General features: G+C 39.4%; 9 protein-coding genes across 14 annotated transcripts in view; 3 read left to right on the top strand and 6 right to left on the bottom strand.

Annotated features, from left to right (window-relative positions):
* Positions 1-5,957, top strand: part of LOC115662916 (COP9 signalosome complex subunit 7) — a 6,578-nt gene extending 621 nt beyond the window's left edge. The window contains exons 2-9 of one of the 2 annotated variants that reach the window (XM_030585003.2): positions 1,102-1,177; positions 1,664-1,752; positions 2,840-2,929; positions 3,224-3,268; positions 3,376-3,446; positions 4,258-4,396; positions 4,906-5,017; positions 5,608-5,957. In XM_030585003.2, the coding sequence (XP_030440863.1) occupies positions 1,102-1,177; positions 1,664-1,752; positions 2,840-2,929; positions 3,224-3,268; positions 3,376-3,446; positions 4,258-4,396; positions 4,906-4,980 (585 nt within the window). In that variant the 3' untranslated portion in view covers positions 4,981-5,017; positions 5,608-5,957. The remainder of the gene's footprint in view (positions 1-1,101; positions 1,178-1,663; positions 1,753-2,839; positions 2,930-3,223; positions 3,269-3,375; positions 3,447-4,257; positions 4,397-4,905; positions 5,018-5,607) is intronic. The other variant, XM_030585002.2, reaches the window with a different exon arrangement.
* A 3,068-nt stretch (positions 5,958-9,025) lies between these two features.
* LOC115662915 (zinc finger CCCH domain-containing protein 1) lies at positions 9,026-13,055 on the bottom strand. 2 transcript variants are annotated; one of them, XR_008818010.1, is made up of 5 exons: positions 12,888-13,055; positions 11,941-12,770; positions 10,876-10,972; positions 9,525-9,589; positions 9,026-9,440 (listed from the first exon to the last, which is right to left on the bottom strand). XR_008818010.1 is itself a non-coding variant. In XM_056318177.1 (4 exons), exons 1-4 carry the CDS (start codon positions 12,964-12,966, stop codon positions 9,579-9,581), a joined length of 1,017 nt encoding a protein of 338 aa, XP_056174152.1. In that variant the 5' UTR covers positions 12,967-13,040; the 3' UTR covers positions 9,454-9,578. The 2 variants fall into 2 exon arrangements, 1 of the variants encoding a protein (XP_056174152.1); XM_056318177.1 differs by lacking the exon at positions 9,026-9,440 and having other exon boundaries at positions 9,454-9,589; positions 12,888-13,040.
* Positions 13,056-33,510: 20,455 nt separating this feature from the next.
* LOC115663600 (uncharacterized) lies at positions 33,511-81,644 on the top strand. 3 transcript variants are annotated; one of them, XM_056318166.1, is made up of 12 exons: positions 33,511-33,751; positions 35,088-35,172; positions 35,697-35,748; positions 35,836-35,856; positions 35,936-35,989; positions 36,881-36,931; positions 38,562-38,624; positions 39,060-39,128; positions 39,366-39,404; positions 39,722-39,844; positions 39,925-40,017; positions 81,255-81,644. In XM_056318166.1, the coding sequence occupies exons 1-12, from the start codon at positions 33,652-33,654 to the stop codon at positions 81,522-81,524; spliced, it is 1,020 nt and encodes a 339-aa protein (XP_056174141.1). In that variant the 5' UTR covers positions 33,511-33,651; the 3' UTR covers positions 81,525-81,644. The 3 variants fall into 3 exon arrangements, with proteins under 3 accessions (XP_056174141.1, XP_056174140.1, XP_056174142.1); XM_056318165.1 differs by lacking the exon at positions 81,255-81,644 and adding an exon at positions 40,800-41,319 and having other exon boundaries at positions 33,515-33,751; XM_056318167.1 differs by lacking the exons at positions 35,836-35,856; positions 81,255-81,644 and adding an exon at positions 40,800-41,319 and having other exon boundaries at positions 33,515-33,751.
* Positions 41,713-87,549, bottom strand: LOC115663750 (ankyrin repeat-containing protein At5g02620-like). Of its 2 annotated transcripts, none has more exons than XM_056318164.1 (3): positions 86,717-87,549; positions 44,254-44,762; positions 41,713-43,021 (listed from the first exon to the last, which is right to left on the bottom strand). In XM_056318164.1, the coding sequence occupies exons 1-3, from the start codon at positions 86,985-86,987 to the stop codon at positions 42,344-42,346; spliced, it is 1,458 nt and encodes a 485-aa protein (XP_056174139.1). In that variant the 5' UTR covers positions 86,988-87,549; the 3' UTR covers positions 41,713-42,343. The 2 variants fall into 2 exon arrangements, with proteins under 2 accessions (XP_056174139.1, XP_056174138.1); XM_056318163.1 differs by lacking the exon at positions 86,717-87,549 and adding an exon at positions 45,710-46,510 and having other exon boundaries at positions 41,721-43,021.
* LOC115663749 (ankyrin repeat-containing protein At5g02620-like) lies at positions 55,463-60,233 on the bottom strand. Its single transcript, XM_030585729.2, has 3 exons — positions 59,370-60,233; positions 58,353-58,861; positions 55,463-56,376 (listed from the first exon to the last, which is right to left on the bottom strand). Exons 1-3 carry the CDS (start codon positions 59,974-59,976, stop codon positions 55,699-55,701), a joined length of 1,794 nt encoding a protein of 597 aa, XP_030441589.1. The 5' UTR covers positions 59,977-60,233; the 3' UTR covers positions 55,463-55,698.
* Positions 61,964-66,955, bottom strand: LOC115662303 (ankyrin repeat-containing protein At5g02620-like). The gene is made up of 3 exons (XM_056318168.1): positions 66,293-66,955; positions 64,732-65,240; positions 61,964-62,682 (listed from the first exon to the last, which is right to left on the bottom strand). The coding sequence occupies exons 1-3, from the start codon at positions 66,927-66,929 to the stop codon at positions 62,005-62,007; spliced, it is 1,824 nt and encodes a 607-aa protein (XP_056174143.1). The 5' UTR covers positions 66,930-66,955; the 3' UTR covers positions 61,964-62,004.
* LOC115662305 (protein ACCELERATED CELL DEATH 6-like) lies at positions 83,251-86,112 on the top strand. Its single transcript, XM_030584467.2, has 2 exons — positions 83,251-83,778; positions 85,290-86,112. Exons 1-2 carry the CDS (start codon positions 83,323-83,325, stop codon positions 85,962-85,964), a joined length of 1,131 nt encoding a protein of 376 aa, XP_030440327.1. The 5' UTR covers positions 83,251-83,322; the 3' UTR covers positions 85,965-86,112.
* A 13,983-nt stretch (positions 87,550-101,532) lies between the features above and the next one.
* Positions 101,533-106,671, bottom strand: LOC130140055 (ankyrin repeat-containing protein At5g02620-like). The gene is made up of 4 exons (XM_056318410.1): positions 106,065-106,671; positions 104,785-104,787; positions 104,098-104,606; positions 101,533-102,219 (listed from the first exon to the last, which is right to left on the bottom strand). Exons 1-4 carry the CDS (start codon positions 106,669-106,671, stop codon positions 101,533-101,535), a joined length of 1,806 nt encoding a protein of 601 aa, XP_056174385.1.
* A 20,629-nt stretch (positions 106,672-127,300) lies between these two features.
* On the bottom strand, positions 127,301-133,540 carry LOC130140005 (uncharacterized). Its single transcript, XM_056318169.1, has 3 exons — positions 132,916-133,540; positions 130,736-131,244; positions 127,301-128,276 (listed from the first exon to the last, which is right to left on the bottom strand). Exons 1-3 carry the CDS (start codon positions 133,520-133,522, stop codon positions 127,632-127,634), a joined length of 1,761 nt encoding a protein of 586 aa, XP_056174144.1. The 5' UTR covers positions 133,523-133,540; the 3' UTR covers positions 127,301-127,631.
* Between the last annotated feature and the right edge of the window lie 10,001 nt (positions 133,541-143,541).

Consider the following 143,541-nt stretch of genomic DNA (forward strand, 5'->3'; position numbering starts at 1 on the left):
AGATTCAGTTGAATTAAAGGAACGCTCCTTGGTTTGGGATTGCGAATGCTCTAGATGCCCGAGGAATTTGTTATTGATTATTTCTTGTACGAAGTTTGGTACGAGATGATCCGAACTTGAGAGGACGCTCCTTCTGTGACTGATTATTTTGGTTGGGGCCTCTTATGCATGCGTTGATTCCTGTTAATTTTATTTCTTTTTAGCCAACGAATATGTTAGATGGTCTTATTCTGATGTCGATTAAATGATTTGTATCGAATAACTTCAGGATATAAGATTATAGCATCAATGATGAGATCATGAATAAACTATATAACCTTACTTGCCTTGAGTTATCTCTAGTTCACCCTCAGAAATCAGCCGTCGTAAGTTTTTGTTAAGGTGATGTCGGGGATTAGGATGAGTTGGAGAAAGCGTTTGTCAGGACTGCTGGAAGAATTTTCTGCAGCTGTCTTTCTCATTCTATTTATGGGGACATGTAATTCTTCTACTTTTCTGTTTGCTCAGTTTTGGTATTGTAGCTGACTCGATTTATATCATTATAGCATATAGATGCCCTTAGGCTATTTTTTTCGAAAGGCAAATCAAAATTTTATTGATAGAGGAACTCTTCAAGTACATCAGCAATAAACACTAATTTATCGTAAGGTTAGAGCATCAAGTTATAAACACTTAAAATCAGCAAAAGCAGAATAAGATGAATATGGATCCTTCGAGCTGTCCCTTTTTTTGTTCTTTCCAAATGCATTACTGAGGCATATTGAAGTAGCACTCTATACCTTTCTGAAAGGCTCCCATTGCATACTGGCGGATCTCTTCATGTTGTCTGTGCCTATGTCTATCTGGCTCTCTCTAGTCGCTTAGTTTACTAATAGATCTGAATCTATGGGAGCATATTCATGTAGAGTTTTCTTCCCCATCTGTTTATCTTATCCGTATCTTCCTTGCTGGGTTCAACTGAAATAGGCTACATTTTCATTTTCTGCAACTTTTTCCGGTGTGCTTGTATCTATCATCTGTCTGGTTATTTTGTTTTTTAGATTGTCTGAGGATCCTGATATGCAAATATTCCTGCTTATTCCTTTTTGAAACTCTATGCAGCTTGAAGGGACCGAGTATTCTGTATACCTTGATATTCTACGCTTGTTTGCTCATGGCACATGGAGTGATTACAAAAGTAAGCTATCTACTTGCTATTTTCTATGGACTCTTATCTGCTCATCGTAGATCTTCTAGAATTTAAAGCATAATAGGATAACTTGCAAATTCTAGATTTTAGATTGTCAATGACCTGAGTCCAAGGCTAGAGCCTGCTGTCCTTCGTTTGGTCAGAATTATTGATGCGTGTATCATTCGTTTAGCTTTTGTTGATGATCTAGATTGTTGTTGAATATTTGTTGTATGCCATGAAACTTATGATCGTCTCAAACACTTCAGCATTCTTTTTTTGTTACTTACGTTTCTCATTTTTTTGTTACATTTCTGGTCTAATATTATTTCCTCCTCTGGTTTGTGGCTAGAACATAACTAGACAGCTTACATGTCTTTTACTTTTATGAAGAAGAAAGTTGTTAAGATTAGCAAAGACCTCCAGATGCTTGGTTTATTCTTGGAACAGGCATGATGGCTTGAACTGAATGCCCTGAAATATTGTGAGTTGTAGGTAATGCTGGCCAGCTACCACACTTGGTGCCTGATCAAGTCCTCAAACTAAAGCAACTTACTGTGCTCACTCTGGCTGAGACAAACAAGGTGCTACATCGTGAGCTGATGGCTTTTTGTGCAATGTTTCTGTGTTAGCGCGTTGTTAGGCATAGTGGGATATACCAATTGTGGAGGCATTTTTCGGGTTGGATTAATTACAAAGAGTTGATAAAGCAACCCAAGAAAACCACTTGTGGAGGCATTTTTCGGGTTGGATTAATTACAAAGAGTTGATAAAGCAACCCAAGAAAACTCACGGCCAATAATTCCAGAATATTGATGTTGTCAGTTATGCAGTTCGGAATTATGCAACACGTCAATGATGATCTGAAATTTGAATTTTCATCAGTTTGTATGATGAAAATGCACTCAGTTTGAGATTACATCTCCTTTGAAGAAGATTAGTATGCCTGTTCTACTTAAACTTAGTTTGTGCAGGGGTTGGACTGTTGCCAAGTTTAGTTTCTGGCCTCAATTAGAATTATAAAAGGTCTATTCGGATTTTATTTAGTTCTCCTTTTGTTCTTGGAGAGGGTTTTAGGTTTTCTCTTTCAATATGGAGTAGTATTTTCTAGAATCTCATTCTCTAGATGGAACAGGATTGCAAGGTTTCTACTTAGTCCTGATCATTCTAGTTCATATTCAGTTGGTAATGAAGTTTATTGAAAATTTCCCAAATATTTGCTTCTGAACTGTGTCATGCGACTCTCATCAGTTACTGTTTGTAGCAAGCTTCCGACCTGATTCTGCATGGCATACAATATTAATCTGTCTCTCTTGGCCCCCACGCCCCAAACCCAAACCCAAACCCAAAAGAAACTAAAAACATAAATAATTAATAATTAACTAAACTTGTATTAGTCAATGGCCTTTGTGCCCCCCCAGACTGGCTATGAACTGAAAGTTTGCTCATGAAGAAACAATGGATTATCTTGTCTTTTCCAGTAACTATTCAAATGTGGGAACGAGTTTTGAGAGTTTCCCCACACAATGCTCCCTGTTGGACTTCTGTTAATTTACTTGTTTTAATCTGATTATTCTAACTTATACCATTGGCCCGATTTCTTTAGTTGATTAATTTTCTCCGACAAATTTTGTAAACTTCTTCGCTCTGATTTCTTGGGTCATTTCTCAGGTGCTGCCATACAATCAACTAATGCTGGAATTAGATGTTGTAAATGTACGAGAACTTGAAGATTTTCTTATTAACGAGTGTATGTATGCGGTAGGTTCTCCCTAAGCTTCATCAAATATATTCTTGCACCACCAATATTTGTGATCTTGTTGTCTGAACTAAGGTTTTTCGTTGTTGTGGAGACATTTCTCGTGCTAAAAAAGTTTAAATAATACAAAACTGCAAATCCTCATGTTTTAGTTGAGCATCAACTATGTTTCTGGCGGCTGTGTTTTCTTTGGGTAGAAGTGAAGTGACAATATTACAGAAGTTGTGAACTTAGAATTGCATAATGAACAATTGAGGCACAATGAATGTACTAATATTTATTATCTATCTTTTCAGGGTATAGTTAGAGGAAAGCTTGATCAGTTAAGACGATGCTTCGAGGTATGGAATTCTTACAATGGTGGAATTTGTTTTTCTCCTTGATTGACCACCCTGTTTGTCTTTGATTGTATATTATGTGATTTAAATTTGTGTCGGGTGCGTTGCAGGTGCAATTTGCTGCAGGGAGGGATTTGAGACCCGGACAACTTGGGAATATGATAAAAACACTATCAGACTGGTAAGTTATCTTTTTTTCTTGTGTGCAACATCGCCTCAGAGTAGACAAGTGGAAAATCCATGCTCTACGATTATGTGTGACTTCATAACCTCATCAAGTTCAGCACTTCTTAACGTAATTTTATTCATTTGATACCATCCTGGTAGATTTACTAACATATTTAGTTAGAAGTCATTTAATTTCTAAATTATTTGGGAGGAGATCGAAGTTGGATCATTTGCGGTGGATTGGATCTGGTGGTGGTGGAAAGGTGGATGATGGCAGTGATGGTGGTTTAGGTGGGAACTATGGTTAAGGTGGCTGTGATAGAGAAGGTTTTATGGCAATGATGATGGTGATGATGATGAAGTCGGTGGGAAGTACGGTAGATTAGTTAATTAATTTGCCAATTATTTGATTGGTGGATGAAAGCTCGTCTTTGTTAGTTCTAAGAAAAGGAAACAATTTCAATTAGGTAGAAGAACATGTCTGTAATTGTAGTAATTGGCTCTCTTGTTTGCCGACTTTTCCGTGATTAGCCCTAACATGTTTCTCTACTGCACTGTATATAGAGATGCAGTCAAGCATTCTAGCAGAAAAAGGATCTTTCGAGTTATAAAGTCTCAGTCACCCCGGCTTGCACCTTTGAATGACTTCTCGGGGAAATTTTAGGGTCTGTAGAAGGGTCAAAGCTACCCTTTGCTTAGCCCATGTACTTTTGATATTGTAAAAGCTTCATTTAGCACATTTACAGTTTCAAAACTTATTTGAGGGGTTGACCTGAATTCGGTGATTGCATATGTTGACCTGATGTACTAAAATGAATTCCTAGGTTGACTACATCAGACAATCTTCTTCATTCTATTCAAGAAAAGATAAAATGGGCTGATACTATGAGTGAGATGGACAAGAAACACAGAAAGGACGTAGAAGAGAGAGTGGAGGAAGTGAAGAAGTCTCTTTCCCTCAAGGTCAGTTAAACCCATGCTCATCCTTTCGATTGATGTCTATTTTCTTCCCATAGTTTTTGCATTCATCAGGTTTTGCACTGAATAAATCTCTCCCTTATTGGATTGTTTCTTCTTAAGCTCGTAAGTTTGTTTCCTTCGAGTTTTTATGTAATCTTATAATCACATAAAGCCACTAGTTATGACTATGAGTATGTATTAAATAGATTGCCCTAGCACAGGTGATCTTATTCCACCAATTCTGAATAAAGAATAGAACAATTGTGGTATAAGCTGCAGTGAGTGTTATTTACACAATCAAGCTTTTATATCTTTTATGTCTGGCTGAATATCTTGCACTGCTTAAGGAGATAAATGCTATTGAAATTGCCATTTGACTTGAGTATGCTAATACGTGCACGCATACACACAAAAATTTGTATGTATATGGGTGTGTACATTTATTGGATGCATCAGTCCTTGCTTAAGTTCTGGGATATGTTGGTCGATGTGGTTTACTTACGTTCTGGCAGAAGTTACACCCTGTAAGCAGGCTGACATTGACTTCCGAGGGCATGAGGAGATCTACTCTGAACCTGGCGGAGTGATGGACTATGAAGAAGATAGAGGAGGCCGACCCAAGAGGTAACTACACATTGAGTTTGTTATCTAGTTGTGGAATGTAGCATAAAGATTGACTTAATGTATGGGATGACTACGCATTTCTAGTTCTATTTGTAGTTGACCATCCTTACAGTTTTGTTGAAATGCTTTCCTTGGTATGTTACACTATCTTATCATAAAAATTTTATGATTGAGATGGTTTGACATAATCCGTCACAAGGGATTACAAAAATCGTACTTTCAGTTCAATTTTCTCATTAACTTAATCTTACTGATGGGAATTTAAGTTGATCAACTGGTCGCTAGGGGAGTTTAAAATTCTGCTCCTCTTCTTCCTGACTATTACTCCATGTTTACGATTTCGAATTGATTCTATGCGCTAGTTCATGATGCGTTCAGTTTGAAAGCTATATCTGTATGTTAAAAGAAATTAAATGCAATTGGTATAGAAATTGCAGAATTCAGTTGTGAAGCTAGTTTTAGTCAATTTCTTGAGCTGATTCTGGGAGTCAATTGTGCTCATATTCAGAACAGTTGCGATAAGAAGGCAATTTTATGTTTTGTTGATGTCATATTCTTACTTTTTGGTTAATGCACCTGGCAATATGCAGGAGGCGTCACCCAGTATAGGTAGATTGCGAACTTTCTGCATGGGATTTTGATGCAACCAGCCAGAATGTTTGCAAGGCATTGCGGAGCGGACGAAGTGACGAGCCTTTTCCTTGACATTGAATTTTCAGTTGATATTTGGGAAATCACTGGCTTGTCTCGTTGGGGTTGCTATTTATTGAGTGGGCGGAACTTACATCGTATTGGATGGCGAGGGCTGGAATTTTACATAGTGGAATACACCAAAGTCTTTAGGATTTGTTGCCATTGAGCTTTTTCAATGTTTTACTTGGGCCATTAGCTGCAAATTCCATGGAACTGTCATAATTTGATTTCTTACTGTTTATTGGTTCTTAAGTTCTCACAATTCTCGCCCTTCTAGCTATCTGTAATGTATTCTCGCCCGGGAGGCGAAGATAATTTTTCGAATCGTGCGTTTTGATCTCAATCCGGGGATGCCAGTGGCATTGAACCCAGTCTTCGAAACCATTTATCCACAGCGGTCCTCATCATCGGCTGCATATGTACATCCATGAATTCGCCGAGGTATTAGAGCTGTAGGCACTGGCGAGAACACGATGGTGCCATATTTACGAGGGAATTTGTTACTCATGGTCGAGATTTTTATACCTCTGTGATCAAACATCTGTAGATAAACCTCTCACGACATCGGACCTCATGAGATTGGGACGATGTGCATAGTTCATTGGTTTTGCCATCAATCGATGTAAATCTTACTCAGAGTAGCGAAGGGAGTCCGAATTTTTGGGCCGACAGCTCACGACGGCGGTGCTGTAATGCCTTCTAACCTTAAGGGTGCTTGTGAGGGCAGTCGGCTTGTACTCGGAAAAAAGAAAAAGGAAGAAAAACAGAAATATAATAAAAAAATCGAGAAATCATCATTATAAATTGTTTACATTAATGCCGGCGGTGTCACGTAGGTTGGCCAGCATCTGCGTTAGCAATATCCGGTCAAAATTAGTTGGAATGACTGAATTAGCACTATGTCAAAATGTTTAGGACTAAATTGGCACAATTAAAAGATTTAAGTTTACATTTTTACAAATGCAACAGGTTTAGGATTTTTCCGACACTTTTCTCCGCCCCTTTTGAACCCTTTCAATTCACTTCAACACAATAAGAACGGTCATTGTCCGCAAAACACAAGTTCTTGCAGTTGTTTCAATCAAATAGCATTTGTTGATACATCATTCACCCCAAAAAGAAAATGAAGGAAATCATCCTGTCAATATTGGTGGCATTGGTGATGGTTCAAATCATGGCCAACCCGGGGAGGCCATAACGTGCGGCGACAAGAACTCTTGCTTGGGCCGTCCCTAAAAATCCCTAGGCTTTGCCCCAAAATATAATATCATCATTGAACTTTTGGTTCATTCACTGCCATCTATAAATTATTTCTAAACATTCGATTTAGCCCATAAACTTTAAATTTATTTAATTCATTCCATCAACTATCTTGCTGAGTTTTGACGCGATCCCCTTGGCTTCCGCACGTTGTCCGCATCGACCGTCCCCGATGAAGGTGAGCAACTCGAGTTCGAGGTCCTGTGTTTCACGTAATTTATGACGTGAGCCCACCGGCCGTTTCTTAACCTTTGCCGGTACACTTGCCTTCAAGGAAGTTGCGCGAATTTCCGCTAGTGACACTTGCCCGATAAGGCAATTTCCCATCCGGTCGAGACATGTTTAAACCGTATTTCCGGGTGTAAAATTCTGTATTAATGTGATCAATAAGGGGAAGTAAATAGCTCGGAGTCGTATTTGCATCCATTCATTCGTTTATGTCGTCGGGGTTCAATCACGCATCCGTGCTTTCGGTGATCTAATTAGCGGTTGGTGTGAGTGCCGTTCTAGGGTCGCCGAGGCACGACACGGGGACGCTCTAAGGCCTGACCGCTCATCGTCCGGGTCGCTTTTTGATCTGAACAATGAGCATTTAGTCCGGTCTAGATCAACTCGCGCCTCTCTGAGCCGGTCCTCGGTGGCTCCCTTCATTTCTTCGTTTTAGCATCACATAGCACATAGTCACTCACGTAACACTTTATTTACATTATTTCATTTCATTAACAAAAAGAAGAAAATCATTTTTGTGCATTTAAGCTTTCGTCGTATTTCGTGGTAGGCTCAGTCTAATTTGTTTTTACTAGTTTTAATTCATATCATTTATAGTTTGTTAAGTAAGTTGTGATACTTTATTTTTGATTTGACACATATTTACCTTTTATGCATAGTATACGAGGTCCTGTGTGGGGCATTGTGACAAGGTATTGTACTAACTTTGCTCGATACGGCTCGATTTGTTTTCTTTTTTGTATTTCCTTCATCTTTATTTATTTTATCATGGATTTTTTCACTTTACCCTTCGAATATTTATGTATGGCCATGTAGATTTCAATGTTTATGAATAAAAATTGAAAAGATTGCACGAGACAAGGTTTTACGTAAAAAGACAAGTTAACAGTATCGGGCTTTAGGTAAAAGCAGCGTAACCAAGTCCCATACCTGAAATTTCTTAAAAAGCTTTCCCCACCTTACTCGGCTCCTAACCAACCTAGAATAGGTCAGGGGCGATTATAGTTTCATGTGATTGACAATAAACGAGGGACCAAGTTGTGAAAGTTAAGGCTTTATCACGAGAGGGCTATAGGCAACCAACTAGCAATAGGCTAAACCCCTCTCAACGTTCGTCTCGAGAGGGTCGCGACATTGCTCTTTTAAGATAAAGCAAGCCCCATCAGGCAATGCTTTTCGCATTATGGTGAGGGCCACTAATGGCCTAGCAAGGAGGACTTAAGAGGACTTGCTGCTAGAAAATCGACATCTGTAGAATCGACGCAAGGACAATGATTAAGTCGCAATGTTCGGTAGGATTCTCCTTGCTTGAGGGATCAATAGAAGAGGAAAGGTTGAGTTGTCTGTTCGATTAATTTCATTTAACAATGAGATGGTTTGGTCGCATAATGCATCTCATGGACAGCCTGCTATGTTTGCACAAGATTAACGATGAGGCCGGATGACCTTCGCCCGCGGCAAGATCAGTTCAAGCATGGATGCCGACGGGGAAGATGATTACCAGAAACAATGAAGAAGAGGTCCAAGAAGGAATAACAAGATCCTGCTCTAAGCTCAATTTAAACTGACCAGGGTTGGTTTCATATTGTGGTCTATATAAAACCTATACAAGTTGAAGCGACCGTGATATCTTATGCATGTAAAGACTCTGAAGAGGGTCGGTTGAGCCTGTGATTTTGCATGTGGAAGGAAAAGCATCAGTCTTGACAAAATAATTTTCAATACATTCCTTATTATCACAAGAATAACAAACTCACAGGCTTTCTATATATGTCTTTCGAGTGGGTAAAACTTTAAAGAGTAACAACTTCGAAGTTGTTCATTCTGATCGGAATGGTATAATTTGAAGAGTAATATAAAGGCGACATCATAGGCAACAGAGCAAAGATAAAAAAATACAAGCCCTGCAACTGATTGTACTTCCATATAATTCTGGCCAAGGACTCAACTGAAAAAAAAAGGGCAGCCTAACCATAAAGGATGGAGCTATTGACCATGAACATGTACTCAGTCTATTGTGGTCTATTGCCGGGCTACAGACTTCGAATGACGGGACAACTACAGCAAGGCCATTCTGTCCAAAAACACGCACCACCCTGTCAATGTTGACGGCATTTCTAGCAGGGGGGCATTATTCAGTCAACTGCTCCAAGGAACTGAGACTGAGAAGCTGGGTTGTCTCGGGTACCCTCCTAGTTCCTTTTTTTACAAGTTGTTCTCTTCTCTAATGGAGAAATAGTTCCTGAAAGGAAAGATGCAATGGCAAAGTTCAGGTGTTGTCCTAGCGACAATATTTCACAATCTGCTTTAGTAAAAAGGATATTACCAGTGCAACCCTGGCCCTTTTCACTATATTTGCCACTTTTATTGACAACGTCCGTCATTTTCCACCTGCATTGGAAGGCACATAATTTTCAATATAGATACGAGTAAATATACAGTATCATCACTACAGAAACATGACAAAAACTCCCTCTTAACACTGTAATAAACAATTGAAAGAGCAGTTGGCCAAAAAAAATGAAAGAGCATCAGTTCTAGCCAAAGAAAAGAGTTGCTAAACTAACAGATCCTTGTTTCAGATGTAATGCAGCTATCACCATCACTTGAGAGAACTGAACAAGCAGATAGTTGACCCAGATTGAGCAAAGAATTAGGTAGACACGACAAGTAAAAGGTGACCCACTGAGGGCTGGACATCAATGTCCAAACTCCACAATGGCAATCAAAGAAAAATATTGTCCTCAAAAACTTGTCGCAAACCCGACCATCAGATGAGTTGTAACAAATTTCGACCATAATTGAGGGAATTTCGCATTCCCTAAACTTCCTAAACTAGTTTGTAACACCGTATGGTGCACAGGTTAACTTAAGTGGGTGGGCTATAAATGACTGAAATTTATAATATTGATATCCACTATAATCTTCAGTGCAAATGCATGAAATAAAATGTTTACATAACAGATTTCAGTAAATGGCGCAGTTTGATTTTTTCATCGATTTTTCTTCTATTGAATTCTTTTTGTAGGTTCATCTTTTTCTATTATCTCCTTGATGATGCGACCAATCAAGAAGAAAGGTAAAATTTGCAAGTATTACTAAACCTCATTGAATGTTAAGGGCCAATTTTACTGATCTATAAAAAGTATATACATATGAAAACACAGATAATAATAATTAATGGAGTTCTCTCATTAGTGAACATTATTAATGATGAGACTCAACTTTTATAGCTGTTCCATGACATGAGATTCCAGAAGAAACTAATAGAGTATGACCAAAAATAATACAGCATGAAAAATTTTCAGTAACCTGTAAGATATATAGTCACTAAGATAATAGAAATTGAAAAAGATTCTGGTATTATTGGTCTCATAGAGCCACAGTTTTGCATATGTGGAGGATTATGATACAGTTAATATTTCTTCAGAAAGGGATAGAGTTAAACAATACAGAATAGGCAACTTACGAGAGATGAAAATTTTAAAAAAAAATAATCAGCTAGCTGATACATAGCGAGATTGTTCATGACTACTAAATAAGCAATGACATTAGCCTCTCCAACCACAATATAATCTCTAGAGTTTCTCGTAAGCTAGTTCTACGTGTACTCAGAAAAACTGTCTGAAGATTCAGGTAAATTCACCGAATTGAGCAAGCAATGAAGCATTATTTACCTTCTGCAGCCATTTTCTTCCGTATCTCAGGAGCAGCATTAAAGATACCCAAGGTGGGTTTGTTGCAAACGAAGCACTTCTTGTTCCTTGCATGATGCTGAAAATGGAAATAGAAAAGTTGAATCATTAAGAGTGGAGCCAATCTGTGGACTATCCAACTCAGGACTAAACTCATGCAGCAACCACAACCACCACTAGATTCAAGTATTGTGACCAGGACATTTCGAAGGGAAATAAAAATTAGAACTCATCCATGACACTGACAAAAGACGTGGAAAAAAAGAAAAGCAGCTACTCGCATGCCAACCAAAACTCACTGTACTAGCAAGCAACCAAATCCGGATGGCACATATCTGAGCTTTTAAGGATTTACTCTCCATGTATGCATCATTCCAAGTACCAACAAATGAAGGATTCTAGGAAATGCAGCATAATCACAGGTTGCCAAAACAACGTCACCGAGAACAACAACTACCACTCCCTCTGCCACCCTTCAAAACCCAAAAATAAAAGCCACCACATTTGCAAAAAGACAAAATCATAGTGATACGGCCTGATGTTTGAAATGTTCTAGATTGCTGATTTGATTACCAATGAATACATCATCGTATGACTAACAAACCAACCCCTCCAAGTGAAAAAGGCTAATGCTAGCTTAATCCAAACTTGATTGTTTTGACTATCTGAAAGCTGATTTAAGAACTTAAAATTAAAGGCACCTAAATAACAATGGTGCTTTTGGTTCTGTCCAGGTCTACCCAAGCTAACTCATCATATTATCCCAGAGAAATCACGCATATAATGCTTCTATAAATGATTTCAACCTACAGAACATATAGCACGCGATCCAATCCAGCTATATGCTACAACTGCAGCACAATAAGAAAAATAAAGAGAAAAAGAAAGGAAGGAAGAGAAAATAAAAAAAAGGAACCAACCATACACCTCACATATTGGAGAGGACTATGAGGTGTACCTTCTCCATCCCTAGCAGCACAGCATAATGCCAGCATATTCCAGATAAAATGGAAATAATTGAATAAGAGACCGGATGCAGATATTTACCTTTAATGCACAATGCTCACAGAAGTAGTGCTTGCATTTGGTGACGACCGGATCAACAAATCGCTCTCTGCAAATGAAGCATGCAAAGGGCAATTCATCATCTTCTTCATCCTCTGTTTGGTCAACATCCTCTTCATCTCCATCATCCCCTCCCAAGGCTAAATTTCTCTTCCTTGCCTTCTCTGCCTCATCCCACTCCTTCTCCAACTGCCACCCAGATTTGTAATCTCCTCTGTCATGCATAAATTTACATGCGTCTCCATACCCACAATAACCAGTTTCTTTGTAGTCCTTGCATATGTCAGGCTGATAATCAAACCTAGCTGAGACTCTAATATGAGCTGAAGCTCGCAGGGGCCCATGTGCCCCTCCAGCTTTCTCACTGGATATTGTTTGCTCCCTCCGAAACCCCGCCTTGTAATCAGTGTAACCGTGGATCCCTTTATACAACTTCCCATCACCAGCACCCTTACTTTTCCCACTCATCTCATTAGTTGCTTGCTTAAGAACTCTCTCTCGAATAGCTCGAGCATCTTTTGAGAACTCAGTCTCAGTTTCCAGAGTTGCAGTTGCTCTGCTATCATGTTCCACTTGAATTTCTTTTGAAGACTCAAATTTAAATATCGGCTTTTCAGAATCAACCTTTGATTCTGCAGACACAGAGCTCTTGGAGGATCCAGTTGAAAAATACAGCTTATTGTCCGTCCTTTGAGGTTTTTTCTGATTATGTAACATTGAACTCTCCGTCTTGGAATCTTCATCATCATCTTCTTCAACCATCCGCTTCCTGATATTCTTATTTTTCGACGGTCTCCTGAAAAAGCTACACACTGACAATGGAAGAAACAACGAATCAGTATACTAACATTCTTAAAGGGGAAACTACAAGCAGCATGATTTAGAAGCTGCTGGAAAGACAGGAGTTTGTATGGTACATCAGGAATTACCCTGCTCAGATGTTTGCTTTTCACTTGTCTCCTCCAGATTTCCTGGTTCAGCCTGCTTAGCCTCGCCAGAATCCGCCATAACGAAGCCTAGCCTACCACTAAAAAACAGGCTTGCCGCTTGCGTGTTCCAAAAAGCAAAGACACTGCACAGGCAATTTTATCATAAGGTAATTAATACCCAGAATTGCCAAATGATTCAAACGCCAAGAAAAGACTATCTTTGTTTCTTATATCGATCGAAAAGTACACAAGAGCGATCGTGTCTAACCAAAATCCTTGCTGAACAGCTAAATCTATCTCCATTTAATGCTTCAGCTTTATTTATAGACAGAGTGTATACCATCTATGAGGCCTCGTTCATTTACAATGAAGTTGCATGTGTAACACAACGTATATCATTCACACAATATTTAAACTGAGCTAAAAATCCGGTAAAGAACATGTCTCCAGAAAAAAAAAAGCATACTAAATTTTGGGCAGCAGATATGTAACAAATTACTAACTTGGCTAAACAAATTTGAAAAGAAAAAAAATCCAGCAAGAGAAACAGATACTGAAGAAACAGAAGTAGCCCAGCTAGAGAACTCAAAGTCATGCTGATATCTCAGACCCAATTTAACACACCAAAATGGAACATTCGACTCGAGACAAGTTGAATCCAGTTCGCCACAAATTGGAAGCTAATCACGCTACTGAAGAAGAACCAACTCGATTCAGGGGGCGAGTCGGCGCAACCGATTGTTAAATGAGCCAGATTACACAAGGATGTTCGAATATTATACCAATTCTCCAAGAAGGAACGAGAACTTGCGAGATTTATCTAGAAAATCTCAGCTAAAATGAGAAAAAAGAAGCAGCAGCAATATACGTCCCACAGAATCCGAAAACATCGAACCGAACAATCTCCGCCCTACCCATCAACAACAGCCCTCGCTCGAGACTAAAAATGCAAAAAATTCAGAGAGAACAGAAGCTAATTTCGTCTCGTCACGCGAACGTACCTCCTATAAAACTCTCAGACGACGATCCTCCTCAGAGGGGTCCTCGTGCTTGAGGTTCCTCTTCTTCTCCACGATCTTCCCAGCGTCCGCCAAAGAGGTTCCTCTCTCAAAACAAGAAGAAACCGCTGCTGCTGCACGGAATCAATCCCTGCGACGAACGGATCAGAGCGAACGATCAGAACACGAATTCCGTTCACCCAGCTCGGGAATTCGAAAATTCATACGACACGAGCGCGAAGAGCGCCGAATCGGAAGCGATATTCGCACCTCGCCGTCGGTCGCCGACTCGTCGGAAGCCGTCGAAGAACCCTAAAGCCCTAATCTTTGTCGCTCTGTTCAAGAGAGAGAGATGGGGGGGCCCTAATCGTAATTCTGCCCCCAATTGAGGACGACGCCGTTCTTGTGTTTAGTCCGGAGGTGTGTGTCGCGAAGTTGTCTTCGACTTGAGACGATAACAAGCGAAAGGTGTTTTGAAGGAGGGCGAAGTTGGGGACCAATAGAAGAGGATAATTATTATTTCTTTAATTGAGAAAATAAAAAATGACACAAATAATCTCCAAACTTTGACCTAACGTGTGTTGACACTTAAATTTTTGACTAACCATTTAGTGATTAGTTGCATAGAAAATTAGGGATTAAATTTTAGTCCCTAACAAAAATATTAAAGTTAAATTACATAGCATTTTGTTTGAAGAACATTTATTAAGTAGTTGCATTTGCATGATTTGGTGGCGGATGGGCTTAACAAAATTTAATTGAACTGAGTTAATGGACTCAAGTACAGAGGTTCTGAACCCAATGGAATTAATTGGATCAAGCCCGTGTGAATTAAAGATTTGGCCCAACTCGTTATGCCCTCAAGTGGTCAAGATTGACATGTGCGTTGCGCGTATGGCACAGTGGATTAGGAAATATTGAGAAAATATCATGAAAATCTTTGGGCGCAAGATAACAATATTCACGTGAAAAAGTGAACAAAGCTGGAATTTGGACAGGATGGGGTGGAAATATTCGGTAAGGGACAAGGTTGCACGTGGTGATATATACTTGATCTTAATATATCTTCAATGAGGGCACGTGGATTTGCAAGGAAGAGGGAGGAGGATCAGTAGATTTGGTTTCGTTCGTGCAAAGGGGAAACAATATAAAGAAAATAACAAAAGAGAAAAAAAAAAAAAAGCAAAGGGAATTTGGTCAGCATGGGGCATATATTCTGAGCAATATATTAGACACTATCAAGAGGCCCTTACGTCTTCGGTGGCGTGAACAGAAAGAAAAAGGTCACAACAAAGGGAAAGAATTGAAATGTAATATATTCTAAATAATCATAAGAGGAAAGCAGATTTATTCTCTTTCCTTGAAAACCTAGGACCTCCCTACCTATAAAAGGGTCACACATAGACAAGAGAAGGGGGAAGCTCGAGAATTCTCAGAATAATTTTCGGAAAGACGCGAGTGATACACGTGAGTGAGAGTAAGAGAAGGTCGGTCGTGCCACTCCTTGCCGCACCAACCGGCGCCACTGCATCGCCACCCGAGCCCGCTCATCGCTCAAGAACGCTGAGCGCAGAAGCCCATTGATCGCCAAGCTGCCGCTGCTGCCCCGTGAAGCTTGAAGGCCGCTCGTCGCTGCTGTCCGACGTTTCACCAACCGCTCACAGCCATACCTGTGGTCGTGAGTCATTGCGGACCGCTACTGCTGCTGTTCCGCGACGCTGCCACCCCACTGCTGCTTATCTCTGACATCGGTTGCTGTTGTTACTACCCCTGCACTGGTGCCTGCTGCCCCGACCGACGACGACGTGCTGGTCACTACCGCTATTCTCGCTCATGTAGTCACCGCCTCCGCTGTTCTGCTGACCAACACTTCCGCGACCTTCATCAACTCTGCTGCTTTCTGACGAGTTCGTGGCCAAAAATCTTGACGCCATTCAGCCGCATTGACGAAGCACCAAACCTTGCCGCCTCAACTCAAACAAATTCTGTGCCGCGAGTCTTGAAGTCTGGTCTCCAGAGCACCAGTGAAGTTCGTCAGCGACAATTGGAGGCCTTGAAGTTCCTTTGGTGTGTCGTCCAGCAACTAGCCCATGCAAGATACGAAGAGAGGGAGGGGAATATAAGAGCCATATAAGAATATTATTTTTTGCAGGTTATCCACGTTCCACCACCTTCTTGCTTTGTTGACCAGTAAAGTCAGCGAACCAAATTCCGAGTCACACCGTGAGCCACCGTCCGCCGATCCCGAGACGTTCAAACTTGGAAAGCAAATATTCGAATTAGGTAAAAAGCTCATATAATTTGACTTTCGAGTATATTGTTTCCTTATTTGAAACGTTGCAATCTTTGAATGATATCACCGTATCCATTACGTCCCCTGAGTAAACTTTAAATTAGGAATTATTTCCTAATTTCACAAAGTGCATATGATTGACAGTCCGATTTCATGCCCGAAATATGACTCGCGATCGCACGAAAAATCGTCAATCCGATCTCCCGCCCGAGATATGATTCGCGTTTGTGTGAAAAATTGGTCAATCCGATCCTCATGCCCGGGATACGATTCGCAATCTATTGTTTCTAAATTTAAACGGATATCGGTAATATTTCTTGTGCGAGATGGTGTCGTGTTGATTCGATTTCTATCTTTGTTTGATTTGAATTGATCTTGTTTTTCTCAAAAAAAAAATCCCAAAAAGAATGAGTTGCTTTAGGATAGAATAGGATAGATTGCATTCTTAATTTGAGTAATTTTTAATTTCGAATTTTAATACCAAAAGAAGACACTTTAGGATAGATTAAATTATTATTTTTTTAGAATAGGTTGCATGTTAATTTAGGCATTTTTTTTTATTCCGAATTTCATTGAAAAAATACCAAAAAATAAATTATTTGTCCGTCATTAGAATTAGGTCACGTCGTCGCATGACATATAGTTTGCATGCTAGGTTGCATTAATCGCATGTCATTTTTGCACGTCATTGCATATAGGTTAGTTTGCATTTTAATAAAGCGCAAACCCTAATGAACATCTTGAGTGCCTTGCTTTGTTAATTAGAAATCATATTAGGATTGTCTCGTGTGATTTTTACTAACAATGCGAGATGCTTGCGTGGCTTTAAGGTATGTTATCCTGCTATTTATTTACTTGCTTTCTTGGGTGTTACTTTGGTGGTTTGCGCACCCGCATGATCACCTCACATGCTAGTGGCGAGTTAAAATGAATCCAAACTGTCCGCCAAAACATTTTTGAAAAGAAAAGGTACCGAAAGGGCGTTAGACTAGATCTAGCGTAACCAAGTCCCCGAGCTTAGAATCTCTGGTTCGTAGGAATAAAACATATCTCCCTATGTTTTATTTAGGTTTTCTAATCGACCTACCATAAATAGATTAGTGGCGACTCCAAGTACGAAAACTTTTGCATGTTAAAAACTTAAACCCTAAGTTGCGAATTGGTAGGGCTTGGGAGTGCCCGAGTTAGGCTTAGTCTTAATAATCCATTAGCCTGAGAGAAATTTTAGGTCGCGACAGCTTAGGCGACTCCGCTGGGGAATTGAGTTAAAACTCTTAGTGGACTTAGGCCAGTTTTTCTTTTCAAAAAAAATATTTTGTTTGGCAGCGAGGATCCAGTACGTCCCTAACATTTTAAGGTGTTAAATGTTTTGCGGGAATGGGAGTTATAAGGGGTGGAGTGTTTGTTAACCATTTTCTTGCGGGGAGGTGTTGAGATTGGATGTTTCAATTTTGATATTGAAGCTTGTTTGCATATGAACTGTTGTGCATGCCTATGCATCTTCACTACACTCTAGCACACACAACTGTCGCCGCACTGGGCGCATAGGATCACCTAGGATGGTATTGAGATGGATACCACTCCGACCGTCCGCCCGCGGTACGAGTTGCCCATCTCAATCCCGATATTTCTTTCTTGATGTCAAAGAGATTACCACCCCGGTCCGCATGCTCGCGACATGGGTCGGCTCTTTGACGATGCCGGAGTTACGAGGACCCGACTTAGTCCGCATGCCCGCGGCTAGTCCGATCATCCCCGTGGCTCCACTTTGTTAAGCTTTCTAGAGTAGAAATCGAGCCACGTAGCATGCGTATGTCTATGTGATTGCCATCCGGTTATTGGTAAAGTAAGTCCTTTGAGCTTTTTCTTCGCAATTTATTTACTTTATCGTATTGTTTTGTCGGTCCATGACATTAGGTTGATCGCAAGTCTTGGTCAATATACAATGGGAAATTCCGACATTCGACTTATTCTTCCTCCCAAGAAGGAACTCAACGCGTGGTGGGACAAGCTAGACCGAGCTGGTCGTGAGTTCGTGGAATTAACAATTGGCCGACTCCTCCCTCTGTTGCGTATCAACATTCATGGCGGCCTCATTCAAGCACTTGCCCATTGTTGGTGTCCAGAGACGACTACTTTCATCTTCGGTAAGCATGAGCTCACTCCGACCTTGGAAGAATATAGCATTGCCATTGGAAAACCTTTGGAATTAGAATTAATTAGTCCACCTATTGGAATAAATCCTGTCTCAATTTTATCTGATTTTCTGAGAATCAAGGAAGAAAAGATAAGAAAAATTTTAAAAGGTCACCGCAATACTTGCCCATTTTCATTTCTTGATGAATGTTTTCAAAATGGCACTTCATTTCAAATGAGAAGGATTTTCCTACTAGCTTTCTTTGGGTTTATACTTTTCCCTCACTGCAAGAATGCTATTAATCCTTTGATTGCTAAGTTAGTGGGACAAGTGTGTGAGGGAATGAACTTTGTTAATGCCCTCCTGGCAGAAACTTTTCTTTCCCTTTCTCGATTTAAAGAAAATGGAGACAAAATCTTTCGTGCTTCTCCTGAACTTTTGCAAATTTGGTTCTTATCCCACTTAAAAGGGTTTGGTGGTCTAATGATTATATGTGAAGTTAGCAACTCTGATCACCCTATCATGAGATTTGAGAATAAACAAAAACATGCACCGGATTATCATTATTCCAATTGGCTGGCTTTTTAAAAAAATCCAAAGTCCAAATGTTTCCTATGGCATGCTAAATGGTTCCAAGTTCGTGAGGCCAGACTCACATGTGGACGTGTTGGCCCAATCCCTTTACTTCGGGATTCACGGGGCAATGGAATATTACCCAATTAGGGTGACTCGCCGAGTATCAAGTGGTGCAAGAGCTTCCCCAGACTTTGAAGCAAGGTGATTCAATTCGAGTCGACTTCACCGACGGAGACCTCGACCATGAGGATAGCATTTCTTTAATCAAGTCGCTGTGGGATATGTGCCATCCACAAATGCTCATATGGCCCGAAAAAGAATTAGAGGGTAAAGAAAGAAAGTATTATGCTACGGTGAATACATTCGACGACACAAGATTCGAGATAATTTACTCCCAAAGATACCAATGGTGCACGAGAAGATCACCAACCGTCTTTGAGAAAAGATGTCTCAAGAGAAAAGCGAGAAGTTACAAGAGCAAGTTACACACTTGGCCAAGGAGAATAAGCGATTACGTTTGGAAATCACATCCCAGTTGTATATTGATCAAGCCAAATGAAATGGCTCGTGTCTTTTAAGATATTTTTCTTTCTAGATTCGTTGTTTAGGAATTGAGTCATTTGTTTTTGCATTTTTCTTTAAGTGATTTCAAGTTACAGTCGTTGTACAAATTTCGTCATTTCAATAAAGAGGTCATTTTTAATCAAAGCGGTTAGACCAATGTCATGGATCGGCGTGTGATTCTTCTTGACACTTATGTATGCCTGTTTTATCCGTGAAATCAGGTAATTACGGACCGATCACGATCGCCTATTCGTACACGGTCAAGAACTAGAATGGCCGATCAAACTGACTTACGAGATCGTGTCGTTGGCATTGAGGACCAAATGAAGCAAGTCCTCACTGCAATGCAACAGATGTCTGCCGAGATTAAAGCCTTTCGACTGACTCCCATTCCTGCATCCCCTGAGGCATCAGCCCCAAAGCAGAAAGGTGGAAAGAATGCCGATAGTGAGGAAGATGACGATCTTCCCGATTTAGTAGATGACCCCGTCCAGATTATCGTCAATAAGGACAAACCTAATGAACGGGTCAACAAGCTTGAAGAGAGAGTGAAGCAACTGGAAGGCTCACATGATTCACCCTCAATTGACTTATCTCTTTACTCACAGATCAAAATCCCGAAGAAGTTCAAGATGCCAGATTTTGACAAGTACAATGGCACCTCCTGCCCAAAGGCCCACCTGCAGCTATATCACGTACAAATGACCCCGTACGTTGAAAATGAACTCCTGATGATTCATGCATTTCAAGCAAGTCTGACGGGTCCTGCCTTGAATTGGTATCTCATGAAGAAGATAAATGGCTTCAAAACCTGGAAGGAAGTTAGTGAAGCATTTCTAAAGCAGTACAGGTTCATAACGGACATCATTCCCACCCGCGATGACCTCGAGCGTGCTCAGATGAAAAAGACTGAGTCGTTCAAAGATTATGCTATCAGATGGAGAAATATAGCCGCTCAGGTTATCCCGGAACCTATAGACAGTGAATTGAAGAGGATGTTCATTAAAACTCTCCCGTTCGAGTACCGTAATCGGATGGTAGCCACTCCAGTGACAACTTCAATCAACTCATCCCCATAGGCGAGCAGTTGAGATAGAAATTTGAAAGATGGGTGGTTTGTGGAGCCATCTTCCTCGACCAAAAGATTTGGTGCAAGGAAGGAGAAGGAACCGGCACTTGAAGTGAATGCGACTTATACCCAAACGGGCCGACGGAATGCTAACCTTGTCCCAGCAATCCAAGTAGCAGAAACTCAACAACATAGCACGGGTCGTCAACCCTCTCAGAGGAGGAACAACAAGAGGCAATTCACCCCCCTCCCCGGGTCGTTGTCTCAAGTGCTGGTGGTCCTCCGGAAGAAAGGTTTGCTTACCACTGAGCCAAAGCGGCCCAACCCCGAGCAGTTCTATAACTACGATCCGTCCAAGAAATGTGATTATCATATGGGTGAAGTGGGGCATTCAACTAATGACTGTATCACTCTCAAGCATCGGATCCAGAACTTGCTTGACACAAAGGCATTTTCCTTTCAACCCACTAAGCCGAATGTTCAGAGCAACCCGCTCCCTGATCATGCGGGCAATGTGAATGCCATATTTAGTTTTGATGCTAGTCGAATCAAGAATGTCAAGGTGTACATCGCCGACGTCTACGGTGAGTTGGTGAAAGCCGGTTATTACCCGAGTAATGAGGTCCTTCCCCTGGCTATCATGAAGAAAAGAATCTCTGAAATCGTAGAAGCCGGAATGATTGTCTATGCCAATCACACTGGCATCGTCTCCACAATCTCCGAAGTGGTTATTAATTGGGACGAGGAGTTTGCTACATTGAACACCGGGAAGGACAAGCTCGACCCTCTGCCTGAAGACATGCCTCCGCTTGAAGACGCGTCTGGTGATGAAGAGATCGTAGTAAGCATGCCTACAACTGATGAAGGAATAGTGATCGAGATACCTCAACCGTATGAGTACGGTGATAATAAGGCGGTCCCTTGGTCCCTACAATCTCGATGTCGACTTGGTTACCGGATACGGGGCGTACCTATGGCCAAGCTAATGCCCAACCTGCAAAACCTGTTACTGATGAAGAAGCCAAGGAGTTTCTAGCTGTGATTAAGGCTAGCGAATACAACATAGTTGAACAATTGCGCAAGATGCCCGCACAAATCTCTCTGCTTGAACTACTCCAGACATCTGTCAAGCATCAGAAGGCCTTAATGAAGGTGTTAAGTGAAGTCCACGTGCCAGAGACGATCGATCATGACAAATTGGAGGAATTTGTAGGTTCTATACTCCTCAAGGACCTCATAGCCTTTTCAGATGAAGAGTTCCCTCTGGAAGGGAGGGGGCATACCAAGGCACTTTACATTTCTGTCAAATACAAGGCCTCGCATGTAGCCCGGGTACTCATTGACAACGGATCAGCCTTGAACATTTGTCCTTTGGCGACTTTACACCGCCTCAAGATAGATCCTTCTAGGATAAATTCTGCGAAGACCTCTGTGCGAGCCTTTGACGGAACAAAGAAAGAAGTGATGGGAGAGATCCACCTTGATATACAAATAGGACCAACAATGTTCAACATCCTATTTCAAGTTATGGACATTCCCTTTGCATTCAATTTTTCATTGGGTCGTCCATGGATTCATCTTTGCGGAGCTTGTGCCATCCGGTTTACATCGAAGGTGAAGTTCGTTGTGGAGAGAAAGTTAGTCACGATCCACGGTGAAGAAGAGCATCCAATTTACCATGCAACGGCTATCCCCTATGTTGAGCCGGATTGCAAAATAGAATCGAGCTATCAGTCGCTCGAGCTTGTATCAACCATACATGCGTCAAGAGGATCATCACCGCCCATACACGAGGTGTCAAATCTTCATGATCATGGTTGGCGAGTAATGGTGTCCCATGGCTTTACTCCCGGTGAAGGCCTTGGTAGGAATGGTCAAGGTATCCGCCAACCGGTGAAAGTCTCTCGGAGGCCCCACACTACTGGGTTGGGGTACCAGGGGTCAAGCGAGCCAAATAATGGGGGATGTGGACGTGGACGTGGACGTGGTCGAGGTCGAGGTCGAGGAGATGGGCAGAATAGACAGCGGTCCGAAGAAGAGCCGAATGTTGAAGAACGTGGGCGTGGAATTACCCAAAATAATGGAGAGCTTGGGCGTGGTAGGTTGCTTCCACACATCCGCGCCACATTCCCAGGCCCTGCAAGAATGATGCATGAAGAGAAGGAGGTGATCGACACTTTGGGGCAACCGAGCGGCAAGTTCGATTATTATGTGAAATACTCGGCGCCCCCGAGCTTCTATGTTGACCCCTGTGACATAGTCCCGGATGGATGGGGAGGTATGGATGATCCAACACCTCTAATGACAGAAGATCCTGATGATGCAATGGATGGAATCACTGCCTTGTTCGATGATTTCTTCATTGGAGCTATCGAGGAAGGATCATTGGAGAGAATGGGCACTGGCCCGCAAGAGGGCAATCTTGTGACACGTGAGGGTATGGAAACGGTTCAATCTGATGAATTATGTGCCACCGAGCCTGATCTCGATGACATCAATGAACTCGAAGATTTCTCGGACCTTCAGCGCGATCTAGAGCATCATGAAAGACCTAAAGTCCTAACGGTAGACCAAACTATCACTTGTCAACTTGAGTGATTCCAGAGAACCCAAAGAGGTGAAGATAGGGGCAACCCTTCCCGAAGGTGAAGCGAAACGCTTGGTCCAATCTCTTTGAAGGATTACCGGGATATCTTTGCCTGGGTCGTATACCGATATGCCAGGTTTAGACCCTTCTATTGTGGAGCATAGTCTACCTACTAATCCGGACATGGCGCCCAAGAAACAGAAGCTGCGAAGAACCAAACCTGAACTTTCGAAGAAGATAGAGGAGGAGGTCATGAAACTTTTGAAAGTAGGGTTTATTGAAGTCACCCGATACCCCAGTTGGGTGGCCAACATCGTGCCAGTCATGAAGAAAGATGGCCGAGTTCGGGTTTGCATCGACTATCGTGATCTAAACAAGGCCAGCCCTAAAGACGATTTCCCATTGCCACATATAGACGTTTTGGTGGACAGTACTGCTAGGTTCGAGCTGTTTTCCTTCATGGATGGTTTCTCGGGTTATAATCAGATAAAAATGAAGGACGATGATAAGGAGAAAACAGCGTTCATCACTCCATGGGGAACATTCCACTATAAGGTCATGCCCTTCGGCCTTAAAAATGCCGGGGCAACATACCAACGGGCAATGGTGACGCTTTTCCATGATATGATGCATAAGGAAATCGAGGTCTATGTCGATGACATGATCGCCAAGTCTCAGTCTGGGAAGAGTCACGTCGATACCTTGAAGAAATTATTCGAGAGATTTCGTGAGTTTAAGCTTCGTCTCAACCCAACGAAGTGCATGTTTGGAGCAACCTCGGGCAAATTACTCGGGTTCATAGTAAGCAGTAAGGGTATTGAAGTTGACCCCTCCAAAGTGAAGGCTATATGTGAGTTACAACCTCCATCGACCATGAAAGAAGTGCGAAGCCTCCTGGGTAAATTGAACTACATAGCCCGTTTTATTTCTCAGCTCTCCGAAACTGCTAAGCCATTCTTCAAACTTCTAAGGAAGAATGCTCAAGTAGAATGGGACGATGATTGTCGGGAAGCGTTTAACGAATTAAAACAGTACCTGATGAAACCACCAGTGCTAGTCCCACCAATGCCGGGCCAGCCTTTGATCCTTTACCTCACGATTCATAGCGAGTCTCTAGGTGCGATGTTAGCCCAGAAAAATCCTGAAGATGGAAAAGAGCGAGCCATTTATTACCTAAGTAAGAAGTTCACCATTTCGGAGTTGAATTATCACTGAGCCGAGAAGACTTGCGTTGCACTTAGTATGGGTGCTCCATAGGCTGCGACAATATACACCTGCATCATCGAGACTTTGCTTGTGGATCGAGAACGATCCCATCAAGTATTTACTTGATCAACCGGCTTTGGTAGGGAAGTTAGCCAAATGGCGATTTTAATTTCGAGTTTGATGTCCAGACGATGCCACGAAGTCGATTAAAGGCGAGTAATTCTTGATGTGTTAGCCGAAAATCCTGGAATCCCACGATGATGATAGATATTCTCCAGGAAGATCGCATTCGGTAATAAAAGAAGACGCATGGACCATGTTTTTCGATGGAGGCGTAAACTTGGTGGTTCCGACCTTTGGGGCGGTTTAATATCCCCGGATGGGCAACATTATCCGATAGCGACAAAGTTGGTATTCCCTGTACCAACAACATAGCCAGTCTGAAGCTTGCATCCTCGGACTCCAAGCCGCATGATGGAAATGGGGATAACCAAGTTGAAAGTGTTTGGTGATTCCGCTCTAATTATTCTTCAAACTGTAGGAGAATGGAAGACGAGAGACACCAAACTAGTGCCGTACCATGAATACCTTGAAGAAATTATAGAGGAATTCGAGGATATCTCTTTTGAGTACTTGTCGAGGTCCCATGTCGGTTCGCGATGCGCTAGCTACATTATCATCCATCTTTGCAAGTGGATTGGTGGATTAGAGGTAGAACCCTTGAAGATCGAAGTCCGACAAAACCGGCCTACTGTATGATTGTGACCGAAGAACCTGACGAAAAGCCATGGTATTACGATATCATGAGTTATATCCAGAGACAAGAATTTCCCGAGGGAAGCACCCCTGCCGATAGGAAGTACATAATGAAAATGGCTTCAAAATTCTTTGTCGGTGGTGAAAAGCTATACAAAAGATCCTACAATTCGATCCTGGTGAGGTGTGTGGATGCATTTGAAGCTACGAATCATGCAAGAAATACACGAGGGGATATGTGGTCCACGCATGAATGGCCACATGCTAGCTAAGAAGATCATGAGGTTGGGTTATTATTGGCTCGGTCTTGAAAGTATTTGTATCCAACATGTTCGAAGATGTCATCATTTGTCGGGTTCATGGGGATAAAATAAATGTTCCCAGACGAGAACTACATCGGTTATGCGAGCCATGGCCCTTTTCAATGTGGGGCATTGATGTGATTGGCCCAATTAATCCCAAGGCATCAAATGGACACCGATTTATCGTGGTCGCGATTGATTATTTCTCCAAGTGGATTGAGGCGGCATCTTATGTGAACGTCCTTTGCAAGGAATGTTGTAAGATTCATCGGGCGAGATATAGTCGCTCGTTATGGTGTCCCAGAGGCTATTGTCACCGACAATGGGACAAATTTGAACAACAAGTTCATAGATCGGTTGTTCAACGAGTTCAAGATCCGGCACTTGAATTCATCTCCTTATCGTCCACAGATGAATGGAGCAGTTGAAGCCGCTAACAAGAACATCAAGAAGATCCTGGCCAAAACGGCTGAAAGCTATTGTGACTGGCATGAAAGGTTGCCATTTGCCTTAATGGCGTATCGGACTTCCATCCGAACCTCTGTCGGGGGCAACCCCTTTTCCTTAGTATATGGTATGGAAGCGGTCCTGCCGCCGTCGAAGTAGAGATCCCTTCCCTGCGAGTCTTGTCTCAGGTGGAGTTGTCTGAGGCAGAATGGATGCAACAAAGGCATGATCAGTTGAACCTGATTGATGAGAAACGATTGAAAGCCATTTGCCACGGTCAAACCTATCAGCAGAGGATAGCTAGATCCTTCAACCAAAAGGTGCGTCCAAGACACTTCGAGGTAAATGACCTAGTCCTAAGGAAGGTCTTGCGCGGTCTTTCCACATTCTGGGGGTAAATTTGCCCCAAACTACATTAGTCCATATGTGGTTAAAAGGTGCTTCCGGAGGTGCCCACGATTCTCGAGAAATGGATGGTCGTGAGTTCTCCAATCCCGTTAATTCGATCTTTGTGAAGATGTATTACCCTTGATAAAATCTAACATTTTGCAGCAAAAGTTTGCAAGTGTTTGGTTTTATATTCTAAATTGCAAACATTTCTTGATGAATAAATGGTTTCAATCAATTTCAAGTTAAGATGTGTGCATTGGTTTTAAATTCGCATGGTTATTTTGGTCGCATCATCGATTTCAAAAGGGAATCTATTTTGACAATCTGATAACTCATGTAGAATGAATTGAATGTGTTGAATGAGGTACATCGGGATGATGAAAGGCAAGCCCTATCCTATACACAGTCCCATGCACTAATCCCCAATGAGTTGAGTGGAAAAATTCCATATCTGCAAGGTAAAGGGTTATCTCGCAAAAGGTACGGCAACCGAAGTGACGAAAGGCGGTTCATTTCTCTATCACAAACACCACAGGTTATCCATTGTTTCGCCACTTTGAGCCTAAACACTTGGAGAAATTCTTTCAAATTACCCCTGTCAAGAACCACCCCGCATCGGGGCTGGAGGTAAGTCGGCATTATAAGGTGAAAAAATGAATAGAGATTGTCTTGCTCTCACTTACATCAATCTTCGAGTGTTGCTTTTTTGAGATGAATTCACACAAAGTTCAAGTGCCTTAGGATGACGAAGAGCATTTCTTTCTCTATCCTATACACACTTTACCTTTGCTAAGCCCAATTGAGCCTGCAAATTCATTTCTTAAACCCAGTTGGTGATCATCCCCCACACTGGGGCAAGGCAAAAGTCATCATTGTCTAAGCAGCATATCCGAAACGTCGATAGAAGACAGAAATCCCTGAGAGTCCAAATGGTGAGCCATTCACTCAGAGTATAGTTGGCCAATGTTTACATTGTAAACAACGTATGTCAAGTGTCAAAAAAAAAAAAGAGGGGCAAGAAAAAGCAATGTGCCTGGTAAAAGCAAGGCCGATGCCCAATGAAAAAATAGGTGTGTCAAAATCATCTCCAGTGGGATAGTCATAGTCCTACAAATTTAGAGAAGTGGTGAATTCAAGCCCAAAGCATTCGCTGAAAAGACAATTCCCGAGGATGGAGAAGAAGGCTGGTGACAATGCCAAGATGATCACCAACTCATTCACCCCAATTATACACATTTTGAGCCTAATGATCCAACCCATGAGCCTAGCCTATGTTACGTCCCTTACAAAGTCTCTTCAGATTATGGCACTTGAGCTAACGTAGGATTCGGATGTTTATAAGCTTAGCTCGAAGAAGTGCGAGCAAGTCCATTTCTATCTCATTTTGCAGGGTTCTTGACTTGTAAACCCGGAGACGATTGCGTAGTATTTTCTTTCAATAGCCTTGACTCAATGAGTCCCCTTTTGCTAAGCCATTGACCAAGCCCACGTTACTGTCCTAGCAAAGACCTCTCGGATTGGTAAGGTTGTACCGCTTGCGAGAATACTCGGACCCTTGTCGACATGATGATGGTGAGATAGAGTGATTTTCATAAATTAGCCACTTTTCGATGAGAGTGAGTGAAAGCCCTTTCGGACCGAAAGTCCCTCATTTGACATTTTCAAGACACTCACTTGTGAGTTCAGATTGTCTTGTCATGATTCTCCCCAGTGAAATTTTGTAATGCTGATTTGACAAAATCGTCATGCATGAGAACCAGTTGAATTCATAGTGCATGAGTATATGTGTTCTTGATTGCCCATGAATACATGTTACATGTCGCCTAAAACCGTGTCTAGCAGGAGACACGCCCTCAAGAGTTAGAGATATCACCAGGTAAGTATATCTCTATACCTTGGATACTGTGACTATCCAGGTATCCCCTAACTTTGTTCGAGCAATCGTCGGGCCCCATATTTGATCATTTTGTTGCGATCCCTAGATGCCTCTGACGATATCCAAGCATCTATTGATCAAGCCTTTTCAGGTACCTCTGATGATATCCAGGTACTTTGTCAAGGAATCTTCGAGCATTCGGGCTAGCCCCTCTGTTCGCCAAATCGTTAAATACCTTTGACGATATCCAGGTATTTATCGATCAAGTCCTTTTAAATATCTCAGATGATAACTAGATATTTCGTGAGGCACACCTTTCAAACAATTTGGAAAGTTCCTTCTTGAACACCTCAGACGATATCCAGGTGTTTAGCAGTTGACTTTTTCCGATTACCTCTGACGATATCCAGGTATTTCGTTAACAGTAGGAATGTATTCCAATTTGTTGAATCGCTTTTCAGGTACCTCAGATGATAACTAGGCACCTTGTTAAGCCCCCTTTCTAGCAAATTGGAGAAAGCCCCGCATTAGGCACCTCTGATGATATCCAGGTTCCTAATGAATAATTTTCTCGAGTACCTCTGATGATATCCGGGTATTTCAACAAAAGGTGGGATAAATTCCGTTTCGCTAGGTTATCCTTTGGATGCCTCGACGATATCCAGGCATTCGGCGGAAGGTCCGTTTCGAGTATCTCGGACGATATCCAGATATTGAAGTAGTCTTCCATTCTTTGATCTCTAGACACCTCAGACAATATCCAGGTGTCTATTGATCACCATCTTCGATTACCCCAGACGATATCCAGGTAATTCGAACTACCCTTTGTGTGTCTTAATTGAATTACAGGTCACCGAAGTCCATCAGCGTTCATCAGGCAATACTTTTGGGACTGAGCCCAAACATTTGCCAAACAACCTATAGGATTAGAGTCATGCCTCAAATTACGCTACCACTCTTGTCAGGTAAGTAACTTCAGGTATGTTTTATTCATGTTAACATGCATCATGATATACTGCATTTCAAAATGGGACTCATACTCCCACAAAAAATAACATTCATTGCATTTGCATAGACAAAATTTAGGTATCATCTAGTCTTTGAATGCAACCTCTTCGAGCTCACATTTAAAGAGGGGCAGCTGTTGACACTTAAATTTTTGACTAACCATTTAGTGATTAGTTGCATAGAAAATTAGGGATTAAATTTTAGTCCCTAACAAAAATATTAAAGTTAAATTACATAGCATTTTGTTTGAAGAACATTTATTAAGTAGTTGCATTTGCATCGGATTTGGTGGCGGATGGGCTTAACAAAATTTAATTGAGCTGAGTTAATGGACTCAAGTACGAGAGGTTACGAACCCAATGGAATTAATTGGATCAAGCCCGTGTGAATTAAAGATTTGGCCCAACTCGTTATGCCCTCAAGTGGTCAAGATTGACATGCGTTGCGCGTATGGCACGATGGATTAGGAAATATTGAGAAAATATCATGAAAATCTTTGGGCGCAAGATAACAATATTCACGTGAAAAAGTGAACAAAGCTGGAATTTGGACAGGATGGGGTGGAAATATTCGGTAAGGGACAAGGTTGCACGTGGTGATATATACTTGATCTTAATATATCTTCAATGAGGGCACGTGGATTTGCAAGGAAGAGGGAGGAGGATCAGTAGATTTGGTTTCGTTCGTGCAAAGGGGAAACAATATAAAGAAAATAACAAAAGAGAAAAAAAGCAAAGGGAATTTGGTCAGCATGGGGCATATATTCTGAGCAATATATTAGACACTATCAAGAGGCCCTTACGTCTTCGGTGGCGTGAACGAGAAAGAAAAAGGTCACAACAAAGGGAAAGAATTGAAATGTAATATATTCTAAATAATCATAAGAGGAAAGCAGATTTATTCTCTTTCCTTGAAAACCTAGGACCTCCCTACCTATAAAAGGGTCACACATAGACAAGAGAAGGGGAAGCTCGAGAATTCTCAGAATAATTTTCGGAAAGACGCGAGTGATACACGTGAGTGAGAGTAAGAGAAGGTCGGTCGTGCCACTCCTTGCCGCACCAACCGGCGCCACTGCATCGCCACCCGAGCCCGCTCATCGCTCAAGAACGCTGAGCGCAGAAGCCCATTGATCGCCAAGCTGCCGCTGCTGCCCCGTGAAGCTTGAAGGCCGCTCGTCGCTGCTGTCCGACGTTTCACCAACCGCTCACAGCCATACCTGTGGTCGTGAGTCATTGCGGACCGCTACTGCTGCTGTTCCGCGACGCTGCCACCCCACTGCTGCTTATCTCTGACATCGGTTGCTGTTGTTACTACCCCTGCACTGGTGCCTGCTGCCCCGACCGACGACGACGTGCTGGTCACTACCGCTATTCTCGCTCATGTAGTCACCGCCTCCGCTGTTCTGCTGACCAACACTTCCGCGACCTTCATCAACTCTGCTGCTTTCTGACGAGTTCGTGGCCAAAAATCTTGACGCCATTCAGCCGCATTGACGAAGCACCAAACCTTGCCGCCTCAACTCAAACAAATTCTGTGCCGCGAGTCTTGAAGTCTGGTCTCCAGAGCACCAGTGAAGTTCGTCAGCGACAATTGGAGGCCTTGAAGTTCCTTTGGTGTGTCGTCCAGCAACTAGCCCATGCAAGATACGAAGAGAGGGAGGGGAATATAAGAGCCATATAAGAATATTATTTTTTGCAGGTTATCCACGTTCCACCACCTTCTTGCTTTGTTGACCGGTAAAAGTCGGCGAACCAAATTCGAGTCACACCGTGAGCCACCGTCCGCCGATCCCGAGACGTTCAAACTTGGAAAGCAAATATTCGAATTAGGTAAAAAGCTCATATAATTTGACTTTCGAGTATATTGTTTCCTTATTTGAAACGTTGCAATCTTTGAATGATATCACCGTATCCATTACGTCCCCTGAGTAAACTTTAAATTAGGAATTATTTCCTAATTTCACAAAGTGCATATGATTGACAGTCCGATTTCATGCCCGAAATATGACTCGCGATCGCACGAAAAATCGTCAATCCGATCTCCCGCCCGAGATATGATTCGCGTTTGTGTGAAAAATTGGTCAATCCGATCCTCATGCCCGGGATACGATTCGCAATCTATTGTTTCTAAATTTAAACGGATATCGGTAATATTTCTTGTGCGAGATGGTGTCGTGTTGATTCGATTTCTATCTTTGTTTGATTTGAATTGATCTTGTTTTTCTCAAAAAAAAAATCCCAAAAAGAATGAGTTGCTTTAGGATAGAATAGGATAGATTGCATTCTTAATTTGAGTAATTTTTAATTTCGAATTTTAATACCAAAAGAAGACACTTTAGGATAGATTAAATTATTATTTTTTTAGAATAGGTTGCATGTTAATTTAGGCATTTTTTTTTATTCCGAATTTCATTGAAAAAATACCAAAAAATAAATTATTTGTCCGTCATTAGAATTAGGTCACGTCGTCGCATGACATATAGTTTGCATGCTAGGTTGCATTAATCGCATGTCATTTTTGCACGTCATTGCATATAGGTTAGTTTGCATTTTAATAAAGCGCAAACCCTAATGAACATCTTGAGTGCCTTGCTTTGTTAATTAGAAATCATATTAGGATTGTCTGTGTGATTTTTTTACTAACAATGCAGATGCTTGCGTGGCTTTAAGGTATGTTATCCTGCTATTTATTTACTGCTTTCTTGGGTGTTACTTTGGTGGTTTGCGCACCCGCACGATCACCTCACATGCTAGTGACTGAGTTAAAATGAATCCAAACCTGTCTCGCCAAAACATTTTTGAAAAGAAAAGGTACCGAAAGGGCGTTAGATCTAGATCAGTAACCAAGTCCCCCGAGCTTAGAATCTCGGTTCGTAGGAATAAAACATATCTCCCTATGTTTTATTTAGGTTTCTAATCGACCTACCATAAATAGATTAGTGGCGACTCCAAGTACGAAAACTTTTGCATGTTAAAAACTTAAACCCTAAGTTGCGAATTGGTAGGGCTTGGGAGTGCCCGAGTTAGGCTTAGTCTTAATAATCCATTAGCCTGAGAGAAATTTTAGGTCGCGACAACGTGCAATTCCTAAAATTTTGATACATATTTAAGTTAGTCCATGGACTATATGAAAATGTTCAATGTTGTCCATAATTTTGTATTAATGAAAGGACTATATTCAACGTTGATATATAATTTGGGGATCACATTGATCAAGTACCAAAAGTTTAAGGATAAAGTTCAGTGATCACATTGAATAAATTAAAAGTTCAAGAACCATACTGCTTAATAGGCCAAAGTTTATGGATCATTTGTGTCATTAGCCCTTTTTAATTATCTAAACAACAGCCGCCTATGTGATAAGTTTTCTTTTTCTTTTTCCTATTCGCCTATGTGATTAGTTTGATTATTATTTTTTAATTGCTTACAAATTATTTGTTTCAACCATAACTCGAAAGGAAGATATAATTTAAGAGTGCGTTTATTTCTCGAAAAATGAATGATTTAAGAAAATATTTTCCTAAAATAATCGCTTACAAAAATGTATGCAAAAAAAATAATTTCATTGTTTACAAAAATGTTTAGATATAAATTGTTGGCTATAATGAAATAAAATTTATTGACTTATTATTTCAAACGATACAAGTAAATATTTTGAGGAAAATGTTTTTTCAATAATTCATTTTTTATGAAATAAAGAGAGCTTGTAATTGATTATGTTCGTCCATAAACTTTCTAGTAAGAGCAAGTCATGGAGACACATATTTTATTTCTATCTATGTGCCTTTTTTTTTTTGTTTGTCTTTACTTTTATGTTACCTTGAAATATATGCCATGCAGCCAGTGGTAAATTGACAGATTTCGGTTGCAATAATAACCTATTGCTCGAATAAAGTCCAAGTTCAGAGGCATCAAGCATGTAAACAAATTCGAACGACATGAATGACTACCTTACACTATCTCTAGTTATCAAATTTAAATAAATTCGGATGACACAATTAAACTCGAAGATAGATGGATTATCGCATATTTTATTGAGATGGCTAACATGATTTTTAGGGCGTACCCACTCCATTAAATTCATGATAGATTATTAATTTGCACACCGAGTTAGGAAAATGTTTTTTTAAAATTATTTATCTTTCACAAAACAGATAGAGCGGCACGGAGTATTATTATTGTTTTGTGTTTAGGAAGTAATCAATTGCCACGATTTTTTTATTGGTACGATGATGTTTTCGGGCAAAAGAAAGAGTAAACTAACTACCATGGTTTTCTTCCAATTTTGGGCTCATCTCCCTCATGACTCAACGACCAGAAAGCATGAGTCAGAGATCTTTGTCAGCAGTTGGAAAGGTAGTTGGCGCTTCCATGGCGATTCCACACCTATCAATCCACACACACACTCTCTCTCATTATGCAGATAATGCCGACAATTCAAGAGCGTTAGATTCTTGAAAATATGCTGATGCTTGTCAACGATCACTCTTCTTAAGTTACTGAAACAGAGCCTGCCCCTCCGTCTCCTTCCTTCCAGCTTCACCTCGGCATCAATGGCTTCGTACCCGCTGACCGCCGTCCTCGGCACTGTCGCCGTGCTGGCTTTCGCTCTGGCGCCGGTGACGCAGTCCCTCCCTTTCGTGGTCTTCCACGGTGAATTTTCGCTGTCCCCGTTTTCGCGTTCTGTTCATTCTTGATGTGTTTTGAACCTGGTCGTTCATGCCCCGCTTGCCATTGTTCTTCTTGGTTGTGAAACCGTTCTGTTCTGTTGTTAGGTAAGCGGGGGTCATTGCCATGCCTATCTTGTGCTTGCTGATTTATTTCCTTCAGTGATACTAATGGTTAAGCATGAGTTGTTGGTTGTATCACTAGCTGTAGGATTTGGGACTCTGTTTTCTTTTTTTTTCTTTTTAGACTTGGTCCTCAACTAAGTTGTTTGGTTCTCGCTTGGTCGACTTCTAGGACGGTGTTGTTTGAGGTCGGTGGTAAAAGGCATGTTGTTCCCTGTTCTTTCTTTGATATGAGTTATAACCAGTGGTGATACAATCTGTGACTAGGAAGGGGGAAAAACGAAATCCCATGATTATGCTTCCATGCATTGGCAATGAGTCACTATGCGGCTTGATATAAATAAGCTTTTGAAATCATCTTCATTTCCTAACTCTATTTAGTTTTTGCATAGTAGTTCTATCTCTCTATCCTTAGTGTTTGTACTGGTGTACTTAGTGCCTTTTTCGTTAGAAGAACAGGAATGTAGAGTTGAAGTTGTGACTGTCTTGTTCTTCTAAAAAACTTTGCGCAGTGTGAGGTTGTCATGAAACCATTTGTATTCAACTGGCATCTTTCCAAGAAACATTTCGATTGTGATTTGTCAAGTCACATGCTATAAATACATTGTTGGCCCATTTCCTTACAACTTAAACATTTGGGAGGGACAATTTGTCTAACATGGTATCAGGAGTTAAGGTCAAGGCTTCGAAGCTTGACACTCCCTCTCAATTTTCTCCGGCTTGTTAAACCTGTTATTCTGCCTGTTTTCACATTTCCTCGATTATTTCGTTAATGTGGTTCCATCCACAACCTGAGCGCAAGGGCCAACGTAGATTCAAGGGCGAGTTTTCAACCATATCCTACAATATATTGTTGGCCCGTTTCCTTTATCTTAAGCTTTTATGATGAACAGTTTGTCTAACATGATTATAGATAACTACTTCAATTAGATGCACACCGGGGATTGAGGAGTACTGAAAAGCATTCTTGACCTTGTCCATTTCTTGGATGAAACAATTCTCAAGGAATGTGTGCCATATGTGTTTGCTCGACTAAGTCAAGTCTTGGGCTCCAGTGTCATAAGAGCGAGAGGTCCAAGAGTTTGTGGAAAACGAGCACTGGTGGCACACACCGCACTGTTGTACATGTCGGTCTTGGTAGTTGCCCCAGTTGACATTTCCTCTAAACAGGATGACGTTTCATGGGTTGTTTGCATCAGGTATTAGCGACAAGTGCAGCAACAAAGGAGTCACACGCTTCACTGAGCTCTTAAGCAACTGGTCCGGTTCTGAAGGCCACTGCATGTATGGTTGCTTTCTTTGAATAAACATTTTCAAGATTCAGCTTCACATAGATTTTTTTTCATTTTACTTTTTGAAACTCTGTTTTGTCTGAATCAATGGTTAATGAGATGCTTTGCCAAGGAAATGCTTGCATGAGGCCCCAACAATTAATCAATGCATATTATTTTCTTATTTTCCCATGCTTTGGGAAGTTTCAAACATATTACTTTTAGAATGATGTTTATATACTTGTTCTTAAGACTATTCTTCCGATGTTTTGAATTTGTACCTCTATGGAACATTAGCTACAATTATGTCTGTTCATGGAATTGGCAATTAGTGTCCTATCTGAACCACCGTGACAATCTTTGTTAATGGCAAAATTGCATTCGTCAGTGGGTTATTTTGTTTAACTTAACCTTTTGTTTTGCATGTTGGTCTAGAATTTTCTCCCACATTGGTGCCATGATTAATCTTTTTGAATTTCATTAGAAAATGGACTTATTTTTGTTCATTTACTCTTTCCACTATCTCTTACTTTGTAGTGAAATAGGAGACGGCTCATGGGACTCGTGGACTATGCCACTTCTAAAGCAGGTAAGTTGTCAAATGGCTATTGCTTGTTATCCTTAATGATTTGTATCTGACAATCCATGACAATCTGTTATGTACCTTGCCTTTCAGACTGCCATTGCTTGTGAGAAGGTGCTGACAGTTTCTGGAGATATGTATTGTCTTCTGGTACCTGAAATTCACTTTTACTGGAAAAATTTCGATATCACAGGTGAAGAACATGAGCGAACTTAGCGATGGCTACAATTTAGTTGGGCTTTCTCAGGTAATGACATTGAATGCCAATCTTAACTAAATTATAAGTCACTAACCATGCATTGCCTCATGTAGATGGAACCATTCCGCAGATTCTGTGTTATAGTCATAGACAAGTGAGGAATCTGTTAGATCTACTAAAACAGTAATTCAATTGGACTTGAAATTGAACATATTGAGAAGTTTGTGATTCTTTACTTGATGCAAGAGAAAATCTGCGGCTTTTAGTTGAGTGAGTGAGCTAATTGCGTTGACAGCATCAAAGAACTAGAGCCCGGTCAATTTTCTGGGAAACATAACTAGGTTAGCATCTCTGAAATGTGAGCATGTTGGAAAGAGAACTAGAATGATGTCTTGACTATATAATTTGTCAATTAGTCAGTCCTGAATCTCTTCTGTCTTATGAGTTTACAACATGTTAGGAGAGAGAGGATCTTGATAGCGACTGCACATCTTATTAATACAAATTTTAGTTAAAAGAAAATTTATAATTGAGATGTGGGGGTAGTGAAGGAGTTTAAGGTGGCATCCTTGTGGAAAACTTCATGTATCTCTAAAGTCTACACAAATGCTTTTAAAAGCTTTACATTGATGTTATAGTATCCATTATTTAGCAATAAACATGTGGTTTAGATGCTGTAATCTTCAACTCATTATATTTATTCTATGCCCTTGTATGTTGTACTCCAGTAATTCTTAGGCAACATAACCAACATACTGTATCGATGTAGTATATAGACAGCACAGTTAGCTTAATAAGTGGTGAATGGATAATAGACAATGTCGTAATCTGTGAATTCTTACTAATGTCTTTGTCCTGTTGCTGTATGCCTAGTTTCTCCTTTTTCATGGTTAGAGCTATCTGTCTACCATCATTGCAACTTACCTGCCTGTCTCACAGGGCACCATGATTGGTCGAGGCGTTGTTGAATTTTGTGATGGAGCACCTCCGGTGAGATAAAGTTCTTCACAGAGTGAATTACACAGTTTCGTGTCATGCATACTTTCTTTTCGATATTGACTTGAAAACATGTAGTGAATCATTTTATATTGTTTGTAGATCTTTTCCCCGCTTTTCCTTTCACGAGTCTTATAATATTCTTTATAATACTACTGCCCAACTTTTGAGATAATGCACAGAAGCGCTCTCTTTCTTGTCTATAATTTTCTTAAAGATGTCGGAGTATAAAACTTCGAGTTTGCAGAGAGTCACATTTTTAAACAATGAAATGAGATTCCACGAATAGCACTTTGTCAAGCCGTGCCACTATGGTGTAAATTTCTGCAAATTTTACTTTGATCCTAGAAGTAATACTTGAGTGCAGTCGTGGGCCTTTTAACATCAACCTCTTTCTAGAACATTGTGCTGTGCTAGTAATACTGTGTGGCTCGATTTATAACCTTTTTATGTTGGCATAACTCATCTGAAGCTCCTTCATCTGTCTTCGTACATCAAGCATGATATTAAGGACACTGAAGCTTCTCTTCCTACTATCCTGTGTGTCTTCCCTCTTCCCTCTCAGAACAGTATATAAAGTGAAGAGGAACAAATATCTTGACGAATGTTTAAGCAGGAAAAATTGACTGGAATGATTTGCCGTAAAAGATGAACTTCCTAATATATTTCAGGAGAAAAATGGGTCCACATGGGAATGCCGGTTTTTAAGGACGACACAAAAACTGCAGATCACAAGCCTTTTGATGTTTACTTTAAGTTTGTGCATTTCAAAGGGTCTGTAGCACATTGCTGCGCTAATTCCTTCTCCCACCAACTAGTGAGATATTTTGGAGTACTTTGGATGGAACTTGGTCCTTATGTCATTTTTTCTTCTTCACTAGTCGGATATGTTAATGATTCGTAGTAAATATTTTCCTAACTGCAGACATGAAACAACACGATGTCACAAATTAAATCAGCTGCAGACATCGCTAAGTTCTTTCTAGCTACACTATCTAATATAATGGATAATTTGCTAACCTACCTTTTTGATGTTGTGGTCCCTTTTGTTGTTATTGGCAAGGGAAAAAAAATTCCTACTGCTTAACCAGCAAAACAGACATTTTATTATATATTCCTTCACTTGGATTGAAATTTGCGATACGTTTAATGGAAGGAAGTGCATATGGTAAAGAGAAAAGGGTTGTGATAGTACGGTACCATATCATGTCACGTATTAATTTCTAATGGGAAGTAAAACAGTAGTTGACCTGCGGAAAAGAAAACTTAGTCTCTTCTTTTTTGCATAATGATCCTCCAGTCCAAGTAAATGCAGAGAAAAAGGTAAAGAAAGACGGGACTAAAGAAAAGAACAAAGTTACGTGTGCTTTCGACTTGTGTATTTTTTGGATAAGTGGACAATAGGGGAGGATTGTTTCCGTAATTCTGTTTCTTTCTTTTGACACCAGATATCTCTATCTGAAAATTTTCAACTCGCTTTGTTATTCATATACCAAGAAGCGATTCGTTCTCTTAAATTCTTTGATCCTCACCACTCCATTCATTACAAATCAGATTTACTTCTCCAGAGTGCATTTCTGAACTGTTCTAACAGCGCAAGCTTGTTTCTCTATTCATGGAGCAGGTGAAGAACTTCATATCGCTGGCAGGTATCCATGCTGGAATTGCGTCTATACCGTTTTGTGGAGTAAGTAGTCCGTTCCTTTCCCACAATTGATCCATTTTTTTTACCAATTATTAGCAGCAAAAAGGAAGCTCATTCTGTTTGTGATCTTGTAAGCGAGAAATTTAAGTATCCTTTCGCAGAGTGCGAAAGACTTCTTGGTAAGTTGATATATTTGATGAAGATATAGTCTGTTTGGCTAATTGAGAGTAGTTCTCTCCAGCAGAATTGTACATGACAAGGGCAAGAAAAAATCTTTTTTTCAAGTCTTTCCTATATTTATTTGCAAATATCACTAATCTCCCAGTTTTGTACATGACACGCGTTTCTGGCGTGGTTTTAGATTGATTTGGCATTAGGATACACCATTCTCTAGTGTTCTCTTGATTGAGGTCTCATGGGGGTTGAAGTTTGCTTATATCACTGCAGTTTGATTTTTTTTTGTTCCTTCCTTGACAGTCCGGTATCTTTTGCGTTCTTGTGGACTATTTGATCGAGCTACTAGGGATCTACTCTGAATATGTCCAGGTTTGGTTTGGTCTTCCTAGTCATTTTCTGATTCACATTACCCTATTACTATAACGATACCTGAGGATAGTGTTGCTCAAAGTCTTATCCAGGCTACTTTTTCTGCACCATCAACAACTAGCTTCTTTACATGTCCACTGTAGAAATATTGCGCCAACCTAATTTTCTCTCTTCTTTCATACTTCACTGTTTAACCGCATCTTCTTGTTTTGTTCGGAAACCTTCATACAATCACAGGAGCACTTGGCACCCGCTGGTTATGTGAAGATTCCAACTGTGAGTATGATTCTGTGTTAAGAGAGAAAATACTTAGATAGGATGACTTTTTGTTTGTATCTTCTCGATGGTCCTAATTTGTACATCTTACTATATTATTCAGTGAAATTATTTTATAGCCATTCCAAAATAGGTGTGCCCGACAATACTCCTCGTATAACATAGGAGCAATGCATATTTTCATTGATTTCGTGTTTTTAGTTTCGTGTGTTTGATGTTATTTGTCAATGCAAAATAGCATTTCACTTGCTATTGTGTCACAAAGTCTAAATGTTCTTTCAATTAAGCATGGTGTGAATTGCCTTTCGTTTCTGCAGGACCTTGCTAACTATCTAAAAGGATGTAAATTTCTCCCAAAATTAAACAATGAACTTGTGGATGACAGAAACTCAACCTACAAGGAAAGATTTGCTAGCTTGCAGAACCTAGTCCTTATTATGGTTAGTTTTGTATATGTTGTTGATTTTGGACTCTTGTCTTTTGTAGCTTCGTGATGCTAACTCTTTTTATTTCCCTCTAGTTTGAGCAAGACTCTGTGTTGGTACCAAAGGAAACATCCTGGTTCGGATACTATCCAGATGGAACTGATGATACTGTTTTGCCTGCCCAGGAGGTAATTGATGTAGTACCTTGAAATGCAGTTATCAGTGTCTTTATCAGTGCCACTGAATTATGGTAATATTTGGGTGACACTGATGGTCACTGAAAGCAGTGGTAAAGTATTTATGGTTGATGAGGGTGGAATCTCCTCGTGGATCAGAAAGCATGCATTTTGAAAGGTTGCATTCTTTTGAGAATTCTTTCCAGTCCTCAACCGATTCCATAATTAAGATTCTGCTTGAGGACTTGCACGCGCATAAATATATGAAAAACCAGGGGTGTGGAATATGTAAAATCTCTGGTAACATTGATATTGACTTGGAATCAACTTTTTTTATTGCACGTTGCGCGATCAACCAAGAATTATAACAGAGAACAAGCTGAAACATTTTCTAAACCTTACATATGAATGATCAACCATGTTGAAAGTAATACTGAGGATTGTGAAAGCATTTTCTTTATTGAGCTCATCCTCTACAATCTTATGGTGTAGGAGGTGTATATCCATGACATGGTTTGGAATTGCTTTTGGTAGTGATTTATGATTTTCATTTCATCATTGAGCATTCAACTTTGAAAGGTCGATAATCTAAGGACAATTGCATTTACTTGAGAAAAATGGAAGGAATAGAATGGGTGAAGGAACATATTGTGATATCGTGTAGTGGCTGTGGTGTAAGCTTATCATAACATGCTTTTACCCTTACTCGATGCTACAATTTGCATCCTTTTACCATTAGGACTGGATTGGATTGAAAAAAAGAGGAATGTATCTAATTGATTCATTTCCTGCAGACCGAACTTTACATCGAGGACTGGATTGGATTGAAGACCTTGGATGAAGCTGGGAAAGTCAAATTCATCAACGTCTCTGGGAACCATCTCCAGATCTCTCTTGCCGATATGAAAGAATATATACTACCTTACTTGGTGGATGATGCAGCATTAGCGAAGAACATGGCAACAGGAACGGCTTCTAGTAGCTGGACCCCGTGGGTTCAGGGTTTGCATCGAAGAATGGTTAGGCTGTTTGAGGATCGGCCGCTGCTCCTCTCTGTGCGTTAGAGAGTGATGCATGTATTCCAGGCATGAACACGAAACATGAAGCGAAATGATTGTTTTTGGCGTGAATGGGTGATTGCATTTTTATAGGTTGATATGGTATGCATCCTTGGCCTTGTGTACCTAATTATTCGAGGATGTTACTTACTGGATTGACTTGAAAGTTCTGAGAATACTCTGAAAGATGACATTCCCATTTCTACTAAGGCTTATGAAACTTTTAAAATAATTGGAAGGGAAGGATCTTGCATCAGCCATGACTCTTGCTCTCAATAGATGGTGAAAATATTATGGTACTTCCTGCAGTTCTGCGTAACTATGCAATTAAAGAGCGATGCGTAGAAGTCGAAGCCAAGTCACAATTCAACGGAAACTTTAAATTAAATGCTAGTAAACATCACATTCTTGGGCAAACCTTATACGGTGCACTAACCTCTGTCCATGCCTTCTTGTAGAACTTAAAACGAATTTTGGTGTTGGTAATTGCATTACAATATTGCTAACTTGCTAAGTTTTAACCGTATCCGTTTGTACAACTCACAAGGCGTTGGTAACTTTCTAATTCATTTGGCATTGGTATATTCATTACCATAAAGGTAACTTGCTAACCTCTTACCCGATTCAATTGTAAAATTTAGAAATTGTTGACTTACTAATCAATTTGACAACGGTAAATTCATTACGACGTCGGTTATTTATTAATCTCTATCCTGTTCACCTGTAAAATTTAAAAGAAGTTGGAAACTTACAAATCAATTTGACGTTGCAAATTTACATCATAAACTTCTTCAAACATCTACCAAAGTTGAAGAACGTTGAAGTAGTTCATGAAAATTAAAGTAATGGCAATCAACAAGTAGAAACAAACAAAACTCATTAATGCAGAGCTTTTTTATAATTAAAATACCCCAAACTCCAACACTTTCGTTTCAACCTAACGATTAGCACCAAACATTTCCAACTTGGCAGTTCAACCGCAATTGCTCAGCAACTGCTAACCCTCTTGGCTTTTACTTGGTTAACTGGGATGCAATCTGAGTTGTACATCCTTCACATACACGAAAAGTAAAACTTGTTGGCCTTTGCTGCGCTCCAGTCATCTCGAGCACCGCAATTAAGCCAGCGCTCAATCGAACGGGTCGACAGTGACAGGTTTTAAATCAGGCATCTGACATAAAAGTGCTCGAACTCGATGGCTGACAAAGCAAAAAGAAAATTTCGCGTGCACAAGGTCACGGGACTATAGAACCAACCAGCTCAACTTTTTAGCAGCTTTCCTAAAGTACCCCATAATCAAACAATAAGTTTCGGACGAATCTTCTGGCAGAGCTATTTTTAAATTGGGGTTGAGCCTCGGGATCAAGGAAAGCACCAAAAAGGTACACAGTCAAGAGACATCCGGACATGACATAAGGAATGATTCCGAGCCCGATGGTTCTGGTCAATACTACATACGTACCACAAGCAAAGGCTAGCACCATCGCCAATATCGCAAAATAAATGCAATATGCCGCGATGTGCGTGTATCTCGCCTGTTGGCGCTCGCTCAATGCAGAAGTATCGAATTGTAAGAATAATGCCAGGATGGAGAAGCAGAACGCAGCAGTGTCAGTTATCACAAAGGCTTTGAAAGCGGCCCTGCCAGCAAGAGTTGCCATTCCTTGGTCGGGTCCGTCGTTGTTATAACCTCCGGGCATCGTGAAGGCCGCAGCGAAGGTCACTGTCGCTATGAGCACTGCCACTAGTAGTTGAAGGTCGATAATGCTTCTTTTTGACGAGTAGAAATTTTCTTGGTTGGCGGTATTACTTCCTGAGGTTACAGACCCACCTGGTTGATCCTCAACAGATTGCTTGTTTAACCTCTTCTTGACATGTTGAACAACCCAGTCTTGACAAAACGGCCAACCGTGATATCCTTCCAACACATGTTTAACTTTTGCAGCTCTGTAGCCGACCTAAAAATGTACAGAATGTATCAATTTACGTTGGTCTTTCTCGGCGAAATACTTCAAGACCCCCACTTTACACACTCAAGATGCATCCATAACAAACAGCACTCCCGACGAGCCCTAAAATATTAAGGAGAATTCATTCAATTCATCTCTTTTAGACAAAATTATTTACTCAAAAACTTTTTGAAAGGGGGCAGAAAAGAAACAGAAGAATTTTAGCTAATTACTGTACAAAATTTTCTTATTCTTTTGGATGAATATAAACTTCTCGATTAAGATCCTATAAAAAGTACAGCTAATTTTACATCATAAAGAGTGGTTGACAGCTTGGTACAAGGGCCATTAGACAGTCCAGATTTATTCTTCTTTTTTCCCTTTACCTTATCCCCCAACTTTAAAGGATCCCAATCCTAAATATTTTTGCAGTGTTTTCAAGATAAATAAGACAGACAATTACTTTTGAACTAGTTGAAGACTCGCATGTTGCAGCGATTTGAAATTTAAACTTACTGAAAAGTTTTGTTTAGACGATATAATATGATCATACAACACAATATTCACAAACGTTATACACTGTATTTTACACAAATAATATAGATCTATCAACCAAACAACAAGATTAACTAATATAGAAAATTACTTTACTAAGTGATTTGTCTTAAATTATACGGTGTTATTTGAATATTTTGTACTGTATACCTTGCAATGAAACAAAAATATCCAAACTTAAAATTGTTTGAAACTAGTTTGCTATATGCAGTATACTGTTTCCTAGAGGATCCCATAATCAAATTGCACTTAAATTCGAAAGCTGTGGGATTTGATGTTGATATTTGTTGTAGGAACATAGATAGATCAAGTGGAATAAAAAAACCTTTTTATTTTTTGTCTAATTAATGTTAATATTAGTTTGCGAATTAATGTTAAGTGAAGTGGGGCGGAATGAAGTTTTATGATAATATGGCTCAACCACAAAATTCAATTCTACTCACCTTTCTTATTATTTATAGTTAGATATGAAGTATGAAATCACTACACTCTGAGTCCCTTTTTCAAATGTGTGTCAACACTCAATAAAGCAATCTATCTACTCTTTGCTACGAAAATAAAAAATATAGTCAATATGCTTGAACAATCGAATAAGCAAAACAAAGTTGACGCAAAATAACTTCAAAGTGTTTGCACTTGAAATGTGTATCACCTGAGCCACAGTTTAAGTGTTCAAGCAAGCATACCTCCTTATGAGCAGAAAAAATGTCAACGGCGGTCAAATGATCCTTATTTTTGGCCAAACGGTCCACCCTCTTGTCTCGTGCAAGCATATATATGATGTTGTACCATTTATGAAGCGCAGCCAAATGCAAAGCCGTGTTTCCATCGGTGTCTTGTTCATTGATAAGATTCTCCAGGTTTGGCATCCCTAGTGTGAACTTGACTACATTTATTCGTCCACCAATAACAGCTGCATGAAGAGCCGTTTGTCCTCTGGTGTTTATTATGTCACAAGCATCAGGACAGGATCTAATAAGCTCGTCAATGACATTGACGTGGCCTTCAAATGCTGCAATGTGAAGGGCGGATTCCCCCTCTTTGTCTAAGACGTACACCACAGAAGTATCGTGTTGGAGGAGGAATCGAACTGCTTCGACTTTGCCCCAGGAAGCGAGATAATGAAGGGGAGTCCACCCCACATCATCTCCTTCTCTGATCATTTCTGGTATCTTCTCCAGGATTTTCCACCAACCTTTGCAAATACAATAGGAATGTGTCATGATTTAGACTGTTGCGAGCATCTTGACATAGATATTAAAACTGCATTTAATCCCATTAAGTTTTCCCGTTTTGCTCTGTACTAGGGAGGAATATGTCATGGTTATTCTGAAGTTTCTCTAGTGATCTTGTGTAACACACGTAGAATCTAACTACCTTCGATCTAGCATAATGCGGAAGTTAGTAAAGTCTTTCCTCATTTTACGGAAATATCGTGCCCAGCTCACTTTTATAGAAGATTTCGAGATAACATTGAATCAAGAGGAGAAAATGTCGAAACAAAGAACACAACCAAAAGAAAAAAACAAGGAACTGGATGAGAGAGGAAAGGGAAGAGGTAGGGGTGTGATGGTGGTGATGATTGCTGCCACTGCCATCGTAGGAGGGGTTGATGATGATGTAGCCAGTGGCATTCGAAAAAAAGTGGTAAAATCAGAAAAAAAAAGGAACAGAACAAGATCTAGAAAAAAAGGTGTAGACCGAGATTACGTGCCTGCAAAAAATACCATCTTAAAATAGTGATTTTTCTGAATGAATATGCAATCCAAAACGTAACAAACTCTTATATTCTTTTCTTAGCCCGCATACTAAGAGAAGACGAACCGATTCGAACTTATTTAATAGTTAATGAACAGAACAATAAAGAGAATGCAACGAGCACAAGAACTCGAATCTTTTCAAAACATAACCACGGTACATAAGCGGTCCTTGGAAAAAAGTATGACCTTTCACTAAAATAAAAGTACTAATAAATAAATAAATAAATAAATAAATAAATAAATAAATATTTGTGTTCATTATTATATTTTTAAAATATACTAGGATAGATGGCGGTCATCACTGCTAACACATATGTGAGAGAGAGAGAAGGCGCTTCTATTAAAATTTGTTTCATTGGGCTTAGAATCTTGGGATACTTACAGGTTGGTAGGTCAAATATTGCGACATGCATAGCTGTCAATCCCTTAGGGCCCTTATGAGAGGATGAGACCGAGAAAGCACCTAAAATTAGATCAACGGTACTACAAAGTCCCAATTCTGCTGCAATATAAAGCGCGGACTCATCAGCAGCATTAGTAATGCTACACAGATAAGGATCTTCTTCAATCAGCAACTTCACCACCCCATGATGGCCTCCTCTTAACGCATAATGCAGCGCGGTATCCTTATGTGAATTTGGCTTTCGAAGTAGCTCTTTGCACGCGTCAACTTGTCCGTTTTCAACAACCCAACGCAGTGATTTCGCCAGATCAATGAAGACTCGAACCGCTTCGTCACTTCCTACTTTAGCAGCAAGGTGTAGGGGAGTGTCCCCTTTGTAGTTGCCCTGCCAAAGAAGGGCCGGTCCTGATGGACATTGAAGAATATGTTCAAGGAACTTTACCTGCTTGTATTGAGCCGCAACGTGAAGAATGCTGTTCTCCTTTGGCGTTGTTTGGTGGAAAAGGTCCTCTCCATTTCCTGAAATTATTGCCTTCAGAGAATCAAAGTCTCCCAACTTTGCAGCGTCATATACTTTGGGATGCATTCTGATTGTCTCTCTATCTTTCCCAGGACACGGAGTAGTTGCCAATGACCTTGTATATATAAGCAATGAGTTCAAGTGGGAGGAATTTCTTTCAGAAAATAGTTTTCGAAAAGCCAAATTGATCTATTTCTTCGAAGTTTCTGTAATCCCACACGCAAATTGACAGGAAAAAGATCAAGCAATTAACAAAACAAAACAAAACAAAAAAAATCAACGGCCTGGTCTCCCTGAAGCTTCTTTCTCGTCCTTTTTTTGACTTTTGAACCATCTTGTCTCCCACTTTTCATCTAATTCAAAATCATTGCATCATTGCACATGCAGGATACTTCCTGGAACACCGTAACTGTTGACTTTTGTGCCTTCCCACCGTGGGAACGTAGCCATGAGAACCATCTTGGATAGTTCTTCAGCCAAGTGAACTTTCTACGGAACCTTCAAGGCCGATGTCATCGGATGGTGTCATCGAAATGTGTGATTTATGAGATCGCTGCTAACATTTTATATAAAAACGATATTTAATATTTAAATATTATATCAAGAAATTTTAATGAATCAACACTCAACGGCTCATGAAGTTATGAATTGCTATCAACCACCGTTGCCGTTACTATGCATCACCGCAACCACCATCTCTCCCATGGCCTGACACCGTTGTTTACTAACTATAACACGGCCACAGATAGTCTCAACTCATTCACCTGCTACCGCTTAGCACCTCCGCCACCACCATCGCCACCTCCATCTCCACCACAACCCTATTTTTAACATTAAAATATCAAAGTAAAAATATTACGGAATCACTTATTCGCATGCTTTGTCAAGACACTAGTCCAATTCCCACTCCCCCACTTGTTGAATTTCGTGGATAGATATACCTATGTTCGCACAGAGGTATGTGCCCCTGAATATATACCATGAATTATACGTTTGAAGATTTACGTTCTATATACTATTAAGTGATGACCTAATTAGTTCATGAGTTTTAATTTAGGTATGCGAGGTGATATGTGAAGTGTCAGATATGCCTTTGATCTCACATCGCCATATATATGAGTTGTTGTACAGGTAGATAAGTCTTGTGCAATCCCGAACTAATGCGGCATGCTATTCGGCTGTGTCGGCATGAATGAGCTACGGCCAGAGCTACAATTCTATGTATTGGCGCGGTTGGCCCGTGCATCATTCCCTACAGTGCTATTGGCTAGAGATGTTGGCTGTTGTTTCTAATTTCACATTCCCATGTATGTAAGACATGTCGTACCAATAGATAAATCTCGCACAACTTAAAACTAAAACAATGCATTTTAAAGCCATGCGGGAGTAGATGAGTCACGATCAGAAAGGACAATATCATGTTGACAGCAATGTCGCATTTTTTTTTATTGTTGTTTTGGCTAGAAAATGGAGCATACATATTGGAATACATTCTTGCAAACACCGCCCATAAACCCACCTATAACTTTGTCCTCTCTTATCTTCACTTTACTTATCAAAAGAAATTCTTGCAAACACTAACATGTCAAAATTAATCATTTTGTAATAACTTTTCTCTTTATATAATCTAGGGGCATGCAAGTGAGAATATCTGGAGATCCATGAAACACTCTATAAATCTCATGAGCCGGTTAAGCCTGTACTTTTAGCTTGCGCAGATAGCTAACTTAGAGCAGTTTGCACAAAATTAAAAAAAATAAGGCTGTAGATAAGGAAGCGGGATTATCCATTGAAAAGTTAATTTTTTGACCGAAGTTTTCACATGCAAACTTGAGAAGTTAATTTTTTGACCTCGGGGGTGGAGCACGCCCCACTTTACGCTGGATCCGTCCTTGTTCTGAAGTCATTATCTTGCAAAGTCAAATTCCGTCCTGTGACTATGAAATAGTAAGATGAGTTTGCGAATTACTCAATAAATCAAGAGAAAGTGTTGAATTCATTTTAAACATGACATTCACGTCTATTTAAGTCGATCGATCATTGCATGTTTAGTATTATTAACTTTTCTTATCTTTTTTTTCACAAAAAAAGTAATATATCACATTAATTGATCTGGGTGAACGGATCGGAACCATAATATGAAAGAATCTCAATAACCTCTCTATAAATTAACCTCATAAAATATAAAAAAGAGTAAAACCGGCAACTTCCTAGAAATCGCGTAGCCGCTAGAAGCCAATATTATAGTGTATATTTTGTTGGTTAGGTGATTAGTAACCGATATATAGTGTTATACCTTCATTAAACGATGATAGAAGTATGATGTGACCTTTAGGACAAGTGATTTCCTTCAATCTGAGTGGCTTAAACTTAGAATTTATTGCCCCGTCTTACGGTAGGTGTTCTTGTTTAAATTAGGCATGCCGCTGGATTGAATCGATTATTTGACAATGAAACTTGCGCCTTTACGGGTACAATATTTTGTCAATTAGTTTTCCTTTTTTTTTTTGATAACCAATTAGTTTTCCTTTTCATTTCCATATAACTTGGAAAATGATAAGAAAAATCAGAAAATTACCAATTCATTAGGAAAACTATTTCCCACATGGCATTTTCAGTCGCGTAATTATAGGAAATAAAAATTTTTAAGTGTAAGAGTGGCTTATAGAAGGAATAGCCATGGAAGTTTTCAATCAATCAACCTGTCCCTCGCCATCGTCATAAAATTTTGGAAAAATTCCAAATAAAGGCATGCAGGGGAGCTATTTTCTTAAAAGAGGATCCAAAATGGAAATTGTTTCAAATAATGATCTGAAGTGCCTAACTTAGTTTCAAATAAGGACCCGAATTCCAAATCTTCTTCACAGTCAGGGGCAATTTTGTCCAAACACCTTTTTTCTTTATTTTTCTTTTTCTTTCTTCATTTTCACTTTCTCTTTGTTTTGTTTTCTTTTTCTTTTTTCTCTCCTTTTTCTTTCTTCATCGTGGTAAGAAACAATGGACGATGCAGAAGGCGATCCTGTGAGCTCGTCCATGGCGGATCCCTACCAGAGGAAGCGCTTCAAAAGATCCTCTCACGGCCAGGCACTTCCCAACCGGCCCAACCCCGTCACCAGGCGCAACTTGCGGTGGCGGCGGCGGATTCAGCAATGATGATGACGACGACAAAGGGAATTACAGTATCCGCCAAAACCCTAGTTACAGCTATGATTATCAAAATGGTCATTGTAGCATTAGTGGTAGCGGTATTGGCGCACAAGGATATGTGAGGAAGCGTGGACAGGAGAATTTGGTCCCTGCTCATGATTGTGAGGCGAGGTTTCTTAATCAAGCTTCGTTTCGTGAGTTTGCCAAGTTCACATTGCTGGAAGTGTGGCGAATGAACAGAAGAAGGTGTCGAAGACGGTGGTGTGAGGAAGATGAAGAAAGAAAAAGGAGAAAAAAAGAAAACAAAATAAAGAGAAAGTGAAAATGAGGAATGAACAGGAAAAATAAAGAAAAAAAGTGCTTAGACGAAAATGCCCCTGACTTTGAATAAGATTTGGAGTTTGGGACCCTTATTTGAGACTAAACTAGGCACTTCGGATTCTTATTTAACACAACGTCCATTTTGGGTCATCTTTTGAGAAAATGGTTCAACTTCGGACTCTTATTTGGAATTTTACGAAAAATAAAAATTTGGAGCTAGTTCATGTTGTTATTTTTTTTTTTATCGAAATTCATGTTGTTATTACTGCCATTAAGCAAAAGACAGGCATCTTCCTACAAAAAGAAAATGTTCTTACGTGTGATAAGATTAAGACCACTTGTGGATTCGGAGTTATGTGAGAAGTCATTTATTTTAAATGTTTAAATTATCAGTACGACGCAAAATATATACACCCATATATATAAATAATCTTAACGAAACTTCCCAATCGGTATACCCAAAAAATAGGTTCAAATGTGTGCACAATCTATCCTCTTTTAATAACCAACCTATATGGGCAAATTTGAAAGGTTAATAATGTGAAAAATGTGAAGCAAAGTGGGTGAATAGAGGGTGTCCACTATTTTGAAGCAAAATGAGAGCCGCGAATGGGAGTTCATGTGACGAAGATGTTTTTGGTTAGGGTTTAAATTAGGCCGTCATTGATGAACCAGGTTCCTAATGTTTAGGAAACGCACGACTGATTTTTGGGCGAAAACATAGATGTCGGCATATATGCATGTGGATAGTCCATCGATGGTTAAAATAAAATCTAAGTGAATTTATCATGTTTAGATAATAATCTCTGAAAAGTCAAATTGGTATGTTCCTTTGAATTTCCCGTTTTCCCACCGGCAAATCTATGATAATAGAGTGGGGCGACTCTTGTTGAAAGGAAAGAATGAGAAGTATCCGCAACTTCTTTTTTTATTTGGAACCATCTGGTCTTCCGCTTCACTTCAAAATCAAAACCACTGCGCGTACATGATGCTTCCTGGAACATGGTAACGTTAAATCTACACGCCTTCCCCAAGGGCGCAGGGGGAGGTAGCGAGTATAGCCATCTTCGAAATTTCTTCAGCCAAGTAAATATACTAAGGAACTGTTTCGTCAAATTTGTATCGTCGACGAAATATCTTTCACCGGAATTCATTTTTCAATTTTATTAAGAAGATACGAGTTCTGTGGCGATTCCGAACAGGGATTGTATCAATGGAACACAAGCGTTGCGACCTACCCGTCCCGATCGAGGGGAGAATGTATGTATAAGTATAGGTCCAAAGGTATTTGTCAATGGACGTGAAGATCAGTTGGTTTGTTCGAAAGACAAACCAAAAGGCTCATCTATCCAAGGACGGAGGCGCTCCCCAGCCTCATATCTTGTGCCACGTGGTTTTTCTAATCTATGAATTCAATAGGAATCGCTAACAACCATTATCAAGGGTTGGCTAGAAACTCTAATCAAAACGTGGAAGTGTCTTTTGATATGTACGCAACCATAGATTCGGGGACTTGATTACACTAGTCACCTAACTAGTGCCATTTCGGTATCTAAACTTGACCACTTGCTATCTAACGTGCCATGACAGCCTATCAAAAATCCTAGAGTTCATCCTAACCATGCTAAAAATGGAAAATAACAATCAATTTATTAAAATGCGCAATCAAATAATCATAATAGAAATAAACAATCAGAGACCTAGTATCGTCTCTGGAAAAGAAAAAAGGCGATCAAAAGTCCTATGGTAAAGCCCTAATAGCTTGTTCAGTTTTTGGACACAACTTTCGAAGGTTTTCACATTTTTATTTTTATTTTTTATACTAAGTCTAGAATAAAATTAACACTAAGATCTAATGAAATTAACCCCAAAAACTAATTTCTAAACCTTTCCTAATTTTTCTGAATTTTTTAATAAAAAATTTTAATCTGAAAAATAGGACTTCGGACCGGGTTCCGATTTGCAATCTGACCCGGACCACAAAGGTCCGGGTTGGGTCCGAAAATGAACCGGGCTTAAGGCCCAGTCAATTTTCCCCATCTAAAATTGTATTGAATTGCAAAAATTTTGGCCCGATAATTAGGCCCACTTCATTCCAGCCCAAATCAACCAGCCTCCTCCGGTGGAATCTACAACCAGGCCTACGGGCCTAGTCAACCAGGTTTGACCCATCTTTGTCTTCATCCTCTTTTGTTTTACTAATTCTTATTTTGGTCTTCTTCCCCACGTACTCTCCGAGAGCCCTTACTGAGAACGTCTTCTTCTCGGTGAGTCGCCGGCGACCCCAACACCGAACCAAAATCGGCTTCTTCAACTGGCGTCGACGACGAATCTGCTCGGACCGAAATCGCAACACCACCATCACCGACCCAAAGTCCCTAAATCAGCCCCCACCGGCCGCTAAATCGCTAACATCCGCGACGCACTTTCGTTTCTCGGCGATCAAACTTTCGGCCCCAACGACAGACGCTAAGTCTGAACAAACAGGCACACACGCACAAACAATGGCATAGAAAACTGACACGGTGGGACTTCAACCCAAGGCATCACCGGAAAACAAATAGTGGCTCTGACTCATATGCTCATACATGGCCGACGTCGGGGAACAACGGAATATGCCATAAAAACACATGAAAAACAAAGAAAGATTGAAGTCAGTAACTATATTAGAACCAATCAAGCATATAACAGAGCTTTGGGGTGTCGGTTTCGCAAAAAATAGATCAGGAGCTTCATTTAGACATTTTGTCGAACTGGTGATAGGCGGGGTCGATCAGAGGCTTAAGACCGGTCTTGAACGTGATTTTTGGCACAAACGTGATGTGTAAATCTATAAAAAACCATGCTTCCCAACGAATTCATCTCAGTTTGTGATGAAACAGTAGAAAGACGACACTAACAGGTTCGACGTTTCAAGCCAATACTATTTCATTAAGGCATTTTATCGAACGGGTGCTATGCGACTAGAGTAGAGGCGTCCAGTTCGGTTTTTATGTAGCGTTCGACTTAGACATGGTGTGTTACACTCTGAATGAACCTCACTAGCCACAAAATAGCCTCGGTTTCGAACAGTTTTGTCGGAGGAGTCTCAGCACTTCGACTCAACCAAAGCAGGGGAAGAACAGGGTGTTCCGGGGTTACCTGGTTCGGGTTTCCACTGTGATGGCAAACGGCGACTGGCGGGTGGATCTCCGACAAAGACAATGGCTATTCCGGCGTGCGGGATGGATTTTGACGCTCTCTCTCCTGCTCTCCCTCTCGTCTGTCTCTCCGTGTTGGTCCATGGGAAGGGCTCCCCTTTTGTCTTTTCCTTTTTCTTATTTTTGTTTTTTGGTTTGTTTATTTTTTAATTTTATGTTATGCTAAATTCTATTAATGCAAATGCACCTAGTGTCTACATACTATGCGATTTAATGAGAATAATTTTTGTTTAGGGGTTAAAAATTAATCCCTAATTTTCTACGCAATTAAACCTTAAATGGATAGTCAAAATTTAGGTGTCAACAACAAAGAACATATGTTCTTCCACGAAATTTAATCAATGATGAAGCCTGACGACATAAAAGCTTTGCCGGAATTTGATCGACGATAAAGTGCGATAGCATAAAGATACAACGCCGGAATTTAATTGATAATGAAGATTTAAAAACTACAGTTAAGATATACGCCGGAATTTAATTAACGATGAGATATATGAAACTACGACTAAAGTACGATAATTGAAAGGTAACAATTTTTTTTCATTGATTGGGGCTCCTTACAAAGAGTACGATGTGGCTATTTAAATCCTACAATTGATGGTTACAAATAGAGGTTACACAATTTCAATTAAATAAACAACTTTCCAATGGTTACAAGATCCACAAGAAGTTAACTTTGCGTTTCCTATTATCAAGCAACACTTGTCTAATAGAACTTCAATATCCGAAACTATTGCTATTTGGCAATTACACATCGATATCGATAACTTCACCTCAGATGACTGATGTTTGCTATAGATAACTTCCTTGACAAGTTGTAATGCTCTTCAAGTTGTCAAAATAGCTTACAAAACTATCGCTATTTGACAGTTACACGTTGATGTCGATAACTTCAGAGCTTACATATTCAAAAATATCGCTATTTGGTAGTTACACATCGATGTCGATGACTTCAACTCTAGATAATTAATGTTTGTTGTCGATAATTTCTTTGGTCGTCGATATTCTTGAAGTTATCAACTATTTTTTTCATCGATAACTTTTGCTATTTACCAAACTTTTCTACTATCAACTTAAAAGTCTGTCAGTGGTCGATTATAACGAAAGATTCGTCCTTTTTGGGTGTGAACAGGAACGTTCAAGAATAGTGTCATCCAGATATAAAAATTCATATGTAGAGATAAACGGTAGCTTAATCCATGAGCTCGTATTATTTGAAGTCATTCCGAGAAATCAAGACAATCATGAGTTAAGAAATGGTGGAAGTCACATTAAATAAGAAAGGAACACATGGATGCACAAGTTTCAATGTATATTTGTCATCGCAATAACTATGTCCTCCAGATCCTCTATTGAACAAAAACTTACCTAGGCTATTTATACAATGCCGTTGAATTAGAGGACTCAACAAATTGCGTCAATCGTGTACTAATTTCCTCCTAACATGCTTTTGCCCTTACTCGATGCTAGAATTTGCAACCTCTTTACCATTAATCCAATGGAAAAAACAGAGGAATGTATCTAACTGATGCATTTCCCGCAGTCCGAGCTTTATATCGAGGACTTGATTGGATTGAAGACCTTGGACAAAGTTGGGAAAGTTAAATTCATCAACGTCTTTGGGAACCATCTTCACATCTCTCTCGCCAACATGTAAAAACATGTAGTACCTTACTTGGTGGATGATGCAGCTTCAGCGAAGAACGTGGCAATAGGAACTGCTTCTCGTAGTTGGACCTGGGTTCAGGTTTTGTATTAAAGACTGGTTAGGTTGTTCGAGGATCGATCACTGCTCCTCTTCTTCCATTTGCGAGTGATGCATATATTCCACGCGTGAAAACGAAAGACGCAGTGAAATGATTGTATTTGGCGTGAGTGGGCGCTTGAATTTTTATAGGTTGATATGGTGATACATTCTTGGCCTTTGTGTACCTAATTATTTAATAGTGTTACTTACTGGATTGACTTGAAAGTTGTTAGATAACACTGAAAGATGACATTCTCATTTCTATGAAGGCTTATGAAACTTTTTGAATTATCGGAAGGGAAGGATCTTGCATCAGCCATGACTCTTGCTCTCAATAGATGCTAAAAATGTTATGGTACTTCCTGCAGTTATGCGCGCCTATTCCATTAAAGAGCGACGCACAGAAAGCCGAAGGCAAGTCCCAATTGAACGGCAACTTCATCTACATGCTAGTAAGCATCACATTCTTGGGCAAGCTTTCCGCGGTGTATTAACCTCTATCCACACCTACTTGTAAAACTTACTTTTAATCGTGCCCACTTAGAAAATTAAAAAGGAGTTGGTAACTTACTAATTTTGTCATTGGTATATTTATTCGTTACCATGTTGGTAACTTATTCACCTCTTCCTCCATTCACATGTAAAATTTAGAAGTTGTTAACTTACTAATCAATTTAACATTGGTAGATTTAGTATGGTGTCGGTAAAATTTAAAACAAGTAGGTAACTTACAAATCAATTTGATGTTGAAGAATGTTCAAGGAATTCACGGAAATTGAAGTAATGGCAATCAACGGTTAAAACAAACTAAACTCATCCATGCTACGAAGAGCTTTGTTTATATAAGAGTACCTAAAAATCCAACACTTTCCTTGCAACCTAACGATTATCACCAAACAAATACCAACTTGGCAGTTCAAACGCAATTGCTCAGCAACTGCTAACCCTCTCGACTTTCATTTGGTTAACTGTGATGCAATCGAGTTGTACATCCTTCACATACTCGAATAGTCTCAACTTGTTAGCAGCTTTCCTAGATTATCCCATAATCAAATAGTAAGTTTCGGACGTATCTTCTGGGAGAGCTCCGTGGCAACCAGAATCCAACCTCGGGGTCAAGGAAAACACCGACGCGGTGCAAAGTCAGGAGACATCCAAACACTACAAAAAGAACGATTCCGAGCCCGGTGGTTCTGGTCAATACAACATACGTACCACAAGCAAAGGCTAGCACCAACCCGCATATCGCTACGTAAATATAACATCCTGCAGCGGCGGTGTATCTCGCCTGTTGGCGAGCGCCCCAGAAAGAAGGATCATATAGTAAAAATAATGCCAGGATGGAGAAACAGAACGCAGTAGTGTTAAATATCACAAAGGCTTTGAAAGCTGGCCTGCTAGCAAGAACTGGCATTCCTTGGTCCGGTCCGTCGTTGGAATAACCCCCGGGCATTGTGAAGGCTGCGGCAAAGGTCACTGTGGCTATGAGCACGGCCACTAGTAGTTGAAGGTCGATAAGGCTTCTTTTTGATGAATCGAAATTTTCTCGGCTGGCGATATTCATTCCTGTGGTTATAGTCACAGCTGGTTGACCCTCAACAAATTGCTTGTCTAACCTCTTCTTAACATATTCAGTAACCCAGTCTTGAAAACACTGGATTCCATGAGATCCTTTCAACACCTGAAGAACTTTTCCAGCTCTGTAGCCGACCTAAAATTGTACAGAAAATATCAATTGACTAGTGGTCTTTCCCAGCGAAATACTTCCATACCCTCACTTTACACACTCAAAAATGCTAACAAATAGAACCCCCGGCAAGTCCAAAAACATTATGGAGAATTCATTCAATTCATCTCTTTTAGATAAGGTAGCAGGTAGACAAAACCAATAAATAGAGTTTTCTGGAGTAAGCAATTACAGTTTCAGGTATCGTTTGAAGTCATTTTCTCAGTTGGGGCAGGGCGCGGGTTCTCTCTTTTACCTCAAAAACCATTGGAAAGGGGCCAAAAAAGAAAAAAAGAAGGAATTTAGCTATATTGTACAAGATATTTTGACTCTTTCATATGACTTTGGAAGAATTGTTGCTTTAAAGTCAGAAGGTGCATATAAAATTTTGGATTGGTACCCTTTAAAGTTACCATTAATTACATCTTAAAGTTAGCCTTTGAATAGTTAACACCTATCCCTTTTTCTTTTCTTTCGTTTTTCCCTTTTACCTATCCTTATCCCTATCCTAAATGTTTTGCATTGTTTTCAAGAAAAATAAGACACAGAATTACTCTTGAACTATTTGAAGACACCCATGTTGCACAGATTTGAGATTTATAATTGTGGAAAAATTTTGTTTTGATGAGATAACATGATCATACAACACAATATTTAAAAACTTTGCACGTTATATCTTACGCAAATTATATGCATTTATCAACCAAACCATAAAATTAACTAATATTGAATATTACTCTACTAAGCGATTTGTTCGAGACTATATCTTGTTATTTCAATAGTTTGTTATTGTATAACTGTTAATTAAACAAAAAAGTTCAAACTTAAAATTCTTTTAAACTAATTTTACTATATGCAGTTAACTGTTGGCTATTAAGATGATATTGTGTAATCAGATTTTAAGTGGAGCTTTTATATGTATTAAAGGGATCTATAAAGATTTCTATTTTTAACATTTGTGCAATCATAACGATTGGAAAGATGATCATTTTGTAAAATGAAATATCTATATCACAAAGCAAATTCATAACTATGTCATAGATTAAAAGTAAAAATTTGAACAATTTTTCAGGTACAAATTTTGCTACTTTGGCAATAGTCATAGATATGGCTTAACCAATTCTTTCAATAGTCTAACAAATTTTTACATTTTACTTGGTCACTAAATCATTTTAGTTCACATATCCAATTTATAGATAAATTGGTATTTTCAAAGGAAGAAGAAGATATGACCCTATACATTTAGTTAATAATAAATAAAAACACTATATACCAACTCATATATATGAAAGAACCGTAAAACTTCAAATAATGAATTTAGATTTCCTCAATATTATTTCAAATTACATTTAAATTTATGCTCCATGTGTATTGATGTTGATATTTTGTTATCAGAACATTAATGATAGATTAAGTAGGACCAAAAAGCCTTTTTTGGTTTAATTAATATAGTAGAAAGTGTGCTGATTAATGTTAAGTGAAGTGGGAGGGAATGAGGCTTTGTTTAAACGTGGCTCAACCACAAAAAGAAAGAGCTCCCTCCAAACCGTACATACGATCTTCATTGAATACGGCTTTCTACAGAATTCAAAACAAGTAAGATCAAAACCCTTTGCCTCCATCTTTCAACGGCCACTCCACTCTTTGCTTATAAAAGAAAATACTGCCCAGCTTTCTTATTATATATAGATATATGGTAAGAAATCACTTCACCCCGAGCCCCTTTTAAATGTTGTCACTCTCAATAAAGCAATTAATGCTACTATTTGCTACAAAAATTGAAAATATAGTCAATTTGCTTAAACAATCGAATAAGCAAAACAAAGCTGACGCAAAAAGACTTCAAATTGGATTGTTTGTTCGCACCTGAAATGATCATTACCTGGGCCACAGTTTCTAAACGATGCTAAAGCAGTTACTTTGCGAACAAATGGAGCTCTATAGTGTTCAAGCAAGCATACCTCATCGTGAGCAGCAAAAATGTCAAGGGCGGTCATATGATCCTTATTTGTGGCCAAACTGTCTACCCTCTTGTCCCGTGCAAGCATGTGTATGATGTTGTATTTTTTATGGAACGCAGCCAAATGTAGAGCCGTGTTTCCATTGATGTCTTGTTCGTTGATAAGATCCTTCAGGTTTGGCATCCCTAATATGTACTTGACTACGTTTACTCGTCCACCCACAACGGCAGCATGAAGAGCCGTTTGCCCCTTGGTGCTTATTATGTCACAAGCATCAGGACAGGATCTAATAAGCTCGTCAATGACATTGACGTGGCCTCGAAACGCTGCAATATGGAGAGCAGATTCCCCCCCTTTGTCTAAGTCGTATGCCACGGAAGTATCGTGTTGCAGGAGCAATCGAACTGCTTCGACTTCGCCAAAGCAAGCGACATAATGAAGAGGAGTCCACCCCAAATCATCTCCTTCTCTGATCACTTCCGGTCTCTTCTCCAGGATTTTCCACCAACCTTTTCAAATAAAATAGGAATATGCCATGATTTAGAAAGACATTAAGAAAAATACCACCTTAACACACTGATTTTCCCGCATGGATATATAATAAAAAACATAGCTGGCTTTTTTCAAAATCTCGTTGCTATGATACTATGTACAAACTCTAATCTTCTTTTCTTGGTCAGCATGCTAAGAGAAGACGAACCGGTTTGAACTTATTTAACAGTCAATGAACAAAAGGACAAAGAGAACAGCGAGAATACTACTCAAATCTTTTCAAAATATTACCCTCGTGTCTTAAGTGGTCAAGAGGCATGTCCTTGAAAAAAAGAAAGACCTTTCACCAAAATAAAAGTAATGAATAAATAAATATATATTTAAAGGAAAAATTACTAGGATAGAGGACAGCCATCACTGCTAACACGAGCACTCTCACCTAAGAGAAGCCTTGGAGGGAGGGAGGGAGGGATAGAACTTTTGTTCAAATTTGTTTCACTAGATTTAGAAACTTGTGATACTTACTGGTTGGGGGACGAAAAATTGTCGCATGAAGAGCTGTTAATCCCTTAGGGCCCTTATGAGAGGATGACAACGAGAAAGCACCTAAAATTAGCTCAATAGTATGAGAAAGTCCCCGATTTGCTGCAAGATAAAGCGGGGACTCATCAGCAGCATTAGTAATATCACACAATTGAGGATCTTCTTCAATCAGCAACTTCACCACCCCATCATGGCCTCCTCTTACTGCATAGTGCAGCACAGTATCCTTATGCAAATTCGGCTTTCGAAGTAGCTCTTTGCACAAGTCGACTTGTCCTTTTTGAACAACCCATTGCATTGACTTCGCCAGATTAGTGAACACGCGAACCGCTCCACAGCTTCCCACTTTAGCAGCAACGTGCAGGGGAGTGTCTCCTTTGTAGTTACCCTCCCAAAGAAGTGGGGGCCCTGATGGACAATGAAGGAGATCTTCGATGAAATTTACCTGCTCATACTGAGCCGCAACGTGGAGAATGTTGTTGTGCTTTGGCGTTGTTTGGTGGAAAAGATCCTCTCCATTTCCTGAAATTATTGTCATCAGGTTCTCAAAGTCTCCTGACTTTGCAGCCTCGTACACTTTAGGATGCATTCTCACTCGTCCTCCACCGCTCCCAGGACACGGAGTAGTTATGAGTGAACTTATCGATACCAGCAACGCGTTCAAATTGGGAGGAATTCTTTGACTACATTGATATTCTGGACTCACCTGCAGCTTCTTTTATTTTATATTTCTGAACACCATGTGGTCTTCCACTTTTCGTCCAAGTCAATAACAATTCCACACGGAAGATTTCATTCATTTGTCTTGGACAACCGGATCCCACTGAACTCAATTATTGAAAGCAATGACGATAGGGGATCCAATTGGAAGGAGTGATCGTGCTATAAGCCTCAATCATTCTAAGCTGTCGTTTCCTGTTTTTTTTTTTTTTTTGACTGACAAGTCCTTGGCTTACTCCTTTCACTCTTCATGGGTCTATTTCCTCGTGAGTCATGAATTCTTGTCATGTTACACGTGTGGACCCAAGCCAAGCCCGGTCTCACGCGAAGATTTTTATATGTAAACTTTTATGATGGACAGACTTAGGTAAAACTTTAGGTCAGACCATCAATTTGAGCCGCGCAATGATCGTCTCTGCTTCTATGATTTTCTAGAAATGATCGTAAATCGTATGTGTTTTCTTGTAATGTTCATAAAAAAATTACAGTAATTTATACAAATTTAAAAGATTTACAATTATTGAATGACTGACTATCTTTATCATATTTCTCATAAAATACTGCATGCAAAAGTGGGGACATGGAAACTACGCGGAAGAGTAACATGATAAGATAATAAAAGCTAAAAAAAGATCAAATGATGATCAAGATACTGTTCTCCATGCTGTACCCCTTCTTATCCCCACTTTTGCACCATCACATATGTGCCGCGCGCCACGTGCCCCTCAAAAAGCCCCCGCAACATTTATTTGAGGGTTCCGAGAGGAGGGGAGGATATTTCTTTGAGCTTTCGAGTACTTCCTAAGAGCACTGGAAAGCAAACTATTATGTACATGTGGATGATCCATTAATTTGTTTGGATAATATTCAAGTCAATTTGTCAGGTTTATAGAATAGTTTTAAAAAAGCCAAAATCGCATCTTCCTTTTAAGTTTCTATTCCTCCACTCGCGAATTTATATTAACACTTAAATTTTGGCTCTTACTCTTGTCATTCATGTCATAAAAAAATTAAAAATTGAAAGTGATTAGTCTCCGCCATGCTATTGGGTTTTTGTCATCTGCATTAAACACAACAGCTTATGTTAGCATTCGAATGAATCGTACGTAGTTAGAAAAAATAGGACCTGATGGCGTGTTCTCAATCCTCCCTTATCAAATAGAATCCTGAAGGCGAAAATATTCCAAGGCAATCTTGTGAAGACAAAATTAGGAATGACAGGACCAGCGTTAGCATGATTCAATCAAATGAAATTGCGACTTGGTTTGCACAGAAAATGGCCTTTTTGAACATCTAGAATTCAGAGCTTCATTCCTTCACTAGATTATCGAAATTTGTCGTGCCCCTCATTTTTTTTAAAATTTTACATATATATATTTTAAGATGTGCTGAAATTTGACTTTCACAAATTTTGGAGAGATTATGCATAAGCCTAGCAGTCAGAGAGATTTCATCACACGGCCAATTTGGTATACTTCAATATGTCCTCAAAACTTTCATGAACTGCAATTTTATTGAATGGAAAGGAATGAACTATATTGTTGATAAAGGTAAATCCTAGAAAGCAATCAAATCTTATGAAACAAATCCTAAAAAGCAGTAAATACTTCTATGCAGAGGAGCGTGCAAACAATTAGATATGCTCCTTCTTTGGGCGATTGAAACTCATCCTATTATCTAGTTCCTTGTCCATGGCAAAGACGGCATCGGCTGTCGTTTAGACAAGTTCATCATCTAGCAAATCATCCCATCGCGACAATTTTGCCGGCGCGAGACGTTGACAGGGTTCAAAGCAGACGGCTAACATAAAAGTGCTCGAACTGACGAAGCAAAAAGACAATTTCATGTGGACAAAGACATGGGACTGTAGAACCGGCCCAACTTACTAGCAGCTTTCCTAGAGTATTCCATAATCAAACAACAAGTTTCGTAGGTATCTTCCGGGAGGGCGACGTAGCCGATTGAAACGAGTGTGAGGGTCAAGGAAAGCACCAATAGCGTAAATAATCATGAGACAACCAAACAAGACATAAGGGATGATTCCAAGCCCGATGGTTCTGGTCAACACCACATACGTACCACAACCAAAGGCTAGCACCATCCCGAGTATCGCAGCGTAAATGCAACGTCCTGCGGTGCGGGCGTATCTTGCCTGTTGGCAATAGCTCAATGAAGAAGTATCATACTGTAAGAATAATGCCAGGATGGAGAAACTGAATGCAGTAGTGTTAGATATCACAAAGGCTTTGAAACCTGCCCTGCCAGCAAGAGTCGCCATTCCAGGGTTGGGTCCGTCGCTGTTACAACCTCCCGGCATCGTGAAGGCCGCGGAGAAGGTCACTGTGGCTATCAGCCCTGCCACTAATAGTTGAAGGTCGATAAAGCCTTTCTTTGACGAATTAAAATTTTCTTGGTTGACGGTATCACTTCCTGTGGTCATGGACACGGCCGGTTGACCCTCGGCAAATCGATTGTCTAACCTCTTCTTAACACGTTCAATAACCCAGTCTTGACAAAACGGGATTCCATTTGATCCTTCCAAGAGATGATGAACTTTTGCAGCTCTGTAGCCCATCTACAAATGTACAGAATATATCAATTAACAAGTGGTCTTTCCCTGCGAAATACTGACCCTCGCTTCACACACTCAAAATCCATCTACAACAAATAGAACTCCCGGCGAATCCTAAACCAACAAATAGAGTTTCCTGGTGTAAACAATCGCAGTTCTGGAGGGGCAGATTGCAGGTTCTCTCTTTTACTCAAAAACTGTTTCAAGAAACGGAAGAATTTTAGCTAAATATTGTACAAACTATTCTGCTTCTTCTGTATGAATGTGGCAGGATAGTTGTTTCAAAGTTGGGAGGCGCATATAGACTTTTAGATGGGATGCTCTTCAGTTGCTGCCAATTTTACACCTTGAAGTTATCCTTTGAGTGGTTGAAACCTCAATACAAAGGGCCATTAGAAGTTCCAGATTTATTCTCCATTTTTCTTTTCTTTTTGCTTTGCTTTCCTTTCTTCTTCCCCTTTGCCTTACCCACTAACTTTAGAGGATTTCAATCAAAAATATTTTGCATAGACAGACAATTATTTTTGAACTAGTTTGAAGACCTGCGTGTTGCATGGATTTTAAATTTATACTTATTGAAAAATTTTGTTTTGATGATATAACATGATCATCCAACAGGATAATACAAAAATGCTATATATTCATCAACCAAACAACATAGTTAACTAATACCGAATGTTACTTTACTAAGTGATTTGTCTTCAACTAAACCTTCTTATTTTGTTTTTATCTACTGTATAATTTTACTATATGCATTTAACTGTTGGCTATTAATACGATATTTGGTTTTTCTTATGTAATCATATTTTAATTGGGGCTCTTATATGGGGGGATTAGCAAGATGGCTTAAGAATATAAGTATTAATTGGATCTATAAGACTTATGTTTTAACATTTTTGCAATAATAACTACTGGCAAGATAATAATATTGTAAAATGAAATTTCTTTATGACAATACAAATTCATAAATATGTTATAGATTAAAAAAAAATCGAATACAACTTTTTAGCTACAAATTTCTTTGCTACTTTTCCAATACTCATAATACGGCCAAATCAGTTTTTTCCGATAGTCTAAAAGATTTTACATTTTACTTTGCCACTAAATCATTTTGGCTCACACATGGTATTTTCAAAAGAAAAAAAAAATATTTTACATGTTTAGCCAATGATAAATAAAAGCATTATATACCAACTCATATATATGAAAGAACCATGAAGACTTCAAATCGTGAATTTAGATCTATTGACTATTATATCAATTTATATTCAAATTAGTAAGCTATGAGAAATGATGTTGATATTTTGTTGTGGGAACATTAATGAAAGATTGTGGGAGAAAAGAAGTATTTTAATTTTTGTCTAGTTGATGTAATAGTGAGCTAATTAATGTTAAGTGAAGTGGAATGGAATGAAGCTTTGTGATAATTTGGCTCAACCACAAAATTCAATTCTACCTAATTTCCTTATTATTTATACAAAGTTCAATTCCACCCAACTTTTTATTATTATTTAATGATAAATATGAAGTATGTAATCATTTCACTCCGAGACCCTTTTTCAAATGTGTGTCACGCTCAATAAAGCAATCTATACTATTATTTACTGCGAAAATTGAAATTGTAGCCAATCGAACAAGCAAAACAAGCAATAAGTGCATCGGATGTCCTAAAACCTGTCACAAAAGTGCAATTGAGTCCTAAAACTTTCGAAAAGTGCAATTAAGTCCTAAAACTTGTCATGAAAGTGCAATGGAGTCTTAAAACTTTCAAAAAGTGCAATTAAATCCTAAACTTTGTCGAATTGGTCCAATCAAGTTCTTCTATTGATTTCACTTTTTAAAAGTTTTAGGACTCCATTGTACTTTCACGACAAGTTTTAGGACTTTCAATGCACTTATCCCAACAAAACAAAGTTGACACAACAAGGCATCAATTGGATTGTTTGTTTGCACCTGAAACGAGTATCGCCTGGGCCACAATTTCTAAGTAATACTGGAGAAATTACTCTACGAGTGAACAAATTGAGCTCTATATTGTTCAAGCAAGCATACCTCCTTATGAGCACAAAAAATGTCAAGGGCAGTCAAATGATCCTTATTTGTGGCCAAACGGTGCACCCTCTTGTCTTGTGCGAGTATGTATATGACGTTGTATTTTTTATGAAGCGTAGCCATATGCAGAGGCGTATTTCCATCGGTGTCTTGCTTGTTGACAAGATCCTCCAGGTTTGGCTTCCCTAGTATGTACTTGACTACATTTACTTGTCCTTCGATAATAGCTGCATGAAGAGCCGTATGCCCTTTGACGTTTGTTATGTCACAAGCATCAGGACGGGATCTAACAAGCTCGTCAATGACATCGACGTGGCCCATAAACGCTGCAATATGAAGGGCGGATTCCCCCTCTTTGTCTAAGACGTACACCACAGAAGTATCATGTTGCAAGAGCAGTCGAACTACTTCGACTTTGCCATAGCAAGCCGCATAATGAAGAGGAGTCCACCCCAAATCATCTCCTTCTCTGATCACTTCTGGTCTCTTCTCCAAGATTTTCAACCAACCTTTGCAAATTAAATAGGAACATGTCATGATTTGGACTACTTTTAACATCTTGACGTAGATATTAAAATTGCATTTCATCCCTTTTAAGTGTTCCGGTTTTTCTCTGTACTAGGAACGAATATGTCAAGGTTATTCCGAAGTTTCTCTAGTGATCTTGTGCAACACATGTAGAATCTAACTACCTTCAATCTGGCATAATGCAGAAATTTGTAGAGTTTTTCTTAGTGATAAGTGAAACTGTCAGAAATTCGTAAAGTTGATTGAGAAGAAGCTTCTCCTATTTCCAGCAAGTTAGCTGCTCTGTCAAGGCTAGAATAAGATTTCAATATTGAATGAGACTTAACACCTTCTACATTTTCAATGGTAAAATCATTGCACCCCCGGTTTTTCAAGTCGTCATAATTTACCCTCGAGGGTTAAAAGATTTTGCATGAATACCCTGATGTTTTGGAAATACACTGCAATGTGCCCTGTCAAATTGATAACTCAAAAGCAAATAAATCATACGGAGAAAATGTCGAAACAAAGAAGAACACACATTGCACTGGATGAGAGAGAAAAGGGAAGTGGTCGCTGTGTGAAGGTGATGGTGGTCGCTGCCGCTTCCATTGTAAGCAGGGTTGATGATGATGATGATGCCGGTGGAATTCGAAGAAAAGTGGTAAAAATCAGAAAAAAGGAAGAGAACAGGATCTAGACAAACGAATATAAAGAAATTAGTATGTGCAAAAAATACTTTATAAAAACAGCGATTTTGCCAAATGGATACTAAATCCAAAATGCAGTCAGCTCATCTGAAAATCCTGTTCCTATGATACTCTGTAGAAACTCTAATATTCTTTTCTTAGTCCGCGTACTATGAGAAGACGGACCGATTTGAACTTATTTAATAGTCAAAGAATAAAACAATAAAGAGAATGTAACGAGAATAAAAGCAAGAATCTTTTCGAAATATAACCCTCGCATTTAACTGGTCAAGAGGCATGTCCTTGGGGAAAAGTATGACCTTTCACCAAAATAAAAGTAAGGCTTAGAATCTTGTGATGCTTACTGGTTCTTGAGCGATCGAGTATGACATGCAGAGCTGTCAATCCCTTAGGGCCCTTATGAGAGGATGACAACGAGAAAGCACCTAAAATCAGCTCAGTGATACGAGAAAGTCCTCGATCTACTGCAAGATAAAGCGGGGACTCGTCAGCAGCATTAGTTATATTGCACAGTTGAGGATCTTCTTCAATCAGCAACTGCACCACCGAATGATGGCCTCCTCTTACTGCATAGTGTAGAGCTGTATCCTTATATGAATTTGGCTTTCGAAGTAGCTCTTTGCATGCGTCAACTTGTCCGTTCTCAACAACCCAATCAAGTGATTTCGTCAGATTAGTGAAAACTCGAATTGCTTCACAAATGCCTACTTTAGCAGCTATGTGTAGGGGAGTGTCTCCTTTTTTGTTACCCTGCCAAAGAAGGAACGGTCCTAATGGACATTGAAGAAGATCTTTAATCAACTTTACCTGCTTGTATTGGGCCGCAACGTGAAGAATGTTGTTCTCCTCTGGCGTTGTTTGGTGCAAAAGGTCCTCCTCTGGCGTTGTTTGGTGCAAAAGGTCCTCTTCATTTCCTGAAATTATTTTCTTCAAGTGATCAAAATCTCCTGACTTTGCAGCCTCATACACTTCAGGATGCATTCTCACTCTCTCTGCCAATAGTTGCAAGTAAACTTATAAATATAAGCAATGAGTTCAAGTGGAAGGAATTACTTTGAGCTTTATAGGGAGGAAATTGGAGAAAAAATTATTTGAGCTTTTTTCAAAGGGACTGGTCTAAAGAGGATGACGGAGAAGAAACTTCTTTGAGCTTTTCAAGGGTATTGGAAAGGAGATTATCATATGCAAGTCTATAGTCCCTCAATGATCCAGATAAAATCTAAGTCAATTGATCAGATTTAAAAAATAGTTTTTTAAAAAGGGACATCGGGTTGTTGTGCCGCCCGCCAATCTATTATATGGACGTGGGGCGACTCTTGTTGAATGGAAAAAAGAAGTACAAAACAAAAAAGAGACACATTTTTCCAGTCTCCCTCAGCTTCTTTTCCAATTTTGACTTTCGAACCATCTACAATAAAAAAAGACTAACGGCCGGGTCTCCCCTCAGCTTTTTTGTTTATGTAATATTTTGACTTTGGGACCATCTGGTCTTCCCCTTTAAACTTGTACAACCTTCCCCCCCATGGGTAGGTAGCAATGAGGACCATCTTCAATAGTTCTTCAGCCAAGTGAATATTCTGAGGAACCTTCAAGGATGGTATCATCCGGATAGGGAACTTCTAAGGAATCAATAATATTCGAGGACTGATATTGTACTCTTAATAGTGTTCGAAAGGGAGGTGATTGGAGCGAGAGCAAAAAAAGTAAAAGGAGGATGTTGAAAGAAATTTCTTTGGAATTTTCAAGAGGACTGACCTAATGAGAAGATTGTCAGGGACAAAATTTCTTTGAGCTTTCCAATATGACTGAACTAAAGTGAGGATGTCTTTCCAATGAAATTTCTTTGAGCTTTCCAAGAGGACTGAATCCAAGGGAGGATGTTCTTCGCAAAAGGACTGGACTAAAATGGAGCATGTTGGGGAGAAAATTTTTTGAGCTTTTGAAGAATACTAGACTATAGCATGTTGGAAGAAATTTCTTTAGAATTTTCAAGAGGACTGAACTAAAGAGAAGATGTCAGGGACAAAATTTCTTTAAGCTTTCCAATATGACTAAACTAAAATGAGGATGTCTTTCCAATAGAACTTCTTTGAGCTTTCCAAAATCTCACACTTTGATCGAGAAAGTTTTTTTAGCTTTCCAAGATGACTGGACTGAAGAGAGGATGTTGGAGAGAAAATTTCTTGGAGCTTTCCAAGAGAACTAAACTAAAGGGAGGAGGTTGGGGAGGAAATTTCTTAAGTTTTATGAGAGGACTTCTTTAAACTTTCCAAAGGTCCAGGCTAAAGAAATGTTTCTGGGGAGCAAAATTTACTTTTGAGCTTTCGAAGTGGTCTTTTTTTAGCTTTCCAAAGGAATGATGATGGGGAGGAAATTCCTTTTTGAGTTTTCGAAGTGGACATTTTTTTAGCTTTTCAAAAGAACTTAACTAAAGGGATGATGTCGGGAAGGAAGTTTTTTTGAGTTTCTCTAGGGTACCAAAAAGTAGATAATTATATGCATACGGATGGTTCATCGATATTCAGATAAAATGTGATTTTACTAGGTTTGGAGAATAGTTTCCAAGAAGACATCTTGGCCTATTCCTTTGATTTTTTCTGTTCTCCCAAATGCAAATTTCAAATAAGAAAGTGGGGCGAATCTGGCCGAAAGGAAGATGGGCAAGTACGGAAAAAAAAAATCATCGGCCAGGCATCTCCTACATCTTCTTATTTTATTTCGACTTGTGACAAGTGACCATCCTATGGAACCTTCAAGGATGGCGTCATCCAGATGGGAAAATTGTAATATGTCAACATTCAACAGCTTATACTTATCCAACTAGTTCATTTTGTCAATTATTATAATATAAAGATAGAGAACTAATGGTGTGATTGAAGTGAGAGCAAAAAAAGTGAAAAGACCGAGAGATGACATCATACATGAATGACATATTCACAAGCAAAGTGTGAGATTTTGTACGATCACCGTCAATTTTTTTAAAAATTTAAACCGTTAAATAAAGACATGATTTGACATTTAAACATTCTAGCACAAATGACCTATCCTTAGTTCACTTTACTCCCTTAAAGATGCCTTACATCAATCTGCTGTGAACAAATTTCCTAGACTACCATAAATAGGTAATAAGCAGCATAGATTCGCATGTAAGAAGAATGATAGCTTAACCCCCAAGCTCATATAATTTATACTCATTCTGTGTATCAAGATGATCATGTTTTAAGAAATGGTTAAATTCACATTAAATCAAAAAGAAGAAAAAACAATATAACACGCTACTGCACAAGTTTCAATATATATATATATATATATATATATATATATATATATATATTTGTCGTTGCAATTTACTTTGCCTGCGTGGATGAAAACTTACCACAAGGCATTTCTACAATGCCGTTGAATTAGAAAACACCACAGATTGTTTCGGTCATGAAGTAATTTCTTTGAAGGATTGGTAGGGGAAAACTTAGCGCAGTGTGTGCAAGACGTTTGCGACCGTCGTTTTCTTCACGTCCGTTCCTTTTTGGACAAGCTCACGTGCACCAAACACATTCATGCCCACACCGGGTTCCGAGAAATGCAAAAAATAATTAAATAGAGCAGCACGAGGCACTATAACTCTAAAGTAAAGGCTGGCCAGTTCCTCATCATTTTGTGAATGAGCATGTGATCGACTTGGCCGATCAAAATGATACGGAATCTATGTCCATTGATGGAAATACTTTTAAATATATTCAAGACAATTAGGAACAACTCCATCTGGTTCGCGCACTAGATTATCTACTCGGTGCATGATTCATCTTTTTTGCACTTAGAGCTACTTTTCCGCCCGATCACTCCTCTCCATTTGTCTCTCGATCTACATGCTGTAAGACTAAAACTGAAGGATTCTAATCATGCATAGAAGAACAAAATTCATGCACAATTAGAATCAAATGCGGAAAACAGGATCGAAAATAAACTGACCTCCAGCCATTGTTCAACTTTACGTTCGTCGGAAATCCACGGTAGTTCGACGTTAATTTGAGAGCGATTACGGGCGCACTCTACTAACCCAATTCCCTCGCGTACTGATGGTGTATTATCGAATGAGAGGGTTTGCGTTAGACCTTGTGTCTACCCTTATGGAATGAACGTTCATCTTTTTAAACCGCTTCTCATCAAGGCGGTTACCGAAGAGGGCGGTTGTCACCGAAGGGGTACGAAGCGTGGAAAAACCGCCAGTGGATAGCCGTCATTTAAAAGAGAAAACGTGGGTCAAACCTAAATGTGGGATCACATTATAAATATAACATTCTCCCACTTGATCTCAACATTTTCATCATACAGATTACCCAACCAAATCCACGAAAACCTTATGCTTAAGAAAAGAAACAAGACACATGAATCATGGCGACATGTCCTCTAAGAGCGAGTAATATCTTCCATGTATTACAATGCATCTTATTCTTTTAATGTTAACCCATACGTGACAACACATCTTAATGAATAAACCCTATGTTTATTCCAAAACCAAGGACAATTGTTATTCTCATAAACAACTGAATGTGTACACCAGAAATTGAGAATAACATTACAATTGAGTAAGAGTTTCAAACAACAAAAGTCGTTCGTACGACAATAAATCACATTATGGGAATTATTCCCATACTAGCAACATGATCCTTATACTTCATTGGTGGCATGCCTTTAGTTAAACGATCAGCTATCATCAATTCAGTGCGAACGTGTTCAATGACCACTTTATTCTCCTTAACACGTTCCTTTATGGCTAAATACTTAATGTCGATGTGCTTACTTCGACTGCCACTTCTAGCATTTTTAGTTGTAAAAACCACAGCTGAATTGTCACAATATATTCTTAATGGCCTAGAAATAGAATCAACAATTCTAAGCCCTGAAATGAAACTCTTCAACCATACACCATGCGAGGTAGCCTCAAAACAAGAAACGAACTCAGCCTCCATAGTGGAAGTAGCAGTCAAAGTTTGCTTTGCACTCCTCCATGACACGTCTCCGCCAGCTAACATAAAAATGTATCCTGATGTTGATTTTAGAGAATCAATGCAACCAGCGTAATCCGCATCCGAATAACCAAATACTTCCAAGTCGTCAGTTTGTCTATACATAAGCATGTAGCCTTTAGTACCTTGAAGGTATCTCATCACTTTCTTTGCAGCTTTCCAGTGGTCTATCCCTGGATTACTCTGATATCTTCCCAACATTCCCACAGCAAAAGCGATGTCAGGTCGAGTGCAAACCTGAGCATACATCAAGCTTCCAACAGCAGAAGCATATGTGATGTTCTTTATTTGTTCCCTTTCTAGATCGTTCTTCGGGCACTGGTTCAAATTGAACCTATCACCCTTCACAATGGGTGCTACACTTGGTGAACAATCTTTCATCTGAAATCTCTCCAAGACCTTATTGATATAGGTTTCTTGAGATAGTCCTAAAACTCCTCGAGTTCTATCTCTATGGATCTTAATGCCAATGACATAAGATGCCTCACCCATATCCTTCATGTCAAAACTCTTAGAGAGGAATTGTTTCACCTCATGCAACAATCCCTTATCATTGGTTGCAAGTAGAATATCATCCACATATAGCATAAGAAAACAAATTTTGCTTCCACTGACTTTCTGGTATATGCATTGATCCATGATATTCTCTACAAAGCCGAATGAAGAGATGACATCATGGAATCTTAAGTACCATTGGCGGGATGCTTGTTTCAAGCCATATATAGATTTCTTAAGCTTGTACACCAAATGCTCACCTTTACTAGAGGAGAATTCTTCATGTTGTTTCATGTAAACCTCTTCCTCTAGTTCCCCATTGAGGAACGCCGTTTTCACATCCATTTGATGTAATTCCATATCAAAATGGGCAACCAAAGCTAGAACAATACGAAGAGAATCTTTCTTAGATACAGGAGAAAAGGTCTCCGTGTAATCGATTCCTTCTTTTTGAGTAAATCCTTTGGCAACGAGTCTAGCTTTATATCTCTCAATGTTGCCCAACGTGTCCTTCTTAGTTTTGAAGACCCATTTACAACCAATGGCCTTCGCACCATTAGACAACTCAACCAAATCCCAGACTTCGTTTGATGCCATAGAACTCATCTCATCCTTCATGGCATTGTACCACAAATTGGATTCATCACTACTCATGGCTTGTGAAAACGTTTCAGGATCATTCTCAGCTCCAATATTGTAGTCAGACTCTTGTAGCTACATACACAATATAATCACTAGGAATTGCTGATTTCCTCATTCTAGTAGATCTTCTTAATGTTGTATCAACATTCTCTGGAAGAGCGTGTTGTTCAACTGGTTGTTCAACAGCTTCTGGCAATTGTTGAACAATTGGATCTACCGGATCATTATCAGTAAGTTGTGGAACTTCAATAGTTGGTTGTTCAATAGCCGGCTGAACTGAAGGGGCGTTATGAACAACAACCAACCTAATACTTGAAGTGGAAGGTTGAGTATCTGAATGATCTTTCTCAGGAACAATGTCCTTCAATCGATCACTCCCACTAATCAAGTCACTTTCAAGAAACTTAGCATTTCTTGATTCCACAATCCTAGTAGTGCAAGATGGACAATAAAACATGTATCCCTTGGACTTTTCAGCATATCCAATGAAATACCCACTTACAGTCCTTGGGTCTAACTTCTTTTCCTGTGGATTATAAACTCTTACTTCAGACGGGCATCCCCAAACGCGTACATGTCTCAAACTTGGTTTCCAACCTTTGAATAACTCAAAAGGCGTCTTTGGGACAGCCTTGGTTGGAACTCGATTTAATATTTACACTGCCGTCTTAAGAGCTTCAGTCCACAAGGACTTAGGAAGTTTGGAGCTACTAAGCATACTCCGCACCATGTCCAATAAAGTTCGGTTTCTTCTTTCTGCTACGCCATTTTGGTCCGGAGAACCTGGCATAGTGTATTGGGCAACTATGCCATTCTCTTGAAGAAACTTTGCAAACGGACCAGGTGCTTGTCCATCTTCAGTGTATCTACCATAAAATTCTCCACCTCTATCTGATCTCACGATCTTAATTTGCTTGCCGCATTGTTTCTCTACTTCCACCTTAAAAACCTTAAAGGCATCCAACGCTTCATGTTTATTATGAAGCAAGTAGAGATACATGTAACGTGAGTAATCATCAATGAAGGAGATGAAGTATTTCTGACCATACGAGTATCAGGACTACAAATGTCCGTATGTATGATTTCTAATATGTCTGTACTCCTCTTGGCACCTTTCTTTGTCTTGTTGGTCTGCTTTCCCTTTATGCAGTCCACACAAATATCATAATCAGTAAAATCTAAAGTACCGAGTACTCCATCATTTACTAATCGCTTAATTCTATCTATGGAGATATGTCCCAATCTCCGGTGCCACAACATAGAGGAATCTTCATTCACAACACATCGTTTCATACCAGCATTATCATGAACATGCATCGCATTATAATAGGCATTGTCTTGTAAATTAATTCGAAAAAGACCATCAAACAAAATACCACTCCCAACAATTTCAGATTTAAACAGTAAACTGAAGTTTGAATTTGAAAAGTTAAAAGAGTAACCCAAAGGTACAAGTCTTGAAACTGAAATTAAGTTTCTAGAGAAACTTGGAACATAAAAGGTCCTTTCCAAATCCAAAACAAAGCCACTATTGAGAACTAATCTACATGTCCCAATAGTTTCTACATGCGAACGCATCTTGTTTCCTGAATAGATGCTTTGTTCACTTCCCACTGGCTTCCTGTGGTTTTGAAAACCCTACAAGGAATTTGAAATATGGATTGTAGAACCAGAATCAATCCACCGAGTGTTGTGACTCACATCAGCCATATTAGATTCATAACAAACATAAGAGGTTGGATTACCTTTCTTCTCGAGCCAGGCCTTAAATCTGACACAATCCTTCTTCATATGCCCCTTCTTTTTACAGAAGAAACATTTGGATTCCTTCTTAATGTCAGCTTGGGGAGGTATTTTACCTTTCCCCTTCTGCTTGCCGTGACCCTTATTCCTTTCTTGTGTTGCCAAATGAGCACTTTCTCCCAATTCCATAGTCAGCCTCTCTTCCTCTTGAACACACATGGTCATAAGTTCATTAATTGACCATTTATTCTTATGTGTGTTGTAAGAGATCTTGAAAGGTGCATACTGTTGCGGGAGAGTGTTCAGAATGTAGTACACAAGAAATGATTCAGATATCTCAACCTCAAGGTTTTTCAGCTGAGCTGCAATGTCCCTCATCTTCATGATGTGCTCACGCACACCTCTAACACTTGTGAGCTTTAAAGATGAAAACTTCATTATCAGGGTCATGGCATGTGCCTTTTCTGAAGTCTCAAACTGCGCATCAATGGCCTCCAATAAAGCCTTAGCATTGCTATGCTGAGCGACTGAACCACGGATACTAGGAGATACTTTAGTCCTTATGAACATCACACTAAGGCGGTTGGACCGCTCCCACTGTTCATAAAGGGCTATCTCAGCTGCAGTGCTCGTGTCAGTAGGAGCAGGTGGTTCGTCTTTCCTTATAGCATAGTCAATGTCCATGCACCTCAATTGAAGAAGAATTGACTCCTTCCAAACTTTATAGTTTTCACCATTCAGTATGGGAACATCACTCTTAAATTCAGAGAAATTCACAGGTTGCAAAACTGCATATCAAATAATCATGCTTATGTCACAAAATTTGAGGCAAAATCAATGTATGTCACGTGCTACCAATGTAAGACATGTCACAAAATATGAATCACATAACATAAAAACTGCATGTGGGCTAAGTTTTTAATTTAAATAGATTCATAAATACTTCATGAAGAAACTATCATATTATATTCCTTTCCTTAATCCCTGTGGGTAAATTAAGAAAAATAATATGATATTTCCACCTAATTAATCAAATTAATATAATGAAAATTCCTGTGGGATAAAATTCATCATATTAATAAGATTAATTACAATCAATGTCCATTTTCAAATGTGGTCCGAATGCTCTTAATATATAATTTAATTAACTAAAGATGCTGTGGCTACTCCTCAATTAATTAAAATATATGGATCACTGGACATTTAATTTCATGCATAAAAAATACTCATAAAATGCATGAAGGACAAAATTATAAACTTAATTCGGCAAGGGGCATAAGCGTAATAACGGGTAAAAAGCGGGGGCAGAAGTGTAAAAACAGAAAGGTGGGCGCCGGTTCCCAGGGCGCGTGCGCGGCACGTGCTTGCCCTATGCGCGGGCGTGTGGCGCGCACGCGCCTTCTTTACCCCGCGGGCGCGTGCGGCGCACGCGCCTACAACTGCCGCGCGCGTGGGCCGCACGCGCTAGCGGTTGCGCGTGCGCGCGTGGAGACCACGCGCCAGCGGTTGTGCGCGCGTGTGCCACGCGCCTTCTTCCTCCGTGCAAACAGAAGCTTTTTCTCGCCATTTTTCGCCGTTCCGCCGCGCCTTCAACCGAATGGGTCTCCTCCGGTAGCCCATATTACACCAAAATAATTTATGGGTTTCGGAGACCACGTCGGCACGACCACATGGACCCAAAATTCGGCGAAAACAACCAAGAAATTGGCTCGAATCAAGCAAAATTCCGTCAAAACGCACAAACCCTAACCCGCAACTTCCGCCGCTCAAATAGCCTCCGGCGATCACCAATATGCCAGATTAACTTAGGGCTATTCTTCTCCATGGCGGTGCGACCGTGCCGATCCGAAGTCGAGCGGTGGGTCGCCGGAATTTGGCCAAAATCAACGATTTCCCTCTCAGCCCCAAAAAGCCCGAATTACTGTTCATCTTAAAAAGCCCCGAAAAAAGCACCCAAAATTCAACAAGAACACGGCAGAGGCACTAAACTGCTTTGATACCAAATGTAAGACTAAAACTGAAGGATTCTAATCATGCATAGAAGAACAAAATTCATGCACAATTAGAATCAAATGCGGAAAACAGGATCGAACATAAATTGACCTCCAGCCATTGTTCAACTTTACGTTCGTCGGAAATCCACGGTAGTTCGACGTTAATTTGAGAGCGATTCGGGCGCACTCTACTAACCCAATCCCCTCGCGTACTGATGGTGTATTACCGAATGAGAGGGTTTGCGTTAGACCTTGTGTCTACCCTTATGAAATGAACGTTCATCTTTTTAAACCGCTTCTCATCAAGGCGGTTACCGAAGAGGGCGGTTGTCACCGAAGGGGTACAAAGCATGGAAAAACCGCCAGTGGATAACCGTCATTTAAAAGAGAAAACGTGGGTCAAACCTAAATGTGGGATCACATTATAAATATAACACATGCTTCTTTGGCAAACCTTTCAACCAAGAAATTAAGATACATGATCAGGGAAAGGATTCTCATCTCAAAGCAAATGATAGTAGTCATGAGGCATACCTTTTCTGCATCAGCAAGAAAACATCAGGCTCTGGTCGTCCTTACAAATTCAACCTGCTACTTTCACACCTCCAACAGCCTGTGCTAGAGAAAAGGGAAATACAAAAAGCTTTGGGCCCATTCTCATCTCCTCGGGTCTCTAAGCTACAGCTGAGCCTCCCCAGGGCCAAGATAAAAAGCTGGGCTTTCTTTGGGCCTCTGCAGAGCCAGAACCTCTCCTTGTTCTACTCGACTCTCCAATTACCAACTTTGATACTGTCCTACATGGTGGAATTGAATCCAGTTCAGGGAAGACTGCCATCTTAAGAAGTCCATAGATGTTTCCAAGTCTAATCACCCTTCAAAGAGAAAGTGCGTAGACTCCAATAGTGAATCTTCTCTTCCTTCCCTTAAAGACAAACCTGAGGATAGCGGAGCATTGGGCGCTATCTTTAGACGACCAGCAATATTTTTCTTGACCAACCTCTTAAAGATGAAGTTTAAAATGTTGTTTTCCAATTAGGTCCATTGAAAGCCCCCAAGACCTAATGAACCACCAACCATCTTTTATGTAAAATGTTGCGATATTGTTGGACTGATGTAGTCTGTATCCTTTTTGTCATCAGATTTCTTGCTTCATGAAACGAATCACGCATTTTATTTCCTTAAAACACTCCTAATCCTCAACCTATCTTTGATTTTCGAGCTATCGGTGTTTGCAATGTTACTTATAAAATAATCTCAAAGATTTTGGGCAACTGACAAAGACTTGTCCCACGTTCTCTGATTTCTTGCTATTAAGGAGCTGTTGTGCCAAGTAGAGTCATTTATAAAAATCTAGTTTTAGAAATTTCGAAAAAGAGAAAAAAGTCATCATCTTTTGCTACACTTAAAACTTGACATGAGCAAAGCCTTCGACAGATTAAACAGGACTTGTCCTTGGTATGTTGGGCTTTAGGTGTGGTCGTTGCCAACTTCAATTGGCAATGTATCTCTTGTGATAAATGGCTTCGCCCTCGCACCCTTTCGAGCCTTTCTACGGTCTGCTACAAGGCGGTCTTCTCTCATGTCATCTGCTAATATCCTGCGCCGAGGCCCTTTCGGCTTCTCTAATATATCTGCAGTCATACAATGTCCTCATCATTTCATTGCAGATTTACTGGATTTCATTCGTCAGTTGCCATGCGTACATACTGAGCCCACTCTGACTTCAACAATTTATCTTTTTCGTTTGTTCAAAGCTCCCTTACCCTCTCTCTGTTCCTCCTAACTACTGTGAAACCGCACCGCACACTTCTACTTCCGCGGCTCACCAGACCCAGGAAGCCAAAGCCGAAGAGAGATAGTGGCCACCATCACCACCACCACCGACGACGTAGCCTCTGGCGGGGGCCCAAATATAGCATGGAACCAGCCCCAACAGAGGTTCGACAAGGAGGACAAGAAGGCTTGCCCCCAACATGCGCTCCGACACTGTCTCCCGCCGCTGGTCGTCGCCTGCCTCCCGCGGCTGCCTGACGCTGGCCGCCTCCAGCCATCGTCCTCCGTACTAGCCGTGTTGCCGTCCGCCGCCGCCTCCCCCCACCGTCCGCTGCCAATCGTTCGCTGCCACCGTCCATCGCCCACTGTCCGCCGCCGCCATTCGCCCGCCGTTCACCCGCCGGCCACTCAAGAGAGAGAAATTTTGTGTTGTTATCAAATAAAATTTTATTTCGGGAACAGAAATTTTATATCGTTATCAAACGTGTATTTTTGCTTAAAATTTTTTTCATGAAATAGAAATAAAAAATCTGGCTAAAAATTGATTTCTGAAATAGAATAATTATCATTTACGTCATTAGTGATAGGAAGAAATGAAGCAATTTAATGTTCTGGAACACCATAGGGATTCGGAGAAAGACGACGGAAAAGAAATTGAGAGGAGAGAGAGAGTAAGGGGAGCAGTGAAGATACGAAAAAGAGTCAGAGTGGGGCCCAGTGTATACACATGGCAACTAATGAGTGGACCGCTGAAAATCCTACGTGGCACTAGTCAAGCACCCAATATTTTCTTGACCGTAGAGTGGAGACCCTGCTCCCGCGATGGATTTTTAGAGAAGTCATCTCCTTTAGCCTTCACTTGAATTTAATAATGAAAAAGTTCCAAGTAAGTTTCTAACAGATTTTCTTTTATGGTACACTTGAATTTCCTAATGACCACAATCACGATCACGACCATTGGAAAATGGAGAACTTTGGATGGAACTTGGTACTTCTCTCATTTTTCCTTCGTTACTAGTTGGAAATCTTTTTGATTGTAGCAAATATTATCCTACATTGCAGATGTGAAACAATGTGATGTCACAAATTAAATAAGCGGCCGAGCTTGCTAAGTTCTTTCTTGCTACAGCCGTACCTGATATAATTGATCAATTTGCTAACCTACCTTCTTGATGTTGTGGTCCTTTCTGTTGTTATTGGCATAGGAACAAAGTTTCCTACTGCTTTAACCAGCAAAGAGAGACATTTTACTATGTACTCTTTCACCTGGATTGAAATTTGCAATGCATTTGATGGAAGGAAGTGCAGATGGTGAAAGAGAAAAAAGGGTTTGTGATAGTACAATATCATATCATGTCACATTTAGAATTTCTAATGAAAAGTAAAATGTTAATCAATCTGCGGAAAAGAAAAATCAGTCTCTTCTTTTTAAATGATGACCCTCCAATCCAAGTAAATGCGGGAAAATAGGTGAAGACAGGAAGAAAGAAAAGAACAAAGTTATGCTTGCTTTCCGCTAGTGTATTTTTTGAACAGGTGGACAATAAATGAGGTTTGTTTCCGTGGTTCTGTTTCTTTCCTTTGACACCAACTACCTCCTTGAAATTTTTTGGGAAAATTATCAAAACAGTTATAAACTTATTACAATTATACCAATTCAGTCTTAAATTTTTTATATTTGTGTCAATTTAGTCAATTTGACCAATTTTGGCCGGCCGGTATTGACGTGGACATCGACCGTCCGGCCAATGCTGACGTGACAATTTTTTAAATATTTTTTTTCGTATTTTTTTTTTCTTTCTCTTTTTCTTTTCTTTTCCCATTTTTTATTCTTTTTCTTTCCCCTTTTTTCTCCCCCTTAATCTTCAACCTTTGGCTGACGAAGTCTGCTCCGCTGACCTACAAGGAAAGATTTGCTAGCTTGCAGAACCTAGTCCTTATTATGGTTAGTTTTGCATATGCTGTGGATTTTGAACTCATCTTTTCGGCTTCGTGATGCTAACTCTTTTTAGTTCCCTCTAGTTTGAACAAGACACTTGGTTAATACCAAAGGAAACATTGTGGTTCGGATACCATTCAAATGGAACTTTTGATACTATTTTGCCTGCACATGAGGTAATTGCTATGTTGCTTGGACGCATGATTAATATTTAGCAGTTCGTCATTGAATTACGATTTGTTGGGCTTTTTTCCCTCATCAAGAAACCTTCCAAATCTTGATGACAAATGAGATTAAAGTTTCTAAATCACCTTAGCAGTAGTACCTTGAATGCAGTTATCAGTGTCTTTAGCCACGAGAAGCTAGGTAAACTTTGGGTGATAGTGATGACCGCTATCAAGCAGCGGTAAAGTACTTATGCTAGATCAGGATAAAATCCCTGGTAACATTAATATTGACTTGGAATTAACTGTTTTTTTTAACCTTGTAAGGTGAACCAAGAAATAGAACAGAGTACAAGTGGCAACATTTTCTAAGCCTTACATATGAATGATTAACTATGTTGAAAGTGACACTGAGGATTATGAAAGCATTAACTTTACCGAGCTCTTCCTCTACAACCTTATGGCGTTGGAGGTGTATATCCATGACATGGTCCGCGAATTCATTTGGTAGTGATTTATGATTTTCATGATTGTTGAGCATTCGATTTTGAAAAGTCGATAATCTAAGGAAAATTGCATTTACATGAGAAAAATAGATGGAACAGAATGGGCGAAAGAACATATTGCGACATGGTGTTGTCATGGCTGAAAATTGTTCAAAAAGTCCTAGGCTTGTTGCACTTTTGCTAATTGAGTCCTAAACCTTTTCACGTTTTGTCAATTGAGTCTTAAGCCTTTTCAAGTTTTGTCAATTGAGTTTTAAACCTTTTCACGTTTTGCCAATTAAGTCCATTTAGCCAATTTAGGCCGAAAATTGCTGATGTGGATATCAGCCGTCCTACATGACATGGTCGATGTTGATGTGGACAATCTTTAATAATATTTTAATATTTTTAAAATTTTATTTATTGATTTTCTTTTTCTTTTTTTCATTTTCTTCTCTCTTCCTTCTTTTTTTTTTTTTTTTTATGCAAGGGCTGCGAAGCCTTGCCGGTCGCGGGGGAGGGTTGCGACCTTCACCCAGACAGTGGGCAAGGCGGCCTCGCTCGCTGCCGCGATGGCCTCGCCCATAGCTAGTGAGGGCCTGGTGACTCTCGCTGACCAGAGTTGTAAAAAAAAAAAAGAAAAGAAAAAAAAGAAATGACAAAGAAAATAAAAATTAACAAAAAGAATTCAAAAAAAATATTAAAATACTATTAAAAATTGTCTACGTCAGCACCGATTGTGCCGCGCAGGATGACCTGCGTCAACGTTAGAGAATTCTGGCTAAATTTGGCAGGATGGACTCAATTGGCAAAACATGAAAAATTTTAGAACTCAATTGGCAAAATTAAAAGGTTTGAGATTGAATTGGCAAAAGTGCAGTAGGTTTAAGACTTTTTGGATAATTTTCCTGCTGTCACGGTGGTGGAAGCTCATAATAACATGCTTTTACCCTTACTTGATGCTCCGATTTGCGTCCTTATACCCTTTGGACTGGATTGGATTGAAAAAAAGAGGAATGTATCTAATATATGCATTTCCTGCAGACCGAGCTTTACATCGAGGACTGGATTGGATTGAAGACCTTGGATGAAACTGCGAAAGTCAAATTCATCAACGTCTCTGTGAACCATCTCCAGATGTCTCTCGCTGACATGCAAAAATATATAATACCTTACTTGGTGGATGATGCAGCTTTAGCGAAGAACATGGCAACGGGAACGGCTTCTAGTAGCTGGACCCCATGGGTTCAGGGCTTGTATCGAAGAATGGCTAGGCTGTTCAAGGATCGGCCGCTGCTCCTCTGTGTGCGTTAGAGAGTGATGCATGTATTCCCAGCACGAACACGAAACACGAAGCGAAATGATTGTTTTTGGCATGAGTGGGTGATTGAATTTTTATAGGTTGATATGGTGATGCATTCTTGGCCTTGTGTACCTATTTGTTTGATGATGTTACTCACTGGATTGACTTATAGTTCTAATATTGTCGAATCGGAAATGAAGGATCTTGCATTAGCCATGACTCTTGCTCTTAATAGATGCTGAAACTGTTATGGTACTTCCTGCAGCTTTGCGCAACCATGCCATTAAAGAGCGACGCATAGAAGTCGAAGGCAAGTCACATTTCAACGGCAACTTCAACTCTATGCTAGTAAACGTCACATTCTTTGGCAAACCGTCGGCGGTGTACAGACCTCCACCCACGCCTAATTGTAACACTTAAAAGAAATTTGGAGTTGGTACAATATTCCTAACTTACTAACTTTTAATCTTGATCACTTGCAAACTTAAAAGGCGTTGGTAACTTACTAATTCATTTCACATTGGTATATTAATTACCATATCGATAACTTACTAACCTTTTTATCCAATCCACTTTTAAAATTTGGAAGTTGTTAATCTACTAATCAATTTGACGTTTGTAAGTTCATAACGTTGTCGGTAAATTATTAACCTTTACCTTGTCCACGTGTAAAGTTTAAAAGAAGTTGGTAACTTAGGAATCAATTTGGTGTTAGTAAATTCTTTACAATGCGGTTGACGTACTAACCAGTAACTTGATTTTGCGAATTTACATGATTAATTTTTTCAAACATCTACTGAGGTCGAAGAAAGTTCAAGGAATTTATGGAAATTGAAGTACGGCAATCAACGGAAGGAACAAATAAAACTCATTAATGCTATGAAGAGCATTTTTTTATTATTAAAATACACACAAAATCCAACACGCGAAAAAAAATACACACACACACAAAATCCAACACTTCCCTTGCAACCTCAAGATAATCACCAGACAAATACCGACTTAACCGCAACTGCTCAGCAACTCGACTCTTTATTTATTTGTTATTACTTTTATATTGATGAAAGGTCATGCTTTATTCCCGAGGACATGCCTCTTGACCACTTATGCGTGAGGGTTATGTTTTGAAAGTATTCGAGTCGTTGTTCTCGTTTCATTGTCTTAATTGTTTTATTCATTGACTATTACATACATTCCAACCGGTTAGTCTTTTCTTAGTTTGCGGACTAAAACAAGAAGATTAGAGTTTGTACATAGTATCATAACACAGAATATCCCAAGGAACCAACTGCATTTGGGATTACGTGTTCATTTGAAAAAAATCATTGTTATCAAGATTCTATTTTTCGCGCCTACTTAAATTTCTTTCTTCGCATTTTTCTAAGATCTCGTTCTCCGGGCACCATCATCATCAAACCCTCCTGCGGTGGCAGTGGCAGCAACCACCATCACCATCATATACCCCTACGTCTTCCCTTTTCTCTCCCATCCAGTTCGTTTTTTTTTTTGGCATTCTTATTTGTTTCGACATTTTCTCCTTACGATTACAAGTTCCTGCATTATGCTACATTGAATGTAGTTAGATTCTACACGTTGCACAATATCACTAGAGAAACTTCAGAATAACCATAACATATTTCTCCCCAGTACGAAGAAAAAGGGGAAAGCTAAATGGGGTGAAATGTAATGTTATATATCTATGTCAAGACACCAAAGACAGTCTAAATCGTGACATATTCCTATTGTATTTGCAAAGGTTGGGAGAAAATCATACAGAAGATACCAGAAGTGTTCAGAAAAGAAGACGATATGGGATGGACTCCTCTTCATTATGCCGCTTGCTTTGGCAATGTCAAAGCAGTTCGACTGCTCCTGCAACACGATACTTCAGTGGCATACTGCTCAGACAAAGAGGGGGAATCGGCTCTTCACATTGCAGCGTTTCGAGGCCACATCAAGGTCATTGACGAGCTTGTTAAATCCTGTCCTGATGCTTGTGACATGATAAACACCAAAAGGCAAACGGCTCTTCATGCAGCTGTTATTGGTGGAAAAACAAAGGTCGTCGAGCACATACTAGGGATGCCAAACCTAGAGGATCTTATCGACGAACAAGACACTGATGGAAACACGGCTCTGCATTTGGCTGTGCTTCATAAAAAATACCACATCACGGACATACTTGCAAAAGACAGGAGGGTGAACTGTTTTGCCACAAATAAGGAACATTTGACCGCCCTTGACATTTTTTTTGCTCGTGAGGAGGTATGCTTGTTTGAACACTATAGAGCCTGATTCGTTCACTCGCAGTGCGAGTAATTTCTCTTCAATATCGTTTAGAAACTGTGGCCCAAGTGATACTCATTTCACATGCAAACAACCTAAAAGTCTTTTTGCGTCCACTTTGTAGACAAATTGTAGCATAGATTGCTCTAGTAAGTGTGACCCACATTTGAAAAAGGGGCTCCGAGTGAAGGGACTTCATACTTCATATCTAACTATATTTAGTAAGAACGTTGGGTAGGATTGAACTTTGCGGTTGAGCCACATTATCACAAAGCCTCATACCCTCCCACTTCACTTAACATTAATTAGCATACTAACTATTAAATTAATTAGATAAAAATTAAAAAACTTTTTTTATCCCACTTAATCTATCATTATTGTTCCTATAACAAGACATCAAAATCAATTCACATAGCTTACTAATTTAAACGTTATTTGGTATATAGTCAATGAATCTAAATTCATGATTTGAAGTTTTATGGTTCTCTTATATGTATGAGTTGGTATATAATAGTATATAATGTTTTCATCTGTTATTAACCAAATGTATAGGGTCATATTGTTTTTTCAAAATACAAATTAATCTATAAATTGATGTCTACACAAAAATTATATAGTGACAAAGTAAAATGTGAATTTTTTTAGACTATTGAAAAAATTGATTAAGCCATATATACGAGTATTGGAAAAGTAACACAAAATTTGTAGATAAACAATTTTATTCAAATATTTCGTTTGATTCTATAACATAGTTATGAATTTACATTGTCATATTAAAATTTCTTTTTACAGAATAGTCATCTTGCCGGTAGTTCTTATTGCAAAAATGTTAAAAATAGAAGTCCCTTTAGAGCCAATTAATACTTAGAGTCTTAAACCATCTACCTCATTCCCACATGTAAAAGCCCCACTTAAAAACGGATTACATAAAGAAAAAACAAATATGGTATTAATAGCCAACAGTTAACTGCATATAATATAAAATAGTATAAAGCAATTTTAAGTTCGAATATTTTGTTTTATAAAAAATTATGAAGTAAATGTGGGGCATGTTTATCTTGAAACAAATGCAAAACTTTAGATGGTCGGGAGCTTCTTATGTTAGGGGATAAGGGAAAGGGGGGAAAAGAAAGAAAAGAAAAATGGAGAATAAATCCAGACTGTTTGGTGGCTCTTGTGCCTAAAATCCTTCTTTTTCCTTTCTGCCCCCATTCAAACAAGTTTTGAGATAAAAGAGACAACCTGCACTCTACCCAATTTGAGAAAAGGACTTCAAACAATTCCTAAATAATTTCACTTAGATATGGCATACCCGAAAGTGTAATTGTTGACCTCATTTAAAGGAGATGAATTGATTGATTAATATTGTTTTAGGACTCGGCCGGGAATTCTGTTTGTTATAGATGGATTTTGAGTGAGTAAAGTGAGGGTCTTGAAGTATTTTGCCGGGAAAGACCACGCGTTAATTGATACTTTCTGTACATTTTCAGGTCAAATTCAGATATTCTGTTTATCGTGCGTTGAGAGGATATCATGGATTCCCGGTTATACAAGACTGGGCTTCGGAATATGTCAAGACGAGGTTAGATAAGCAATCTTTTAAAGGTCAACCAGCTGGGTCTATAACCACGGGAAGTAATACTCCCAGCCAAGAAAATTCCGATTCGTCAATGAAAAGAGTTATCGACCTTGAAGTACTAGTGGCAGCGTTCATTGCTACAGCAACCTTCGCCGCGGCCTTCACGATGCCCGGAGGTTATATCAGTGATGGACCCAACCAAGGAATGGCGACTCTTGCTGGCAGGGCAGCTTTCACAACCTTTGTGATAACAAACACTATTGCGTTCAGTTTCTCCGCCACGGCATTGTTCTTACAATATGATACTTCTACGTTGAGCGATCGTAAAAGGGCGAGATTCACCGTCAGCGCCGGAACTTTCATTTACCTTGCGATGCTCGCAATGGTGCTAGCCTTTGCTTCTGGTACGTATGTAGTGTTGACCAGAACCACTGGGCTCGCAATCGTTCCTTGGGTTGTGTTTGGATGTGTGGGGAGTCATTACATCGTGGGTTTTATCCAAGATCCCAAAAATCGTGCGGGGACGTTGTATCTATATCCCTATATATTCCTCCCAGAGGGATGGCGTGAGTATGGGATACACTAAGAGAGCTGCTAATGGCTGGGCTGGCTTTATAGTCCCGTGAGCTTGTGCACGGGAGATTTTCTTTTTGCTCTGTCAGTCGTCAAGTTCGAGCACTTTTATGTCAGCTGTCCGATTTAAAACCTGTCAACGTTGAGACTTTTCGTGTATGTGAAGGACGCACAACTCGATTGCATCCCAGTTAACCAAATGAAAGTCAAGAGGGTTAGCATGCTTTTTTCACTCCGTGTCGCAGTGTTTTTGATCATAGTGTCCCTCATGTGGCGGTCAAACGTGCTCTCCCTCTTTTCTTGCTTTTTTCCTGGCAGGTATCACTTCCCTTTTACTGCTTATCACATTCTTTTTCTTCCTGGCCAGTCAAATGTGCTGTCCCTCTGGAAAAAAGGAATAGAGAGGGACGCTAAAGGCGTGGAAAGATATGAAAGAGGAAAGTGAGACCCGAGAGGAAAGAAAAGAAGGAAAGAAAATGAGGAACACCACATTTTAACTGAATAAAAAAAAAGAGACAAATGCTAAAAGGTGAGTCCCATAAGGGACAATATGATCTGAACACCATGATAGGGGAGTCTATAAGCCAAAGGAATGGAAAAAGCCCAACCCATAAATAAATATTGTTTCTATTATTATGTAAACAAAATACTAGTGTAGATGCGGCCTTCACTGCCACCACTAGCAATCTCATCAAAGAAAAGCCTTGCATTAGAGAGAGAATTTCGGTTAAAATTTGTTTCGATTTAGAATCTTTTGATACTTACTTGGTAGTGCGTAGTGCATTGCGGCATGTAGAGCTGTTAGTCCCTTAGGGCCCTTATAAGAAATTGACAATGGGAAAGCATTTAAAATTAGCTCAATGATATCTGAACGTCTTTGATGTGCTGCGAGATAAAGCGGGGACTCATTAACAGCATTAGTAATATTACACAGTTGAGGATCTTCTTCAATTAGCAACTTCAGCACCATATCATGGCCTCCTTTTACTGCATAGTGCATCGCAGTATCTTTATTCGAATTCGGCTTTCGAAGCATCTCTTTGCATGCGTCAACTTGTCCCTTTTCAGCTACCCAATACAATAATTTCGCTAGATTAGTAAAGACTCGAACCGCTCCCCTGCTTCCCACTTTAGCAGCAATGTGTAGGGGAGTGTCCCCTTTCTAGTTACCCTGCCAAAGAAGAGACGGTCCTGATGGACATTGAAGGAGATGTTCAATGAATTTTACCTGCCCATATTGAGCTGCAACGTGAAGAATGTTGTTATCCTTTGCGTTGTTTGGAGGAGAAGGTACTCTCCATCTCCCAAATTTAGGGAATGAAGGTTTCCATACTTTGCAGCCTCATACGCTTTAGGATGCATTCTTACTCTCTCCACACCATTCCGAGGACACAAAGTAGTTGCAAAGGAACTTACCAATATAAGCAATGGGTTCAAGTGAGAGGAATTTCATTGAGTTTCATAAGAGGACGGGGCTAAAGGAAGGATATTAGAGAGGAAATTTCATTGAGCTTCTCAAGATTACTAAAAATGAGACTATTATATGCATATAGATGGCCCATCAATAGTTCAGATAAAATCTAAAGGGAATTTATGGGGTTTAGTCTCCTCTGAATTTTCAGTTCTTCCACACGCAAATCTATAATGAGAACATGGAGTGACTCTTGTCGAAGGGGAAAAGGACAAGTACAAAAAAAAAAACAACAAAAAAAATGGCCAAGTCTCCCTGCAGCTTTATTTTATTTTATTTTGTCGGACTGTCTTCCACTTTTCATCAAAATCAGAAGCATTGCACGTGCTTGATTCGAACGTTCTTCTTGAAGAATCGAATCTGATAGAAATCATTTATTAAAGTAACCATAATCGCGGGCCCAATTGGAAGGACTTATTGTCTTATAATGTGCTCAATCTTTTTAAGCTGTAGTTTCCTTTTCTTTTTTTCCGTTTTTGACCGACAAGTCCTTTACTCTGTAGTCTTCATGGGCCTACTTCCTCGTTAATCATGGATTCTCATCATGTGACACTCGCTAGGCCAACCAAGTCTGGTCCCACTCTAAGATTTACATATATAAACTTCTATTGTGCACGGACATAGGTAAAAATCAGTCGATCCCCAATTTGAGTCCATTCAATGATCTCCTCTACTTCTATGATCCATTAAAAAATGTTGTAACTCATGTTCATAACGTTTCTATTGTAATGTTTATAGAAGATACTATAATGTATAAAAATTCACATCTATCATTTTTCTCACTAAATACTGTGTGCAAAAGCAGGGACTAGGATACTATGTCGAAGAGAGACATGACAAAAGCTAAATATTATTTTGAAAAAAAGAGAAGGAAAGACCGAAGCTGTTCTGCTTTGTCGGCGAGGGCCAGCGGCCCTTGTTGGGGTGTCGGTGAGGGCCGGCGACCCTTGGGTGAGGGCTTGCAGGCCCTCATCTACGTCACACAGTAGTCGCCACTGTGAAGATACATTCGTAAGACTATTCTTCTGATGTTCTGAACTTGAACCTCTGGATGACATTAGCTACGATTATGTCGTTCATGGAATTAGCAATTAGTGTCCTACCCATACCACATCGACATTATGTGTATGTAGAACTGAATTCTTAACAGCAAAACCGCATTGGCAATGGGTCGTTTGTTTTTAACTTAACCTTCATTTTTACTTATGTTGGTCTAGGCTTTCCTCCCACGTTGGTGCCATGATTAATTTTTTGTTAGTTCATCAGAAAGTGGATGTTGAATTTTAGACAATCACAAAAGAAATAACACACAAGAATTAACGAGGTTCAGCAATAAGCTTACGTCCTCGGACAAATCTCTCACGGTGTTTCTCTCCTTTTTGTCGTGAGTTTTGCTTTGCCATTATTCTTTCTTTTTATACAGAATTAGGTTGCTACAACAAAGGTAACAAGCAACCTGAAATAGGAAAACACTCCTAAATAGGCAGTAAGATAAAAAATACAATATTGACAATATCTCTTTTCCTAGAATAAGAGATCCAATCCCGCAACACTCCCCCTCAAGTTGGAGCGAAGACATTGTCAAATGTCAACTTGCTCACCATATCTTGGAATGCTCCTTTGGGAAGAGCTTTGGTGAAAATATCCGCAAGCTGATCTTCACTGCGAATGTAAGGAGTCTCAATTGTCTTATCTTGAACCTTCTCCCTCACGAAGTGACAATCCACCTCTATGTGTTTAGTCCTCTCATGAAAAACAGGATTAGAGGCAATGTGTGTTGCTGCTTGGTTGTCACAAAACAACTTTGTAGCTTTAGTCGTAGTCTCACATCCCAATTCCTGAAGCAATAATCGCAGCCATACAATTTCGGATGTTGTGGTAGCCATGGCCCTGTACTCGGCCTCTGCACTAGAACGAGCAACAACATTTTGCTTTTTGCTTTTCCAAGTAACAATATTTCCACCCACAAATGTGCAAAAACCTGTAGTAGATTTCCTATCCACAGGATTTCCAGCCCAGTCTGCATCAGTATACCCAACAATCTCTGTGTGACCATTATTCTTCATCAATATTCCTCTTCCTGGTGAAGCTTTTAAGTACCGAAGCAAGTGGTTTATCAATTCCATATGCCCCTATGTTGGATTCTGCATAAACTGACTCACATAACTGACAGAATAAGCAATATCAGGCCCAGTAATGGTTAAGTAAATTAGCCGTCCTACTAGTCGCTGAAATTGCCCAATATCCTGTAATGGTGTATTATTAGAAACAAACTTACTGCTATAATCCATAGGTATATTGGCCGGTTTGACTCCAAGCTTGCCAGTTTCCTTTAGCAAGTCAAGAACATATTTTCTTTGCGATAAGAATATTCCTCTGTGAGAACTTGCCACTTCAATACCCAAGAAATACTTCAATTTGCCAAGATCTTTAATATCAAATTCCTTGCTCAAATGAAGTTTGAGTGTTTCAATTCCAGATGAGTTACTACCAGTAATAACAATGTCATCGACATAAACCAGAATGACAACAATACCTTGATTGTCGGCTTTAGTAAACATCGACGAGTCTGCAGCACTTCTTTTGAAGCCGAACTTGATGAGTGCCGAACTGAGCTTACCGTACCAGGCTCTAGGCGACTGTTTAAGTCCATATAATGCTTTCTTTAATCTACACACAACTCCATCCTTATTTTGCAAGGGATGTCCTGGAGGAAGATCCATATACACTTCTTCTTCTAAATCTCCATGAAGGAAGGCATTTTTTACATCCATCTGAAACAAAGACCATCCACAATTAACAGCTACAGACAACAACACTCTTACCGTGTTCATTTTTACCACTGGTGCGAAGGTCTCTTTGTAGTCTATCCCATATGTCTGAGTGTATCCTTTGGCAACAAGGCGAGCTTTATATCTCTCAATAGAACCATCACTATTATACTTGATTCTGTAAATCCATCGACATCCAATAGTGTTTTTCTCCTTTGGCAATTGTACCAACTCCCAAGTGTGATTACGATCCAAGGCTTGAAGTTCATCTTTCATGGCGTCAATCCATACACCTTTATCCTTTGCTTCCAAGTAGCTAGTAGGTTCCTGTTGCTCCTCAATAGCAGATAAAAAACTGAAGTGGTTATGAGAAATTTTGTCATACCCAATAAATTTCTGGATAGGATGATGAACAGTGTAATAAGTGGAGAAATCTCGAAGACGTGTTGAAGGTCGAGTAACACGTGATGACCTTCGAAGTGAAATAGCTGTTGGCACCTCTTCTACTGCATTTTCATTCATTATACCCTCAGGAACAACTTCTGGATTAGCAGCTGGGAAGACATCACTATTAGCGGTGATATCAGAATCATGTGAGTGGTCATGAACCACTTCTGGGCATGAGCTTGCAGAACCTGTAGGACTCCTGACATATGGCGTCTCCTCGGGAGGTATTGGGACAGGAACAAAATCAAGAGAGAATTCTCTATAGTCATCAGTGTACTCCCCCTGAGTTTGGTTCCTGTCAGAGACGAACATGTGAGCTTCATCAAAAAATACATCACGAGAGATATATACTCGGTGGGTACTCGGGTCGTAACACCGGTAGCCTTTCTTGACGGAGGAATACCCAACAAACACACATTTCCTAGCACGAGGATCAAGTTTACCACTGGTTTGAGAATGAACATAGCAGATGCACCCAAATATCCTCAAATGAGAAAGGTCAAATTTCCGACCACGTAACACTGCCATAGGGGTCGTGTAGCCCAAAACCCGACTAGGGAGTCAGTTAATTAAGTAACAAGCCGTGAGAACAGCATCGGCCCAATAGGTTTTTGGCAAGTGACCAGAGAACAATAAAGCCCGAGTTACTTCAAGAATATGGTGATTTTTTCGTTCAGCAATGCCATTATGTTGAGGAGTACCAACACAGGAGGTCTGATGAAGGATGCCCAAGTTGTGTAAAAAATTTTGAAACTGTTGATTAGTATATTCAGTGCCATTGTCTGTACGGAGAACTTTCACAGCAGTATTAAATTGATTTTTTACCATGCTGCAAAATTCTTGAAAGACACGAAGAACTTCAGTCTTTGACTTAAGAATATAAAGCCAAGTAGCTCGAGATTTATCATCAATAAATGTGACAAAATAGTGAAAACCTTCCTTAGAAATAATAGGAGAACTCCAAACATCAGAATGTACTAAACCAAATAATTCAGTACATTTATTTGTGCTAAGAGAAAAAGGCAGTCTATGCTGCTTAGCAAAGTGACAGGGATCACAAGTGCTAGAATCATGACTGAGGGACAAGTCAAGAATACGGAGTACGCGATCGAGGGATGACCCATGCGCCAATGCCATAAGCGAGACGTGTCGGCAATGACCTTTACTTGCCATCGAAACCGGCAGGTGAGACTCCAACATGTACAACCCATTCTTCAGTGTGCCTTCACCAATCATCCTCTTGGTAGTGCGATCCTGGAAGAGCACCTTTTGCGGAGTAAAAATAACATTGCAATTCCACTGTTTAGCACACTTACTGACTGACATCAAATTAGATGATAATGTAGGGACCAATAAAGCCTCAGACTGTTTTGAAAAAAATTGGAGCTGTCCACTCCCCGTAGTAGGAACTTGCCCACCATTAGCAATAGTAATAGCAGGATGTAAGCTACTTGAAGTAATATTAGATAATACATAGGGAGAATGACACATGTGGTCTGTGGCCCCAGAATCAACTATAAACTGAGTGTGAGAAAGAGCAGAATTAGCATACACATTACCCGAAGCCTTAGCAAGATTTGCAGTGTTCGAGGTGGTAAAAGAAGCTTCTCCCTGACCATGGGTCTGAAGTAATTGCTGGACTTGAAGTGCAAGAGATTCCAACTGGGTCTGAAATTCTACCCCATTACTATGCACTGCAATCTGAGCATTCGGACCTCTGTCTTTGGCAGGACGAAGGTGTGGATAAAGAACCCAACAACGGTCTTTAGAGTGCCCATCACGATTACAGTGATCGCAATGAAAGCGAACTGATTTCTTGGATTTTCCCTTGGCAAAACGCACACTGGACACCAAAGCACTAGACTCACCTTGCTGATTTTTTGGTGCGGCACTAGTGGTGATTATAGCATTGTGGGCCAAGTTTTCCCCCATGGCCGTGAGTGGAGGTGGAGCCAAATTCATGACCCGCTTGCGGGTCTCCTCATTTTGTACAGTAGAGCACACCGAATTGAAGGAGGGAAGCACGGGACTTGATAAAATTTGTTTCCTGGTATCTTCAAACTCAGGCTTAAGACTTGCCAATAACTGAAAAATTTTGTCTTGCTCTTCTCTTTTGATATAATCAGCAATTGTTTGGGTGGCAGGTCGATATTGGCGGAGTTCATCCCATTGTTTTTTCATGTGACCAAGATGTTCAGTAAAGGATTGATTCGCACCTTGCTTGGAATAAGCCAAACCTTGCTGCAATTCAAAAATTCGAGAAGAATTATTAGCTTGGCCATACATCTCATCGAGAGATTCCCACAGAGCTTGAGCAGTATCAGAATAGGCAAAGATCTCATATATTTGAGATTCCATAGAATTGAAAAGCCATGTCATGACTTTGTGATCATTGGCTTGCCATTCCTCAAAAGAGGGATCAGACTCTTGAGGAATTTTTGTTCGACCAGTGATGTGACCCAATCGAGATCGTCCACCAAGGGCAATCATGACGGCTCGGGACCACGGCAGAAAGTTCCTCCCATTCAGCAACAAGGACGTGAGTCGCTGACTGTGTGCCTCCTGCACAACGGTCTTTGATGACTCCGCAATAGCTTGCTCTTTATCACCCATGACTCAAAGCAAATATAAAAAAAAACAACAACCAACGGGAAATTGCAACAATCCGTCTTGAAGCAGTGTGCAGCAATAGCACGAGCAAGCCACCATAAAATCAGTAGGATGTAACTTGCTCTGATACCATGTTGAATTTTAGACAATCACAAAAGAAATAACACACAAGAATTAACGAGGTTCAGCAATAAGCTTACGTCCTCGGACAAATCTCTCACGGTGTTTCTCTCCTTTTTGTCGTGAGTTTTGCTTTGCCATTATTCTTTCTTTTTATACAGAATTAGGTTGCTACAACAAAGGTAACAAGCAACCTGAAATAGGAAAACACTCCTAAATAGGCAGTAAGATAAAAAATACAATATTGACAATATCTCTTTTCCTAGAATAAGAGATCCAATCCCGCAACAGTGGACTTCTTGTTGATATACTCTTTCCACTGTAGGAGACGCTCATGGGAATCGTGGGCTATGCCACTTCTAGAGCAGGTAAGTCGTCAACCGACTATTGCTTGTTATCCATTATGATTTGTATCTTATGAATCCGTGACAATCTGTTATGTTCCTTGCCTTTCAGATTGCCATTGCTTGTGAGAAGGTGTTGAAGTTACACTTTTTCGGGAATAATTTCGATATCATAGGTGAAGAACATGAGCGAACTTAGCGATAGCTTCAACATAGTCGGGATTTCTCAGGTGATGACGATGAATGTCGATCTTAACCACATTATAAGTTGCTAACTATGCATTCCCTCATGTTGATGGAGACATTCTGCGGATTCTGTAAAGTAGGCATAGATAAGTGGGCAATTTGTTAGATCTACTAAAACAGTTATTCAATTGAACTTGAAATTTAACATATTGAGAAGTTTGTGATACTTCACTTGATGCAAGAGAAAATCCGCAGCTGTCAGTTAAGAGTGAGCAAATTGCGTTGACGGCATCAAAGAACTAGAGCCCGGACTTAAACTGGCTTAAACTGTTAAGACAGGACTTAATTCTTCATCATCTCTAGTTTCAACGAGTTTACAACATGTTAGGAAAGAGAGGATGTTGATAATGACTGCATATCTTATTAACACCAATTTTAGTTAAAATAAAACTTATAATGTTGAGTTATTGGGGTAGTTAGAAAGTTTAAGGTGGTATCCTCGTGGAAAACTTGATGGATATCCAAAGTCTACAAATGCTTTGGAAAGCTTAAAAAATGAAGTTATAGTAGCCATTATTTACCTGTAAACATGTGGTTTAGATGCTGCAATGGTCAGCTATTTATGATTATTTTATGCCCTCCTATGTTGTAATCCAGTAATTCTTAGTTAACATAACCAACATACTGTATTGATGCAGTACATCAACAGCACAGTTAGCTCAATAAGAGATGCATGAATTAAAGACAATGTTGTAATCTATGTATTCTTATTGTCATCTTTGTCCTGTTGCCAGTTACCTAGTTTCTCATGTTCATGGTTAGAGTTATCTGTCTACCATCATTGCAACTTACCTGCCTGTCTCAAAGAGCACCATGATTGGTCGAGGCGTTGTTGAATTTTTGTGATGGAGGACCTCTGGTGAGAAAAAGTTCTACAAAGGGTGAATTTCACAGTTCTGTGTTATGCATTCTTTCTTTTCGATATTGTTCTTAGATTTTATTCCCCTTTGTCCTTTCACAAGTCTTGTGATATTCTTTATTGTACTACGGGCCAACTTTTGAGATAATGCACGGAAGTTCTCTTTCTTGTCTATTGTTCTTTAAAGATGTTGAAGGATAAAACTTTGAATCTGCAGAGAAAATGTGATTCCACGCTGCAGAATGACACTTCGTTAAGCCATGCCGCTATTGTGTAAATTTCTGCGACTTCTAGTTTGATCCTAGAAGTAATACTTGACTGCAGTTGTGGGCCTTTTAACAGGAATCTCTTCCTAGAACATTTTGCCTATGCTAGTAATGCAGTGGGCCTAGACTAAAAACCTTGACTACGTTGGCAAAACACATCTGAAGCTCCATCAATCTGTCTTCGTATTTCAAGCATGACATTGAGGGAAGAGTGTATAGAGAGAAGAGGAACAATATCTTGACAAAGGTTTAAGGAGGAATTATTGACAGGACTCATTTCCGTCCTGTAAAAGATTAACTTCCTCGTAGAGGAATGTCGGGTTTTAAGGATGATGCATGAACTGTCGATCACAAGCCTTTTGATGTTCACTTTACATTCGTGTATTTCAAAGGGTCTGCAGCACATTGCTGCGCTAATTCCCTATCTCCATCCAGCTTGCTAGATATTCTGGAGAACTTTGGATGGAACTTGGTACTTATCTCATTTTTCCTTCTTTACTAGTCAGAAATCTCAATGATTCGTACCAAATATTTTCCTATACTGCAGACATGAAACAACATAATGTCACAAATTAAATCAACTGCAGAGTTTGCTAAGTTCTTTCTTGCTACAACCGTATCTAATATAATTGATGAATTTGCTAACCTGTCTTCTTGATGCGGTGGTCCTTGGCAAAGGAAAAAAGTATCCTACTGCTTAACCACCAAAGAGAGCCATGTTACTTTGTCCTCTTTCACCTGGATTGAAATTTACGATTCGTTTGATGAAGGGAATCGCAGATGGTAAAAGAGAAAGAGGGTTGTGAAAGGACAATATCATAACATGTCACATTCAGAATTTCTAATGGAAAGTTAAAAATTAGTCGGCCCACGGAAAAGAAAACTTTGTCTCTTCTTTTTTCGAATGATGACTCTCTAGTCCAAGTAAATGCGGGGAAAAAGGAAAAGAAAACAAGGATGAAAGGAAAGAATAAAGTTATGTGTGCTTTCCATTTGGGAATTTTTTTTTTAATAAGTGGACAATAGAGGAGGTTAGTTTCCGTACTTTTGTTACTTGCCATTGACACCGACTGGCCATCTGAAAATTTTCAAACTATTGTGTTATTCAAATACCAAGCAGCAAGTCATTTTCCTAAATTCTTTGATACTTATCAATCAATTCATTAGGAATCTAAATTACTTCTCCAGAGTGCTTTTTGTTAACTGTTCTAACAAACTAGGCTTGTTTCTTTGTTCGTGGAACTAGCGAAGAACTTCATATCATTAGCAGATAACCACGTTGAAAACCTTTTAAATCTTGATGACAGATGAGTTTAAAGTTTTTAACACCTTAGTAGTAGTACCTTGAAATGTAGTTATTAGTATATTTAGCCACCAATGTAGGAAAAGGACACTAGAAGTGTAATAATTTTTGTACGTCGCTCACTTCAGTGCCAAAACTTTTCAAACAATCACATGAGTGTCACTTTTGTTAAAAAAAAAAAATGACCACTTCAATTACATTGGCGATTTAGGTAACAATAGTTTAGTATATAAACTCTGACATGGCTTGTCTACAAGATGAAGTTAGCAATTAAACCTCTAAAAGACGTGTTTAGAGATTGTTTGCCCCAAATTAAGGAACTGGGGCAAAATTCAATGTGTTTCGGGAGAACCCTAACCCTAATTCCTCAAATTCGGGCAAAATTATCTCATCAAAATATCCTTATCAAATCGCGCGCTAAGAAGACCAAAGTTGAGAAATGTTCAAAACTTGTTCACGATACGATTTCACTACAAGGCCTTGTCTTCAATCTTCCACTCATGGCCTCATCTTCACTGAAAGGCCTCCTCTTCCTCCTCCAAGCTGGAAGAACCCGCCCCTTCTTCATCCATTCTTCGGGTTTCGTCGTCCCCAGCTATAGTGACGGAGAATCGGCGCATCATGAAGACAAACGAGAGGTGAGAAAGAGCGCTCTGGTCTCTATTGTGAAAACAGAGCTCTATTTCTCCATTGCGTTTGCTCTGTTTTCTCCTCCTGCACGCGTACGCCAACACAAGAACATTGATTTTTTTTAGTGTTATTAATTTTCTTTTGCCCTTTTCCTCATCACTCATGCAAGACAAACCTCCAAAACTCAGTTTCATCACTCATGAAACTGAGTTTATCCATGACAAACCTCCAACACTTAATTCTTCTTCTCTTCCAAAACAAGACCAAACCCACCTCCCAATTTCTTTGACTTCTTCAGATCCACACCTCTCTTTTTACGTACAACCAAACTCTTCTTCCAGTATTCTGTCCTAAATTCGTGATCTTCCGCTTCATTTATATGGTTACTGCAGTGTATTCGTTTTGAATCGGTTCTTGGTAGAATGCCGCAAAGATAACAGAGAAGAGATTTTTGGGGAGAGAGAGAGACGCCTTGTGGTTTTGTTTACGTTGCCATGTTAGGAAGAAAAAATTCCCAGGCTGGACTTCTTTTTTATAAAAAAAGCCACGTATGAATGAAAATTTTATAAAAAAAAGCTATGTAAGATGAATTGCTGGAATTTGTTGCCGAAGGCACTTAAGTGGTTGTTTTTCCCCCGATATGGCACTCAAATTATCACTAAAAAAGTTTTGGCACTAAAGTAAGCATCATATGAAAGTTATGACATTTATACCATTCTTTTTTCCCACCAATGCTCTTTGAAATAGAAACTGATAAATGGTGGTAAAGTATTTAAGCTAGATCGGGGTCCTTGTGATTTAGAAAGCATGCACTCTGAAAGGTTCCATTCTTTTGAGAATTATTTCCCATGCTCAAACCAATTCCAAAATTAAGAATTCTCTTGAAACTTGCACGCGCATAGATATATGAAAAACCAGGGGACTGGAATAATTTAGTTTCCGGTAACATTGGTATTGACTTGGAATTAACTGTTCTGTTTTTTTTTTTGAGGTTTATGTTATTAAAAATTCGAAATCTATATCCCCATCACACATTTATCCAAACTAATTTTCGTCTCACCGAAAACTCACAACACATTTATCTCAAATTGATTTTCGTCTCACAAAAAATCCTAAAATTGGTAACCTAATCGAAATTTACCCTCAACATCATATCCTAAACTACTAATGGATGCTGGATTTGGATTAGGGCACCAGTTTGGGGTAAACATGTAATGAGGAACCAGTTGGAGATTTTTTGTGAGATGAAAAATAGTTTGGGGTAAATATGTTATACGGTATTAGTTTTGGATTTTTAATGGTATTAACCCTATTTTTATTGCATCTTGTACCGTCAACCAAGACATAGAACATAGAACAGATTGAAACATTTTCTAAGCCTTATATATGAATGATTAACCATGTTGAATGTAATACTGAGGATTACGAAATCATTATCTTTACCGGGCTTCCTCCTCTACAATCTTATAGTGTAGGAAGTGCAAATCCATGACATGGTCCACAATTACATTTTGTAGTGATTCATGATTATCATTTGATCATGGAGCATTTGACTTCAAAAGGTCGATGATCTAAGGAAAATTGCATTTACATGAGAAAAATGGACGTAACACAATGTATGAAAATACATATTATGATATGTGTCATTATTGTGGTGTAATATCATCATAACACGCACTCCCTCAGTGCACTCCTTTTGAATTTCTTTTTCTCGGTCATCCTCATCCACCGGTTAATCGCCATCGGTTTGCCATCGCCGGCCCATCAACTAACGTACATACCGAAAGGGAACTAGAACAGAAGGCCCCGGTTGAAACTACTCGAGAGGTTTTTGAGCGTCCAGGAGTCATTCTCTCTCAGTGATTTCTTCTGAATCCTTTCCTGCCTCTTCGTTGTCAATCGTCGCCGTTGTAGTGTGGGCTTAGTATGCATTTGTCATGGGGACGGGTTTAGTGCGGTTATGTTCAAGAATGTCTTTAAGAAACGATTGGGCTGTGAATCTGGTTCTAGTAAATTTGGATTTGATGAGGTTTTTAAGGGAATTTGGGCTTAATTCGATGAGTGAGCCTAATTCGAATTTTAAGTGAAGAATCTAGAATTAAAGATTTTAGTGAGTACCTTTGATATATTATAGTTTTAGCAGATTGATCTTTGGGATGAGGAATTGGATTCAATTTGAATTTAGCTCATGGAAGTTACTGTCCTAGAGCTTAATAAGGAGCTCATGTGTATTCTTTGCTTGATGCTTTATTGGGTATACCTCTTATACTTTACTTTTATCATATCAATTGAGATTGTTTATTTACCCTTGATTTTGCACTCATGCATGGACATCGTTTAGTGGCATAGGGTACTAAAATGGTTAAAAGATCGCATGAATCTCTTGGGTAACAAACCAATCAAGTTAAGGTACCGAAAGAACACTAGTTAGAAATTAGTGTAATCAAGTCCTCGATCTTGGATCATCTAATTTCGTAGGAAGTGAGATATTTTCTCGTATATCACTTGGCTTATGACCTTAATAGGCTAGTGGGGACTTCTTCTTGTAGGTTAAATTGTACTAAAACATTGTAAGTCCTAATGTTGCTCGAGGTAAGGGTTTGGGAGAACCCAAGCCATTTAATAATCGTCGTTTCACTCTAGGCATTATCTCTAAACTTGTCTTTCCTCAGACGTGTTGGAAGGGTTGCGACACTCTCGGAATCATCTCCAGGTCTCTCTCGCTGACATGCACAAGTATATAGTACCTTTTTCTTTGGTCGAAAAAGTATATGGTACCTTATGTGGTGGATAATGCAGCTTCAGTGAAGAATGTGTCATAGGAATGGCTTCTCGTAGTTGGACCCCATGGGTTCACGGTTCGTATCGATGAAAGGTTAGGCTATTTGATGATCAACCACTGCCCCTCACTGTGCAATAGCAAGTGATGCATATATTCCACACACAAACAGGAAAGACGAAGCGAAATGATTGTTTTTGGCATGAGTGGGTATTTGAATTTTTATAGGTTGATATGGTTATACATCTTTGGCCTCGTGTATCTAAAAATTTGATGATGTTACTCATTAGATTGACTTGAAAGTTCTGAGATTACACAGAAAGATGGCATTCCCACTGTTATGAAGGCTTATGAAACTTTTGAAATCATCGGAAAGGAAGGATCTTGCATCAGCCATGACTCTTGCTCTCAATAGATGCTGAATATGTTATGATACTTCCTGCAATTATGCGCAACTATGCCATTACAGAGCGACGCATAGAAGTCGAAGGCTAGTCCCAATTCAATGGCAACTTATGCTAGTAAACAGCACATTCTTCCGCAAGGTACTAACCTCAATCCATACCTACTTGTAAAACTCGAGAAATTTGGCGTTGGTAAATGCATCACAATATTACTACCTTACCAACTTTTAACGGTGTCCACTTGTAAAACTTCAAAGGCGTTGGTAAGTTACTAAGTCTTTTGACATTGGTGTATTCATTAGCTTGATGGTAACTTACTAACCTTTCACCAATCTACTTATAAAATTTAAAAGTTGTTAACTTACTAATCAATTTGACGTCAGTCAATTCAGTTGATGACGGTAATTTATTAACCTCTACCTTATCAACCCGTGTAATTTAAAGGGTTAATACTATGAAAAACCTCAAATTGGTACACATGTGACAAATTTACCCCGAACTAATTTTTTAATCACAAAAAACCTCAAACTGGTACACTTGTGATAAATTTACCCCAAACTAATTTTTAACCATAAAAAACCCCAAACTGATACACTCGTAATAAATTCACCCCCCGTTAAATTAAATTAATACCATAAAAAATCACAAATAGGTAAACCTGTGACAAACGGAGGGATAAAACTCCAAATTGGTACACCCGTCAACTGCCACATGTCATCTAACTTATTAGTTTGACGGTAAAATTTAATTGAAACTAATGGAGGGTAAATTTGTTATAGGTGTACTAGTTCGAGGTTTTTAATGGTCAAAAAATTAGTTTGAGATAAATTTACCACATGTCTATTAGTTTGAAGTTTTTTGTGGTATTAATCTTAATTTAAAAGAAGTCGGAACTTACAAATCAATTTTATGCTAATAAATTCTTTGCAATACTGGTAACTTACTACTAACCAGCGACTTGATTTTGTGAATTAACATCATAAACTTCTTCAAACATCTACCAACGTTGAAGAATGTTCAAGGAATTTATGGATGTTAAAAGTAATGGCAATCAACGAACGGTAAAAACAAATAAAACCCATTAATGCTGCAAAGAGCATTTTATCATTAAAATACCCCAAATTCTAACACTTTCCTTCCGTACGTCGGCCTTTGCTGCGCTCCAGTCATATGTAGCACGGCAATTTTGCTGGCGCTTGATCCGATGGCTCGACGTTGACAGGTTTCAAATTCTGACAGATGACGTTCGAATTACTCAAATTCGACGGCTGAAAGCAAAAAGGAAACTTCCCATGCACAAGGTCACCGGACTAGAGGATCGGCCCAACTTATTAGCAGCTTTCCTTGTATATCGCATAATCAAACAATAAGTTTCGGAAGTAACTCCTTGGACGGTTCCATTGCGGTATGAAGCGAGCCTCGGGGTCAAGGAAAGCACCAATTGAGTATATAATGATGAGACATCCAGACATTACGAAAGGAAAGAGTCCAATCCTGGTACTTGTCAATACCACATATGTACCGCAAGCAAAGGCTAGCACCATCCCAAGTATCGCAACGTAAATGCAATCCCCCGCCCTGTTGGCATATCTCGCCTGTTGGCGATTGTTCACGTGCATAGTGTCATATTGTAAGAACAAGGCCAGGATGGAGAAACTGAATGCAGTAGTATTAGATATGACAAAGGCTTTGAAAGCTGCCCTGCCTGCAAGAGTCGCCATTCCTTGGTTGGGTCCGTCGTTGTTATAACCTCCAGGCATCGTGAAGGCCGCGGCGAAGGTCACTGTGGCTATTAGTACTGCCACTAGTAGTTGAAGGTCAATAATGCTTCTTTTTGATGAATAGAAATTTTCTGTCTTGGCGGTAATACTTCCTGTGGTTATAAACCCAGCTGGTTGACCCTCAACAATTTGCTCGTCTAACCTCTTCTTGACACATTCCATAGCCCTGTCTTGACAAAACGGCATTCCAAGAGATCCTTTCAACACATGTTTGACTTTTGCAGCTTTGTAGCCGACCTAAAAATGTACAGAATGTATCAATAAACGGGTGGTCTTTCCTAGCGAAATACTTCAAGACCCTCACTTTACACACTGAAAGTGCATCTATAATGAATAGAGCTTGTGGCAAGTCCTAAAACGTTATGGAGAATTCATTCAATTCATCTATTTTAGATAAAACCAGTAAATAGAGTATCCTAAAGTAAACAATTACAGTTTTGAGTATGCTCTTCTCTAGGAATTATTTGAACTATTTTTCTCAAATAGGGCAGAGTGCAGGTTCTCTCTTTTACCTCAAAAACTGTTTGACAGAGAGCAGAAAAGAAACACAAGGATTTCAGCCAAATATTGTACAAAATATTCTGATCCTTTCTTGTGAATGTGGCAGAGTAGTTGTTTCAATGTCAGAAGGTGCAACTAAACTTTTTGGATTGGGATCCTTTAAAGCTATGGCTAATTTTACATTTTAAAGTTACCCCTGAATGCTTGACACCCCAGGGCCCAGCACAAGGGCCATTAGACAACCCAGATTTATTCTCCATATTTTTTTTTTTTGCTTTATCTTATCCCCTAAATTTAGAGGATCACAACCTAAAATGCTTTGCATTGTTTTCAAGATACACAGACAAATTACTTTTGAACTAGTTGAAGACTTGCTTGTAGCACGGATTTGAAATTTATACTCAATGAAGCTTTTGAGCATACAACACATATTTACCAACGTTGAACATTATACTGTACACAAATAATATATATTTATCAACCAAACAACGGAATTAACCAATATTGAATATTACTTTATTAAGTGAATTGTCTTAAAAGTATTCCTTGTTATTTGAAAAAAATATTGAAACTTAAATTATTTTTTATGATATGCAGTTAACTGTTGGCAATTAATACGATATTTGGGTTTTTTTTATGTAATAAGATTTTAAGGAGAGCTTTCTTATGTGGGAATGACTTTAATGATTTCAGACTGTAAGACTTCAAGTTTAACATTTTAGAGTAATAACTAATGGCAAGATAATTGTTTTGTAAAATGAAGTTCCTATTTGACAATGCAAATTAATGACTTTGTTATAGATAAAAAAATTTGAATGCAACTTTTTAGATACAGCTTTTTGTTACTGTCGCAATACTCGTAAATATGGCTTAACCAATTTTTAGACTATTGAAAAAATTGTATTTAAATACGGCTTTAACAATTTTTTCAATAGTCCAAAAAATTTACGTTTTACTTTGTCAAAAAATCGTTTGTGTGCACATCCAATTTATGGATTAATTGGTAGTTTGAAAGAAAGAAGATGTGTGCCCTACACATTTAGTTAATAATAGGTGGAAACATTATATACCAACTTAGATATATGAAAGAACCATAAATATTTTGTATCGCGTATTAATTTAGACTTGTTGACTATTGTATCAAATTGTATTTAAATTAATAAGCTGTGGGGATTGATGTTGATGTTTTGTTGTAGGAACATTATTGATAGATTAAGTGGATAAAAAAAGCCTTTTTATTTTTGTCTTATTAATGTAATAGTTAGTGTGTTGACTAATGTGAAGTGAAGTGGGAGGTAATGAAGCTTTGTTTATTTGTTGCCCAACCACAAAGTTCAATTCTGCCCAAATTCCTTATTTATGGTTCGATATGAAGTATGAAATCACTTCACTCCAAGCCCCTTTTCAAATGTGTGTCAAACTTAACGAAGCTATCTATGCTACTATTTGCTACGAAAATTGAAGATATAGACAATATGCTCAAACAATTGAACAAGTAAAACAAAGTTGACACAAAAAGACTCCGATGTTTGTTTGCGCCGAGTATCACCTGGGCCCAGTTTCTAATCGTTATTGAAGAAATTACTCTACGAGTGAGGGTTCAAGCAAGCATACCTCCTCATGAGCCAAAAAAATGTCAAGGGCAGTCATATGATCCTTGTTTGTGGCGAAACGGTCTACCCTCTTGTCTCGTCCAAGTCTGTAAATGGTGAAGTATTTTTTATGGAGCGCAGTCAAATGCAAAGCCGTGTTTCCATTAGTGTCTTGTTCGTTGAGAAGATGTAGGAGGCCTGGCATCCGGAGAATGTAATTGACTACAAATACTCGTCCACCGATTGCAGCAGCATGAAGAGCCGTTTGGCCTTTGAAGTTTATAATGTCCCAAGCATCAGGACAGGATCTAACAATCTCGTCAATGACATGGCGGTAGCCTAGAAACGCTGCAATGTGAAGAGCCGATTGCCCCTCTTTGTCTAAAGTGTATGCCATAGAAGTATCGTGTTGCAAGAGTAGTCGAACTGCTTCGACTTTGCCTAGGGAAGCGACATAATGAAGAGGAGTCCAACCCATTTCATCTCCTTCTCTGATCAATTCCGGTCTCTTCTCCAGGATTTTCCACCAACCTTTGCAAATACAACAGGAATATGTCATGCTTTATACTGTTTTTGGCATCATGACATAGATATTAAAATTGTATTTCATCCCATGAAGCTCTCCCGTTTTTCTCTGTACTAGCAAGGAATATGTCATGGTTATTCTGAAGTTTCTCTAGTTATCTAGTGAAACACATGTGAATCTGACCACCTTCAATCCAGTATAATGCAGAAATTTGTGAATTTTGCTTTTTGACAAGCGAAATTGTTAGAAATTCGTAAAGTTGATCGAGAAGAAGCTTCTCCTATTTTTATGAAGGCATATGCTCTGTCAAGGCTAGAATAAAATACCAATGCTTTTTACTCAGATGCCAATCATTTTGCAGAACAATCGTGCCCAACTCAATTTTATAGAAATTTCAATATTGAATGAGGACTTAGCACCTCGTACATTTTCAATGGTAAAATCATTGCACTCTCATTTTTTCAAGTCGTCATGATTTGCCCTCAAGAATTCAAAAATTTTGCATATAAACCCTGATCTTCTGGAAATATATTGCATGCCATGCCATACTGCAAAGCAATTAATCGTAAGCAGAAAATATCAAAACAAAGAAGAATACAAGAAAAGAAGAGAAAAAAGAAAAACCGAACTAGAGGAGAGAGAGACAAGGGAAGAGGTAGTGGTGTTATGGTGATGGTGGTTGCTGCCACCGCCATCATAGGAATTAAGGATACGTTTGTTTTGTGAAAAACTCAATAATAAAGGTCCAAGATTACGGTTAGTTTTCATTTATTTGGTGATATATGATTGAAAACATTTTCTGATGTTTGGATCTCAACGGAAAATGATTTCAATCTCATGACTTCATCTCAGGAAAAAAAAATCAAAATTTTTAATAATTTTGTTATTTTTTTAAAAAAAATCGAATTTTTAATTATTTGTTATTTCTCTTTTCTTTTTTTAAAAATTGAATTTTTAATTTTATTTTTTCTCTTTTCTTTTTCGTTTTCCTTTTCTTTCTCTTTCTTTTTCCTCCTTCCACCGCGCAACCGGTCAGTGACGACCATAGGCGAGCCTCGAGCGAGCTCTGACCTCAATGGTCTCGGGCGAGGTTGAGGCGCAAGGTCAGGAGGCGGCGAGGTTGAGACTCATTAGATCTTGGCAAGCTCGAGCTTGCCGGCGAGCCTCGACCTTGGCAGAGGGAAAGAAAACAAGATAAATAAAGAAAAAAAAGAAAAAAGAAAAAAGAAAAGAAAAGAATAAAATATTAAAAGAGTTAAGAGGAGCAATTCCGGAAAGTGTTTTCACCTTTTTAGATTAGGGAATTCACTTTTCTAATTTTATACATGAATATTTTCCTTGACTAGAAAGTATTTTCGGTTGACTTATCATTTTCAATGAACCAAACAGATGAAAGTCTGAAAATACTTTCCCTCAAACAAACACACCATTGGTTCACTGGCTTACAATCTTGTGATACTTACTTGGTAGTGAGAAGAGCACTGCAGCATGTAGAGCTGTCAGTCCCTTAGGGCCCTTATGACAAGATGACAACGAGAATGCATTTAAAATTAGCACAACGATATCTGAACGTCTTCGATGTGCTGCGAGATAAAGCGGGGACTCATTGGCAGCATTAGTAATATCACATAATTGAGGATCTTCTTCAATTAGCAACTTCACCACCAATTCATGCCCTCCTCTTACTGCATAGTGCAATGCGGTATCCTTATGCAAATTTGGCTTTCTAAGTAGCTCTTTGCATGCGTCAATTTGTCTGTTTTCAACAGCCCAATGCAATGATTTTGCCAGATCAGTGAAAACTCGAACTGCTTCGCAGCTTCCCAGTGTGGCAACAATATGTAGGGGAGTATCTCCTTTGGAGTTACCCTGCCAAAGAAGGGACGGTCCTGATGGAAATTGGAGAAGGTTTTCAATGAAATTTACCTGCTTATATTGAGCCGCAACGTGAAGAATGTTGTTCTCCTTTGGTGTTGTTTGGTGGAAAAGGTTCTCTCCATTTCCCGAAATTATTGTCTTCAGCAAATCAAAGTCTCCAGACTGTGCAGCCTCATACACTTTAGGATGCATGCTTATCTATCTATCTTTCCCGGGGACACAGAGTTGTTGCGAGTGAACTTGTGCATATAAGCAATGAGTTCAAGTGGGAGGAATTTCTTTTCAGAAAATAGTTTTCGAAAAGTCAAATTGATCTATTTCTTTGAAGTTTCTGTTCTCCCACACGCAAATTGAAAGGAAAAAGATCAAGCAAAAAAACAAAACAATGAGAACCATCTTCGATGTCATTTTACTTTTCCGAACCATCTTTTCTTCCACGTTTCATCAAAAGCCAAACCATTGCACATCAATGATACTTCGTGGAACATGGTAACTTCAGACTTCTATGCCTTCCCCCGGCGAGTACGTAGCAATGGGAACCATCTTCGATAGTTCTTCAGCCAAGTGAACATTCTACGGAACAACAGCCAGAGACCGTTGTCATCTTGTCACTAAATTTAACGTGGTCACAAATATTTACATTACTACACGAGTCGGATTAGTTTTTTTTTTTTTTTTGAGTCGTATCAGTTGACGAAGTAGAAAAACATATTAAACTAAACGTGGAAAAAAGAATTCAATTTTGTCGTTTTAGGGTATTCCAATAGTGAAAAAAATGTTACTTTTGTCACTTTAGGCACACCCAAAGGTGACGAAAAGAATGATTTTTGTCGCCTTAGGGTTGACGAAAGGCCAAAAAGCCCACCAAAAGTAAGGCAACAAATTACCCGGTTTCGTCACCTTAGGGTCTGCCAAAGAAGGCCAAATTCTCAGTTTGTCACCTTAGGTCATACCCCAAAGCGATGAAAAAAAATCATTTTTGTCGCTTTAGGACCGCCCCAAGGTGATAAAATTATTTTGTCACCGTAGGTTCAAAATTTTCCCATCTCAATGTGAGTTGAAATTTTGTTGCTTAGGCCCAAACCTAACGGGACAAAACCATTTCACTTTAGGCCTCATCTGAGGCGACAAAGGCGAGAAAAACAGTTGAGAAATTAGAGAGATATGTAAAATCAGCTAAATAACCTAATATCATTAACAAAAACCATGATTTTGTTGCTTTAGATTCAATCTAAGGTCAGCAAAAGCCTTAGGTTCAAAACTATCCCAACTTTGATTGAATCCATGGCGACAAAGTACGAATTTTGTCGCCTTTGGATGACAATTTTTTTTTTTTGGTCAAGAAAAAATTTCTCTCTCTCTCTCTCTCTCCAATTCGCTGGACCAGAGTAGGTGCCAGTGAACTTATCATGCATATGAGCAATAAGTTCAAGTTAGAATGGTGGACATATCGCTGAGGAATTTCTTTGAGCTTTCTAGGAGGAATGGCCTAAATGTTTGAGTGGGAATAGGGGCTGTGGGCACTGCGGAGGAGTTTCTTCGAGCTTTCCTAGATGATTGGACAGCACGGTTACTACCAGGAAGAAATTTCTTTGAGTTTCCGAAGATGAATAGAAAGGAGATTATTACACAGGATATTATGCGGATGGTCCCCTCCTTGGACGGTTGGTGGTGCTTTCCTGATTCCTCGCTGCGATGAAACAGCTGCTATCTCTCCCGACCTCCAGTTTGAGTGGGCGCCTTTCTGCGATGAAACAGGTGCGTCTTTCTCTGTCTTTTCCAACTCTAAGCCAACAACCCTCGCCGAGCGATGGGTGCAAAGGTTGCAGGCCTCGCCCGTGCCACATAGGACGGCGGTGTCCATATCAATGATTTCCGGCTAAAATTAGCCAGAAGGATTATATTGGCAAATCGTGAAAATATTTAAGATTAAATTGGTCAAATTGAAATATTTATGTCCGAATTGGTCATCGTATAATAGGTTTATGACTTTTTTGGTAATTATTCCCATTTATAACCTTCAAGGTTCCAGGAAATTTGTCTACTTGTTATTGTTTTGTGGATGAAAATGTGATCGATTTGGCAATCAAAATGATATAGAATCTATGCCACGGAGCTGGTGTTCTGCTTGATCCCTCCTCTTTACTTATCTCTTGATCTTCATGCTTCTTTGGCAAACCTTTCAACAAAGAAAGCAAGATACATTATCAGGAAGGGATTCTCATCCCAAAGCTAATAATGTAATAATCATGAGGCATACCTTGTGCATCAGCAAGAAACCACCATGCATTGGTTGTCCTTACAGATTCAACATGCTACTTTCACACATCGAACAGCCTCTACTGAAGGAAAGGGAAAAAGCAAAAAGCTTTGGGCCCATTTTCATCTCCTTGGGTCTTCAAACTGCAGCTGAGCCTTCCCAGGGCCAAGATAAAAGACTGGACTTTTCTTTTAGGCGTTCTTGGTGAGCTGGGCTTTAGTGATCGTTGTTGTTACTTCAATTGGTAATCTCTCTCCACAGTCTCTTTCTTGCTTTTGATAAAAGGCTCGCGCTCTCACCCTTTCAAGCCTTTCTGTGGTATGCTACGATGCGGTCTTCTCTCATTTGATGTGTTATGTCCTTCGCCGAGACCTTTTCAGCTTCTCTTATATATAATCTGCAATCGTATAATGTCCCGATAGGCATTTCCTTAAATAGAAATTGTTTTGAAATTTCTCATCTTTTGTTTGCAGATGACTAGTTATTTCGTTTCGAGCTTACTAGTAGGGTCACTAAAATTGTCCAAACCAACATTGCTATGGCCTCGCAACAAAGTTATCAATTTCAATAAGGAAATGCAGTTTTTCAGTCCTAACAAGTCAAGACGGTTCACAACAAGCCAATGTCTATGATGGTTTTGAATTACAAGAGCCAATAGGAGAAGTAGATTAAGGGTGGTCAATTATTCTAAAAATTTAAGTTGTTAGATGAATGCGTAGTTTAATATTTAATTATTTTAACACTCTCCATCATACTTAGTCTAGTTTTTTTTTTGGCTGAGTACTAAGCATGGACATATTTAATTAGGGAGGCAAATAGGGCTTGGAATAATTGAACTCAGGACCTTTAGCTTTAATACTATGTGAGATTTTGTGGGATCATAGTAAATTTTTCTAAATGTTTAAGCTGTTAGATGAATGTGTAGTTTAATATTTAATTATTCTAACAAGTTATAGGAAAAAAAGAGTCTAATGAAGTTAGAGTGGGGCCCAGTGTGTACACATGGCAACTAATAAATGGACTACTTTAAATCCTATATGATACTAGTCAAGCACTCAATATTTTGGAGAGTGGAGACTCCCCTCCCACATATGAATTTTAATAATGAAAAAGTTCTAGTAACTTTGCAACAGATTTTCATGTTGACAGATTTGCCCAAAATTAATTATGCAAAAACTAGAAATTAATTTTTTTTATTCCTAAAACAAAAATATTTTTATTTAATTGCATGACATGTAGACTTTAGGTGTTTATTTTATTATTAGAATGTATTTATTTTTTAAATAATTAAAAAAAGGTTAATAAAAAAATCAATAAAAAAAATTCAAGTCGGACCGGGTCAAAACCGGGTCGATCCGGCCCTCTTCCTTCCTTCCCCTCCCCACCGCGGGCCCAGCCTGCTTCCCTTTTCTTCTTTTTCCTTTCGCGCGAGCTGGGCCCGACCCAGCCCGCTCTCTTTCCCCCACCAGCCTAACCTCTCTCCCTCTCTCTTCCTTCTCCTCTATTCTCCCTTGCCTCAACCAGCCGCCTGGGAAATGCGGATTATCCGCTCCACCGCGCAGCCATGGCCACCAAAGTCATGGCGCAGGCTAGGCCGATGCAAGGCCATTAAGGCGACGACTTTTGGGGTGGGGCAGATGGCCAGTGGCTCCTATATAAGCCGGTGAGGAAGAGAGAGAAAAGGGGTCGGACTTTTGAAGCAAAAAATAGAGAAGAGAGATTTGAGAGATCCCGAGAAAAACCGAGAGCAAGAGAGGGAGCCTTGAATATTTACAGGTTCCGAAGAGGAAGCTAGACGACCGTCCCTAACGATCAGCATCGCCGGCAAACCCCCTAGATGCGTCTCCGATCGGTAAGAGTTCTCAGCTCGCTTTGTACTTTGTTTTCCCCTGTTTCTGTGTGCAGGTTGGCCGGGACCTACGTCGGCCATTTTGCGCAAATCCTGACCCATACCGTCCTTGCCCCCGACTCAGACGTCACCCTCGGAGGTGAGTTGTGGTCACCAGACCTTGCCGGGGCCCCGAAGTAGTCCTGAGTTCCCCTGTTTTCTTCACGCATGCCAACTATTTGTTAAAATGTCTCAATAGGGCCAATTTATTTTTGAGCTTTGCTAAAGGGTAGGTGGTCGGACGGTAACTGAGCTAGCTCGGGTTGGTCTTGTGGCGGTCATTAGGGCCCAAAAGAAGCCAAAACTCGGCTTGGGTTCGCCGACTAAGCTCTGATTGGCGTTTGGGTTAACGAACTCCGATCAAGGATTGGCCGGCGACCATTTTGGTCGGCTCTCCGGCGACCAGACACTGGGCTCTCTTCAGCTTGGTATGCTGAAGAGAGTGGAGCCATTGGCCGAACGAAACAACCGGCAAATCACTGGAATTTTGTCCGGTCTGCGGCCTCCCCACGTCTAAAGCGCGATATCCGGCTGAACTGGCCCGGTTCGGGTCAAACCCGATTCAAAATCGGTTCATTGGCTCGGGTCAGTCATACCCAAATCAAATCCGATAATCCGACCCGAATCAATCAATTCAGGTCGGTTTCATGAATCTGGGTCGGTCCCGACCAGACCTTAATCCAATGACCCGATCCGGATTCGCCGATCCGACCCGGTTAATATTATATTATAATTTTTTTAAAAATATTTTTTTTTTATTTTCGACCCGGACAAATATTATAATAATATTTTCTTTCAATATATATAAAATAATAATTTTTTTAATTTTAAAATTAAGAAATAGTTTAGAAATTAGTATTTTTGAATAATTTTCTAAATTATGTGAATTATTCGGTTAATAATCATGTTTAGATCGGATAAGCCTATAGGGCTATACAATAGAATTTTGGATATTATTGTTGTATTATTATTATGCATGTTGTTTTTTATTAGAATATAATTACATCAATTGTCATGTTTTGAATGTTGTCGCCTTAGTTAGGGTTAGAACCCTAGGCCACATATCTATCTTGATTGCTAATTGCTAATGATTGTGCACTTGCTTGATCACCTCACATGTTAGGAGAAAGGTCCTAAAATCAATCCAAACTATTTGATAAATATTTTCTCAAATGAACAGGATAAAAGGTACCAAAAGAGCACTAATCACTGTAACTAGTGTAATCAAGTTTCCTGACTCATTTAATCTTTGGTTCGTAGGAGTAGGGTAATTCTCCCGTTACCTTACTTGAGTTTTTAATCAACCCACCCCAAATTGATTAGTAACGACTCATAGATAAAAATCACTTACAGGTTAAAAACCTAAACCCTAAATCACGATATAGTATGGGCTTGGGAGACCTCGAGTTAAATTTCAGACCTAGATTTAGTGCGTACAAGGCAAGACCCCTTTGTATGCTAAAAAAACCGGAGGTCGGTTGCAACATGGTACACTTGAATTTCCTAATGACCATAATCACGTTCATGACCATTGGAAAATGGAAAACTTTGGATGGAACTTGGTTCTTCTGTAATTTTTCCTTCTTTACTTGCCGGATATCTCGAGGATTCGTAGCAAATATTTTCCAACACTGCAGACATGAAACAAAAGTGAGGTCACAAATCAGCTGCAAAGCTTGCTAAGTTCTTCTTGCTACGACCGTACCTAATATAATTGATCAATTTGCTAACCAACCTTCTTGACATTGTGGTCCTTTCTGCTGTTATTGGCAAAGGAAAAGAGTATCCTACTGCTTAACCAGCAAAGAGAGCCCTGTTACTTCGTACTCTTTCACTTAATTTGAAATTTGGGATTCGTTTGATGAAAGGAAGTGCAGATGGTAAAAGAGAAATGGGGTTGTGATAGTATGGCATCATACCATGTCACATTTAGAATGTCTGATGTAAAGTGAAAAATTAATGGATCCGCAGAAAAGAAAACTCAGTCTCTTCTTTTTTGAATAATGACACTCAGGTCCATATAAATGGGGGGTAAAAGGAAAAGAAAGAAAAGAACAAAGTTATGTTTGCTCCACTTGCGTTTTTTTTTTTTGGATAAGTGGACATTAGAGGAAGTTTGCCATGGTTATGTTTCTATGCTCTAACATCAACTACCTATTTGATAATTTTCATATTGTCGTGTTATTCAAAAACCAAGCAGCGAGTCATTCTCTTAAATTCTTTTATCCTTATCACTCAATTCATTAGGAAGCTAAATTACTTTTCCAAAGTGCTAACATTTCCAACATAGCAGGCTTGTTTCTCTATTCATGGAACAGGTGAAGAACTTCATACAATAGCAGGCATACATGCTGGAATTGCATTTGTACCGTTTCGTAGAGTAAGTACTTCATTCCTTTCCCGTTTGATCCAACATTTTACCAATTATTAGCAGAGAAAAGGGAGCTTGTTCTGTTTGTGATCTTGTAAGCGAGAAAGTTAAGTATGCTTTCATGAAATGCGGAAGACTTCTCGGTAAGTTAGTTGTCGCACCGCGCTTTTCCTTACCCTAGGGCACTAGGAGGTATTTTCATTCATTTCTAATGATTAAATGTTTTATTAAACGAACGAGAGTCTCTCCCTGACCATACCTCACGAGACAGCATGTATTTGTTATTTAATTTTCTTTTTTAGCCTAAGTTTTACTTTGGAGTTGCCACTAGTCTTTATGGATCGACTAGAAACCTAATCGAGGTATGAGAGATCTATCATGATTTCTACGAACCAGAGATTACATGGGTAACGGAACTTGATTACGCTAACGATCCCAAATCGAGATCCCTGACGCCCTTTCGGTACCTAAAATGATTCGGAGTGTCTAAACAAATCACGCCAGTTCGCAAAGCCTATCCACTAATTCTAACTATTCTAATCGGGAGAAATCAACCAATTAATAAGGAAATGCACAAACAATTTCAATCAAACAAAGAAATCCTAAAATGGTCTCTAAAATAAAAATCAATTAAAACACCCAAACCCTAGTAAAATCCTAAAAGCTTATTCATTCAAAGGATTATGTTGTCTTAGGGTTTTAGTTTTTTTTAGGAGGAAAAAACCCCTTCTGGGGGTTAAACCCCTTTTAGTTTTAGGGGTTAAAACCCCTTTTAATCCCTAAACTAAGGAATCTTTAAAAAATACCACTTGGGCATCTTAAAAATTTAAAATTTCACTCAAAGTGGGTGGCCACAGGTATTCTAAGTCTTTCTGTGGATTTTTAAAATTTTTGATTTTTTTTTGGGAAACGTTTATTGAAATTTTTTTACTTTCCTGAAATCTAATTTTTTTGTTTTCCGAAAAATTTTATAATTTTTTTTCAAAATTTTTCCAATTTTGTGAATTTTTGGAATTTTACAAATTTTTATGAGTTTTATAAAAGTTTTCTGATTTTTATGAATTTTCTGGGATTTTTCTAATTTTTATGAATTCTCTGATTTTTTGTAATTTTTATGAATTTTTGGATTTTTTTTATGAATTTTCTGAATTTTCAAATTTTTATGAATTTTCTGAAATTTTTCTAACTTTTATGAATTTTTTGGATTTTTATGAATTTTTAAATTTTATGGATTTTTATATATTTTTAATTTCTTTATCTGATTTTTATTGTTTATTATTTTTTATTATTTTTTAATCTGAAGCGAACCAGACCGAACCTATGACATCCTCAAATATGACCCTATTCAAAATGTAATGAATGGTTAATTCATCAATGCGCAACTAGTAGAATTAGACTCTAAATCGATTCAAGAATCATTCAAGAATATTCCAAGCTACGGAAAAGGCAATTTAGGACTTCGATGCGCACGACTAAAGAACTCAATCATGGATTGACAATTTGATCATAAGGACTGATGAGGGATCCTCATAAGTCATTTCAAGTCAATCTAGGAATGATTATAGCTCGATTCGACAATAGTATAAAATCGGATTGCGGTTGATTCCGCACAATTACTATATTGATTCCGAACGACACTAGACCAATCCCTAATGGTCGTATACTTCGAAACGGGCAATTGACCCCTCTCAATTACATAACAATCAAGGGTCATCCATGAATTGAAAAAGGCTTAAACGTAGATTGATTTGGAATCAACTACGGGTTAAATGCACGAAATCCCTACGAGCCACCCATAGTTCTAATTATGCGAAAGACGCATTTGAGTGATTTTAACCACGAATCCTAATCTAGTTGAGGGTATTGGACTTTAGAGGATTAAGAGACAATTATTGGATAAATTCTGAGAATCGCCTATTTATCGGTAAACCGAGAAACCTTGAAAAAGTGAAATTTGGGTAGGAAATTGAGGCTCGCAAGGGGGCCCACGAATTTCTAAGGATCCAATGGGCCTCATGGACTATATAGTCGGCCACAAGGGCCCAATGGAAGGGAAATTACGATTTTGCCTTTTTGGGCCTAAATTAAGAAGTTTTGAGAATTTGTGCAAGAAAAACTCGAGATGAAAAGCCTGCAAGGAACTAAGCCCAATGACAGAGCCCAAGCAGGATTTCGGCCCAGAGGAATGGGCTTGGCCTAAGTTTAAGCCCATTTAAGGCCTTCTAGAGAGGAATAGCGTCTTTGACCAAAAAGTCCATTTTGCCCCTAGGTCTTCTAGAATCTCTTTGAGTTGAAAAAGGGAAAAATTGTCCACTTGTTCCTCAAGTTTTGGCCGGCCACATGGGGGAGAAAATTGACCAAAATGCCCCTCTCATCTTTCCTTAATTTCATTTTTACCCTTGGATATTTGTGAAACTTGTTTTGTAAGAGTTAATCTGTCACGCCCCGAACCCCATCGAGCTCGCAACATCCCGCTACAGGTCGAATTTGTTGCGACGTCCCAGGAACGTCGCCGACCCAACCCAAACATCAGAGCCACATGCGGAAGCGGATATATATAAAACAAAACCCCGGACAGAAAGATGATGACGACGGGGTAGAACAACAGAACAGACAAACAATAACAGCAGCATTTCATACAATATTACTGCACCACAAAAACTAACATTATATTACAAACATATCCAGCAAACTAGCATCCGAAATCACCGTCATAAAAAAATATCAGGGGTTTGGTTATCTTAACTTTACTATCGGATAACCTAAATTAAACAACCCCTAAAATACCCTAGGGAAAGCCTACTGGTCATCCTCCTTTCCATTTTGCTCCTGATTCTTCGGGCTTGAGTCTCCGGAAACTCACCTGCAGTTCCACTGGGCACCAAGAGTGACTCTTCGCACTTCAAAAGAGGAGGCGGTTCCCTAGGTTTACGGCTGGGGGTCTGAAATTGTGGATTATACAACTATGAGACGAATCTCAATAAGTGTACAACCCCAAATCCCACATAGGCACTCACGTACCGCTAGACGAAAACACGCAGAACACACATAATCAACCAAACTAACAATCACACACGACCCTACCTGGAATCCATCATGCACGTTCCTGCACGTTAGACAATAACACAGCCAATACACCACAGCGATGAATCACAGTCACGCACGTGCATTGATTATAAAGCAAAACCTACTTGGATACGTCCCATACCGTGCCTAGCAGTATTTTACCCCATAATCGAGCACCATAGCAATCGATACAAACACACTCACACACTGACCCATACCACGCATCACTTTCCCAAATCTCGCACCTCAAGCCGATTCCCGCTCATTCTCAACTCTTCCACCACTACCGCGCCCGCGTAAAACGCATCAGGCCAACGGTCTTCTGACCTCGTCAGGCATTGTCATCCCGTCGGGCCGGGCATCGTCACCTCGTCAGGGACGGTATCGTCCCGCGTAAACGTACACGCCTCAGGACGGATCCCCTTTTCCAACCAATCCTTCCTCTCCGTATCCTCGTTCCACTCAAACCACACTTACACAGGGCCAACAATCGCACGGCCAAACATACACACCTCACACACATACATAGCCACGCACCAATTCACATCTCACGTACAATTCACAAACACACGTTCTCATCACACAAACACCACACGATCACCCATATCCGAACATTACTTCAATGCACCCAAATCAGCTACTACATGGCCCAACCATTCACACATAGCAATTCATGAACAAACCACACATTAGCCGTACAAGGCCCAATTAAACCTCAATGGACAGCTACTAATCAGTCCGAGAGAGAGAAAAACCTGGAATATACAAAATCGGTTCCAAACTGGGCAGTTGCACAGTGACAAAAATCCATTTGAAATAAATGGTAAATCAATTCAAAAAATTATGAAATTTGGATATGTTGTACAAAACATCTCGATGAACATTTTTCGTGAAGAATTAGAAACCCAGTTCTAACCATAACCACCTCGTTTTGACACTCAAAGTCGGACAAAATTCGATTCGCTCGGACAGCCCCTCAGGCCATCAAAATACAACTCATTCAGTATGCAAATCATTTTGGAAAGCCTTGAAATTTTTATGTTATAGCCACAAATGTCCCCAACAATTTTTGTGAAGGAAGTATTTTGAAAATAGGCTTGGAAAAATTTATAAAAATTCGAATAGACCAAAAGGTCGGGTGAACAGTAAATCGGGCAGTTTTGTTTCGGTCCAAAGATGGACTTCCGAATGGCCTCAAATGATTTCCAAAAATTACCAAATTAAAGTATGTTATATTTCAAGATGTTGGGAGCAACTTTCATGAAGAATACTTCCTCAAATTCAGCCCCAAAAATTCTCCACAAAAATAGCAATCCGGACGGGTACAGTAGTCACAAATCCGAAAATCACACCAAATCACACGAATTCAAACCGTAATCGTTCCGTATCATCACGGCCCTATTCGAACCTCCCAAACCTCATATTTTCAGTCTCCAAATCAGTCCACAACAACCAATTTCCAGCCCCTATCTAAAACCCAAAACATCCACTTAATTCACCCTAAATCGAGCCATAAACGGGCCTAGCAATACCCAAGGTCCTAGGTGACATTTGGGGAGGTCACTTACCTAAGAAAGGCGAGATGAACGGGCTAGAGCAGCCGGCCCAGCAGCAGCAGCAACATCGCCGGCAGCCAGGCAACGAACGGCGGTGCGGCGGCGGCGTGCAGCGGTTCCGGCGAGTCCACGGCCGAGCAAGGGGGAGGACGGGAGAGAGAGAGAGAGTGAACACGGGAGAGTGAGGGGGAGGGAGTGACTGGCTTGGGGAACAAGAATGGGAGGGAGAGAGAGAGAGAGAGAGAGAGAGAGAGAGAGAGAGAGAGAGAGAGAGAGAGAGAGAGGTTTGACTAAGTTAGACCAACTTTTCCTAAATGCCCAAAATGCCCTCAAATACTTGGCTCACATTAATCCTCATCCAATAATTGAGGGGCATTCTTGTAATTTACTAGGCTGAATTATTGGGCTGAAATATAGCCTTAAATTAATCCCCAAAATAGCCCAAAATTCGGAACCCCAAAATTAGCCTAGGGGCAAAATGGTCATTTTTCCGGTCCCGAGTCGAAATTCCAATTTTTGGTTATATCAACTCCAAATGGGTGTGGCCAACATAATATGGCGTCGGAATCGTGAAAATAGCTTCTTAAGCCCTCGAAAATCGACTGTAAATTCCTGGGGAATAAAATAATATTATTTTTCACTTCCGAGTCAAAATTTCAATTTTTGACCGTAACAACTCTAAATGTGCGTGGCCATCCTAAAATGGCATCAGCCTCGATAAATAATCTCATACGGTCTCAGAATCAACGTCGGGGTCCAAAGGGGCAAAATTGTAATTTTTCCGGTCCCGAACCGAAATCCATTTTTTTGCAGAAATGGGTGGCCCCAAGGTTGGCCAAGCCAAAAATGTCATCGGCTGCTCAAAATTGTCACTTTCAAAATTCTCGATTTCCGGGCCCGAATTCCAAGAAATGACTAAAATTGAACAATCGCGACTTTAGCTTATCTCTGGCTAACAGGTGGCTCATTGGGATTACGCGCTCTCGACCCGTGACTGACACTAAGTCAAATCATGTTTAAGTTTGCTCGAACCAATGCGACCTCGATTGTCATGTGATTGCGAGGGTTTGTCACTAGTGCCCTTCGGACACGATCAATCAAATAGATCGGTCTCTGTTGGCCCAAAACATTCCCTCGTCAATCCTTATGGTCGAAGGTCGAACCAAGGTCGAGTTCTTTGGTCGTGCGAACTCAATCCCATAATGGCCTTACCTCTAAGGTTAGCATCCCGTGAATGCGTTGTTCCGGGTGAGATCTCACTATAGTGCATTGATCAATATTTATTTCCTAAATCCCGGGAAAAGGATCGACAATTCGGACTGTTACATAATCTTGGCCTTTCAATCCAACTTGGTGAGCAAGACTTAATATTGGCCATCCATCTTGGCTTGCGAAGCAAGGAGAAAGGAGAGCCATCCATTTTTTGGGTGTCTTGCAAGACACTTTCTCTCTCTTCCCTCGTTCCTCATTTTCCTCTAAGTTTTCTCTCTTTGGTCTTTCTCTCTCTAGCTTCTCATCCGTCCCTCTCCCTCTCTCTTTCTTGTTGTTCGGCCCTCACCACCATACCCTCACGCCACCACTACCGTGAGCCGTCCATCGCCGTGAGCCACCCACGGAGCCGTTTGTTACCGGAACGCCACATGCCATTCGCCGTGTCGTCACGCCGCCCTTGCCGAGCCACCCCTTGGTTTTCTTTGGTTTAAGAGTAAGTTTACTTTTTAATCGTGATTAGGGCATTAGGTTGCTAATGGTTTAGGTTTAAAGTTAATTAGGTAGATTAGAGGATAGGTTATCTAGTTAATGATAGCTTATTTTGATTATTATGTGATAACCTATTTAGTGTAATTAATAGCTTATCAAGCTTAGGTGATAGCTTATCTCATGCTTTAATGATAACTTATCATGCTAAAGGGCTAACTTATCAAGAATTGGTCGATAGCTTTTCGTGAATTGGTCGATAACTTATCGAGAGTAAGTCGATAGCTTATCGTGAATTGGTCGATAATTTATCAGGAGTAAGTTGATAGCTTATCATGAATTGATCGATAGCTTATCACGAATTGACCGATAGCTTATCATGATTTAAGTGATAGTTTATCTTAAATTAAATTGATAGCTTATCATGTGTTTAGTGATAACTTATCAAGTTCATGGTGACAACTTATCAATTGCATGTGATAGCTGATCATGTTTAATAGTGATTACTTATCATAGAAAATGGTAATAAGTCATCTTACTCACTTGTCTTATATAGTGATAGATTACCATGTATTATGTATTAAGGTTTAAATTTCCATGAGAAAAATGATGAGTTCATGTTATATAATGCCTTGATTAAATGGCAACCTTGAACATGCGTATGTTTAAAAGGGAAATTGGATGGACAATGCTAATGGTGTTTAAAAATGAGTGTGTTTCATGATATCTTTGTAAGTAAAGAAGTGTACGTCATAAACATTTTGTATTGGCTAATTCCCAAAGATAAGAATTGGCATTAAGTGATTGCTATGCGTGCATGATCACATGAAAGTTCCGTCTAGGCAGGGGTTCTAGATGATACCCGGCGGGGGTTTGGGTGTCGTCTAGGCGGGAGTTCTAGACAATGCCGTGTCGCGATTAAGGCCGGATCGATGCTCTTTATGGAATTCCGTCTAGGCGGGGATTCCAGATGTTGCCGTGCCCGACGAAGCGGGACGATGCTCGGTTATGCCAGAAGACACCGGCGGGGGTTCGGTTGTGGCCCTGAGTGGTCGTTTAATAATCTGGACTATTATGAGTGCAACGTGCATGAATGAATGCATTATGTCTGAAAGTGATAATTATATGTGTCTGGATTATTAAATTGATGTTGTGCCTGCTTATGCACTATGATATGCCTCTAGTAAATGCAATCATGTGATCTTGTTATATGCTCATTGGAGCGATTGTAGAGTTATGATGGTTAGTAGAAGGTGAGAGAATTGCCTCTTGTTAATAGTTAAGGCAAAGCAAGGGCTTTGGTATTGATCTGCCATCGATGCTAGAGTAGCATGTTTAGGGCGATCCGGAGGCAACGTATTCTCCTAAACAAGGTTTAGGAAGCTTACTTGTTGAGTTAAATCTCACCCGTAGTTGTTAACCGCTTTTCAGGTCTGCCGATATGAGTACGCGTTTGGTTTGCTTCGGGTTGCCGTAGACCGAGAAGTGGAAGGGATCGATGTTCCAGGGGAACCGGCTATTTTGAGTGAAAACACCTTTAGAGGTCGTCCTCGTAGATAGAGGAGCTAAGATAACCCTCAATCCCTTTTGATGTCATAATCGGAAAAAGGTCCGCGTAGCGGAATTGTATTTTGTGAAATACTAATGCGTTAATGACACTTAAGAGGTGAATGAAATATATTTGTTTTCCTCACTATCCCCTTATTATATGTCTGGGAGTTTACACGTTTCTGCATGTGTTTAATGAAAGATAAAAAAAGAATGAGTCGGCGACGCATTTTGGGACGTCGCAACTAAACGATCAGGGAGGGATGTTGTCGTTCCCGAGAGAACGGGGCGTGATAGAATCGGTTCAAATCGGTCCGACCAAGTCGGACTGGCTTGGTTGACGCCCCAGCAGGAACGGTGCCCAAAACGGCACCGTTTTATTCTTTTTCATTGTGGCATTTTAACGAACATGTTGTGGGCATTAGTCTTAGTTTTGCATTCTCTGGGTAGCCACTTTAGGCCGATCTCCGGCCACATTCCGACCATTCTAATCGATCCTAAACCTTCACCGAATGACCCTCTACACATCCATACCCATTAGATTGTCATTGAACCTCCCTAAGTCATTTATTTTCAAGTTCAAACTTCCCTACTTAGGCTCCGTTCGTTTGGTGGAAAATATTCTCCCGGAAAATATTTTTCGGGTTTTCCGATGTTCGGGGGGCGGAAAACGTTTTCCGTGGGAAAATATTTTCCTTCCCTCCTCACAAAATAGTCTAAGTTTACGGAAAATGACTTCTGCTTCTTCAAAAGCGGAAATCATTTTCCGGAGCTTCTTCTTCTTCTTCTTCACTAAGGTCGCCGGCCGCCGCCGGTCGCCGGCCGCCGCCGATCGCCGGTCGCCGGCCGCCGCCACCGTAGCCGCTCGCCGGCCGCCGCCGAACGCCGGACGTTGGCCATTGATCGCTGGCCGCCGCGCCGATCGCGGTCGCCGGCCGCCGATCGCTGGTCGCCGGACGCCGCTGCCGTCGGCCGCCGCTGCCCGCCGCCGGTCGCCGGCGAAAAATATTTTCCGAAACTTTTTCATATTGGTCGCCGAACACTGGAAAATTATGTTCCGGGAAAATATTTTCCAGGAAAATGACTTCCGGAAAATAGTCTAAGTCTATGGAAAATGACTTCGCTTCTTCAAAAGCGGAAATCATTTTCCGAGCTTCTTCTTCTTCTTTTTCACTAAGGTCGCCGGCCGCCGCGGCCGCTGCCGCCGCCGTCGCGCCGCCGCAGTCGCCGGCCGCCGGCCCGCCGCGCCGCCGCCACCGCCGCCGCTGCCGGCCGCCGCCGAACGCCGGACGTTGGCCATTGGTCGCCGGCCGCCGCCGCCGATCGCCTGGTCGCCGGACGCTGTCGCCGGACGCCGCCGTCGGCCGCCGCCGCCCGCCGCCGGTCGTCGGCGAAAAACAGTTTCCGAAACTTTTTCATATTGGTCGCCGAACACCGGAAAATTATGTTCCGGGAAAATATTTTCTAGGAAAATGACTTCCGGGAAAATATTTTCCAAAAAGAGAATATTTTCTGCCAAACGAACGGAGCCTTAATATGGAAATCATCCCCTAAAACTAAACTAACGTAACATGTCTAACATTCAAATCAACAAACAAGAACGTCCTAACCATTTCTAGCGAATCATAACATGCATTTGAGCTCAAATGGACGAGATTGACTGACTTAGAATGGCCAATGGCCATGGAAATACATTTCGACAAGTGTTGGTTGTTTCGGCGACGAGGTTTTTACGGTCCAACTCAATACAAATGCCAAGCCGTCGATCCAAAATGCACAAACCGAACCAAAAATGGATTAGAAACATAAAGGGAAAACGAATAAGCATCATTGAAATGAGCAAATCCAAAAATCACACACGAATTAACTCGGTAAGTCATTTTGGCATTTCATCGAACAACTAATGTGTGACTATGAAGGGTTTTTACCTTCGTCATTTGAATGCAAATCGGAAATTTCGACCCGAAAGGCGGCTATAGGATGGTCTACCAACACTCCCAATTCAATTTAGTGCCCTCCAATTTTCCGGAAAAGTCATTGATTGGTTGATCGGGGCTCGTTTTCTGGTGTTCGCAATCAGCCGCTTGATTGGAATAGGGAAGGGGAGGTCACGGCCAAAGGCCGATTCGCCGGCGCTCCTATGGTTAGGGCGGCGCTGGACGCTCGGTTGGGGACCTCTAACCCTCTTCCTCTCACTTTCTCTCTCTAGTTTCTCTTATTTTCTCTCTCTCTCTCTCTCTCTCTCTCTCTCTCTCTTTTGGGCATTCGGTCGAGCAAGTGATGTCTATGGAAGTTGGTTTTTTTTCTCTTTTAACCGCCTCATCGGGGCAGTTTTACCCCCCTAACTGACTCCCAAATCGGTTGGGACGGTTGACTATGGACATTTGGAGATCTCTAGCTTCCCAACCGTCCTCAATACGTGCTAAAATGGGAGGAGTTTGTTGGGAAAGAAGCGTGCCAGATAGTTTTTTAACTCTCTTTTTCAGCTCATGGTCTGGCCGGGTGAAGAAGAAGACTGTGTCGGGTCGGGTCGGGTCAGACCCCGACTGACCCGGTTTGACCAAAATTACAAATTAAACCTCCTATTTTACACAATTTTGAAAATTTAACCCCAAATTCAGACTCCTTGACACATTTTACCCTAGAATATGGGTTCAATTTGAATTTTCACTTTAATTAGGTCAAAATCCCCAAATTCAAATTCGGTTTACTTGGGTTTTTGTTCAATTAAGTGTCTAAATGACATAATTAAGAAAAATTGAGTCCAAAATTAAATTACCCATGTTCAATTAACCCTAGGGAAGGTATGGGTCTTGATTGGAAATTTCAAATTGAATGCAATCCCCAATTTGGGTCTTAAAATCCCTAATTTTCAATCAATTTTGGGTTTTTTTTTTAATATTTTTATCAAATTGTGAAATTGGACTTACCAATGTGCAATTCAAGGTCCCAGAATAAATCTTTGTGAAGACACTATAGCCCAAAAATGACTAGAAATGGTTTAGTTGAGTTTTTGGTTCAATTAGGATATGAATTTGCCCTTGATTTGGGGAAAACATATTCCCAATTGAAATTTTGTAAAATTTACTTTGTAGGACGAAAATTTGATTTAAAATAAGACTAATAACTATTTTTTTTTGTAATTTTTGAATTCCATTTGCTATTTTTCTTGATTTTCTACCTATTTTTATTAACAGAAATTAAGGAAAAATTAAGAAAAAATCTAGAAAAATTATTTTTGGTTTAGAAATAAGTCCCTAAGCATGGAAAAGGTTCCTAATCCTAATTTTGTGATTTTTAGGTAAAATTGAAAAATGGACCCGAAAATCATGTGTCAACATTAATATATTTGATGAAGAGATAATCTAAGTGGCTAATTGAGAGTAGTTCTCTCCAGTAGAATTGTACATGAAAAAGGCGAGAAGAACTTGTCTTTTCAAGTTTTTCCTATATTTATTTCCAGATGTTATTGATCTCCTAATATATTGTGTTGCTCGGACACATAATTAAAATTCAGTAGTTTGTCATTGAATTATGGTTTGTTGATTTTTTTCCCTCACCAGGAAACCTTTTATATCTTGTTGACAAATGAGTTTGCAGGTTTTAAAGCACCTTAGTAGTAGTACCATGACATGCAGTTGTTAGCGTCTTTAGCCACCAATGCTCTCGAAACAGAAACTAGGTAATTTTTGGGTTATACTGGTGGTCACTGATAAGCAATGGCAAAGTATTTATGCTGCATCAAGGTAGAATCTCCCAGTGGCTCAGAAAGCATGCATTTTGAAAGGTTCCATTCTATCGAGAATTATTTCTTGTACTCAAACCAATTCCAAAATTAAGATTTTGCTAGAGGGCTTGCACGTGCATAGATATACGAAAAGCCGGGGGTTTTGAATATATAAAATCTCAGGTAACATTGATATTGAATTGGAATTATCTTATGGTTCCATTCTAAGCGTTATTTATGAATGATTAACCACGTAGAAAGTAATAATGAGGATTATGAAAGCAATATCTTTATTGAGCTTTCTAACCAAAAAGAGAAATCTTTACTGAGCTCTTCCTCTACAATCTTATGGTGTAGGAGGTGTATATCCACGACATGGTCCGGAATTACATTTGGTAGTAATTTATGATTTTCATTTCATCATTGAGCATTCAACTTTGAAAAGTTGATAATCTAAGGAGTATTGCATGTACATGAGAAAAATGAACGAAACCGAATGTGCGAAGGAACATAATGTGATATCATGTTGTTGCTATGGTGTAAGCTCGTCAAAACATGCTTTTACCCTTACTTGATGCTACAATTTGCATCCTTTTACCATTAGGACTGGATTGGATTGAAAAAAAAAGGAAGGTATCTAATCGATGCATTTCCTGCAGACCGAGATTTTCACCGAGGACTAGATTGGATTGAAGACCTTGGATGAAGCTGGGAAAGTCAAATTCATCAACGTCTTTGGGAACTATCTCCAGATCTCTCTCGCCGACATGCGAGAATATATACTACCTTACTTGGTGGATGATACAGCGTTAGCGAAGAACATGGCAACAGGAACGGCTTCTAGTAGTTGGACCCCATGGATTCAAGGTTTGTATCGAAGAATGGTTAGGCTGTTCGAGGATCGACCGCTGCTCCTCTCTGTGCATTAGACAGTGATGCATGTATTTCACACACAAATACGAAAGATGAAGGGAAACGATTGTTTTTTATGTGAGCGGGTGATTGAATTTTCATAGGTTGATATGGTGGTGCATTCTTGGCCTTGTGTACCTAATTATTTGATGATGTTACTCACTGGATTGACTTGAAAGTTCTGAGATTACACTGAAAGATGACATTCCCATTTCTATGAAGGCTTATGAAGCTTTTGAAATAATTGGAAGGGAAGGATCTTGCATCAGCCAGAACTCTTGCTGTCAATAGATGCTGAAAATACGATGGTACTTCCTGCAGTTTCGCGCAACTATGCCATTAAGAGTGATGTAGAGAAGAAGTCCAAGCCAAGTCACAATTCAATGGCAAAACCTTTTCTGGTTTAACTAATCTCTATCCGCGCCTTCTTGTGAAACTTAAAACGAAATTTGGTGTTGGTAATTGCATTGCAGTATTGCTAACTTACTAACTTTTAATTGTGTCCACTTGTACAACTCACAAGGCGTAGGTAAATTACTAATTCATTTGACATTGGTATATTCATTTTCACATCGGTAACTTGATAACCTCTTACACGGTTCACTTGTAAAATTTAGAAATTGTTAACTTACTAATCAATCTGACGTCGGTAAATTCATTACGATGTCGGTTATTTATTAATCCCTACCCTATCCACCTGTAAAATTTAAAAAAAGTTGGTAACTTACAAATCAATTTGACATTGCGGATTTACATCATAAACTTTTAGGTTAATACCACGAAAAACCCTAAACTGGTACACATGTGACACATTTACCCTGAACTAGTTTTTTGACCATAAAAAATCCCGAATTTATACACCTGTGACAATTTTACCCCGAACATATCACAAAAAACCCCAAACTGGTACACATGTGACAATTTTACCCCGAACTAATTTTTAATATTATTTTTTTATTTTTTGAATTTTTTTGAATTTTTTCTTTTTTTTTTTTCTGCACTTCAACTTTGGCCGGTCGTCGGTCCGGCGACCGGCCAAAGGCAGAAGCCGGCGTGGGCCAGCCTCGTCGACATCAGGCGAGGGCCGCCCGACGCCAGATACGGTGAGGGCCGCCCGATGCCGGATCTGGCGAGGACGACCCTCGCCCGACGCAGACGAGGGCGACCCGACTTCGGCGAGGGTGGCCCTTGCCTGATGCAGGCGAGGGTCGCCCTCCCTAGATCGGGCGAGGACGACCCTCGCCTAGGTCGGGCGAGGGCGGCCCACGCCGGCTTCCGCCTTTGGCCGGTCGCCGCCGGCGACCGGCCAAAGTTGAAGGTGCAGAAAGAAAAAAGAAAAGAAAAAAAAGAAAAAGAAAAAATTCAAAAAAATTCAAAAAATAAAAAAAATAATATTGAAAATTAGTTCGGGGTAAAATTGTCACATGTGTACCAGTTTGGGGTTTTTTGTGGTATGTTCGGGGTAAAATTGTCACAGGTGTACCAGTTTGGGGTTTTTTATGGTCAAAAAAATAGTTCGGGGTAAATGTGTCACAGGTGTACCAGTTTGGGGTTTTTTATGGTCAAAAAAATAGTTTGGGGTAAATGTGTCACAAGTGTACTAGCTTAGGGTTTTTCGTGGTATTAACCCTAAACTTTTTAAACATCTACCAAAGTTGAAGAATGTTGAAGTAATTCATGAAGTAATGGCAATCAACAAGTAGAAACAAACAAAACTCATTAATGCTACGAAGAGAATATTTCTTAATTAAAATACCCTGAACTCCAACACTTTCGTTGCAACGTAACAATTATCACCAAACATTTTTCCAACTTGACGTTCAACTGCAATTGCTTAGCTACTGCTAACCCTCTTGGCTTTTACTTGGTTAACTGTGATGCAATCCACTTTTACATACATCCTTCACATAAACGGAAAGTAAAACTTGTTGGCCTTTGCTGCGCTCCAGTCATCGTGAGCACAGCAATTTTTGGCGGCGCTCAATCCAACGGGTCGGCATTGAGAGGTTTTAAATTAGACAGCTAACATACAAGTGCTCGAACTCGACAGCTGGCAAAGCAAAGAAAATTTCCCCGTGCACAAGGTCACCGGACTAAAGAACCGGCCCGACTTGTTAGCAGCTTTCCTAGAGGATCCCATAATCAAACAATAAGCCTAGGACGTATCTTTTCTGAGACTTACATGAAAACCCGAAATAATTAAGGTCGGGGTCAAGGAAAATACCGATGTGGTAGAAAATCAGGCCACATCCAAACCCAACAATAGAAACAATTCCGAGCCCGATGGATCTGGGCAATACAACATACGTAGAACAAGTAAAGGCTAGTATCATCGCAATCTCCGCCATGTAAGTGCATAGTACTGCGGTGTTGGCATATCCTACCCTTAGGCGATTGCTTGTGTCAGTGGCAAAGTATTGTAAGGATAATGCCAGCATTGACAAACCGAATGCTATAGAGTTCAATATCACAAAGGCTTGGAAAGCTGCCCTGCCAGCAAGAATCGCCATTCCATCGTTGTTATAACCTCCGGGCATCGTCAAGGACGCAGCGAAGGTGACTGTGGCTATGAGCACTGACGCTAGTTGTTGAAACTTGGCAAACGAAGCGTACTCTTCTCGGATGGTGGTATTACTTTGTGTGTTTTCAGAGACAGCATGTTGACCTTTAACATATTGCTTGTCTAGCCTCTCCTCAACCCAGCCTTGAAAACCCAGGAATCCACCAGAATTTTCCAACACATGATAAACTTTTGCAGCACTGTAGCCAACCTAAAATGGACAGAAAATATGAATTAACGAGTGGTCTTTCCCGGCTAAATACTTCTGAGACCCTCACTCTACACAACGAAAACCCTTTTATAACAAGCAGAAGTCCCGGGGAGTGCTAAATTAATGAAGAATTCAATTAATTCATCTCTTTTAGATAAAACCAGTAAATAGAGTTTTTTGAATTAATCAATTACGGTTTCGGGTAATCCTATAATTAAGTGAAATTATCTAGGAATTGATTGAAATCCTTTTCCCAGATGGGGCAGAGTCCAGGTTCTCTGTTTTACCTCAAAACTGTTTGAAAGGGGCACAAAAGAAATAGAAGGATTTTAGCTAAATATTCTACAAAATATTCTGATTCATTTCTATGAATGTCGCACAATAGTTGTTTCAAAGTCAGAAGGTGCGTATCACCGTTTGGATTGGCATTTTCTTAAGTTACATTTTAAAGCTACCTCTTAATTGGTTGACACCTCAGCACAAGAGCCATTAGACAGTTCACATTTATACTGTATTTTTCTTTCTTTTTCCTTTCCTTTTTTCTTTACCTTGTCCCCTAACTTTAGAGGAACCCAACCCAAATGTTTTGCATTGCTTTCAAGTTAAATAGGACCCACTATTACTTTTGAACTGGTTGAAGACCGCCTGTTGCATGGATTTGAAATTTATACCAATTGAAAATTTTTGTTTTTTTTTGGTTAATTTTTTAATTTGTTTTGATGATATTGTACGATCATACAACACAATATTTACAAACGTCACACATTATATTTTAGACAACTAATATATATTTATTAACCAAACAACAAATTTAACTGATATTGAACATTACTTTACTAAGTGGTTTGTCTTAAACTATATCTTGTTATTTGAATATTTTGTTGATTAAACTATTTTTATTATATGCATTTAACTATTGCTATCAATACTTTTTGTGTGTGTGTGTGTGTGTGTGTGTGATCAGATTTTTAAGTGGGCTTTTATATGTGGGAATCCGTTAATAGGTTCAAGACTATAAGTATTAATTGAATCTATAAGGACTTCTATTTTTAACATTTTTGCAATAATAACTACTCGCAAGTTAATCAATTCGTAAACTGAAATTTGTATATGACAATGCAAATTCATAACTATGTTATAGATTAAAAATAGAAATTTGATCACAACTTTTTAGCTACAATATCGTGTTACTTTTGTAATACTCATTAATATGTCTTAATAAATTTTTTAAATATTGTAATTAATTTTACATTTTTTTTGTCTTGAATGAGCTCCTAATAGGAGGTGGGTGATGGGCCCAAAAGGGGCCCACCACGGGAAGAGATCCAATGAAACCGATATCCAAAAAGTACAATTATTTCGCGGAAAATGAATGATTTGAAAAATATTTTTATAAAAAAATTGCTTGTATTGCTTACAAAAATGAATAAATAATTTTTTTATCGTTCATGAAAATATTTAGACATAAATTATTACCGATAATGAAATATTTTTCATTGACTAATTATTTCAAGCGATACAAACAATCATTTTTATGAGAATATTTTCCAAATTCTTTATTTCTATAAAACTCCGTTTATTTCGCAAAAAATGAATGATTTGGAAAACATTTGACTTAAAATGATCGCTTATATCACTTAAAATAATTAGTGAATGAAAAATATTTTCATTGTCAACAACAATTTTTATTTAAAAATTTTCGTGAACAGTGAAATTTATTTTTGTAAGCGATACAATGGATCGTTTTTAGGAAAATATGTTTTAAATAATTCATTTTTAGCAAAACAAACGGACTGGCATTTTTGTGCACGCGTTCAATCTATAAATAAATTGGTATTTTGGAAAAAAGAAAAAAAGAGATATGACCCCACACATTTAGTTACTCATAAATATATATACCAACTCATATACATGAAGGAACCACAAAAACTTCATAAAGTCCCTTACCAAAAAAAACTTCATAAAGTTATGCGAATTGATGTTGACATTCTGTTGTAGGAACATTAATGATAGATTAAGCGGGATAAAAAGCCTTTTTATTTTTTGCCTAATTAATGTGATAGTTGGTAACTTGGTGTGCTAAAATTTTTTAAGTAAAGTGTGAGGGAATGAAGCTTTGTTTAATACGTGGTTTGACCATAAAGTTCAATTTTATTCAACTTTCGTACTATTTATAATTTAGAGATGAAGTATGAAATCACTTCACTCTGAGTCCCTTTTTCAAACGTATGTCACCCTTACATAAAGCAATCTATGCTACTATTTGCTGGGAAAACTGAAATGTAGTCAATATGCTGAAACAATTGAATAAGCAAAACAAGTTGATGCAAAAAGATTTCCATTGGGATGTTTGTTTCCACCTGAAATGAGTATCACCAGGGCCACAGTATCTAAACGATACTGAAGAAATGACTTTGCGAATGATCAAATCAAGCTCTATGGTGTTCAAGCAAGCATACCTCTTTATGAGCACGAAAAATATCACAGGCTGTCAAGTGATCCTTATTTGTGGCCAAACGGTCCACCCTCTTGTCTCGTGCCAGTATGTATATGATGTTGTACCGTTTATGATGCGCAGCTAGATGGAGAGCCGTGTTTCCCTCGGCGTCTTGTTCGTTGATGAGATCCTCCGGGTTTGGCATTTCTAGTATGTGCTTGACTACATTTACTTGTCTACCAATAACAGCTGCATGAAGAGCCGTTTGCCCTTTGATGTTTATCATGTCACAAGCATCAGGACAGAATCCAAGAAGCTCGTCAATGACATTGACGCGGCCACGAAACGCTGCAATGTGAAGAGCCGATTGCCCCTCTTTGTCTAAGTCATATGCCGCATAAGTATCGTGTAGTAGGAGCATTTGAACTACTTTGACTTCGCCTAAGAAAGCGGCATAATGAAGAGGAGTCCTACCCATTTCATCTTTTTCTCTGATCAATTCTGGTCTCTTCTCCACGATTTTCTTCCAACCTTTGCAAATACAATAGGAATATGTCATGTTAGACTGTTTTTAGCACCTTGACATAGATATTTAACATTGCATTTTATCCCATTTAGCTTTCCCCTTTTTCTCCGTACTAGGTTATGATTATTCTGAAGTTTCTCTAGTGATCTTGTACAACACATGTAGAATCTAACTACATTCAATCTAGCATGATGCAGGAACTTGTAATTTTTTTCATTTTGATAAGTGAATTTGTCAGAAATTCGTAAAGTTGATAGAGAAGAAGCTTCTTTTCAATTCAGCAAGGCATCTGCTCTGTCAAGGCTAAAATAAAAGACCTAGGCTTTTTACTCTGATGCCAATTATTTTACGGGAGTATCGTGCCCAACTCAATTTTATAGAAAATTAAATTGAATGAGGACTTAGCACCTTCTACATTTTCCAAAGGTAAAATCATTGTACCCTCGTTTTTTCAAGTCATCATAATTTTCGCTCGAGGGTTAAAATTTTTTTGCATTCATACCCTGATCTTTTGGAAATATATTGCAATGTGCCCTATCATCAATTGTAAACTGACAAGCAAATAATCATAAGCAGAAAATGTCGATAAAAAGAAGAATTAAAAAAAAACGAACTGGATGAGAGAGAAAGGGGAAGACGTAGGGGTATGATGGTGGTGGTGGTTGCTGCCACCGCCACCGCTGAAGGGTTTGATGATGATGGTACCTGGAGAACAAGATCTTAGAAAAATGTGTAGAAAGAAATTAAGTACGTGCGAAAAATACAATCTTAATAACAATGACTTTTTTGCAAATGAACACGTAATCCCAAATGCAGTTGGTTCCTTGGGAAATTCTGTCTTATGATGCTACGTACTAAGAGAAGACGAACCGGTTGAAACTTATTTTATAGTCAACGAATAAAACAATAAAGAGAATGTAACGAGAATAGAAACCTGAATATTTTGAAAACATAGCCCTCATGCATAAAGTGGTCAAGAGGCATGTCCTCGGAAAAAGCTTGTACCTTTCACCAATATAAAAGTAATAACAAATAAATAAATGGTTGTGCCTTTTCCCCTCCTTTATTTAGACACTCCGTATCGCGGTATTTTTGAACATTTTATCCCTTATGCGGTGGTCAAATGCACTGTCCCTCTTTTTTTTTTTTCAGGCATGACTTTCCTTCTATAGAGTGTCCCACTCTAGTCCCTTTTTTCCATTTTTGTGCTTTTTCCGGTGACTGACGGAAAGCTTTCAACTTAGCACTGCATTGAAATGTTCTGTGAGAGAAAAATGGGAGAGGGAAAAAAAACATGAGATAGCCGAAAAATGGAAAAAAGGAATGGAGAGGGACCCTGTTGTTGGTAGGACACTAAAGGCGTGGGAAGATAGGAAGGAAAAGAAAGAGGGGCAACACATTCGACCAAATAAAAAAAAAGGAGAGTAATGCTAAAGTTGAGCCACATAAAAGATAATTTGGTTGAAACACTATGATAGGGAGTATATAAGTCAAAGGAGTGAAAAAAACACGGCCCGTAAATAAATATTGCTTATATTATTATATCTACAAAATACTAGTGTAGATGGGGGCCGTCACTGGTACCACCAGCAATCTCACCAAAGAGAAGCCTTGCACTAGAGAGAAAGATTCGGTTAAAATTTGTTTCGCTGGGTTTAGAATCTTGTGATACTTACTTGGTGGTAAGGAGTACACTGCGGCATGTGGAGCTGTCGCACCTTTAGGGCCTTTATGAGAGGATGACGATGAGAAAGCACTTAAAATTAGCTCAATGATATCTGAACGTCTTCGATGTGCTGCGAGATAAAGCGGGGACTCATCAACAGCATTAGTAATATCACATAGTTGAGGATCTTCTTCTATCAGCAACTGCACCACCCCCTTGTGACCTCCTCTCACTGCATAGTGCAGCGAGGTATCATTATGCGAATTCAGTCTCCTAAGTAGATCTTTGCACGCATCAGGTTGATCCGGTGATTTCACCTGATCAGTGAAGACTCGAACCGCGTCATAGCTTCCCACTTTAGCAGCAACATGCAAGGGAGTGTCTCCTTTGTTGTTACCCTGCCAAAGAAGGGACGATCCTGATGGATGTTGAAGAAGATCTTTGATGAAATTTACCTGCTTGTATTGAGCTGCAACATGAAGAATGTTGTTCCCCTTGGGAGTCTTTTGGTGGAAACGGTACTCTCCATTTTCCGCAATTATTTTCATCAGGGAATGAAAGTCTCCTGACTTTACAGCCTTATACACTTCTGGATGCATTCTCACTCTCTCTGTCATTCTCAGGACATAGAGTTATTGCAAGTGAACTTATCAATATAAGCAATGAGTTCAAGTAGGAGGAATTTCTTTGAGCTTTCTAAGAGGATTGATCTAAAGGGAGGATGATAGAGAGGAAATTGAGTTGGGCTTCTAAGGAGTACTAGAAAGGAGACATTTATATGCACATGATGGTCCTTCAATTGTTCTTATGAAATCGAAATAAATTTATCAGATTTAGAGAATAGTTTCCAAAAAGTCGAATCGGTATGCCCTTTTGGGATTTCTGTTATCCTACCCGCAAACAAATAATAAGAGGGGTAACTCTTGTTAGAAGGAAAGAGGGCAAGTACATGCATGATTCGAACATTATTCTTGAAGAATAAAATCTGATTGAACTTATTTATTAAAGTAATGATATTCGCGGGCCCAATTGAAAGGAGTCATTGTGTTATAATGTCCTCAATCATTTTAAGCTGTAGTTTCCTGTTTTTTTTTTTGACCGACAAGTCCTTTACTCTTTTCAGTCTTCATGCTCCTGGTATCCCTAATTCCTCGTGAGTCATGCATTCTCATCTTGTTACACTCGAAGATTACATACGTAAGCTTTTAAGGTCCACGAACTTAGGTAAAATTAGTTGACGCCCAACTCGAGGATCACCTCTGCTTCTATGACCCATTGGCAAAAGCCAGAGTTCATAATCATTTGTTTTCTATAGTAATGTTTACATAATATACCGTAACGAATAAAAATCTAAAAAAATTTATGATAGTTTAATGACTATCTATCATTTTTACTATTTGGAAGAGAGATGTGGCAAAAGCTAAAAAATTTTAATAAGAGAAGGCAAGACCCGAAGCTGTTTTGCTTTGTCAGCAAGGGTTCGGTGACCGTCGCTGGGTTGTCGGTGAGAGTCAGCGATAGGGGTGAGCAACTTGGACCGCTCAAATCGGGACCGGACCGGACCGACGGGTTTGGTCCAGTTCTCGGGACTATCGGTCCGGTTCCTGGTTCCTAAAAGCGGAACCGGTTTCCGGGCAGTTCGGTTCCCGGTTCCAAGGGGGAACCAGACCGGACCGACTATTTAATATATATTTTTGTTATTTTTTTCTTTAAAAAAATTAATAAAATGTGAACTAAACTCTAAGTGAACTTCATTATCATAAATTCATTGATAAAAATTACTAAAATGTGAATTAAACCCTAAGTGAACTTCATTGACAAAAATTAGTAAAATGTGAACTAAACCCTAAGTGTTTAACAAAAAAAAACACTAAACTCTAAGTGACCGGTTCCATTGGACCGGACCGGCAGTCCAGTTCGGTTCCCGGTCCTAGAACCAACCGGTCCGGTCCGCGGTTCCCAAAATTGGGAACCGGTTCTCTCGGTCCAGTTCCCGATTTCACCTTGGAGCCGGACCGGACCGGGAACCGATCACCCCTAGTCAGCGACCCTTGTTGGGGTGTCCATGGGTGAGGCCTTGCAAGCCCTCATCTGCACCACACAATGGTCACCACTGTGAATTTATATCTAAAACTGAATTCGCAAGACTATTCTTCTGATGTTTTGAACCTGTACCGCTAGGAACATTAGCTCCAATTATTTCTGTTCATAGATTTGGCAATTAGTATCCTATCGGAACCCCTGTGACATTATGCGTATGTAGAACTGAATACTCTGTTAACGGTAAAACTGCATTGGCAATACATAACCTTTTTTTTTTAGGTATGTTGGTCTAGGCCTTGGTCCCACATTGGTGCCATGATTAATTTTTTGTTAGTTCACTAGAAAGCGGACTTATTTTTGTTGATATACTCTTTCCACTGTCTCATACTTTGTAGAGAAATGGGAGATGGCTCATGGGACTCGTAGACTATGCACTTCTAGAGCATGTAAGTTGTCATACGACCATTGCATGTTATCCGTAATGATTTGTATCTGATGAATCCGCGGCAATCTGTGATGTTCCTTGCCTTTCAGACTGCCATTGCTTGTGAGAAGGTGTTGACAGTTTCTGGTGAGATATATCGTCTTCCGGTACCTGAAGTTCACTTTATCAGGAATAATTTCGATATCACTGGTGAAGAACATGAGCGAACTTAGCGATGGCTTTAACATAGTGGGGCTTTCTCAGGTAATGACGTTGAATGTCTATCTTAACCACATTATAAGTCACGAACTATGCATTCCCTCATGTTGATGGAGACATTCTCCGTATTCTGTATAGTAGTCATAGACAAGTGGGCAATCTGTTAGATCTACTAAAACAGTAATTCAATTGGTCTTGAAATTGAACATATTGAGAAGTTTGTGATACTTTATTTGATGCAAGAGAAAATCCTCAGCTGTCAGTTGAGTGAGCGAGCAAATTGGGTTGACAGCATCAAAGGACTAGAGCCTGGACTTAAACTGGCTTAGACTGTTAGTACAGGACTTAATTCTTCATCATCTCTAATTTCAATGAGTATACAACATGTTAGGAAAGAGAGGATGTTGATAATGACTGCAAATCTTATTAACACCAATTTTAGTTAAAAATAAAATTTATAATTTTAAGCTATTGGGTAGTTAGGAAGTTTAAGGTGGTATCCTCGTGGAAAACTTGATGTATATCTAAAGTCTACAAAAATGCTTTTGAAAGCTTAAAAATTGATGTTATAGTAGCCATTATTTACCTATAAACATGGGGTTTAGATGCTACAATGGTCAGCTATTTATAATTATTCTATGCCCTTCTATGTTGTAATCCAGTAATTCTTAGGTAACATAACCAACATACTTTATTGATGCAGTATATCGACAGCACAGTTTGCTCAATAAGAGATGAATGGATTAAAGATAATGTTGTAATCTATGTATTCTTACTGTTGTATTTGTCCTGTTGCCAGTTACCTAGTTTCTCATGTTCATGGTTAGAGTTATCTGTCTACCATCATTGCAACTTACCTGCCTGTCTCAAAGAGCACCATGATTGGTCGAGGCGTCGTTGAATTTTTGTGATGGAGGACCTCTGGTGAGAAAAAGTTCTACAAAGGGTAAATTACACAGTTCTGTGTTATGCATTCTTTCTTTTCGATATTGAGGTGAAAGCAAGTAGAGATTCATTAAATATCGTTCGTAGATTTTATTCCCCTTTTTCCTTTCACAAGTCTTGTGATGTTCTTTATTGTACTACGGGCCAACTTTTGAGATGATGCACGGAAGTTCTCTTTCTTGTCTATTGTTCTTTAAAGATGTTGAAGGATAAAACTTTGAATCTGCAGAGAAAATGTGATTCTACGCTGCAAAATTACACTTTATTAAGCCATGTCACCATTGTGTAAATTTCTGCGACTTCTAGTTTGATCCTAGAAGTAATACTTGACTGCAGTCGTGGGCCTTTCAACAGGAATCTTTTCCTAGATCATTTTGCCTGTGCTAGTAATGCTGTGGGCCTAGACTAAAAACCTTGACTCCGTTGGCATAAAACATCTGAAGCTCCTTCAATCTGTCTTCGTATTTCAAGCATGATATTGAGGGAAGAGTGTGCAGAGAGAAGAGAAACAATATCTTGACAAAGGTTTAAGGAGGAATTATTGACTGGACTGATTTCTGTCCTGTAAAAGATTAACTTCCTCATAGAGGAACGTCGGATTTTAAGGATGATGCATAAACTGTCGATCACAGGCCTTTTGATGTTCAGTTTACATTCGTGTATTTCAAGGGTCTGCAGCACATTGCTGCGCTAATTCCCCGTCTCCAACCAGCTCGCTAGATATTCTGGAGAACTTTGGATGGAACTTGGTACTTATCTCATTTTTCCTTCTTTACTAGTCAGAAATCTCAATGATTCATACCAAATATTTTCCTATACTGCAGACATGAAACAACAACATAATGTCACAAATTAAATCAACTGTAGAGTTTGCTAAGTTCTTTCTTGCTACAACCGTATTTAATATAATTGATGAATTTGCTAACCTGTCTTCTTGATGTGGTGGTCCTTGGCAAAGGAAAAAAAGTATCATACTGCTTAACCAGCAAAGAGAGCCATGTTACTTTGTTCTCTTTCGCCTGGATTGAAATTTACGATTCCTTTGATGAAAGGAATAGCATATGGTAAAAGAGAAAGGGTGTTGTGTTAGGACGATATCATAACATGTCACATTCAGAATTTCTAATGGAAAGTGAAAAATTAGTTGGGCCACGGAAAAGAAAACTTAGTCTCTTCTTTTTTCGAATGATGACACTCTAGTCCAAGTAAATGCGGGGAAAAAGGAAAAGAAAACTAGGATGAAAGAAAAGAATAAAGTTATGTGTGCTTTCCATTTGTGAATTTTTTTTTTTTAACAAGTGGACAATAGGGGAGGTTTGTTTCCATACTTCTGTTCCTTGCCATTGACACCATCTGTTGGGATTTTGGAACCAAAATCCCATAGAATTGAATGAGAAGTGTGTGGGTGAAAGTGTCCCACATAGGGTAGAAAAGAGATGGGAGATGGGTTCAAATAGTTGAGAGATGGGAGATGGGTTCAAATAGTTGAGCCTCACAAATGGGTTTGGGCCCCAAGGGGTACCCCAGTTTTGTGGAAGAGAGAGGACCTACGTCAAGCTAGGTTGGTCCACCCCCCGCGCGCGCCGCCACCGGCCGGCTCGGTTCGGTTCGGTTCCGGGTTCACTCTCTATCGGTTTTTATTTTTTTCGAACAGACACGTTGTTTAGAATTTATTTATTTATTTATTTATTGGACAAATAAACATGTCTGTTCGTGAGGTTCGGTTCGCCCGAACAGAAAACCGAAGCCCTTCTCTCGACTGTTCATGAACCGAACCGGTTCAAGTGAACCTTCGCTACTATTCACGAAAACTCGCGACTCTTCATTTTTCGTCACTTGAATAAGACCGAACAGTTTAGTTCGGAATAGACATCACCTCGTGGCATTCATTTTTTCCCGACGCACTCTACGCATATTCACTTCATCATTTTCATTTGGTGCGTTTGTTCTGCAAAATTAAGTTCGTTGGAGTCCTCCGAATACGTACCGCTTCGGAGGAACGAGATCCGTTCTATCCTGGGAGACAATTGTCCAATATCCTCGGGTACTGATTGAGGGGCCAAATTCGTCTTAAGGACACGACGTTATTTCGTTGGGCTCGGATCAACATTCTGCTTATTTGGTTGTACTGCTTTCAGGTTAGTTTTTCCTAACGTTTGATTTTAATTTCTGATATACGAACTTAGCCGACTACAATCTTAAGACGAATTTGCTTCGGTTCTGTTCGTATATTCTTATGCGTTGTTCATTGAGTTTTTCTATCAAATATCATATTGCCGTTTCTTTAATTCGAACTTTTGTATAGTTCGTATGTTCCTTGTCATAGTCATATAGAATACGATTCTGTTTGCACATTCTGTTCGTTAACAAATTTTTCGAATACTGTTCATATTAGAATTTTTCAATTCTGTTCGTGAATATGGTATGTGTTTATATTTCAGAAATGGCTTCGGCTTCGACTTCGGTTAATCCTATTCCGAATCACGGAGAAAAGCCAGAAAAGTTCAGTGGTACGGGTTTCAAGAGATGGCAACAAAAGATGTTGTTCTATCTCACGACCTTGAACTTGGCTAGATTCCTCAATGAGGATGGTCCTAAATTGGACGTTGGAGAGACAAATAAAGAAAAGCTTGCTGCTGTGGATGCATGGAATCATTCTGACTTCCTGTGTCGCAACTATGTCCTCAACGGTCTGGACAATACTCTCTATAACGTATATAGTCCGCTAAAAACGGCTAAAGAGTTATGGGATAGTCTGGACAAGAAATACAAAACCGAAGATGCCGGATTGAAGAAATTCATTGTCGGTAAATTTCTGGACTTCAAGATGGTTGATTCAAAGACCGTCTTAAGTCAGGTTCAAGAGCTTCAAGTGATTATGCATGATATTCATGCTGAAGGAATGACTCTAAGTGAGACATTTCAAGTGGCTGCATTCATTGAAAAATTGCCACCATCCTGGAGAGATTTCAAGAATTATCTCAAACACAAGAGAAAGGAGTTGTCACTTGAAGACTTGATTGTTCGGTTGAGGATAGAGGAAGACAATAGAAATTCCGAGAAGAAAGTTGGCAGCAATTTGGCGGTCTCAAGAGCCAATGTTGTTGAAGAAGGATCAAAACCCAATAAGAAGAGGAAAATGCCTAGCAAGTCTGGAGAGGGATTCACCCAAGGCCTGAAGAAGTTTGTTGGCAAGTGCTTCAACTGTGGCAAGTCTGGACATCGAGCCAAAGATTGCAGAGCCAAGAAAAGACAGAAAACTCAGGCTAATGTGGTGGAACAAATTTCCAATGGTGTTGATGATATCAATCTAACTGCTATGATATCCGAGTGTAACATGGTGGGAAACCTCAAGGAGTGGTGGATTGATACTGGAGCAACTCGTCATATTTGCGCCAATAAATCAATGTTCTCATCTTACATGCCTATGGAAGGTGATGAAAAGCTCTACATGGGTAATTCATCGACCTCTAAGGTTGAAGGTGTTGGAAAGGTTGCTCTAAAGATGACATCTGGGAAAGTTGTGACACTAAATAATGTGCTACATGTGCCGGACATACGCAAGAATTTAGTGTCCGGATCTCTTCTTAGCAAGAATGGCTTCAAGTTGGTTTTTGTATCCGATAAGTTTGTACTCTCCAAGAATGAGATGTATGTAGGAAAGGGTTACCTCAGTGATGGTCTTTTCAAGTTAAATGTAATGACTGTTGTACCCAATGATGTTATGAATAAAGTTGTTTCTGCTTATGTGCTTGAGTCTCCTAATTTATGGCATGCTAGATTAGGACACGTTAACTATAAGTCGATAAAGAAATTAATGAACATGGGACTATTGCCAAAATTCGAATGTTCTAGTGAGAAATGCCAAGTGTGTGTTGAATCTAAATTTTCTAAGCCTCCTTTTCATTCTGTAGACAATAGAGTCTCAGAACCTTTAGATTTAATACATACAGATATATGCGATATGAAATCAATACCGTCAAGAGGTGGTAATAAGTATTTTATCACATTTATAGATGACTGCTCGAGGTATTGTTATGTTTATTTGCTTAGTAGCAAAGATGAGGCTATGAATGCCTTTAGAATTTACAAGTCCGAAGTTGAAACTCAGTTGAATAAGAAAGTTAAAATGATAAGAAGTGACAGAGGAGGTGAATATGAATTTCCTTTTGAGGAAATTTGTACTGAGTTTGGTATCGTTCACCAAATGACTCCTCCTTATACGCCGCAATCTAATGGAGTGGCAGAAAGGAAAAACCGGTCTTTAAAGGAAACAATGAATGCATTGTTGAATAGTTCCGGTTTACCACAGAATTTGTGGGGGAAGCTGTTTTGACGGCGAATTTTATTTTAAATAGAGTGCCCCACGAAAAACACAACAAACTCCCTATGAGAAATGGAAAGGCAGAATGCCTAACTTGAATTATCTCAAAGTGTGGGGGTGTTTGGCTAAAGTTGCGGTTCCTAAGCCTAAAAAGGTTAAGATAGGACCAAAGACTGTTTATTGTGTTTTTATCGGATATGCTCAGAATAGCAATGCATATCGTTTTCTTGTTCACAAGTCAGAGATCCCAGATATACATGTTAATACGATAATTGAATCAAGGGACGCTTCGTTCTTTGAAAATATATTTCCGTATAACATAGTATATGAGCCAATTGATAATAATAATAAGAGGTCTCGAGATACTATATCTAGAAATGATCCAATTGAGGATGAACCTAGACGTAGTAAACGACAAAGGACTTTCACGTCTTTTGGACCTGATTTCTTAACGTATCTGTTAGAGAATGAGCCTCGGACATTCAAAGAAGCTGTGACTTCGCCAGAAGCCCCGCTCTGGAAAGAAGCTATCAATAGTGAAGTTGAATCCATCTTGTCAAACCATACATGGGAATTGGTTGACCTTCCTCCTGGTAATAAACCACTACAATGTAAGTGGATTTTCAATAGGAAAATGAAAGCGGATGGTGCTATTGATAAATATAAGGCTAGGCTTGTAGTAAAAGGATACAAGCAACGAGAAGGTCTGATTATTTTGATACTTATTCACCTGTTACTAGAATTACATCCATAAGGATGCTAATTGCCATAGCAGCGGTGTATAAGCTTGAAATCCATCAAATGGATGTTAAGACGGCCTTCTTAAACGGGGATTTGGAAGAAGAAATATATTTGGAACAACCCGAAGGGTTCATTGTTCCAAGTCAAGAGAAGAAAGTATGTCGGCTTATCAAGTCACTCTATGGATTGAAACAAGCACCGAAACAATGGCATGCTAAATTCGACCAAGTCATGTTGTCGAATGGTTTCAAGATCAATGAGTGTGATAAATGTGTATATGTTAAGAACACTCATAATGGTTTTGCCATTTTGTGCTTATATGTAGACGACATGCTTATAATGGGTAGCGATAGTGAGGTTGTTAAGGCGACCAAACGCATGCTCACGAGTAAATTTGATATGAAAGATATGGGGGTTGCAGATGTTATTTTAGGAGTTAAAATCCATAAAACATATGGAGGATTAGCTCTATCATAATCCCATTATATTGAGACGATTCTTGGAAAGTGCAAGAATCTAGATATTGTACCGGTAAAGACTCCGATAGATGTTAATTTACATCTTTCGAAGAATCTTGGTGAAAGTAAGGCTCAAAATGAGTATGCTAGTATACTAGGCAGTTTAATGTATGTCATGAATCGTACTAGGCCGGACATAGCTTGTGCGGTTAGCAAGCTAAGTCGATTCTGATTAGTCCAAATGAAAATCATTGGAAAGCAATGAAACGTTTATTGGGCTACTTAAAGCATACTCAAGATTATGCTTTGCATTACACAGAATATCCAGCGGTACTTGAAGGATACTGTGATGCAAATTGGATAACCGGCACTAAAGACACAAAATCGACAAGTGGATATGTATTCACACTTGGGGGAGCGGCAGTGTCTTGGAAATCATCCAAACAAACTTGTATTGCAAGATCCACTATGGAATCAGAATTTATTGCTTTGGATAAAGCCGGTGAAGAAGCAGAATGGCTTCGAAATTTCTTGGAAGATATTCCTAATTGGCCTAAACCAGTGCCCGCTGTATGTATACATTGTGACAGTCAAGCGGCAATAGGAAGAGCAAGGAATGTCATGTATAACGGTAAGTCTCGACACATACGTCGAAAACATGACACAGTAAGACAACTTCTCTCTAGTGGAATTATCACCATTGACTATGTGAAGTCAAAAGATAATATTGTGGATCCATTGACAAAAGGCCTAACTAGAGAGATGGCTGCAAAAACATCAAGGGAAATGGATTTAAGGCCTATAAACAAGTCATCATAGCGGAAACCCTACCTAGTTGACTGGAGATCCCAAGATCTAGGTTCAAAGGGACAACTAAGTTATGAAGACAGTGTAGAGTACTGTTAAATTTTTACTCATTCTCGGATGAAGACAGTACTAATATGTGAAGGTTAAGCAAAAGCTTTTAATGATTCTGAATTGAGTATGTGATATACTATATGTTCAGAAATCACCTATGTGAGTGTGAAGTGAGGGCCGCTTCTATGAGAATTGAAAAGGCCGAATTCTCTAAAACACTCATGAGACCAGAGCGGTGTTCATGGCCAAAACGAACACAACAAAGGTGAGAACCAATTTTGTTCGAGAAACAAGGTTGTGTGATTTCTATTGTCTAGGCTTACACCAAAGGTCGACGGTTCAAAGACATCAAGTCTCTTGATTAGTGAGTAAGTCCGATAGGTTTCACTAAGGAAAGTTCAAGGTCTCAGACTACTTATCTTGATGCAGCGTTTTCTCATGGAATAATCGCACATTGCATCTCATGCATACACAAAGAGTCATGATATCTGAACTTCTCATTCATGTGGGGGATTGTTGGGATTTTGGAACCAAAATCCCATAGAATTGAATGAGAAGTGTGTGGGTGAAAGTGTCCCACATAGGGTAGAAGAGAGATGGGAGATGGGTTCAAATAGTTGAGCC

Source organism: Syzygium oleosum, unplaced genomic scaffold, assembly GCF_021117445.2.
Source record: "Syzygium oleosum isolate NSW1041296 unplaced genomic scaffold, Sole_v2.1 Sole_v2.15, whole genome shotgun sequence".
Lineage (NCBI taxonomy): Eukaryota > Viridiplantae > Streptophyta > Magnoliopsida > Myrtales > Myrtaceae > Syzygium > Syzygium oleosum.

Bases quoted from the DNA above. Each gene is read 5' to 3' on its own strand.
- LOC115662915 (XM_056318177.1), bottom strand. From the start codon at position 12,966: ATGGCGGATTCTGGCGAGGCTAAGCAGGCTGAACCAGGAAATCTGGAG. The intron at 12,771-12,887 runs GTAATTCCTGAT...TTCCATTGTCAG, and splicing joins AAAGCAAACATCTGAGCAGG to TGTGTAGCTTTTTCAGGAGA. The intron at 10,973-11,940 runs GTAAATATCTGC...TTCCATTTTCAG, and splicing joins GTGAGCATTGTGCATTAAAG to CATCATGCAAGGAACAAGAA.
- LOC115663600 (XM_056318166.1), top strand. From the start codon at position 33,652: ATGGCTTCGTACCCGCTGACCGCCGTCCTCGGCACTGTCGCCGTGCTG. The intron at 35,857-35,935 runs GTGCTGACAGTT...TCGATATCACAG, and splicing joins CTGCCATTGCTTGTGAGAAG to GTGAAGAACATGAGCGAACT. The intron at 39,405-39,721 runs GTGAGTATGATT...TCGTTTCTGCAG, and splicing joins GTTATGTGAAGATTCCAACT to GACCTTGCTAACTATCTAAA.
- LOC115663750 (XM_056318163.1), bottom strand. From the start codon at position 46,316: ATGCATCCCAAAGTATATGACGCTGCAAAGTTGGGAGACTTTGATTCT. The intron at 44,763-45,709 runs GTAAGTATCCCA...GTATTTGCAAAG, and splicing joins AATATTTGACCTACCAACCT to GTTGGTGGAAAATCCTGGAG. The intron at 43,022-44,253 runs GTATGCTTGCTT...GTACATTTTTAG, and splicing joins TTTTTTCTGCTCATAAGGAG to GTCGGCTACAGAGCTGCAAA.
- LOC115663749 (XM_030585729.2), bottom strand. From the start codon at position 59,976: ATGCATCCTAAAGTGTACGAGGCTGCAAAGTCAGGAGACTTTGAGAAC. The intron at 58,862-59,369 runs GTAAGTATCACA...TTATTTGAAAAG, and splicing joins AATTTTTCGTCCCCCAACCA to GTTGGTGGAAAATCCTGGAG. The intron at 56,377-58,352 runs GTATGCTTGCTT...GTACAATTTTAG, and splicing joins TTTTTGCTGCTCACGATGAG to GTCGGCTACAGAGCTGGAAA.
- LOC115662303 (XM_056318168.1), bottom strand. From the start codon at position 66,929: ATGCATCCTGAAGTGTATGAGGCTGCAAAGTCAGGAGATTTTGATCAC. The intron at 65,241-66,292 runs GTAAGCATCACA...TAATTTGCAAAG, and splicing joins ACTCGATCGCTCAAGAACCA to GTTGGTTGAAAATCTTGGAG. The intron at 62,683-64,731 runs GTATGCTTGCTT...GTACATTTGTAG, and splicing joins TTTTTTGTGCTCATAAGGAG to ATGGGCTACAGAGCTGCAAA.
- LOC115662305 (XM_030584467.2), top strand. From the start codon at position 83,323: ATGGGATGGACTCCTCTTCATTATGCCGCTTGCTTTGGCAATGTCAAA. The intron at 83,779-85,289 runs GTATGCTTGTTT...GTACATTTTCAG, and splicing joins TTTTTTTTGCTCGTGAGGAG to GTCAAATTCAGATATTCTGT.
- LOC130140055 (XM_056318410.1), bottom strand. From the start codon at position 106,671: ATGCATCCTAAAGTGTATGAGGCTGCACAGTCTGGAGACTTTGATTTG. The intron at 102,220-104,097 runs GTATGCTTGCTT...GTACATTTTTAG, and splicing joins TTTTTTTGGCTCATGAGGAG to GTCGGCTACAAAGCTGCAAA.
- LOC130140005 (XM_056318169.1), bottom strand. From the start codon at position 133,522: ATGACAGAGAGAGTGAGAATGCATCCAGAAGTGTATAAGGCTGTAAAG. The intron at 131,245-132,915 runs GTAAGTATCACA...GTATTTGCAAAG, and splicing joins AGTGTACTCCTTACCACCAA to GTTGGAAGAAAATCGTGGAG. The intron at 128,277-130,735 runs GTATGCTTGCTT...TGTCCATTTTAG, and splicing joins TTTTTCGTGCTCATAAAGAG to GTTGGCTACAGTGCTGCAAA.